Source organism: Chiloscyllium plagiosum, unplaced genomic scaffold (assembly GCF_037043375.1).
Source record: "Chiloscyllium plagiosum isolate Xiang-an unplaced genomic scaffold, Cpla_swu_hap1 HiC_scaffold_38, whole genome shotgun sequence".
Taxonomy (NCBI): Eukaryota; Metazoa; Chordata; class Chondrichthyes; order Orectolobiformes; family Hemiscylliidae; genus Chiloscyllium; species Chiloscyllium plagiosum.
This window is the reverse complement of record NW_028270176.1, coordinates 84,183,521-84,327,699: the sequence shown is the minus strand read 5'-3', so window position 1 is coordinate 84,327,699 and position 144,179 is coordinate 84,183,521. Positions and strand designations below refer to the sequence as shown.

The 144,179-nt window shown below is 47.5% G+C and overlaps 1 protein-coding gene across 1 annotated transcript; it reads right to left on the bottom strand.

Annotated features, from left to right (window-relative positions):
* Positions 1 to 27,698: 27,698 nt before the first annotated feature.
* Positions 27,699 to 128,649, bottom strand: LOC148139715 (putative G protein-coupled receptor 139). Its single transcript, XM_087980961.1, has 3 exons — positions 128,601 to 128,649; positions 74,009 to 74,326; positions 27,699 to 28,609 (listed from the first exon to the last, which is right to left on the bottom strand). The coding sequence occupies exons 1-3, from the start codon at positions 128,647 to 128,649 to the stop codon at positions 27,699 to 27,701; spliced, it is 1,278 nt and encodes a 425-aa protein (XP_087837087.1).
* Positions 128,650 to 144,179: the final 15,530 nt, after the last annotated feature.

Genomic DNA, 144,179 nt, shown 5'->3' with positions numbered 1-144,179 from the left:
ATCCAACACGGCACCCTCCCCAATCCGGTGCCACGCCGACCCCCCCACAACCCTGTCCAACACCACCCCCTCCCCAATCACGTCCAACACAGCCCTCCGCGCAAACCTGTTCAACACCGCCCCCTCCCCAATCCCGTCCAACACCACTCCCCCACAAACCTGTCCATCCCGGACGCATTCCCAATCCCGTCCAACACTGCCCCCTCCCCAAACCCATCCAACAGCGCCCCCTTCCCGCACCACGTCCAACACCGCCCCCTCCCCAATCCCTTCCAACCGCGCCCATTGCCACAACCCTGTCCAACACTGCCCCGTCCCCAACCCCGTACAACACCGCAACCCGCACAACCCTGTCCAACACTGCCCCCTCCCCAATTCCGTCCAACACCGGCCCCCACAATCCTGTCCATGCCCGCCCCGTCCCCAATCCCGTCCAACACCGCACCATTCCGCAACCCTGTCCAACACTTCCCCCTCCCACAACCCCGTCCAACACCGCCCCCTACCACAATCCCGTCCAACACTTCCCCCTCCCACAACCCCGTCCAACACCGCCTCCTCCCACAATCCCGTCCAACACCGCCCCCTACCACAATCCCGTCCAACACCGCCCCCTCCCACAACCCCGTCCAACACTTCCCCCTCCCACAACCCCGTCCAACACCGCCCCCTCCCACAACCCCGTGCAACACAGCACCCCCTACTATCCCGTCCAACACCGACCCCTCCCAAAATGCCGTCCAACACCGCCCCCGGCCACAACCCCGTCCAACACTAACCCCTCCTACAATCCCGTCCAACACTAACCCCTCCTACAATCCCGTCCAACACTAACCCCTCCTACAATCCCGTCGAACACCTCCCCCTACCCCCAACCCCGTCCAACACCGCCCCCTTCCCCAACCCCGTCCAACAACACACCCTCCCCCAACCCAATCCAACACTGCCCCCACCCCAATCCCGTCCAACACCGCCTCCCCAACATCCCTGTCCAAGACTGCCTCCTCCCCAATCCCGTCCAACACCGCCCCCCCACAACCTTGTCTAAAACTGTCCCCTCCCCAATCCCGTCCAACACCGACTCCCCCACAATCCTTTCCAACACGGCCCCCTCCCCAATCCCGTGCAACCCGGCCCCCGCACAAACCTGTCCAACACTGCCCACTCCCCAAACCTGTCCAACACCGCACCCCCACAACGCGGTCTAAAACTGCCCCTCACCAATCCCGTCCAACACCGCCCCCTCCCCAATACCGTGGAACACCAAACCCCCCACGACTATGTCCAACACAACCCCCTCCCCAATCCCGTGCAACGCCGCCCCCCACAACCCTGTCCAACACCAGCCCCTCCCCAATCCCTTCCAACACCGCCCTCCCAAAAACCGGTCCATCCCCACCCCCTCCCCAATCCTGCTCAACACCGCCACCCCACAACCGTGTCCAACACTGCCCCTTCCCCAATCCCGTCCAACACCGCCCCACCACAACACTGTCCAACACCGCCCCTCCCCAATCCCGTCCAACACCGCGCCCCCACAACCGTGTCCAACACTGCCCATTCCCCAATCCCGTCCAACACCGCCCCCTCCAACAACCCTGTCCAATCCCGGCCAACACTTCACCCTTACACAATCTCGTCTAACACCGTCCCCTCCCACAACCCTATCCAACACCGCCCCCTCCCCAATCCCGTTCACCACTGCCCCGTCCCACAACCTCTTCCAACACAGCCACCCCTACAATCCCATCCAAAACCGACCCCTCCCAAATCCCGTCCAACTCTGCCCCCTCACCAAACCCATCCAACACCGCCCCCTTCCCCCAACCCCGTCCAACACCGAGCCCTTCCCACAAAGCCGTCCGACACCGCCCCTTCCCCCAACCCCTTCCAACACCACACCCTCCCCCAAGCCAATCCAACAGTGACCCCTACCCAATCCCATCCACCACGGCCCCCCGCTGAACCTTGTCCAACACCGCCCCCTCCCAATCCCGTCCAACACCGCCCCATTCCACAACCCTGTCCAACGCTGCCCCTCCCCAATCCCATCCAACACAGCCTGCCCCACAACCCAGTCCAACAATGCCCCCTCCCCAATCCCGTCCAACACCACGACCCGACATCCCTGTCCAACACTGCCCCCTCCCCAATTCCGTCCAACAACGCACCCCCCACAACCCTGCCCAACACCGCCTCCTCTCACAACCATGTCCAACACCGCCCCCTCCCACAACCCTCTCCAACACCGCCCCCTCCCACAACCCCGTCCAACACTGCCCCCTCCCACAACCCCGTCCAACACCGTCCCCCCACAACCCTGTCCAACACCGCCCCTCCCCAATCCCGTCCAACACCGCCCCCTCGCACAATCCCGTCCAACACCGCCCCTCCCACAACCCTGTCCAACACTTGCCCTCCCACAACCCCGTCCAACACCGCCCCCTCCCACAATCCCATCCAACACCCCCCTCCCACAACCCCGTCCAACACCGCCCCCTCACACAACCCCGTCCAAAACCATTCCCCCACAACCCTGTCCAACACCGCCCCTCCCCAATCCCGTCCAACACCGCTCCCCCACAACCCTGTTCAACACCTCCCCCTCCCCAATCGCGTCCAACACTGCCCCCTCCAACAACCCTGTCCAACACCGCCCCCTCACACAACCCCGTCAAACACCGCCCCCTTCCACAACCCTGTTCAACACCGCCCCCTCCCCAATCCCGTCCAACACCGCACCCCCCACAACCCTGGCCAACACTGCCCCCTTCCCAATCCCGTCCAACACCGCCCCCCCCACATCCCTGTTCAACACAGCCCCCTCCCCAATCCCGTCCAACACCGCTCCCTCCCGCAACCCTGTCCAACACCGCCCACCCCACAATCCCGTCCAACAACGCCCCCACCCACAATACCGTCCAACACCCCCGTCCCACAACCCCCTACAACACTGCCCCTCCCACAACCAAGTCCAACACAGCCCCCCCACAACCCTGTCCAACAGCGCCCTCCCCAATCCCGTCCAAAACCGATCCCCACAACCCTGTTCAACACCTCCCCCTCCCCAATCCCGTCCAACACCGCCCCCTACCACAACCCTGTCCAACACCGCCCCCGCCCACAACCCCGTCCAACAACGCACCCCCCACAACGCTGTTCAACACCTCCCCCTCCCCAATCCCGTCCAACACCGCCCCCTACCACAACCCTGTCCAACACTGCCCCCGCCCACAACCCCGTCCAACAACGCACCCCCCACAACGCTGTTCAACACCGCCCCCTCCCCAATCTCGTCTAACACCGCACCCCCCACAACCCTGTTCAACACCTCCCCCTCCCCAATTCCGTCCAACACCGCCCCCTCCCACAACCCTGTCCAACACCGCACCCTCCCACAACCCCGTCCAACAACGCACCCCCCACAATGCTGTTCAACACCGCCCCCTCCCCAATCCCGTCCAACACCGCACCCCCCACAACCCCGTCCAACACCGAGCCCTTCCCACAAACCCGTCCAACACCGCCCCCTCCCACAACCCTGTCCAACACCGCCCCCTCCCAAAACCCTGTCCAACACCGCCCCCTCCCACAACCCTCTCCAACACGGCCCACCCAACAATCCAGTCCAACTCCGCCCCCTCCCACAATCCCGTCCAACACCCCCCTCCCACAACCTGTCCAACACCGCCCCCTCCCACAACCCTGTCCAACACCGCCCCCTCCCACAACCCCGTCCAACAACGCACCCCCCACAACCCTGTTCAACACCGCTCCCTCCCCAATCCCGTCCAACACCGCACCCCCCATAACCCTGTCCAACACTGCCCTCTTCCCAATCACGTCCAACACCGTAACCCCACATCCCTGTCCAACACCGCCCCTCCCCAATCCCGTCCAACACCGCCCCCCACAACCCTGTCCATCCCCACCCCCTCCCCAATCCTGCTCAACACCGCCACCCCACAACCGTGTCCAACACTGCCCCTTCCCCAATCCCGTCCAACACCGCCCCACCACAACACTGTCCAACACCGCCCCTCCCCAATCCCGTCCAACACCGCGCCCCCACAACCGTGTCCAACACTGCCCATTCCCCAATCCCGTCCAACACCGCCCCCTCCAACAACCCTGTCCAATCCCGGCCAACACTTCACCCTTACACAATCTCGTCTAACACCGTCCCCTCCCACAACCCTATCCAACACCGCCCCCTCCCCAATCCCGTTCACCAATGCCCCGTCCCACAACCTCTTCCAACACAGCCACCTCTACAATCCCATCCAACACCGACCCCTCCCAAATCCCGTCCAACTCTGCCCCCTCACCAAACCCATCCAACACCGCCCCCTTCCCCCAACCCCATCCAATACCGAGCCCTTCCCACAAAACCGTCCGACACCGCCCCTTCCCCCAACCCCTTCCAACACCACACCCTGCCGCAAGCCAATCCAACAGTGACCCCTACCCAATCCCATCCAACACCGCCCCCCGCAAATCCCTGTCCAACATTGCCCCCTCCCCAATCCCATGCAACGCCGCTCCCCAAACAACCCTGTCCAACACCACACCCTCCCCGATCCCATCCACCACGGCCCCCCGCAGAACCTTGTCCAACACCGCCCCCTCCCCAATCCCGTCCAACACCGCCCCATTCCACAACCCTGTCCAACGCTGCCCCTCCCCAATCCCATCCAACACAGCCTCCCCCACAACCCAGTCTAAAACTGCCCCCTCCCCAATCACGTCCAACACCACCCACCGCACAACCCTGTCCATCCCCGCCCCCTCCCAAATCCCGTCCAACAGCGCCCCCCCGCAACCATGTCCAACAATGCCCCCTCCCCAATCCCGTCCAACACCACGCCCCGACATCCCTGTCCAACACTGCCCCCTCCCCAATCCCGTCCAACACCGTCCCCCCACAACCCTGTTCAACGCTGCCCCCTCCCCAATCCCGTCCAACACCGCCCCCCACAACCCTGGCCAACACTGCCCCCTTCCCAATCCCGTCCAACACCGCCCCCCCCCACATCCCTGTTCAACACAGCCCCCGCCCCAATCCCGTCCAACACCGCTCCCTCCCACAACCCAGTCCAACACCGCCCCCTCCCACAACCCTCTCCAACACCGACCACCCCACAATATCGTCCAACACCGCCCCCTCCCACAACCCCGTCCAACACCGTCCCCCCACAACCCTGTCCAACACCGCCCCTCCCCAATCCCGTCCAACACCCCCCTCCCACAATCCCGTCCAACACCGCCCCCTCGCACAACCCGGTCCAACACCGCCCCCTCCCACAACCCTGTCCAACACCGCCCCCTCCCACAACCCCGTCCAACACCGCCCCCTCCCACAACCCTGTCCAACACCGCCCCCTCAAAAAACCCCGTCCAACACCGCCCCCTTCCACCACCCTGTTCAACACCGCCCCCTCCCCAATCCCGTCCAACACCGCCCCCCCACATCCCTGTTCAACACGGCCCCCTCCCCAATCCAATCCAACACCGCCCACCCCACAATCCCGTCCAACACCGCCCCCTCCCACAATCCTATCCAACACCCCCTTCCCACAACCCCGTCCAACACCGCCCCCTCCCACAACACCGTCCTACACCATTTCCCCACAACCCTGTCCAACACCGCCCCTCCCCAATCCCGTCCAACACGGCTCCCCCACAACCCTGTTCAACACCTTCCCCGCCCCAACCCCGTCCAACACCGCCTCATCCCCCAACCCCGTCCAACACCACTCTCTCCCCCAACCCGTCCAACACCGCCACTCCCGCCAACCCCATCCAACACCGCCCCATCCCCAATCCTGTCCAACACCGCCCCCTCCCACAACCCTGTCCAACACTGCCCCCTCCCAAATCCCGTCCAACACCGCAAACCCCACAACCATGTTCAACACAGCCCCCTCCCAAATCCCGTGCAACGCCGCCACCCCAACAACCCTGTCCAACACCACCCCCTCCCCAAACCCGTCCAACTCGACCCCCCGCAGAACCCTGTCCAACACCACACCCTCCCCAAACCCGTCCAACACCGCCCCATTCCACAACCCTGTCCAACACTGCCCCTCGTCAATCCCGTCCAACACCGCTCCCCCACAACCCTGTTCAACACTGCCCCTCCCCAATCCCGTCCAAAACCGCCCCCCGCATAACCCTGTCCATCCACGCTCCCTCCCCAATCCCGTCCAACACTGCACCCTCCCACAAATCTGTCCAATACTTCCCCCTCCCCAATCCCGACCAACAGCGCCCCCCCACAACACTGTCCAACACTGCACCCTCCCCAATCCCGTCCAACACCGCCCACCGACATCACTATCCAACACTGCCCCCTCCCAAATCCCGTCCAACACCGCACCCCCCACAACCCTGTTCAACACCGCCCCCTCCCCAATCCCGTCCAACACCGCACCCCCCACAACGCTGTCCAACACTGCCCCTTTCCAATCGGGTCCAACACCGTCCCCCCCACAACCCTGCCCAACACCGCCCGTCCCCAATCCCGTCCAACACCGCTCCCCCACAACCCTGTTCAACACTGCCCCCTCCCCAATCCCGTCCAAAACCGCCCCCTCCCACAACCCTGTCCAACACCACCCCCTCCCACAACCCTGTCCAACACCACCCACTACCAGAACCCCGTCCAACACTGCCCCCTCCCACAACCCTGTTCAACACCGCCCACCCCACAATCCCGTCCAACACCGCCACCTCCCACAATCCCGTCCAACACCCCCTCCCACAACCCCGTCCAACACCGCCACCCCCACAACCCTGTCCAACACCGCCCCTCCCCAATCCCGTCCAACACCGCCCCCCCACAACCCTGTTCAACACTGACCCCTCCCCAATCCCGTCCAACACCGCCCCCTCACACTACCCTGTCCAACACCGCCCCCTCCCACAACCCGTCCAACACCGCACCCTCCCACAACCCTGTTCAACACCGCTCCCTCCCCAATCCCGTCCAACACTGCACCCCCCACAACCCTGTCCAACACCGCCCATCCCCAATCCCGTCCAACACCGCCCCCCCCACAACCCTGTCCAACACTGCCCCCTCCCCAATCCCGTCCAACACCGCCCCCCCACAACCCTGTCCAACACTGCCCCCTTCCCAATCCCGTCCAACACCCCCCTCCCATAACCCTGTCCAACACCGCCCCCTCCCACAACCCTGTCCAACACCGCCCACCCCACAATCCCGTCCAACACCCCCCTCCCACAAACCCGTCCAACACCGCCCCCTCCCACAACCCCGTCCAACACCGCCCCCTCCCACAATCCCATCCAACACCCCCCTCCCACAACCCCGTCCAACACCGCCCCCTCCCACAACCCCGTCCTACGCCATTTCCCCACAACCCTGTCCAACACCGCCCCTCCCCAATCCCGTCCAACACCGCTCCCCCACAACCCTGTTCAACACCTTCCCCGCCCCAACCCCGTCCAACACCGCCCCCTCCCAAATCCCGTCCAACACCGCCCCCCCACAACCCTGTTCAACACTGACCCCTCCCCACAACCCTGTTCAACACCTTCCCCGCCCCAACCCCGTCCAACACCGCCCCCTCCCAAATCCCGTCCAACACCGCCCCCCCACAACCCTGTTCAACACTGACCCCTCCCCAATCCCGTCCAACACCGCCCCCCCCACAACCCTGTTCAACGCTGCCCACTCCCCAATCCCGTCCAACACCGCCCCCTCCCACAACACTGTCCAACACCGCCCCCTCCCACAACCCTGTTCAACACCGCCCCCTCCCCAATCCCGTCCAACACCGCACACCCCACAACCCTGTCCAACACCGCCCCCTCCCACAATCCCATCCAACACCCCCCTCCCACAACCCCGTCCAACACCGCCCCCTCCCACAACCCCGTCCTAGACCATTTCCCCACAACCCTGTCCAACACCGCCCCTCCCCAATCCCGTTCAACACCGCTCCCCCACAACCCTGTTCAACACCTTCCCCGCCCCAACCCCGTCCAACACCGACCCCCCCCACAACCCTGTCCAACGCTGCCCCCTCCCCAACCCCGTCCTACACCGCCCTCTCCCACAACCCTGTCCAACACCGACCCTTCCCACAACCCCGTCCAACACCGCCCCCTCCCACAACCCCGTCCAACACCGCCCACTCCCACAACCCTGTTCAACACCGCCCCCTCCCCAATCCCGTCCAACACCACACACCCCACAACCCTGTCCAACACTGCCCCCTTCCCAATCCCGACCAACACCGCCCTCTCCCACAACCCTGTTCAACACCGCCACCTCCCACAACCCTGTCAAACACCGCCCCCTCCCACAACCCCGTCCAACACCGCCCCCTCCCACAACCCCGTCCAACACCGCCCCCTCCCACAACCCTGTTCAACACCGCCCCCTCCCCAATCCCGTCCAACACCGCACACCCCACAACCCTGTCCAACACTGCCCCCTTCCCAATCCCGTCCAACACCCCCCTCCCATAACCCTGTCCAACACCGCCCCCTCCCACAACCCTGTCCAAAACCGCCCACCCCACAATCCCGTTCAACACTGCCACCACCCACAATCCCGTCCAACAAACCCCTTCCACAACCCCGTCCAACAGGGCCCCCTCCCACAACCCCGTCCAACACAGCCCCCCACAATCCTGTCCGACACCGCACCCTCCCCCAACATTGTCCAACACCGCCCCCTCAAACAATCCCGTCCAAAAGCTCCCTCCCACAACCCCGTCCAACACCGCCCCCGCCCACAATCCCGTCCAACACCGCCTCATCCCCCAACCCCGTCCAACACCACTCTCTCCCCAAACCCATCCAATACCGCCCCCTTCCCCAACCCTTTCCAACAACGCCCCCTTCACCCAACCCCGTCCAACACCGCCCCTCATCCCCCAACCCGGTCCAACACCACTCTCTCCCCCAACCCTTCCAACACCGCCCCTCCCGCCAACCCCGTCCAACACTGCCCCCTCCCGAAACCCATCCAACATCGCCCCCTTCCCGCACCACGTCCAACACCGCCCCCTCCCCAATCCCTTCCAACACCGCCCCTTCCCACAACCCTGTCCAACACTGCCCCCTCCAACAACCCCGTCCAACACTGCAACCCGCACAACCCTGTCCAACACTGCCCCCTCCCCAATTCCGTCCAACACCGGCCCCCCACAATCCTGTCCATGCCCGCCCCCTCCCCAATCCCATCCAACACCGCACCATTACGCAATCCTGTCCAACACCGCCCCTCCCACAATCGCGTCCAACACCGCCCCCTACCACAATCCCGTCCAACACCGCCCCCTCCCACAACCCCGTCCAACTCTGCCCCCTCCCACAACCCCGTCCAACACCGCCCCGTCCCACAACCCCGTGCAACACAGCACCCCCTACAATCCCGTCCAACACAGACCCCTCCCAAAATCCCGTCCAACACCGCCCCGCCTACACGCCCGTCCAACACTAACCACTCCTATAATCCCGTCCAACACTAACCCCTCCTACAATCCCATCCAACACCGCCCCCTTCCCCCAAACCCGTCCAACACCGACCCTTCCCCAACCCCGTCCAACATCACACCCACCCCCAACCCAATCCAACACTGCCCATCCCACAATACCGTCCAAAACCACCCCCTCCCACAACCACGTCCAACCCCGCCCTGTTCCCCTAATCTCATCCAACACCGCCCCCTTCCCCCAACCCCGTCGAACCCCACACCCTCCCACAATCCAAACCAACACCGCCCCCTTCCCCAACCCCATCCAACACTACATCCTCCCCAACCCAATCCAACACTCCCCCTCCCACAATCCCGTCCAACACCACCCCCTCCCACAACCCCGTCCAACGCCGCCCCCGCCCACAACCCCGTCCAACACTAACCCCTCCTACAATCCCGTCCAACACTAACCGTCCTACAATCCCGTCCAATACCGCCCCCTTCCCCCAACCCTGTCCAACACCGCCCCCTTCCCCCAACCCCATCCAACACCGCTCCCTTCCCCAACCCCGTCCAACACCACACCCTCCCACAATCTAAACCAACACCGGCCCCTCCCACAACCCTGTCCAACACCGCCCCATCCACAATCCCGTCCAACACCTCCCCCTCCCATAATCTCGTCCAACACCGCCCCCGCCCACAACCCCGTCCAACACTAACCCCTCTGACAATCCCTTCCAACACTAACCCCTCCTACATTCCTGTCCAACACGGCCCCCTTCCCCAACCCCGTCCAACACCACACCCTCCCCCGACCCAATTCAACACTGCCCCCTCCCATAATCCCGTCCAACACCACCCCCTCCCACATACCCGTCCAACACCGCCCTCTTCCCACAACCCTGTCCAACACCGCCCCCTCCCCAATCCCATCCAACACCGCCTCCCGCACAAACCTGTCCAACACAGACCCCTCCCCAATCCCGTGCAATCCCGCCCCCCCAACAACCCTGCGCAACACCACCCCCTCCCCAATCCCGTCCAACACCGCCTCCCGCACAAACCTGTCCAACACTGCCCCCTCCCACAACCCCGTCCAACACCGCCCCCGCCCACAATCCAGTCCAACACTGACTCATCCCCCAACCCCGTCCAACACCACTCTCTCCCCAAACCCATCCAATACCGCCCCCTTCCCCAACCCTTTCCAACAACGCCCCCTTCACCCAACCCCGTCCAACACCGCCTCATCCCCCAACCCGGTCCAACACCACTCTCTCCCCCAACCCTTCCAACACCGCCCCTCCCGCCAAACCCGTCCAAAACTGCCTCCTCCCCAAACCCATCCAACACCGCCCCTTCCCGCACCACGTCCAACACCGCCTCCTCCCCAATCCCTTCCAACACCGCCCCTTCCCACAACCCCGTCCAACACTGCCCCCTCCAACAACCCCGTCCAACACTGCAACCCGCACAACCCTGTCCAACACTGCCCCCTCCCCAATTCCGACCAACACCGGCCCCCCACAATCCTGTCCATGCCCGCCCCCTCCCCAATCCCGTCCAACACCGCACCATTACGCAATCCTATCCAACACCGCCCCCTCCCACAATCGCGTCCAACACCGCCCCCTACCACAATCCTGTCCAACAACGCCCCCTCCCACAATCGCGTCCAACACCGCCCCCTACCACAACCCCGTCCAACACCGCCCCGCCCACAAACCCGTCCAACACTAACACCTCCTACAATTCCGTCCAACACTAACCCCTCGTACAATCCCATCCAACACTGTCCCCTTCCCCCAACCCCGTCCAACACCGACCCTTCCCCAACCCCGTCCAACACCGCCCGCTCCCACAACCCTGTCCAACACTGTCCCCTCCCCAATCCCATCCAACACCGCAACCCCCCCACCCTGTCCAACACTGCCCCGTCCCCAATTCCGTCCAACACCGACCCCCACATTCCTGGCCATTCCCGCCCCCTCCCCTATCCCGTCCAACACCGCACCATTACACTATCATGTCCAACACCGCCCCCTCCCACAATCCCGTCCAACACCGCCCCCTACCACAATCCCGTCCAACACCGCCCCCTCCCAAAATCCCGTCCAACACCGCCCCCGCCCACAACCCCGTCCAACACTATCCCCTCCTACAATCCCGTCCAACACTAACCCTCCTACAATCCCGTCCAATACCGCCCCTTCCCCCAACCCCGTCCAACACCGCCCCCTTCCCCAACCCCGTCCAACACTACACCCTCCCCAACCCAATCCAACACTCCTCCTCCCACAATCCCGTCCAACACCGCCCCCTCCCACAACCCCGTCCAACGCCGCCCCCGCCCACAACCCCGTCCACCATCCCGTCCTCCCACAATCCCGTCCAACACAGCCCCCCTACAATCCCATCCAACAACGACCCCTCCCAAGATCCCGTCCAACACTGCCCCCTCACCAAACCCATCCAACACCGCCCCCTTCCCCAACCCCGTCCAACACCGAGCCCTTCCCACAAACCCATCCGACACCGCCCCCTTCCCCAACCCCGTCCAACACCACACCCTCCCCCAACCCAATCCAACAGTGACCCCTACCCAATGCCGTCTAACACCGCCCCCCGCACAATCCTGTCCAACATCGCCCCCTCCCCAATCCCATGGAACGCCGCCCCCCCAACAACCCTGTCCAACAACACCCCCTCCCCCAACCCAATCCAACAGTGACACCTACCCAATCCCGTCTAACACGGCCCCCCGCAGAACCCTGTCCAACACCGCCCCCTCCCCAAACCCATCCAACACCGCCCCATTCCACAACCCTGTCCAACACTGCCCCTTCCCGAATCCCATCCAACACAGCCTCCCCCACAACCCTGTCTAAAACTGCCCCCTTCCGAATCCCGTCCAACACCGCCCCCCGCTCAACCCTGTACATCCCCACCCCCTCCCCAATCCCGTCCAACACCGCCCCCTCCCAAAAATCTGTCCAACACTTCCCCCTCCAAAATCCCGTCCAACAGCGCCCCCCCACAACCCTGTCCAACACTGCCCCCTCCTCAATCCCATCCTACACCGCACCCCCCACAACCCTGTTCAACACCGCCCCCTCCCACAACCCCGTCCAACACCGCCCCATCACGCAACCCCGTCGAACACCGCACCCCCCACAAACCCGTCCAACACCGCCCCCTCCCACAACCCCGTCCAACACCGCCCCATCACGCAACCCCGTCCAACACTGCCGCCTCCAACAACCCCGTCCAACACTGCAGCGCGCACAACCCTGTCCAACACTGCCCCCTCCCCAATTCCGTCCAACACCGGCCCCCCACAATCTTGTCCATGCCCGCCCCCTCCCCAATCCCGTCCAACACCGCACCATTACGCAATCCTGTCCAACACCGCCCCCTCCCACAACCTCGTCCAACACCGCCCCCTACCACAATCCCGTCCAACACCGCCCCCTCCCACAACCCCGTCCAACTCTGCCCCCTACCACAATCCCGTCCAACACCGCCCCCTCCCACAACCCCGTCCAACTCTGCCCCCTCCCACAATCCCGTCCAACACCGCCCCGTCCCACAACCCCGTGCAACACAGCACCCCCTACAATCCCGTCCAATACTAACCCCTCCTACAATCCCATCCAACACCGCCCCCTTCCCCAACCCCGTCCAACATCACACCCACCCCCATCCCAATCCAACACTGCCCATTCCACAATACCGTCCAAAACCACCCCCTCCCACAACCACGTCCAACCCCGCCCCGTTCCCCCAACCCCGTCCAACACCGCCCTCTTCCCCTAACCCCATCCAACACTGCCCCCTTCCCCCAACCCCGTCGAACACCACACCGTCCAACAATCCAAACAACACCGGCCCCTCCCACAACCCTGTCCAACACCGCCCCCTCCCCAGTCTCGTCCAACAACACCTCCCCCACAACCCTGTCTCACACCGCCCCCTCCACAGTCCCGTCCAACACCGCCCCCTCCCACAAGCCCGTCCAACACCGACCCATCCCCCAACCCCGTCCAACACCACTCTCTCCCCCAACCCGTCCAACACCGTCCCATCCCACAACCCCGTCCAACACCACCCCCTCCCCAAACCCATCCAATACCGCCCCCTCCCCAATCCCATCCAACACCGCAACGCCCCCACCCTGTCCAACACTGCCCCGTCCCCAATTCCGTCCAACACCGACCCCCACATTCCTGGCCATTCCCGCCCCCTCCCCAACCCCGTCCAACACCGCACCATTACACTATCATGTCCAACACCGCCCCCTCCCACAATTCCGTCCAACACCGCCCCCTACCACAATCCCGTCCAACACCGCCCCCTCCCAAAATCCCGTCCAACACCGCCCCCGCCCACAACCCCGTCCAACACTATCCCCTCCTACAATCCCGTCCAACACTAACCCTCCTACAATCCCGTCCAATACCGCCCCTTCCCCCAACCCCGTCCAACACCGCCCCCTTCCCCAACCCCGTCCAACACTACACCCTCCCCAACCCAATCCAACACTCCTCCTCCCACAATCCCGTCCAACACCGCCCCCTCCCACAACCCCGTCCAACGCCGCCCCCGCCCACAACCCCGTCCACCATCCCGTCCTCCCACAATCCCGTCCAACACAGCCCCCCTACAATCCCATCCAACAACGACCCCTCCCAAGATCCCGTACAACATTGCCCCCTCACCAAACCCATCCAACACCGCCCCCTTCCCCAACCCCGTCCAACACCGAGCCCTTCCCACAAACTCATCCGACACCGCCCCCTTCCCCAACCCCGTCCAACACCACACCCTCCCCAACCCAATCCAACAGTGACCCCTACCCAATGCCGTCTAACACCGCCCCCCGCACAATCCTGTCCAACATCGCCCCCTCCCCAATCCCATGGAACGTCGCCCCCCCAACAACCCTGTCCAACAACACCCCATCCCCCAACCCAAACCAACAGTGACACCTACCCAATCCCGTCTAACACGGCCCCCCGCAGAACCCTGTCCAACACCGCCCCCTCCCCAAACCCATCCAACACCGCCCCATTCCACAACCCTGTCCAACACTGCCCCTTCCCGAATCCCATCCAACACAGCCTCCCCCACAACCCTGTCTAAAACTGCCCCCTTCCGAATCCCGTCCAACACCGCCCCCCGCTCAACCCTGTACATCCCCACCCCCTCCCCAATCCCGTCCAACACCGCCCCCTCCCAAAAATCTGTCCAACACTTCCCCCTCCAAAATCCCGTCCAACAGCGCCCCCCCACAACCCTGTCCAACACTGCCCCCTCCTCAATCCCATCCTACACCGCACCCCCCACAACCCTGTTCAACACCGCCCCCTCCCACAACCCCGTCCAACACCGCCCCATCACGCAACCCCGTCGAACACCGCACCCCCCACAAACCCGTCCAACACCGCCCCCTCCCACAACCCCGTCCAACACCGCCCCATCACGCAACCCCGTCCAACACTGCCCCCTCCAACAACCCCGTCCAACACTGCAGCGCGCACAACCCTGTCCAACACTGCCCCCTCCCCAATTCCGTCCAACACCGGCCCCCCACAATCTTGTCCATGCCCGCCCCCTCCCCAATCCCGTCCAACACCGCACCATTACGCAATCCTGTCCAACACCGCCCCCTCCCACAACCTCGTCCAACACCGCCCCCTACCACAATCCCGTCCAACACCGCCCCCTCCCACAATCCCGTCCAACACCGCCCCCTCCCACAACCCCGTCCAACTCTGCCCCCTCCCACAATCCCGTCCAACACCGCCCCGTCCCACAACCCCGTGCAACACAGCACCCCCTACAATCCCGTCCAACACTAACCCCTCCTACAATCCCATCCAACACCGCCCCCTTCCCCAACCCCGTCCAACATCACACCCACCCCCATCCCAATCCAACACTGCCCATTCCACAATACCGTCCAAAACCACCCCCTCCCACAACCACGTCCAACCCCGCCCCGTTCCCCCAACCCCGTCCAACACCACCCTCTTCCCCTAACCCCATCCAACACTGCCCCCTTCCCCCAACCCCGTCGAACACCACACCGTCCAACAATCCAAACAACACCGGCCCCTCCCACAACCCTGTCCAACACCGCCCCCTCCCCAGTCTCGTCCAACAACACCTCCCCCACAACCCTGTCTCACACCGCCCCCTCCACAGTCCCGTCCAACACCGCCCCCTCCCACAAGCCCGTCCAACACCGACCCATCCCCCAACCCCGTCCAACACCACTCTCTCCCCCAACCCGTCCAACACCGTCCCATCCCCCAACCCCGTCCAACACCACCCCCTCCCCAAACCCATCCAATACCGCCCCCTTCCCTATCCCTGTCCAACACCGCCCCCTTCAACCAACCCCGTCCAACACCGCCTCATCCCCCAACCCCGTCCAACACCACTCTCTCCCCCAACCCGTCCAACACCGTCCCATCCCCCAACCCCGTCCAACACCACCCCTCCCCAAACCCATCCAATACCGCCCCCTTCCCTATCCCTGTCCAACACCGCCCCCTCCTGCCAACCCCGTCCAACACCGCCCCCTCCCCAAACCCATCCAACACCGCCCCCTTCCCGCACCACGTCCAACACCGCCCCCTCCCACAACCCTGTCCAACACTGCCCCCTCCGCAATCCCATCCAACACCGCAACCCGCACAACCCTGTCCAACACTGCCCCCTACCCAATTCCGTCCAACACCGGCCCCCCACATTCCTGTCCATGCCCGCCCCCTCCCACAATCCCGTCCAACACCGCCCCCTCCCAAACTCCCGTCCAACACCGCCCCCGCCCACAATCCCTTCCAACACTAACCGTCCTACAACCCCGTCCAATACCACCCCTTCCCCAACCCCGTCCAACACCGCCCCTTCCCCAACCCCGTCCAACACTACACCCTCCCCAACCCAATCCAACACTCCTCCTCCCACAATCACGTGCAACACCACCCCCTCCCACAACCCCGTCCAACACCGCCCCCGCCCACAATCCCGTCCAACACTAACCCCTCCTAGAAACCCGTCCAACACTAACCCTCCTACAATCCCGTCCAATACCGCCCCCTTCCCACAACCCCGTCCAACACCGCCCCTTCTCCCAACCCCATCCAACATCGCCCCCTTCCCCAACCCCGTCCAACTCTGCCCCCTCCCACAACCCCGTCCAACACCGCCCCGTCCCACAACCCCGTGCAACACAGCACCCCCTACAATCCCGTCCAACACAGACCCCTCCCAAAATCCCGTCCAACACCGCCCCGCCCACTAGCCCGTCCAACACTAACCCCTCCTACAATCCCATCCAACACCGCCCCCTTCCCCCAACCCCGTCCAACACCGACCCTTCCCCAACCCCGTCCAATATCACACCAACCCCCAACCCAATCCAACACTGCCCCTCCCACAATACCGTCCAAAACCACCCCCTCCCACAACCCCGTCCAACCCCGCCGACTTCCCCCAACCCCGTCGAAACACACACCCTCCCACAATCCAAACCAACACCGCCCCCTCCCCAGTCTCATCCAACATCACCCCCCCACAACCCTGTCCAACACCGCCCCCTCCACAATCCCGTACAATACCGCCCCCACCCACATCCCCGTCCAACACTGCCCCCTCCCACAAACCCGTCCAACACCGACCCATCCCCCAACCTCATCTAACACCACCCCCTCCCCAAACCCATCCAATACCGCCCCCTTCCCCATCCCTGTCCAACACCGCCCCCTTCACCCAACCCCGTCCAACACTGCCACATCCCCCAACCCCATCCAACACCACGCTCTCCCCAACCCGTCCAACACAACCCCTCCTGCCAACCCAGTCCAACACCGCCCCCTCCCCAAACCCATCCAACACCGCCCCCTCCCCAAACCCATCCAACACCGCCCCCTTCCCGCACCACGTCCAACATCGCCCCCTCCCCAATCCCGTCGAACACTGACCCCTCCCCAATCCCATCCAACACTGCAACCCGCACAACCCTGTCCAACACTGCCGCCTCCCCAATTCCGTCCAACACCGGCCCCCACATTCCTGTCCATGCCCGCCCCCTCCCCAATCCCGTCCAACACCGCACCATTACGCTATCTTTTGCAACACCGCCCCCTCCCACAATCCCGTCCAACACCGCCCCCTCCCAAAATCCCGTCCAACACCGGCCCCGCCCACAACCCCGTCCAACACTAACCCCTCCTACAATCCCGTCCAACACTAACCCTCCTGCAATCCCGTCCAATACCGCCCCTTCCCCCAACCCCGTCCAACACCGCCCCCTTCCCCAACCCCGTCCAACACTACACCGTCCCCAACTCAATCCAACACTCCCCCTCCCACAATCCCGTCCAACTCCACCCCCTCCCACAATCCAAACCAACACCGGCCCCTCCCACAACCCTGTCCAACACCGCCCCCTCCCCAATCTCGTCCAACACCACCCCCCCACAACCCTGTCCAACACCGCCCCATCCACAATCCCGTCCAACACTGCCCCCTCCCACAAACCCGTCCAACACCGCCCCCTCCCATAACCCCGTCCAACATAGCCCCCCCACAATCCCGTCCAACACCGCCCCCTCCCTTCATCCCGTCCAACACCGCCCCTGCCGACAACCCCGTTCAACACTAACCCCTCCTACAATCCCGTCCAACACTAACCCTCCTACAATCCCGTCCAATACCGCCCCTTCCCCCAACCCCGTCCAACACCGCCCCCTTCCCCAACCCCGTCCAACACTACACCGTCCCCAACTCAATCCAACACTCCCCCTCCCACAATCCCGTCCAACTCCACCCCCTCCCACAATCCAAACCAACACCGGCACCTCCCACAACCCTGTCCAACACCGCCCCCTCCCCAATCTCGTCCAACACCACACCCCCACAACCCTGTCCAACACCGCCCCATCCACAATCCCGTCCAACACCGCCCACTCCCACAACCCCGTCCAACACTGCCCCCTCCCACAAACCCGTCCAACACCGCCCCCTCCCATAACCCCGTCCAACATAGCCCCCCCACAATCCCGTCCAACACCGCCCCCTCCCATAATCCCGTCCAACACCGCCCCTGCCGACAACCCCGTTCAACACTAACCCCTCATACAATCACTTCCAACACTAACCCCTCCTACATTCCTGTACAACACGGCCCCCTTCCCCCAACCCCGTCCAACACCGCCCCTTCCCCCAACCCCGTCCAACACCACACCCTCCCCCGACCCAATCCAACACTGCTCCCTCCCATAATCCCGTCCAACACCACCCCCTCCCACAAACCCGCCCAACACCGCCCCCTTCCCCCAACCCCGCCCAACACCGCCCCTTCCCCCAAGCCCGTCCAACACCACACCCTCCCACAATCCAAACCAACACCGCCCCCTCCCCCAACACTGGCCAACACCGCCCCCTCGCCAATCCTGTCTAACACCGCCACCCCCACAACCCTGTCCAACGCTGGCCCCTCCCCAATCCCGTGCAATACCGCCCCCCCAACAAACCTGTGCAATATCACCCCCTCCCCAATCCCGTCCAACACCGCACCCCCAACAACCCTGCCCAACACTGCCCACTCCACAATCCTGTCCAACATCGCACCCACAACATCCCTCTCCAACACTGCCCCCTCCCCAAACCCATCCAACACCGCCCCCCACAACGCGGTCTAAAACTGCCCCTCCCCAATCCCGTCCAACACCGCCCCCCACAACCCTGTCCAACACCGCCCCCTCCCCAGTACCATGGAACACCGAACCCCCCACAACTCTGTCCAACACCACCCCCTCCACAATCCGGTGCAACGCAGCCCCCCCCACAACCCTGTCCAACACCACCCCCTCCCCAATCCCGTCCACCACCGCCCCCTCCCACAACCCTATCCAACACCGCCCCCTCCCCAATCCCGTCCACCACCGCCCCCTCCCAAGATCCCGTCCAACACTGCCCCCTCACCAAACCCATCCAACACCGAGCCCTTCCTACAAACCCGTCCGACACCGCCCCCTTACCCCAACTCCGTCCAACACCACCCCCTCCCCAACCCAATCCATCAGTGACCCCTACCCAATCCAGTCAAACACCGCCCCCTGCACAACCCTGTCCAACATCGCCCCCTCCCCAATCCCATGGAACGCCGCCCCCCCAACAACCCTGTCCAACACCACCCCCTCCCCCAACCCAATCCAACAGTGACACCTACCTAATCCCATCCAACACGGCCCCCCGCAGAACCCTGTCCAACACTGCCCCCTCCCCAATTCCGTCCAACACCGGCCCCCCACAATCCTGTCCATGCCCGCCCCCTCCCCAATCCCGTCCAACACCGCACCATTACGCAATTCAGTCCAACACCGCCCCCTCCCACAACCCCGTTCAACACCGCCCCCTCCCCAATCCCGTCCAACACCGCCCCCTCTCACAACCCTGTTCAACACCGCCCCCTCCCCCATCCCGTCCAACACCGCCCCCTTCCACAACCCTGTCCCACACCACCCCCTCCCCAAACACATCCAACACCGCACCCTCCTACAACCCCACCCAACATCGCCCCCTCCCACAACCCCCGTCCATCACTGCCCCCTCCCACAATCCCGTCCAACACACCCCCCACAACCCCGTCCAACACCGCCCCTTCCACATTCCCGTCTAACACTGGCCCGTCCCACAACCCTGTCCAACAGTGCCCCCTCCCATAATCCCGTCCAACACCGTTCCCCCCACAACCCTGTCCAACACTGCCCCCTGCCCAATCCCGTCCAACACCGCCCCCCTCCCACAATCCCGTCCAACACACCCCCCACAACCCCGTCCAACACCGCCCCTTCCACATTCCCGTCTAACACTGCCCCCTCCCACAACCCTGTCCAACAGTGCCCCCTCCCATAATCCCGTCCAACACCGTTCCCCCCACAACCCTGTCCAACACTGCCCCCTGCCCAATCCCGTTCAACACCGCCCCCCCACAACCCCATCCAACATCGCCCCGTCCCACACCCCTGTCCAACAACACCCCCGCCCCAACCCCATCCAACACCGCACCCTCCCACAACCCCATCCAACATCACTCCCTCCCACAACCCCCGTCCAACACCGCCCCCTCCTACAACCCCGTCCAACAGGGCCCCCTCCCCAACCCCGTCAAACACCGCACCCCCACAACCCCGTCCAACACTGCCCCCTCCGACAATCCAGTCCGACACTGCCCCCTCCCACAATCCCTTCCAACACTGACACCTCCCAAAATCCCGTCCAACACCGCCCCTCCCACAACCCTGTCCAACACTAACCCCGCCTACATTCCCGTCCAACAGCGCCCCATCACCCAAACCCGTCCAACACCGCCCCCTTCCTCCAACCCCGTCCAACACCGCCCCCCAACAACCCTGTTCAACACTGCCCGCTCCACAATCCCGTTTTACACCGCGCCCCCCCACATCCCTGTAAAACACCGCTCCCTCCCAATCCTGTCCAACACCGCCCCCCACAACACCCTGTCCACAACAGCTCTCTCCCCAAACCCGTGCAATGCCGCCCCCCCAACAATCCTGTCCAACACCAACACCTCCCCAATCCCGTCCAACACCTTCCCATTCCACAACCCTGTCCAACACTGCCTCCTCCCACAACCCTGTCCAACACCGCCTCCTACCACAACCCCGTCCAACACTGCCCCCTCCCCAATCCCGTCCAAAACCGCCCCCTCCCACAACCCCGTCCAACTCTTCCGCCTTCCACAATCCCGTCCAACACCGCCCCCTCCCACAACCCCGTCCAACTCTTCCGCCTTCCACAATCCCGTCCAACACCGCCTCCCCAACAACCCTGTCTAAAACTGCCCCCTCCCCAATCCCGTGCAACGCCGCCCCCAACAACCCTGTCCAACACCGCCCCCTCCCCAAACACGTCCAACACCGCCCCCTTCCACAACCCTGTCCAACACTGCCCCCTCCCCAATCCCGTCCAATACCGCGCCGCCACAACCCTGTCCAACACTGCCCCCTCCCCAATCCCGTCCAACACCGCGCCCCCACAACCCTGTCCATCACCGCCCCTCCACAATCCTGTCCAACACCGACCCACGCCACAAGCCTGTTAAACGCAGCCCCCTCCCCAATCCCGTGCAACGCCGCCCCCCCTCAACCCTGTCCAACACCGCCCCCTCCCCCAACCCAGTCCAACCCCGTCCCCTCCCACAACCCCGTCCAACACCAACCCCCCACAAATCTGTCCATCCCCGCCCCTTCCCCAATCCCGTCCAACACCGAACCCCACATCCGTGTCCAACACTGCCCCCTCCCAAATCGCGTCCGACGCCGCCCCACCCCACAACCCTATCCAACACTGCCCCATTCCCAATTCCGTCCAACACTGACCCCCACAACCCTGTCCAACACCGCCCGCTCCCCCAACCCGGTCCAACACCGCCCCCTCCCACAACCTCGTCCAACACCGCCCCCTCCCCTAACCCGGTCAAACACCGCTACCTCCCACAATCCCGTCCAACACTGCCTCCTCCCACAACCCTGTCCAACACTGCTCCCTCCCCAATCCCGTCCAACACCGCCCCCTCCCACAACCCCGTCGAACTCTTCCGCCTTCCACAATCCCGTCCAATACTCCCCTCCCACAACCCCGTCCAACAGCGCCCTCTCCCACAACCCTGTCCAACAGCGCCCCCTCCCAAAACTCCGTCGAACAGCGCCCCCCCTCCCTCAATCCCGTCCAAAACCGCCCCCTCCCACAACCCCATCCAACACCGCACCCTCCCACAACCCCGTCCAACACTGCCCCCTCCCACAACACCGTCCAACACCGCCCCCTCCCACAACCCCGTCCAACACCGCCCCCGCCCACAAACCCGTCCAACACTGCTCCCTCCCACAATCCCGTCCAACAGCGCCACCACCCACAATCCCGTCCAACACCACCCCCTTGCCCCAACCCCGTCCAAGACCGCCCCCTCCCCAAATCCATCAACCACTGCCCCCTCCCCCAACCTCGTCCAACACTGCCCTCTCCCACAACCCCGTCCAACACCACTCTCTCGCCCAACCCGTACAACACCTCCCCCTTGCCTCAACCCCGTCCAAGACCGCCCCCTCCCCAAAACCATCCAACACCGCCCACTTCCCCACCACTGACCCCTCACCAAACCCATCCAACACCGCCACTTCCCCCAACCCCGTCCAACACCGCCCCCTTCCCAACCCCGTCCAACACCGCCCCCTTCCCCCAACCCCGTCCAACACCACACCCTCCCCAACCCAATCCAACACTGCCCCCTCCGACAATCCCGTCCAACACTGCCCCTTTCCCCATTCCCGTCCAACACCACACCCTCCCACAATCCTGTCCAACACCGCCCCCCTCCCCCAACCCTTGCCAACACCGCCCCCTCCCACAATCCTGTACAACACTGCCCGCTCCTCAATCCCGCCCAACACCGCCTCCCACAACCCTGTCCAATACCGCCCCCTCCCTAATCCCGTCCAACACCACACCCTCCCACAATCCAAACCAACACCGCCCCCTCCCCCAACTCTGGCCAACACCGCCCCCTCCCACAATCCTGTACAACACTGCCCGCTCCTCAATCCCGTTCAACACCGCCTCCCCCACAACCCTGTCCAACACCACACACTCCCCCAACCCAATCCAACACTGCCCCCTCCGACAATCCCGTCCAACACTGCCCCTTCCCCCATTCCCGTCCAACACCACACCCTCCCACAATCCTGTCCAACACCGCCCCCCTCCCCCAACCCTTGCCAACACCGCCCCCTCCCACAATCCTGTACAACACTGCCCGCTCCTCAATCCCGCCCAACACCGCCTCCCACAACCCTGTCCAATACCGCCCCCTCCCTAATCCCGTCCAACACCACACCCTCCCACAATCCAAACCAACACCGCCCCCTCCCCCAACTCTGGCCAACACCGCCCCCTCCCACAATCCTGTACAACACTGCCCGCTCCTCAATCCCGTTCAACACCGCCTCCCCCACAACCCTGTCCAACACCGCACCCTCCCCAATCCCGTGCAACGCCGCCCCCCCAACAACGCTGTCCAACACTGCCCTCTCCCCAATCCCATCAAACACCGCACCCCCACAACCCTGTATAATACTGCCCCCTCCGCAATCCCGTCCAACACCATCCCCTCACAACCCTGTACATCACTGCCCCTCCCCAATCCCATCCAAAAACGCCCCCTCCCCAATCCCGTCCAACACCGCCCCCTCCCACAACCCCGTCCAACACTGCCACCTCCCACAACCCCGTCCAACACCGCCCCCTTCAACAATCCTGTCCAACACCGCCCCCTCCCACAACCCTGTACAACACCGCTCCCTCCCACAATCCCGTCCAACACCGCCCCCTCCCACAATCCCGTCCAACACCGCCCCCTGCCACAACCCCGTCCAAAACCGCCCCCTCCCACAATCCCGTCCAACACCGCCCCCTCCCACAATGCCGTCCAACACCGCACCCTCCCACAACCCCGTCCAACACTAACCCCTCCCACAACCCTGTCCAACACTGCCCCCTCCCCAACCCCATCCAACACCACACCCTCCGCAAACCCAATCCAACACCGCCCCCTTCCCCCAACCCCGTCCAACACCGCCCCCTCCCCAAACCCAACCAACACCGCCCACTTCCCCGACCACATCCAAAACCGCCCCCTCCCCAAACCCATCCAACACCGCCCCCTTCCCCCAACATTGTCCAACACCGCACCCTCCCACATCCCTGTCCATCACCGCCCCTCCCCAACTCCGTCCAACATCACGCCCTCCCCAACCCTGTCCAACACCGCCCCCTCCCAAACCCCGTCCAACAATGCCCCCTCCCCAACCCCATCCAACACCGCCCCCTGCCTCAACCCCTTCTCTCACACTCCCTCTCCGCTCTCTCCACACCGTCTCTCCCCCTCTCGCTCTCCCATCTCTCTCTTCCCCTCTCTCTCTCCCCCTCACTCTCTCACCCACCTCTCTCGCTCCCCTCTCTCTCTCAACTCCCTCTCCATCTCCACCCCTTCTCTCCCTCTCTCTCAAGTCTCTCTCTCTCTCGCCCTCACTCTCTCTCTCACTCGCCCCCCATTTTCGCCCCCCTTTTGCCCCCCTCTTTCATCCCCCTGTTTTGCCCCTCCTTTCGCCCCCCTCCCTTTCACCACAAACTGTTTTGCCCTTGCTTTCGGCCACTCTCTCTTTCACTCCCCCTCTCTTTCGCCCCCTCTCTCTTTCACTCCCACTCTCTTTCGCCCCACTCTTTCGCTCCCCTCTCTTTTCCCATCCCCTCTTTTGCCTCTCTCTTTCTCCCCGTCTCTTTCGCCATTCCTCGCCCCCGCTCTCTCGCCCCCGCTTTCTCGCCCCCTCTCTCTCGCCCCCGCTCTCTCGCCCCCACTCTCTCGCCCCCTCTCTCTCGCCACCTCTCTGTCACCCCCCTCTCTCTCTGCCCCCCTCTCTCTTGTGCCCCTCTCTCTCCCGCCCACCCTATCTCTCCCTGCACATTCACATTCCCTGGACGTTCTCTCCCTTTCGCCCACTCTCGCTCTGTTGCTCTCTAACCACCATCTCGTCCCTCTGTCTGTCTGTCTGTCTGTCTGTCTGTCTCTCTCTTTCTCTCTCTGTCACTCTCTCTCTCTGGACCCATCTCCCCCCTTGCTCACTCACTCTCTCTCTAGTCACTATCGCCTCATCTCTCTCTCTCTCTCTCTCCCCTTCTCTCTCTCATTATCGCCCCCGTCTCGCTTTCTCTTGCCACCATCCCTTCCCTCCCTTGCCCCCTCTCTCTCTGTATTCCTCTGCTCCTCTCTTTCTCTCGCTCAGCCTTCTCTCTCAATATCTCTCTCTCATCCTCTCTCTCACCCTGTCTCTCTCTACTGCTCGCCCTCTGTCTGTCCTTCTCTCTCTCTCTCCTCATATGTCTCTCTCTCTCACTATCTCCCTCTCACACCCCTCTCTCTCTCGCCCCCTCTTTCGCTCCCTCGCTCTCATCCTCTCTCTTCCGCTGCCCCCCTCGTCCCTTCTCGCTCACTCTCAACAACCCTTTCACAGCCTTCTCTCCTTCTCACCCATCCTCACTCTTCCCTCTCTTTCACCATCGCTCCATCGGTCTCTAACTCGCCCTGTCTCTTTATCTCTCCCCTATCTCTCTCTCTCTCTACCTTGCTCTCGCTGACTCTCTTCGGTCCCCTTATTCTCTCTCTCCAGTCTCTTTTCTCCCTCCCTCTCACTCTGTCTCTCTCTCTCTCTTTCTCTCTTTCTGTCTGGCCCTGTCTTGTCCCTGCGCTCTCGCTGTCACCCTTTCTCTCTTCCCACCCCCTCTCTGTCAAACCCCCTCTCACGGAGTCCTCTCTCCTTCTTGATCTTCCTCTCTCTCTCTCTCGTCTCTTTTGCCCTCGATCTCTCCCAACACAACACTCTCTCTCATCCTCTCTCTCTCTCGCCCTCACTCTCATTCTTGCCCTTGCGCGCTCTCTCTCAACCCCTTTCTCTCTCCCTCGCCCCCTCTCTCTCACCCCCTCTATCTCTCTTTTGCCTCCATCTCTCTCGAACCCCGTTTCTCTCTCTCTTGCACCTTCTGTCTCTCTTGCTCCCTCTCCCTCTCTCGCTCCTCAATCTCTCCTACCCATCTCTCTTTCTTGCTCTCTTAACGCCTCCCTCTCTCGCTTCTTCTTTCTCTCACCCCCCTCTCCTTGCCCCTCCTTCTCTCTGTCTTGCCCTCCCCTCTCTCACTCCCCCTCTCCCACCTCTGTCTCTCTCATCCCGTTTTTCCCTCTCTCATTCACCTCATCACTCTCTCACCCACTCTAACTCTCTCTTGCCCAGTCTCTCTCGCCCTCACAAACTCTCTCTCACTCGCCCTCTCACTCACTGTCCCGCCTGCCTCCTTGCCCCTCTCTCTCTCGATCCCCCGCTCTCTCTCTCTCTCTCTCTCTCGAACACCTCTCTCTCGACCCTCTCTCTCTTGCCGCCTCTATCTCTCTCGACCTCCCGCTTTTTTGCCCCTCTCTCTATCTCTCACCCCTGCCTCTCTCTCATTCTCTCAACCCTCATTCTCTCTCTCTCTCTTCCCTCTCTCCTCTTCTCTCTCTCTTTCTCCCCCCTCCCCATCTATCTCATCCACTTTCTCTCTCCTGTTCCCTCTCTCTCTAAGACTTGCCCCCATTCTCTCTCGCTCCCTCCCTCGTACCTCTCTGTCTCTCTTTCTCTCTCTTGCCTCTGTCTCTCATTATCTTCTCCCCTGTTTCTCTCTCTCTCCCTACTTCACCAAATCTCTCTCTTGCCCCCTGCTCTCTCTCTGTCTGCGCCTTCACTCTCTCTCCACCTTCTCTCACTCTCGATCCCCCTCCCTCGGTGTCTCTCTCTCCCCACCTCCCTCCGTTTCTCTCTGACTGAATCTCTCTTCCTCCTGTCCCTCCCTCTCTCTCTGACACTCTCTGTCTCCCTGGTCCTTCCCTCTCCCTCTAACCCAGAGACTGGGAATTGGTAGTGAGTCTGCGTGTGGGGTGTGGGGTGAGATGATAGAGAGATGTGGGAAGTGGGAGGAGGGGAAAATGGGGCGGAGATGGAATTGCGGGAGGGAGACAAAGACGGCAGGAGAGACAGAGAGAGAGTAAGTGTGAGAGGGAGAAACAGTAGTGGAGGCAGGTGGAGAAATCGGGGTTGGGGGGTGTCTGAGAGGGGACGAGAGCGTGAAAGGGAGAGGTGGTGAGAAAGAGACAGTGTGCAGAAAGAGAGGGAGAGGGGAAGAAGTGATGAGAAAGAGTAGGGGAGAGGAAATGGGGAGGCCAGGTTGTAGTGGTGGGGACAGAGGGAGTTAAACCCAGCTCCTGAGCTCAGGGCACGGTACCCTCCCCTTCCCTGAGGACCAGGACTTGGGGCTGAGTCTGTCTCTCTCCACCTCAGCTTCTCCAACACAAAGACACGCAACAACATCGGTCACTCTGCTGCTCGGCACGCTTTAATCAACATTTTTATTGTTTACAAATGGAAGTGATGGATACAGTCAGTGGGATGGTGCCTTTTCTCACTGGCCCCTGAGTTGTGAGAAACATTGAAATGTGTCCCTGTAACCCCCCTGTGGGATAAGGATGGACAAACCAGCAGTACCCTCAGTCTGTTACCATAGCGACAGGCTGCTCCATCGCTGAAACACTGAACTGAAATGAGAAAATCCCGAATGGATTGATTAATGAGGGAATTTGATTGATTGATGGATTTTGGTGAAGGGATATTTCAGCACATTCTTCAGCTGCTGCCTGAACTTAGTCTGGGTCATGGCATAAATCGCGGTGTTTGTGCAGCAACTGAGGAGCTGCAGCATGAAGCCCAATTCCTGCACAAATCGATGGAGAATCACAGACCGATACCCAATAAACCACATCCGACTCCATATAGAATACAGCATGAACGTTGACCATAACAGGATGAAATTGGCCGAGATCACAAACAGTAAAATGATGGATTTTGTTCGGTTTCTCATTTCAGTGTCAGACTGAGCGTCTCCATTGGTGTGAGCGCGGAGTCTCCTGCGGGCTCTGCTGGTCACTACAATGTGTCTGACGGTGAGAACATTGAGCAGCAGAATCAGGAGAAATGGGACACCCGGGGTTAGAATGTGGTGGAGGAACTCGATTGTGACCCAGACACTGGAGACTGCAACAGCGCCTGTTACAGTACAAAACCAGGGGAGGTTCCCCAGATAATACCAAGTCGTGAACATAAAATACCAGGAAATGTCCTTTAAACAGCTCAGCACAGTCACTGCTCCCAGAACCACAGCCGCCGTTTTCTCACTGCAATATTTACTCTTCAGCTTCTGGCAACAAATGGCCACAAACCGATCAAAGGTGAAAGTGACGGTGAACCAGACAGAGCAGTCAGTGGCTGCATAAAGCAGGACGGCGTGGATATTACACACGGGGACGGAGTCCCTCAGGAAATAAAACTGTTCCCAATAAACAATGGGAATGTGTCTCAGGATCAGGTCGAGGATAATGACCAGGAGATCCGCCGCTGCCATGGCCCCCAGGTAACGTCTGACACATGGAGACAATCCACAATCTTTATAAAGCATGACGTAGATGGTCACTACGTTAACTGTGAGGAAGGAAAACAAACCCATTATCCATCAGCCTGGAGACAAAGGGACCCGTTTGATCGGGGACCCAGTGAGATTTCCAAATGTGTCCCTGTATTCAGGGATTTATTAAAATAATTGGAGCTGGAATAACAAATGGGAAGGTCGGAATTACTGACAAAAATGTGACATAAACCACAAGAAACCCTCCCTCCCCAAACACACAGAGACACATCCATAAGGACAGATGGTTTTATAACATTCCCAAACACTCGATCACTCGAGAGCAAACACAGGTCACTCCTTCCCAGTTCCTAATACGGAAGGTGGAAATGTTGCTGTCCTGAAGGATTCTCTCCCAGTTTCCTGAAGACAAACGGAGTTTGGGAATTCCTGTATTTTGGTCTAAATTGTGGTTGATATTATGTCGTGGAGAAATGTAAATGCAGGGAAAACGTATTCACCCCTTTAACTGCCTGAGAGGCCTTCGGAACAGTGTCTCCTTCTCCCTGGAACGGGATCTCTTCCCTCGGGATCTTATCGTTTGTTCAATTCACTGACGTCCGGCCGTTCACAAACAATGTCAGGGACAGAACGTTCCGGGGATTGTCAGTTACAGAATGTCAGGGACAGAACCTTCCAAGGAACATCACTTATACGATGTTGGGGACATAAAGTTCAGGGGAACACCTTGACCTGTCCATCACCTTTTCCCCCATCCACCCCACCCTCCTCTCTGACCTATCATTTCTCCCCCACCTCCATCTTCTGATCACATTCCCAGCTTCCTTCCCCCCAGCCAAAGCCCCAGTCCCCTCCCATTTATCTCTCAGCTCCCCGGTCCACAAGTCTCATTCCTGATGAAAAGATTATGCCTGAAACGTTCATTCCCCTGCTCCACGGACGCTGCCTGACCTGCTGTGCTTTTCCAGCACCACACTCCCAGTCAGGAAACAGTCCGACATCGTCATACTCACGGGACCAGGCCTGATGTTTCATGTTTCATGAAGCCCCATCACCATCACTGGGTAATCCTGTCCCACCGGCAGGATAGACACACCAGTGATGGGGACTCCCTGGGATACAGTCAGGGAAGGAGTTACCCTGCAATTCCCCAACATTAATTCCAGAACCCAGGAAATCTCATAGTAACAGATCATGTTCAAGGAAATCGCCTGAGGATGGATATCTCCTGCCCCCCACCCCTCCTCTCGGTGATAACTCAGTTCCCCTCGATGTTAGAAACAAATCAGAGGAAGCACTGAGGGTGACAAGGAGACAGACCGTCCTCTGGGTGTGGGACTTCAATGTTCATCACCAAGAGTGTATCCACAGGCCCACCCCTGACTGAGCAGTGAATGGCCTCACATACACAGCGGTCAGACTGGGGCGAAGCGATAGGGGAACCAACAAGAGGGAAATATTCTAACCAAACCCCTTGTCCCAGAGAGATCTGTCCCTAACAGTACCTGTAGGAGCAGCCAGCACACAGTCCTGGTGGACGGAAAGTCTCAGCCTCATATTGAAGACCCTGCCCACTGTGTGATGTGGCACTCCCTCCTGTGAAGTAGGGACATACGTCTAAAGGACCAAGCACATGGAAGCTAGCCATCCATGAGACACTGTGGGCTAGCAGAAGCTGCAGCATCAATGGCCATCTCTCCACCATAAAGTCAGAAGTGGCCTATTCACTGATGGTTCCAAAATGTTCTGCACTAATCCCACTTCACCTGTACTGAAGCAGGCTATTCAGCCCATCAAGAGTTTTATTCAAGACAACATCCACCTGGTCCGGGACCTGATCCATTTCTGTCGACGGGCTGGTCTGCCGAGCGCCTTCCTGCTCTCGACCAGGAGAAGGTGTTCAACAGGGTCGATCACGAATACCTGCTCCGGACTCTGCGGGCATTTGGGTTCGGGATGCTGTTCCTCGCCCCGATTCAACTTTTGCATGCCACTGCAGAGTGTCTGGTTAAAGTTAACGGTTCCCTGACGGCGCCCCTTCACTTCGGGAGAGGAGAACATCAAGGCTGCCCCCGTCAAGCCATCTGTATTCCCTGTGCGTGGAGCCTTTCCTGCGCCTCTTGCGGGGGAGGTTGTCGGGGCTGGTTCTGCATGGTATGGGTACTGGGTTGGTCCTCTCGGCTTATGCCGCCGATGTTCTCTTCTCTTTCATCGACCCGGCTGTCCTGGGGAGGATGCGCGAGTGCCAGGTCATGTACTCGGCAGCGTCTTCCACCAAGATAAACTGGGCCAAATGTTCCAGACTACTGGTCGATCCGTGGCGGATGGACTCTGCCGGAGGAGTTGCGGGGTTCAGCTGGAGTACCACCCATCTCCATTACCTGGGGGTCTACCTAAGCCCGGCTGAGGAATCCTGGCCGGCCAACTGGCAGGAGCTGGAGGCCAAAGTCTCGGCTTGCCTAGGCCGCTGGACAGGACTGCTCTGAGTGCTATCTTACAGGAGACGAGTGCTGGTCATAAACCAGCTGGTGGTCGCCATGCTATGGTACCGGCTGGTCACTTTGGTCCCTACTCCTGGCTTTGTCGCTGACATCCAGAGAACGTTGGTCGACTTCTTCTGGAACAAAAAGATGCACTGGGTCGCTGCGCAGGTTCTGAGTCTCCCTATTGAGGAGGGCGGTCAATCGCTGGTGTGCGTCTGCACCCAGGTCACGACGTTCCACCTTCAGACCTTGCAGCAATACATTTATGTCGAGCCTCCTTCTCGGTGGGGCGTACTGGCTACATATTCTTTCCACCAGGTGTGTAACCTCAATTACGACACGCAGCTCCTGTTTGTCGACCGTGACGGTTTGGAGGTGACCCTCAGGACACTGCCTATCTCTTACCAGGACCTGATCACTATCTGGAACATGGTCGAATCGCGTCGCCGCTACCCTCCAGCAGGAGTAGTGGCTGTCATCAGGGAGCCATTGCTCAGGACTCCTCACCTCCGTACTCGCGGGTTCGAGTGGCTGTCAGAGGGGAGGGCCGTGGTGGCGAGGGTGACAAGGGTCGGGGACGTGCTGGGTGCTGGGAGCCTGGGCTGGACGCTGCAGCATGACATAGCGAGCAGGGAAGCGGTAGGTCCGGTACGTGGCCACCGCCATCCGACGCTTTAAAACGGCAATGCTCGGACCTGACGTAGTGCACCAGTTGGAGGTTGCTCAGGTGTGCACGTAGTGCACCAGTTGGAGGTTGCTCAGGTGTGCAGTGGGATTCCGTCCAGGCTCACCCCAGCCCGGACGGAATTTCACATTGGTCCCAAGGTCCTGTACTTCCCGCGGGAGCCTGTGCCCCACAACCTGAGCTGCCTCTGAAAGTTTAATTTTGTCCCTTTTAAGGACGTAAAAATGCAGGTCCTATACCGACTGCTGCTGCACATCGTCCATCTCTTCTCCCTCATCCACCGTCCGGAAGCGCCTTGGCCTGCCCATTTGCGACTGGGCGGTGGGGATCCCAATGGAGGGCTCTCTAGGCGGGAGTCCTCCCCTTTCTCCCGGGGAGATGGCGTGGAGGGTCCCCTGCAACTGCAGATTGCGGTAGTTCACGGACTCCCAGCCCAACTGCTTGTTCTGTGGCGCTATGGAGTCCGTGGATCACGTGTATATTGGGTGTGGGCGTTTGCACTCCCTTTTTGATTTCCTGAAAAACCTCCTCCTCTGCTTTTGGCTGCACTTCAGTCCCACGCTCCTGATCTTTGGGCACCCGGTATGGAGGAGGGAGGGCAGGTCTGAAGACCTCCTCATGGGTCTGCTCCTGGGCCTGGTTGAACTGGCCATAAACAGGACCAGGCAGCGGGCCGTGGAGGGGGTCCTTAGGGACTACAGCCTGCCCCTCTTCTGCTATGTTAGAGCCCGGGTGTCCTTGGAGAAGGAATACACGGTGTACACCAACATCCTGGAGTTGTTCAGGGAGAGGTGGGCGCCGCAGGGAGTGGAGTGCATTATTTCCCCCTCCAACTCTATTTTGATTTAATCCCTGCCCTCCCCTTCACTGTTTGATCACACAGCATTGCCCTTTGAAGTGAGGGGCACTGCTTGTCACTTTCCTTTCTTCCTGGTGGTGGAAATTTGAATAAAGATTCGTGCACCTTGTGTCTCTCACTGTGTCTCACACCTGTACACACACAACATTGATGCTGGGGAAAAATAAGCACTAAAAATAAACTGAAGTGTCAGACACCATGTTCACTAAAAAAAACAAGAGATTTAAACAGGAACAGAATGACGCCATTCGGCCCTTAGATGCTGTTACTCAGCTATTGGAGCAGATCTTTTAATCTTTCCAACCTGTTACACAGGAAATGCAGGGAAGATACAGCCTTTCAAAGCTGCTACATAGGAATACGGGGAGGAGGGGGGATACTGAGCCAGGAGCAAGAATGAATTAGGGAGAAATCAGTCTCTATCAGTTTAACACAAGTTATTGACTGCAGTGACCAGTGCTGGGACCTCAACTATTTGCAAATTACATCAATGGTTTCCAGAAATGGAACAAACATGTTCTAACTAAATTTGAACTGATAGTAAGATTGAGATAAACTGAAGTTATCAAGGGGAGGTAGAGACTCTGTAAATGGATAAGTAACAGACAACAACTTGGTAGATCGAATATAATGTGGGTAACTGTGAACCTGTGATCTTTTTTCAGGAAGAATAACAGGCTGTGTATTACATAGATGGAGAGGGATTACAGGACTTAGTGATACCATGTGTACTGGAGGGTTCACTCTTATCTGTCCAGACATGGGAAGGGTGGCCCCATCACTCTGATGGTCTGCTCCCTGATGTTCTCAGTGGCCCCATTACTCTCAGTACATACCGGATATTCTGATGTGGTTGGTTGGTGGTGGGACTTGGTGAGGGGGAGGATGTTTTGAGCCCTGTACAACTGGGACAGCCTTTATCTAAAAGGCTATCATTCCTTTCTGCGTGGAGACGCGAGGACAATGGGAATGGCTGCCTGCTTCTGAATGAAGAGGCTTTGCCTGCTCCCAGGACAGCGAGTATTCAACAACATGATGAACTGTACCTGGGCCCACTGAAACGTTAAGGGGGTGAGAGACGGAGGGTCCAATCACAGGAATGGAAACTAAAGGTATTACCAGATCAGCTGAAATGGTTAGATATTCCACACTCTCAATCCACCTCACAGAACCAGCCCAGACACCATAAACCCAGAGGAGATGTCTGTTCACTGTGGAACACTGTGCAGATCAGGCCAGTGTACTGCTCAGTGCAAGCCAGCAATCTGTCCAGATTCATCCATTGCACTGGTCAGTACAACCCAGCAATCTGTCCAGAGTGAAACACTGCACAGATCATGTCAGAGCATTTACCTTTAAATCATCGGTCGAGTATGGGAAGCTGGGATAGAGACAAAAAAAACCCTTCTGATGCTGAAATCCAAAGTAGACAGGCAGGAGGCTGGAAGAACACAGCAAGCCAGGCAGCATCAGGAGGTGGAGAAATCGACGTTTTGGGAGTAACACTGCTGAAGGTGTCCTGAAGAAGGTTTACACGGGAAATGTCAAATTCCACACCTTCCAATGCTGCCTGGCTTGCTGTGTTCATCCAGCCGCCTGCCTGTTAAGTGTGAGAAGCAGTGGAGACCACACCCATGAATTGATCGATAAACCCGGTTTAAACATCTGTTCATCACCAGGAGCTGCGCAGTGATCACCAATTTGTAACCTGGAGCAGTTACCCTCCAAGCATGAAGGACTGTGTACAGCGCCCCAGTGCATTGATCTGTAAACCTGGAGCAGTTACCCTCCCAGCATGTAGGACTGTGTACACCACCCCACTGCATTGATCTGTTAACCAGGAGCAGTTACCCTCCAAGCATGTAGGACTGTGTACCCCAACCCAGTGCATTGATCTGTAAACCAGGAGCAGTTACCCTCCCAGCATGTAGGACACTGTACTGCACCCCAACGCATTGATCTGTAAACCAGGTACTGTTACGCTCCTAGCATATAGGATTGTGTACACCATCCCAGTGCATTGATCTATAAAGCAGGAGCAGTTACCCTCCCAGCATCTAGGACTCTGTACTCCACCCCAGTGCATTGATCTGTAACCCAGGAGCAGTTACCCTCCCAGCATGTAGGACTGTGTACACCACCACAGTGAATTGCTCAGTAGCACTGTGTTAGATCCCTGCCCAGCGTGGGGAAACTTGCAGCCCATGCTGGAAGTGAAAGGATGTGCAGCTCCCACCCATTTCCAGCTCCATCTCTCCATTGTGTCCTGACAAGGGGATGCTGTGGGTGTGAACAAGATTGCCACAGAGATACAGAGATGGAGGGGGAATCAGTTTAAACAATAACAAATGGGAGGGCTGTGGGAAATAGACACAGAGGGGGAGACAGAGAGACAGTGTTATGGAAGGATGTGTTCCCAGGTTTCAGAATGCAGAAATGAAAACATTTCAACAGCATCGTGTAACATAAGTATTTCCAAGAATGGTAGGTGAACAGGATATTGGTGGGAGTTCAGATGATGCAGAGTTTTGGATGAGTATTTGTTCTGCAGCTTTGTATCTGGGTGTAGGGTCAGCAGAGTCTTTGGCTCATTGAGCTAAATATAACAATAATTTGTCTCAGTGCCATTTCCATTGAGTGTGACAGAGGGATCATCCACACGGGGCCGAGCTACTTTCCTGGTGCTATCCTATCGAACTCACCTCATTAACTACCCACCCTACCCCATGGTGTCCCTCTCATTCAATACCAGCCCGACACTCCCACCCATCATGGCTGGAGGTACTAACCATCGCCTGGTTGCCCCTGGATATTCCATGACCCCTGACACTGGGGCCATCTTTAAAAGGCCAAGGGGCATACGGTTGAGCTTTCTCAGTCCGGAGCTGCCCTGCAGTTTACCCCGAGCATGGCAGATAAGGTGTAATTACACCCCGGTTTGTCGACAGGGGCACGGAGAGCCTGGTGATTGGGCTAGTACAGAGGGGGACCATTCTCTTCCCAGTGGGGCCACACCATCAGACCCACCGAGCATGATCTGAGCTCACAACCCAGCTCAGTGCAGTAACTGTGGAAATGTCCAGCAATACAGGACAAGCATCAATAACCTTCCCCACTCTGTCAGGATAAGGGTCACCATATCTTCTCTGCTCCCTCACATTCACTGTATATCTGTTATAGCACCGACCCCCGAACAAGGCTCATGCTCCACCACTCTCACTGCTGCATGCAGCATCTTCTCTCTCTCTGTGTCTCTCTCTGTCTCTGTCTGTCTCTCTTTCTCTCTCTCTCTCTTCCCCTCCACTTTACCCACACCCCACCCACAACATTAATAACACTGCATGGATACAACACTGTGGACTGACTCCCTCCGGACACCTCACCATGACCACGTCTCCTACCTATACCAGCTAACAGCAGGGCCACCCACACCCACCCTCACTCCCTCCCTCCCCTTCTACCATTCCAGGAGAAACAGCCTGGAATAGGACAGAAATGGCCAAACCCGGTGGTGGAGTGCCCGATATCCGTTCCCTCACCCCCCTCCCTCCCGCCATGTGGGGAGGACCCTGGTACGAGCCGGAGAGGATCAGGACGCCTCTTGTGGAGATTCTGAAACATGCACGTCCCACCGACCGAGTAAGGAGCAATGTTCAGTGAAGGGCAATTCTCACTTTAAACCCACTGGCAGCTCCGTTTCCCCCTGACACAACTTAGAAGCCGTGGCCCTGATGCCATCTCCCTTTTGTGTCGAGCTGGTACAAATGGAATCCCCACGGTCTCGGTGGGCAGGAGGGTGGGCTCACAACACATCGTCACCCCCACCTCCCACGAGAGGAGCACTGAGATTCCCTCCTACACCTCCTCCTGTAAACAGCTCAGATACTGAAACTAATCTGTGATAGTAACTGTTCTCCCCACTTGTCCTGACATCTTCAACAATCTGTGCTCATATACACGCAGCGCTCTCTGCTCCTGCAGCCCCTTTTTAATGGCACAGCCTGCTTTAGACTGTCTTTATTTATCTTTCGTACCAATCTGCATCACCTCACATTGCTCTGCATTGATCCCCATCTGCTATATACCTGAACACGACACCAATGTGTGATTTTACTGTTAAAGTTCCACACTGCCCTCGATAGATTTTACAATTCTTCCAGGTTCGATGCCATCTACAAACATTGAGATTGTCCTAGCGTCACAGTCCCCATGAAACATCTGAAATCCTGCCACACTCACGAGTGTGAGCAAGTGAAATATTGCTCCATGGACGGTGTCGAATAATGACCTGCTGTAAACGGAGCAACAAAAATCCAGACGGTCTGAATGAAATATTAACAAACCACAGAGCAAGAGAGATCTGGATAGGTTCCACTCATCTGTATTAATCAGGTATGATGTGATGAAGTTGAAAGCGTGCACTGTACCTTTAGGAGTAGGTGAATGCTGTTCTGAACTGAGAGCTTACAAGCACCTGAGATATGAGAGAATGGCAGACCCAGAAACACATATTGCAAGAGAACTGGAGTTGGGTAATAAGCAGTTAAGAGATTGGGGGTCTCAGAGTTGTGAATAGTTGATACAAAATGTTCACTTTCAGAGGTAAAAAATAAATTGATGTTTTTTATTTAAACTGTTGAATTTGGGAGTTCTCTGCCATTCATATTTGAACAGTTTACAAGGTGAATTGAGCATTTCTTTATGTTTAATTGAAATTACCAGATGAGCTTCAATTCCTAACAATTCTTGTCAGTATATCTGTGTGTCTCTGTGTGGGGCAGGTTTGGCAGTCTCTGTGGTGTTTAAAGTGATGCAATGCCACCCTCTGCTGGCCTCCACAGGCCACTTCACCGGCATTGGCAAAGGGTGAAAACCAACAGGGATTCGTTCAGAGAGGCGGAGGGAGAGGGCAGCTGCTCCCAGCACTATCCAAATTGATGTCTTATCCATGGACTGATCTAAATGTCCTTCAAACATTGTAACTGTCACTGCTTTCACCGCTTCCTCTGGAAGTTCATTCCACACACAAGCCAGACCCTGTCTGAAATAATTACCTCTCATGACATTTGTGAATCATTTTTCCTCGCATCTTAAAATATCCCTCAGTTTTAAATTCCCAACTCTAGGGAAAAGACATCAGCCCTTCTGCTTATCTGTACCCCTCACTATTTTGTAAACTTCTGTGAAGTTACCCCTTAATCTCATACTCTCCAGTGAAAAAAGTCCCAGCCAATCCAGCCTCTCCTTTTCGCTCACTCCCTCCATTCCCAACAACATTCAGGTTAATCTCTTCTGAACCCTCTCCAGTTTAATAATATCAACGTCAGTAATATCAAAGTGAATAGTCAAGGTGTTTTCTAAGGGTACGGGAAGGACATAGGCTTAATGTGAGAGGGGAAACATTTAAAAGTGACCTAAGGGGCATCTTTTTCACCCAGATGGTGGTGCGCCTATGGAATGATCGGGCAGGATGACCAGACTGGACACACTATTCCAGAAGGGGTCTCACCAATGTCCTGTACAACCACAACATGACGTCTCAATTCCGATACTCAAAGGTCTGACCGATGAAGACAAGTGTGTTCAACACTTTCTTAACCACACTATCTGTATGAGATGCAAATTTTAAAGAATTATACCTGACGGCCTAGGTCTCTGTCCTACAACACTGCCAAAGGCTCTACTTTTAACTGTATAGGTCCTGCTTTTGTTTGATTTACCAAACCCAATACCTCGCAGTAATCCAAACTAAACTCCATCAGCCACCCCTCAGCTCAGTGTGTGATATTACTGCAATCTCACCCTCCCCCTTCAATGTTAAAGTGCCCATCCCCCTCTCCAGGATGCCTGCACACTCCGGCCTTGAGTTTCACAAAGACCCTGAGCTTGGGTAGCCTTGTGTGGTTCGTGGGAGGAGGTACAGATTGCAGATACAGTCAGTGGGGAGGAGAGGCTGGACAGTAATCACCGGCCTGGCATCATTTCATGGCTTTAGGAAGTGGGCAGTCGCACGTTAGAGGTGGGTAATACCGCTCAGTGCTTTGGGGCCAGAAAGTAAGCTCTTCTTCGTCTCTGGTGTTCAGTAATAAATATCCATTTGAGACCCTTCATTGGGCAGAGTGTGTCTGCAGGATTACTTTCCCTAATATTGCAGACAATAGATAATAGCAATTAATGCCGTTCATAGTTAATTTCGATGGCACAGAATGTACACTCAATATCCTACAGTTGAGACAAATATCTTGCATTTGTTTAACACTACAAAGTGTTTTTTATGTAATTGAGTAATGATAACCTGATTATAATAAATAGGAGAAAGTGAGGGTGGCAGATGCTAGAGATCAGAGCTGAAAAATGTGTTTCTGGAAAAGCGCAGCAGGTCAGGCAGCATCCAAGGAGCAGGATAATCGACGTTTCGAGCATAAGCCCTTCTTCAGGAATGAGGCTGGTGTGCCAAGCAGGCTCGTATAAAAGGTAGGGAGGAGGGACTTGGGGAGGGGCATTGGGAATGTGATAGGTGGAAGGAGGCGAGGGTGACGGTGATAGGCCGGACACTGGCCTACCGCAGCTACACAGGCACCACCCCCCACCTTTTCCTCCGCTACATCGATGACTGTATTGGCGCTACCTCGTGCTCCCACGAGGCGGTTGAACATTTCATCCACTTTACTAACACCTTCCACCCCGACCTCAACTTCACCTGGACCGTCTCAGAAACCTCCCTCCCCTTCCGAGACCTCTCCATTTCTATCTTGGGCGACCGACTCAACACGGACATTTTCTATAAACCGACTGACTCCCACAGCTGCCTAGATTACACCTCCTCCCACCTTGCCCCCTGTAAAAACGCCATCCATATTTCAAATTCCTTCGCCTGGGCTGCAACTGCTCCCAGGAGGGCCAATTCCAATACCGAACAACCCAGATGGTGTCCTTCTTCAAAGACCGCAACTTCTCCTCAGACGTGGTCGACGATGCCCTCCACCACATCTCCTCCACTTCCCGCTCCTCCGCCGTTGAACCCCGCCCCTCCAATCACCACAAGGACAGAACCCCATTGGTCCTCACCTACCACCCCACCAACCTCCAGATACATCGTATCATCCTTCGTCATTTCCGCCACCTCCAAACAGACCCCACCACCAAGGATATCTTTCCCTCCCCTCCACTATCAGTGTTCCGGAAAAAACACTCCTTCCACCTTTCCCTCGTCAGGTCCACAATCCCCACCAACCCAACCTCCACTCCTGGCAGCTTCCCCTGCAACCGAAAGAAATGCAAAACCTCGCTCACACCTCACCCCTCACTTCCCTCCAAGGCCCCAAGGGATCCTTCGATATCTGCCACAAATTCACCTGCACCTCCAAACACATCATTTACTGCATCCGCTGCACCCGATGTGGTCTCCTCTACATTGGAGAGACAGGCCGCCTACTTGCGGAACGTTTCAGAGAAGACCTCTGGGATACCCGTACCAACCAACCCAACCGTCCCATTGTTCAACACTTTAACTCCCCCTCTCACCCAACCAACGACATGCAGGTCCTTGGCCTCCTCCATCGCCAGACCATGGCAACAAGACGCCTGGAGGAAGAGCACCTCATCTTCTGCCGAGGAACCCTCCAACCACAAGGGTTGAATGTGGATTTCTCCAGCATCCTCATTTCCCCTTCACCCACCTTATCTCAGTCCCAACCCTCAGATTCAGCACCACCTTCTTGACCTGCAATGTTCTTCCCGACCTCTCCACCCCCACCCCCTCTCCGGCCTATCTCCGTCACCCTCACCTCCTTCCACGTATCACATTCCCAATGCCCCTCCCGCAAGACCCTCCTCCCTACCTTTTATCTTAGCCTCCTTGGCACACCAGCCTCATTCCTGAAAAGTGCTTATGCCTGAAACGTCGATTCTCCTGCTCCTTGGATGCTGTCTGACCTGCTGTGCTTTTCCAGCAACACATTTTTCAGCTCTGATTATAATAAACCCACAGTGAGCTGAAAGCGGGCACTAAAATATGTCCCAAAATCTGGGTATGGTAGTGTAGTGCGTAGTGTCCCTGCCTCTCAGTCAGTGCTCTGAATTTAATTCCAATTCCTGAACTTGTGTGGTAGTGTTCCTTGCTCTGGACTAGAAGGCCTGGATTCAAGTCCTGCCTGTTGCAGAGCTATGTCACAGCATATCAGAACAGGTTGATGAGCAAACACACAGGAGAATACTGTTACAGCTTTATGGGTATTGCTGAGTGGTGCTAGTGTCCGTCCGGGCACAAAGGTCTCGGTGTAAAGCTCACAGATGTGTCTCCTGATACATCTGAACAAACTGATTAAAATGGATTTAGAATTGTGACCTGATGGAGAAGGAGGAGGTGTCAGTATTGCATTTCAGAATTTAGGCCCAGGGTGACTGAAAGTACAGCTATTCATGTTGATTAAAGTCACATTTTGCAGCAGTAAAGGTTTATAAAATCAGAATGGTCATGGATAGGGTGAGTAGTCAAGGTTTTCCTACAGTTTAAGCGTGTCAAGAACCACAGAGGATTGGTGGAAAGTGAGAGAGGAAAAGTTTTGATGAGGCCTAAAGGGCACCTTTTCACACAGAGGGTGGTGTGTGTATGGAATGAGCTGCCAGAGGAAGTGGTGGAGGCTGGGACAAAGACAGCATCTGGGAACTGAGAGACCTGGCGAGCTTTACCAGCAATTTCTGCATTTCTTTAAAAATGCATTCATTTTAACACAGGTATTCTGAATAAATTCAACATTTTATTTTTTTAATGATGCAGGGCCATGTAAACATATTTCAAATCAAACGAGACAATTTTCTGCTAAGGGTATGGCTCTGTGTATGACAGCAGCAATGATGCACCTACATGGAACAGGGAATGTGATGGAGGACATAGTTTTGACAATGTACAAGGAGACCTCACATGCTCCAGTTTGGGAAAGGATGACATTACTGTGTGATTCAGCTCAGAGAGGGAGAAAACGTAATCTGTCCGAGAAGGAACGGCCTATTGCACTCTCTTTCCTTCATTGTTCCTCATCACAGCAATGTGTGCGAGCAAAAAAAAAAATCTACAGTCGTCATTACCATTCTTATTTTTTATGGAATCCCTGCAGTGTTGAAACAGGCCCTTCGGCCCAACAAGTCTATACCAAACTTCCCAACCCATTCCTCAATATTCACCCCTGACTAATTCACCTAACCTAGAAATCCCTGAACACTACAGCATGACCAATCCACCGAACCTACACAGTTTGTGGTCGGAAACTGGATCACCAATTAGAGCTCACACAGAAAAGTGGTGAATGCGTAAACTGCACACAGACAGTCACCCAAGGCTGGAATCGAACCCAAGTTCCTAGTGCTGTGAGGTAGCAGTGCTAACCACCGTGCTACCCTTTGAGTGATCACTGACCAGAATTCACTGGAATCTCCTCTGCCGAAAGCAAAGGGAATTAAGCCAAATCCAACTGTCCCAGGATGGAATCCCATTGCTAGCAGCTGTGTGAGTACAATATCTTCAGAAACAGAATAGCGTTTTGGACAATCTCACAATTTTCCCTTTCTCATGAGTTCCAATAATATCTGGACAGAGTTCTTTCAAGTTAAAAGCGTGTGTGTGTGTGTGTGTGTGTGTGTGTGTGTGTGTGTGTGTGTGTGTGTGTGTGTGTGTGTGTGTGTGTGTGTGTGTGTGTGTGTGTGTGTGTGTGTGTGTGTGTGTGTGTGTGTGTGTGTGTGTGTGTGTGTGTGTGTGTGTGTGTGTGTGTGTGTGTGTGTGTGTCAGTGTTTTTAGAAAGGGAAATATTGATTATATTCTTGCAATACCCAAACAGTTTGCCATTCATCTTTCCATCATAGTTTGAGTACCATTGCTCTGGATCATAAACGTGCTATTTGAGCAGATTAAATAAACTAGCCTGACTTGTTCCTAAAACTGATCCTGACCCAGTCTGAGACCGATATCATCGGCCATCTCACCAACCTGGTTACATTTAATATTTGTTGTGAGCAGTGGAGGGGTGGGACGAGAAAAGGAAACAATGACCCAAAATGCCGGGGAATTATACACCGGTGAGCCTGATGTCAGTGGTGGGTAAGTTGTTGGAGGGGATTCTGAGGGATAGCATTTACATACATTTGGGAAGGCAAGGGCTGATCGAGGTAGACAACGTAGCTTTCTGCATGGGAAATCATGGCTCGTTAATTTGGTTAAGTTTTTTGAACAGGTGACAAAGAAGATTGATGAAGACAGTTTGGTTGACATTGTCTATATGGACTTCAGCAAGGTGTTCATTTAAAGAACAAAGAGCAAAGAAAATTTACAGCTCCAAGCCTGAGCCTATCCAAATGTACTGTCTAAATCTGTTGGTCAATTCCTCAACATCTGTATCCCTCTGCTCCACACCTACTCATGCTTCTGTCCCGACGCATCTTAAATGAATCTACCGTGTCTGCCTCTACCACCTCTGCTACCAACGTGTTCCAAATGCCCACTACCCTCTGTGTGAAGTATTTACCGCGTGTATCTCCCTTACACATTCCATCTCTCACCTTGAAAGCACGACCCCTCATTACTGAATCCTTCACCCTGGGAAAAGTCCCCTCTCTATCCATCCTGTCTCAACCCATCATGATTTTGTAAACCTCAATCAAGTCCCCCCTCAATCCCCTTTTTTCCAGTGAAAATAAACCTAACCTACTCAGCCCCACTTCATAGCAAGTATTTCATTCTGATTGGTAGACAAATGAGTAAGTTTCAGTCACATGGGATACAGGGGAACACAGTCACAATTGGCTTGAAGGAAGAGGGATATTTTTCAGACTGGAGGCTTGTGAGCAGCAGTGTGCTGTAAGAATCAGTACTGAGTTCACAGCATTTCATCATTTATGTAAAGGATTTAGATGTGAATATTGGGGCCATAGTTAGTAAGGTTGCAGATGACATCAGAAAGGTGGTGTAGTCGATTATCTCAGAGTACAACGAGACCACAATTAGATGGGACAAAGGGGCAAGGAGTGAGAGATGAAGTTCAATTTAGATAAATACGAGGCTTTGCATTTTGTGAACGCAAACCAGAGCAGGAATTATACACTTAATGGTAAGGTCCTGGGGCGTGTTGTGGAACAAAGGGACCTTGGACTGCAGGTACATTGTTCCTTGAAAGTGGAGTCGAGGTAGACAGAGTGGGACAGAACACATTTGGGACATTTCAATTAATCAGTCAGAGCATTGCGTACAGGGGTTGTTGTGGCATGTTACATCTGTACAGGATGTTGGTGAGTCCATTTTAAGAACACTGCGTACAACTCGGTTTTCTGCATTAATGATTTAGACACAGATGTTCCAGGAGTGGAAGTTTGAGCTTTAGGGAGAGGTTTCCCCCTGGAGTGTCAGAGATTGAGGGGTGACATTATAGAGGTTTATAAAATCATCAGGGGCATTGATATTCTGAACAGCCATGTTCTGCTCCCCAGGATAGGGGAGTCCAGAAAAAGAGGGCATAGGTTGAAGGGGAGAGGGCGAATGATTTAGAAGGGACCTTAAGGTAAATGTTTCACACAGAGAGTGGTGTGTGTACGGAAAGTGCTGTCAGAGGAAGTGCTGAAGGCGGTTACAATCGCACATTTAAAAAGTATCTGAAAGAGGAGGGATATTGGCCAAATGCTGGCAAATGGGACTGGATCAGATTTGATATCTGATCGGAGTGAACAGATTGGACTAACGCGTCTGTTTCCGTTCTGCATGACTCTCTGATTCTATAAAAAGGATGACGAATAATTCTGAAAGGACCTTTCAAGTGGGAATTCTCTTCACTGGAAGTTTATCATGCCTCTATGCTCACATTGATTGAAAGCTGCATTAGGTAAATATTTGACAGAGAAGTGAGTCATGCATAATGGGATATCGACAGGAAAGTGGGGCTGAGACCACAACCTGATCAGTCACAATCTTAGTGCCTGGTGGAGAAGGCTCAAAGTATGTAATGACCCACTTCTGCTCCTCAGTCCCATGCTTCTGTGTTCCATTCAGCCCCTCAAACCTGCTAGACAGGAGCAGTTGGAGGCTACTTACTGCGATAAACTGGTGCACAGAAACCGAGGAGTCTATTCAGTCCTTCATAACTGTCCCACACGCTTTGAGGTGATTTATGAAATGTAATTGGAAAACCCAGGCACGGGTATAAACGAGGACCCTCATCTCTCTTTACAGATCTTCCCCTATCTGCAACTTGTGCTTCATTTGTTGGTCATGTTGTAGACCTAAATTCACTGTGAATACAGCCCCTATAGCTCACCCAGAGATGGCTCACAGAATCCTCTGGTCTCCCTGACTGCAATATTCAATAACAGAGCATTCATGAAAATAACAACCACTAACTTTTCAATAACAGAATGTGAGAACATCTGAAACAGGGGCAGGTCGTTCATTCCCCATGCCTGCCTTGCCCTTCACAAAAATCTTGGCTGATCTGCTCCCTGTCTGAAATCCTCTTTAATAAGCAATTCGTCATAGCCCTCAGCTCTCTGACAGATCAATATCCATCTACCTCCTCTTCAAATAATTTCAGTCATCTCGCTCCCAGAACACTCTTGAGAAGAGAAATCCTGACATTCAATCCCATCTGTTTGAAGAAAACACTTGCTGCTCCTATATCATGGTTTATTGATGTGAACAAAAGAGGTTGACACAAGGGTTCAGGAAAAATGACTGGCCCCAATATTAAGGCTGTGGTTGACTTCTGTTGACATCAAGGAGTTTAACAAAACTGGACATAAAGGGAATCAGAGTAAACTCTCCAGTGTTTGGAGTCAAGCATGGCACAAAGGAAGATTTCATCATCTCAGTCCTGGGTCACCTCTGTGCGAGATCCTCAGGGTAGCTTCCCCTTCACAAACATCTTCAGCTGTTTCATCAATATCTCCCCGCCCCCACCCTCCCCACCATAAGATCAGAAGTGGGGATGGTCTCTGGAGATTCCACAATGTTCAGAACATTTTGTGCCCACTCAGCTCCTGAACTGGTCTGTGTCCATGTGCAGCAAGACCCGGACACCACTCAGGCTTGTGCTGTTAAAGTGTCTGTAACATTCATGTAGCAGCACTGCCGGACACTGCACATTGCCACAGTAAAATAAGAGTTCATTCAGCACCTCACGCTGGTTTCACAGGAATATGAGGAAGCCATTCAGCCCATTGACACTATTGGAGAAGAAAAGGACAGCCCATTCAGTGCCTCCAGCCTATTACTCAGGAAGAGAAGGAGTACAGTGTGATGGACCACACCAGAGCCCTTCGAAAAAAATTGAAGGCAATAGCCTAGACGCTAATGTTTTATTATTTTACAGGGAATTTAAAGTGTCTTTTTCAGATGAAATGTGACAGCATCAAGAGAAATTTCAGAGAGGGTAGCAGTCAGGAGATATACACTCAAGCTTCCAACTCTGTGGAGACGCCAATAGTTTCTGATGTTACTGAGAAACCAAAACCCATAGACCTAATCTGTAAGAGCTGGCCACACCCATTCAGGCTGCATTAAAACAACACCAAGGCCTCCCTCGCTGTTTACTCCAGTGGTCTTAACTAACCAGCTTGGTAACGATCGTTCAATCTCTCTCTTAAAAGAAATCAGGACAAAATAACCTCTTAAAGCTACAGCATCATCACACTTGTCAGTACAATGAGCTGTCAAACAGGAACCAGGAGTAACCAGTCAGGCCCTTGGCCCTGTCCAATCGGACGAGGAAGAAGTCAATCAGCCCCTTGAGTCACTTATCCAGGAACAGTAGGAGGCCATACTCAACTCAATGCACTTACACGGGGGTGCAGAATGTGGTAATTGATGCTGATTCCTGATGAAGGTCTTATGCCCAAAACGTCAATTCTCCTGCTTCTCGGATGCTGCCTGACCTGCTGTGCTTTTCCAGCAATCGACGCTCTACTCTGATCACCAGCACCGGCAGTCTTATGTGTCTCCAGATTGATGCTCCAACATGATGAACAAGTGGAGCAGAGGCTGCACAGACAGAGTGCTCCATGTTGTTCCACCTGGCTCCGTTACTCATGATACACACTTGGGACTTTACCATGGTGAGGAGGGAAGCCATATGTCCTGTGTGAAGTCTCAAGAAGGCACCTTCCATCTCCGAAAAGCCAGCCTGGTGTTCTGTATGTAGGACGGAAGCTGGTGGCAATGGCTACCTGTTTCAGAATGAAGGTATTGTGGCTGCTGTTGGGGATTGTGAAAACATGGCGTTCAGTACAGGGGCACACACCGACTGCACAATAACATGGCGAGAGTTAGTAAAGGCAAAGGAACTGTTCGGAAAGCCGTGTTAGACTGACGAATGGACTCTCTAAGTTCAAATAATGGCGATCTTGCTCATGTTCATCTTGTCACATGCTTGTCCTGTGCAGTGTATCCTGTATGCCTTACTCTGTCCAAGTCTATTTCCACCCTATGATCTGCCTGGCCATGCTTACTATGACCTGCCCCCACTGCTCATAAATAAAGTGTTCCCCTGTACTGAGATACACGTGACAATAAATCAAACCAATCAATCCTGGGCAAAGTATGGAATTTCTCACCCTTTCATCGTGTTTCAGCGTCACCACTTCTGCGTCTCTCACAGCTCTACACGTTAAACACTTAGTTTCTTTACTCTATCCTCATATTGCCATCACCCATGTCTGTGGTAAGGAGATCATTCCTTACAAAGGAGATTAAATCGGTACAGAGTGCCCCAAATGCTCTCTCAGCAAGGCTCTACAACAGCAGAAAGATGGCTTTACTTATGTACTCGAATCATCTTACAGTGAAGGAAAGCACACAATTGACTGCACCAATTACTTGCACAGGGTTTGATTCGGAGCAGTCAGCATAGACTTGTGAGTGGGAGATCGTGCTTCCCAAATTTGTGAGAGTTCTTTGACGAAGTGACCAGGAAGGTTGTTAAGGACAGAGCGGTAGACATAGTCTCTGTAGATTTCAGTAAGTCCTTTGATAAGGTCCCACACGGCAGGCTGCTCTGCAAGTTTCCATCACGTGGAATGCTGGGGGAACTGGCCAATTGGATACACAGTTGGTTTGATGGTAGAAAGCAAATGGTTTAGTGCAAGGATGCTTGTCAGACTGGAGGCTGGGTCCATTGTTGTTTGTTATCTATGAATTGGTTGAGAATGTACAAATTATGATTAGTAAGTTTGCAGATGACACTAAAGTAAGTGGGAGCATGGTCAGTGAGGAAGTTTATCAGAAATTGCAGCAGGACCTTAATCAGGTGGGGAAGTGGCCCGAGAAATGGCAAATGGAATTTAATATAGATGCGTGATGTCTTATATTTTGGGAACTCAAAGCAAGTTAGGAGTTTCATGGCGAATGGGAGGATCTTCAAGGGTGTAGTGGGCAGAGAGACCTTGGAGTTCAGCTGCACGGTTCTCTGAGAGTGGAGTCACAGGTAGACAGGGCAGTGAAGAAAGCTTTTGGCACATTGGCCTTCATCAGGTGGGACATTGTGGATAGAAGTTGGGAATTTATGTTGCAGGTACACAGGACTTTGGTAAGGCCGCACTTGGAGTATTGTGTTCAGTTTAGACACGTTGTTATAGGGAGGATGCTACTAAATTGGAAAGAGTGCAGAAGAAATTTTCAAGGACGTTGCCAGGACCCAATGGTCTGAGTTATAGGGAGGGGTTGGACAAGCTCGGACCTTTTCTTTAGAGCGTAGGAGACTGAGGGAGTCGTTATAGAGCTGAATAAGATCACAGTGGTAGGGTTCATGCTCTCTGTCTTTTTCCAAGGTTGAGAGAATCGAGAACGAGAGACAATCAGTTTAAGGTTAAAGGGAAAGGATTAAAAGGGAATCTGAGGGACCACTTATTTACATAAATGGCTGGTGTACGGATGAGCTGCCAGCAGATGTGGTTGGGGGGTACATTAACAACATTTCAAACGGATTTGGATAAATATGTGAATAGGAATGGACTGGAAGGATATGGGCGAACTGCAGGGAATTGGGGTTAGCGTGGATGGACATTTACAAGGTGGAGTCGAACTCTTCTGTTAATTAAAAACAAACACCCAGAAAAGCTCACCTCACCTCGTAATCTGTTAAATTATGATCGACACAGATCTCCTACGTTCCACGTTTTATACAAAAATTAACAAGTTAGTTTCTTAACTTTAAAAGTGAACACTAAACAACAACTATTCACAAATACAAGCCCCTCTTTTCTTAGCTACTTATTATCTGACTCCGTCTCTGTAAAAATATTCTGTTCCAACAGCCCACATATTAAACATTACAATCTCAAGACCACACAGAATCCATCTTCCCCGCTGTGTTCACTCTTCCAGCTGCTGATCTCCCTGGGTCATTTTTTATTGCAAGTCTGTTTGACATGAACATGTATCTTTGAAAGAGAGAGTTTGAGATGGCCAGTTAGCACTCCTCCTCTACAGCAGTTACTCTGTTGTTGGATGGCAGTGGCTCTCCCTCTAGTGTTCAAATGCTGGGTTTATATACTCCCCATGATACAACAATTCTCATAATTTGATTGCTTTCCAGGTGTCTAAACAATAATATTCAAAATCCGTTGGCTTCTGGTATCCTGACCATTATTTAAACGCTTTGGTTGTATTTGAATTGTTGTCAAAACAGCAACCAAAACTCAGGTATCCATTTCACAGCTAACTGTGACATATGGAACAATCTGACATTTAGCTGGCATCTGTGCTGTACTTTCTATTCAACAAAACCTGTTCTGTCTTAAAGTGAGCTGACATGCTTTCTGCTTCATAAGACCTCCCTCCTTCAGAAAAAAAACCCATCAGAATGAAAAGATGGCTTCGTTTCTTTTCTTCTAATTCTTAATCCCATTATTATGAAATACAAAAGTATTAATCTCAGTTATATCAGTCATATTAATCTTACACACCTATATAAACTGGAATAAGTCAAATCTTATCTAAACTTTTTCCTTTAAATCCACGATAACACATCTGCTATCACATTTTAGGACCCACAGCATGTACATTTTGTAAGTTTAAAGGAGGTATGATAAGACTCCAATGAAATGCTCTCATATTCTGGTCTTTAAATATTCCAAAAAACGCGAGAGGTTTGTCGTTGTCCACAACCATCTCCGACAATTTATTTGTCACATAAACATTAAAATATTGTCAGGTCAGTGCGAAACTTAATCATCCTTTTTCAATAATGGAGAATGTTGTATTTTTCTTTCTGGTGGATATTGCGTTTTTTCGACAAGTAGCCAATTAGCAATTCAATTCCATCATCATCTTACTGTATCAATACAACTCCAACCCCTATATCCCTAGAAGCAAATAGAATTTTGAAAGGGTTTCAAAATATTTGGTGTAGCTAAAACTGGTGCGGTGATTAATCCTGCTTTAAAATTCTCAAATGCCTCCTGGCATTGTTCTGTCCACCACAATTATGTTTCCTTCTTTACTAAGTCCATCATTAGTGCTAATACGCTGCTGAAGTTTGGAACAAACTTCCGATCGAATTCACTCTTTCATCGAGGATGGTCGTGTAAATTCCTCAAAGCCCGTTGTCTTTGTGTTCCACGGGGGTCAACCTTCCATGTCCAATGTAATGTCCCACGAACGTCACCTCTGCCTTCGCGAATTCAGTTTTCTTTAAGTTTATTACAAAGTTTGCTTCTTGTAAACGTTCAACATGCTCTGGCAGCTGCAACACGTGAGCTTTCAATCACTTGCTAAAAATCACTACATCATACAGATAAACTACACAATTTGTCCATCTGACCATAACTCTGTTCCTGAGTCCCTAAACCTGGCATTGAAGGGGATTCCTATCACTGGTGACAATACTAATACGTCATCCCCACAGGAAATCGTCAAAATTTCAGAGTTTTTATCTGCCACGTGCTTCATTCTATACTGTGCCCTTCAGGTGTTGTTTAGCTAACTCACCTACTCCATCTAATCTCTCCCTCACCTCACATATATAATCCGAGTGTGAGATCTCTGACTTCGGTCCTGTCAATTTATATTCAATTAATTCCAAAGGACCTCTGACTTCAAATATTAACTCAAAGGAAGTAAACTGAGTAGATTTATTTGGGGCAAATAATTTTTGTCTAATGGCAAACAATTTAATGAGACACCTTCATTCCAATCATTCCGGTAATCCTGACAGTACGCTGTTAATATGGTCTTCAGCACCTGATGCTAACTTTCCAAGGGTGCCTGGGATTCAGGATGGGACACCCTTGATTTGAAGTGCTGTATGCCTAAGCTATCCATGACTTCCTTAAACTATCCATGACTTCCTTGAACAGCGGAGTGGTAAAATGAGACATTGGTCTGACTGAATCTCTCTGCGGAGCCCACAGTGAGTAAAGAAAGCTACCAACTCCTCCACCTCCCTGTTTACCTTAACACTCCATAATAGTTAAAAATCACACAACACCAGGTTATAGTGCAACACTTTTAATTGGAAGCACACTAGCTTTCGGAGCGACGCTCCTTCATCAGGAAATTGCACAATCACCTGATGAAGGAGCGTCGCTCCGAAAGCTAGTGTGCTTCCAATTAAACCTGTTGGACTATAACCTGGTGTTGTGTGATTTTTAACTTTGTACACCCCAGTCCAACACCGGCATCTCCGAATCATGACTCCATAATAGAATTGCCTCTGGGAATCTGGTAGACACATCCATTATGGCTAGCAAATATTGGTTTCCACTTTTATTTTAGATAGGGGAGCTACACAACTAATCATAACCCACATGAAATGTTCTTCGAATGCAGGAATTGGTAACAAAGGTGCTGGCTTTAGTACTGTCTGTGACTTCCCTACCATTTAGAATGTTGGACATGTACATCAAAAAATAACCACGTCCGTGTGCATTCCAGGCCACTAGAAATGCCTCTGTACCTTAGCCTGAGTCTTCTGTACACCTAGGTGACCCCCTGCAGTTAGTTTATGTGCTACCCATAGCACTTTACGCTATTCCGAAAACAATGTGATGCACTTCGGCCCATTTCCCTTCTGCACTAACCTATCGGGGTCTCCATTTTAATTTTAGCATTCTATCTTTAAGTTAATAACGTTCGACAATATATTTTGATTCCTTTTTTTGTGTGTGTGCATGTGTATGTGTGTGTATATATATATCTGTTGTATATATATATATGTATCTGTTGTAAGTCCATTAGCCTTTCAGGACTAAACACCCCTGCCTGATCCTCTGCCTGTTCAGGTGTTTTTCTGCACCGTGACATCAAGCAGTGTGTCAGTTCACTGAGCATCATCTCCTTTGGCTTTTTATTTTTCCTTCCTGCTCTAACTTATGACAGTGGAATTGTAGATTAGATTACAGATTACATTACAGTGTGGAAACAGGCGCTTCGGCCCAACAAGTCCACACCGACCCGCCGAAGCGCAACCCACCCATACCCCTACATTTACCCCTTACCTAACATTAGGGACAATTTAGTATGGCCAATTCATGACCTGCACATTTTCGGACTGTGGGAGTTAACCCACGCAGACACGGGGAGAATGCGCAAACTCCACACAGACAGTTGACTGAGGTGGGAATTGAACCCGGGTCTCTGGCACTGTGAGGCAGCAGTGCTAACCACTGTGCCGTCCACAATCTTGTTACTATACAGTCTGGAAAAATCCTGGGTATTTTTCTTTTAACTCCCCAATTCCCTTGTTTTCCTTTTGCCTTCTCCAACACAAGGGCTGCCACGCCCAACTTGGATCCTGTTAAATCGTTCATAAGAACAAACTGTATTCCTGGAAATGACACTCTGTTACTCACTGTCACTGTTACTTCCCCAACCTTGATTTGGCATTCCAACCTGATGTTACACAAGGGAATGTTTAATTTCTAACCCCATTCCACAAATTGTCACGATCTTGATTAGTACGTCAGAAAGAGTGAAAATACTTTCATCTCTCACTATTAGAGGCCGAGAGAAAGTGAGGGCTGCAGATGCTGGAGATGAGAGTTGAAAAGTGTGGGGTTGGAAAAGCATAGCCAACCAGGCAGCATCCGAGGGGCAGAAGAGTTGACTTTTCAGGCATAAATCCTTCTCAGGAAAGTGGGGGATGGGGAAACGGAGGGGGAAGGGGGCCGAGAAATAAATAGGAGGGTGGGGGTGGAGCTGGGTGGAAGATAGCTTGGAAGGCGATAGGTAGATGCAGGTGGGGTGTGATGGTGCTAGGTCGGACAGGAGGGTGATAGGACACCTATCAGTGGTAGGACAGCTGGAACCCTCAAACTAGAACCATCATCAACGTTGACTTCACCAAATTCCAAATCTCCCCTCCACCAACCTCTCCGAGATCCAACCGTTCAACCTAGCACTGCCCTCTTGAACCGCCCTAACTGGCCAGCTTGATTCCCACCTACCGACACCATCCTCCTAACCGACATATCATTATTACTCCCACCTACATCTTCTTATCGTCTTCCCAGTGACCCTCCCACAGGCCCAGCTACTACCCTCGTATTTATCTTTCAGCCCCATTGTCCCCCCACCACATTCCTGACGATGGGTTTCTGCCTGATATTCGATTGTCCTGCTGTTCGGATGCTGCCAGATCTGTTGTGCTTTTCCGGAGCCTCACTTCTCAACTATTAGAGACTGAGCAGATCCCATATCTCACAAAATTATAACTTCTTGTCCTTCTCCCCCTGATCTTTCTGAGTAAACTTTATCTACAGAGGTGAATTCTTTATAGCGATCAGGTACTGACTCCATACTCCGCCCCTGCCTTGGCTGTATACTCTCCTGCAGCTCCTCGGCTCTACTTGGGGTCTCCTTTACCAGTTTCACTAATGCCACTGGGCTTAGCCTCTTCTACCACATCTTTCCCCAAAATGCCTTCCTTCAACGACCACTGCAGTGAAAACACCTTTTCCCAGTGCCCTTCTTAAACCATCGGCACTGTCATTTTATGTCTTACACTGCCTTATACTGAGAACACCTGAGGCCTTTCACCTCCTTTCAACCCCTTTGGGCTTCTTTTTTCACTTGTGGTAAACCATTGTGCGCTACTGTTCGCTTTGTAATGTGTGAACTTCCCTTCTCCCAATTTCTATCCCTCATAGCATGAAAATTCTCCCAGAAGCTAAATTCCATCTCATGCACCAATACATATTTACCTGCCATTTCTGCCACGCTTCTCACTTCTTGAACTTTCTGTTCGTGCACATGAAATCTTACCATCTCTGGAAGTGAGTCTTTAAACTTCTCCAGCAGAATAATCTCCCTTCGAGCCTCACAAGTCTTATCTATTTTTAAGGCTAGCACCCATCTATGAAAATGACTGTGGTTAATTCTTTCAAACTTAACATAAGTCTGACCAAGTTCCACAATTTTTATGAACTTCTGTCTATGTGGTTCTGGTACCATTTCATAGCCAATCAAAATAGCCAATTTGACATTTGCACAATCTCTTGACCCCCCATCTGACAGTGCTGCACATGCCTCACCAGCTGTGCCCACCAGCTTAGTCTAAACTAGCATTACCCACAAGTTCACTGGACACGTCATCTGCCGAGTTATTTTTTTCAAATGAGATAAAAAAGGTTTTGACATTTTTCTCACCGAAATATGGCAAAGTACTAACATAGTTGTATACATCCCGATGTTCTCCCTTCATCTCCATCCTGTTAATTTAACTTTCTTGTCTAATTCACAACTTCTAAATCTCAAATTCTCTCTCTCTTTCTTTTTCCTCTCCTTCTCTTTTTTCTAACTCTGTTTCCGTCTCTTTCTTTATCTTCTAACTTCAGTTGCCATATTTGCAATTTAAGTTTTTTCTAACTCGATTGCACTTGTCTGTTTCTCTGATACATCAATGTGCTTGACCAACTACATTATAATTTCAGCTTTCCTTCTGTCCGTGGTTAATCCCAATTCCAACCTATTTGCTAATTCTAATAAATGTCCTGCTTCTGTCTTTCTCAACTTTCTTGGCAAATTTGGGAACCTCTTTCGTAATTTTAAGAGCCATTTCCCTCAGTTTTAATTTAAACAACCACCAGTAAACAAAATTAAACAGATTTTGCGACCGGTTTTATTTGAAGAACTAGGTCACTAATTGCAACGTGTTGGAATTTGCTGGGACATTTTGTACCCGAAATCTGTTCAAATCTACCCAAGTCCCTTATGGCAGGGCCCCGAACTGTGAAGACATCTATGTCGAGCACTTCTGTTAATTAAAACCACAAACCCAAAAAAGCTCACCTCACCTCGTAATCTGTTAATACATGAGTGACAAGAACTCTCAAATTCCACTAATAAAAGAAAAATAACAGTTTGCATGTATGCAAGTTAGCTCGCTGTGCTTGAAGGTTTGTTTTCTGATGATTCGACACTATGACTAATTAACATCATCAGTGAGAGGCTCTGCTGAAGCGCTGGTGGTATGTCGCGCCTCTCTATTTATAGGTCTTGGGTTCTTAAGATGGGTGATGTCATTTCCAGTTCTTTTGTTTTACAAGAGAAGGTAGATAGGATCAAATTGATGTGTTTATTGACGGACTTCTGGTCAGAATGCCATTCCTCTAAGAACGTCCTTGCATGTCTTAGTATGTGCGTGCGTTGTCCCAATCAAAGTGGTGCCCTTCTTTGTCTGTATGTATGGAACATAGTGATAATGGGTCATGTCTTTTGGTGGCCAGTTGGTGTTCATGTATCCTGGTAACACGACAACAGGACAGTTTCAATGGCAGAAAAATGATTTTATACTCACTGTTTAATTAATGTGTGTGTGCAGATATGTAACATTTTTCATATGTGCACAACACATTCTAAATGAACAATGGAGACACAGTTAACTGAAAGTGATGCATATGATGTATAAAATTTATAAAACATTAAAACATCATTTGATTCTCATCTAAAATGATATGTTCCCCTTCTCTCAACGTTCCCTCCTTTTCTGGAATCCTCTACGCCAATCTCTCATTCTTATCAGGATGTGTATTATAAATTCTTCCTTCTGGTGTCCCAGCTTATTTCAGTTAATCCCCTTTCTACCAGAATTCAATATATTGGCCTGTTGGGTACTTTCCAAAGCTAGTGTCTGTCACATTATTGGAGATAAAAATTCTGGCATCAGACCCAGCATTTGAACATATTGCTCTGTTGTACATGCACTGTACATAGGACCACAGCACACAGGAATTGCCAAAACATTGGGGGGATGTTCATCTCCTTTCTTTCGATGATCTAGTTTTCTCATATTTCACATTTCATCATCTATGTTGTCTCGTTCTTTCTCTCTTTGTATCTAGTTAAGAAATTTACCAATTATTCTTTGCGTCCCTTCTCTCAAAGCTCCTTCTTTAGGTTTATATCTATTGCTCTCTTCTTGATGGAATGTGATTATAATTGAGCAATGTAACTAAAAAGACATTTGGAAGGAGCTGGTCACAGTCAATTGGAAGGGGAACTGAGCAGGGCAGACCATGTAAAGCAAAAGCTGGAATCTCTGGGGATATTTCGGAGGATATCAGAAATTCTCCCAAAGGAGATGAAACATACTCATGGCAGGACAAGGCAGCCATGAGCGATAAGGCATCAAACCAAAAGAGGAAACATACAATGTGGTGAAGATGATTGGGAATCCAGAGAATGCATTGGCTCTGAAACTACATAAGGCTGACATCACTGACACTGCAGAGCTCTTAATCATGGTCAGGGAGAGAAACAGAGGGAAATGCATTCACTTTAAACACAGAAGATGGTATTACTAAGGAAAAAGATTCAGATGAATTAAACAATTGAATTAAAATCAGTTAATTGGTTTTGCAGAATGTGTCAGATTGAAGGCATGACCCGGGGAGAGACCCTCAGCAGAATGAGAGTATGAAAATGGAAGTATTTCCACATCAGAAACCAGAGTAGGTCACTGAGTACATGACTGATGGGTGAATGGGTATCGATGTGAACTAAGGGACAGACAGCAGAATTGCATTGCAGGTATTGCAGCTCAAAACTGCGTATTTATGTAGTGCTGTAGACTACAGCAGCAGGAGAAGCAGAACAGCATTCAAACACAGCCTGTAACATTTAGCCTCGAATAATTTCCTCAGTCTGCCATTGCCATCAATACGATCTACGTTTCAGTAATGACTGTGGGTGAACATGACTGGATCAGAACCACGTGAACCTAAACCTGACGCGAACCCATTAAAGCTACCACACTTGACTAACAGATCTGGTCGAAGCTCCGCAGTCCTGTCACATTCTGTCATAAATGGTGATGAATGATTAAACAAATGACTGGAGCAAAGGGATCCACAAATGTCCCCATCCTCAGTAATCAAACAGCTCTGCACATCAGTGTAAAAGACCAGGATGTGGTAGCTGCACCAACCTCAGACAGAAGTGTTGAGTTGATGAACCACCTCACCCTCGCCATGATACCCACAGAATCACAGATGCCAGTCTTCAACCAAGTCAATTTGCTGTATGTGACATGAAGAAACAGCTGAACACAGTACGTACGAAAAAGACAATGGTCCCTGACCCCATTCCTGCAATAGGACTGAAGACTTGTGCTGCACAACAAGCCGTGTTCCTGGGGAAGCTGTTTCATTCCAGCTCTAACTCTGACATCGCCCTGGCAATTTGGAAAATTACTCAACTATGTCCAGTTCCTAAGAGGATTATAATTACAATCTGAACAGTTACCTCCCCCTCAGACCCACCACGACTGTCAAATTGGTGGGAGTTCTTTTTGACAGAGTTATCAAACAGCACAGAAATAACCTGCTCAATTTGATTTCAGACAGGTCCCCGTGTAGAGATGGTGCTGCTGTGGAAAGGTCACTGGATTACTAATCCAGACCAGGCTAATGCTCTGGCAGCTGGTGTAAGTTAAACACAATTGACAAAATATTTAAGATGCAAAATCTGGTGTCCGTAAATAATGACCTTCAAGCCAATGTCGATTGTACACACCAATTTGCTTCACAAATGTACTTTCAGAAAGTGGATCTCCCGTGCTTTCCTGGTCTGGCCTAAACGTGACTACAGACACACAGACATGTGGTAAACTTTCCAATGGTCTCTGATTCTGCCAACCAGGACATTCTATTGCATCAAACTGTTCCGAGGTCTAAAGGATAAAACCAGAAAGAACACCCGGGCCCAGCCTCAGTATCGGAAAAGGCAATGAGAAACACAGTCCTGTTGACCCTGCAGAGACCTCCTTCCTAATATCTGAGAGCTTGTGACAACATTTACAGACTGCACAGAAACATCGGGAATGGAGTAGGCCATACAACACATTGAGCCTTCCCCATTCCAGTTCATGTTCAAACATCTCCTCAATGCACTTTTCCGACACACTGTACACATCCCTTAATGTGTTTAACCGTGGGAAGCGATAAAGTAGGAAGTGCAGTAGGCCATTTGGTCTGTCGAGTTTCCTACCCAATTCAATATAATGATACCTGACCCTTTATTTCCATATCGTTCTCCTTCTCTCCCACCATTCCTTTACTGTCTCTACGTCCGTATTTATATTCAGTGTCTTGGCTTCCAGATTCGAGTGCATTCCCCAGGTTCACCAGACGCTGAGGGCAGACATTTATTGTCATCTCATTGCAGAATGGTCTGTCTGTATCTAATACTGTGGACCCTTGTTTTAGACACCAGAGCCTGGGGAATTATTATCCCTGCTTCCAATCCGTCTCACCCTGTCAGAGCTTTATATATCTCACTGAGATCTCCACCCATTTTCCTAAACCCCATGGAATACAGGCCCAGTCGCCCCAAACTCTGCTCCCACAACAAGCCTGTCATCACAGAGATCCGTCTGGTCATCCTTCACTGCTCTCCCTCAATGTTAGGTTTGTCCTTTATTAGGTACTGAGACCAAACCTGCACACAATACTGCACAGTGTTTGAGACGGTGTCTCAACAACACTCTGTACAGCTGCAGTTAGACACCCTTACTCCTGGATTCAAATCCCCCTGAAATGAAGGTCAGCACATCATTGATCTTCCTGCCTGCTTTCTGCTCCTGCAATATTGCTTTCAGTGACTGGTCCACAGGGAGATCCACATCCTTTGCAATGTTACAGCTCCCCACTTGGTGGGTCTATGTACACTGGGCAGCGTGTGAATGCCATTCCCAGTGTTGACTTCTGGCTTCAGACCTCACTGTGCTGCAGGGACCTCGGAGGTCTGCGCAGAAAGAAACAATAAAAAGGAGCATATGTCGCTTTTTAGATCAACATGTTTCAAACAATCCCTTTTCAAATGAAAAGCTGCCAATCTCTTGTTCCCACCAAAGGGCACACCGTCACCTCTACCCATATTGCTCTCCATCTGCCACATATTTGCCCATTCACTCCACTTGCCTTAGTCACCTTAAAAAATTTTTACAACCTCCTCACCCACTCGCAATGCAACATCCTTTAGTTTTCTCAGCAGGTTGTGATATATTGTATTTGATTCCCACAACCACATTTTTAATGGATATTGTGAACAGCTGGTACCCGAGCACCGATCCCTATGATACCTCAGCAACCTTCCTCTGTTAAAAAAAAATCTGTTTTTTTCAATTTATTTATTTCGTGAATCTGGGTGTGACTGGCTGGGCCAGCATTTATTGCCTGTCCCTGGTTGCCCCTTGAGAAGGTGGTGGTGAGCTGCCTTGTTGAACAGCTGCAGCCCACTGTGGATTCAGTGATAGTAACACCATTGAATGCCAAGGGACGGTGGTTAGATTGTATTTTAGTGGTGATGGTCACGGTGTGACATTTGTGTTATGTGAATATTACTTGCCACTTTTCAGCCTGGATACTGTCCAGATCTTGTTGCATTTGGACATGGACTGCTTCAGTATCTTAGGAGCCACAAATGTTGCTGAATATTGTGCAATCATTGGCAAACATCCCCACTTATGATCTTAGAATAGAGGCAATGTCATTGATGAAGCAGCCCTGAAGATGTTTGGGCCTAGGCCACTGCCCGAGGGACTCCAACAGACTTGTCCTGGAGCTGAGTTGACTGGCCTTTATCAACCATGACCATCTTCCTCCGTGTCAGGTATGATTCTAACCAGCGGGGAGTTTGCCCCTGATACCCATTGATTCCAGTTTTGTTTACGCCCCTTGATGCCACACTTGGGAGAAGACAGCCTTGTTTTAAAGGACTGTCACTCTCACCCCACCTCTGGAATTCAGCTCTTTTGTCCATGTTTGAACCAAGGTAATGAGGTCAGGAGCTGAGTGGCCCTGGGGCAGCCCAAACTGGGCGTCATTGACCAGGTTATTGCTGAGCAGGTGCAGCTTGAAAGCACTGAGACATTCCACCACTTTACTGATGATCGATTGGAGACTGATGGAGTGGTAATTGGCCGGATTGGATTTGTTCTACTTTTTATATACAGGAGATACTTGGGGTAATTTTCCATGTAATCGGGGAAATGTAATTGTAACGGTATTGGAACAGCTTGGTGAGGGCAGTGACAAGGTCTGGAGAACAACTTTTCAGTACTATTGACAGAATGTTGTCAGAGTATGTACCCTCTGGTGTATCCAGTATCTCCAACTGAATCTGGATATCGCGTGGAGTGAATCAAATTGGCTGATGGCTGGTAACTGGATTGCTGAGGACCACTGGAGGAGGCTGAGGTGCATCATCCACTCAGTACTTCTGATTGAAGATTGTTGTGAATGCACCAGCCTAATCTTATACACTGAAGTGCTGGGCTTTTCCATCATTAAGGATTGGGATACTCGTGGAATCTCCTCCTCCAATGACATGTTTAATTGTTCATAACTATTCTCATCTAGAACTAGAAGGACTGCAGAGCTTAGATCTGAACCGTTGCTTGTGGGATCACTTAGTTTTGTCTATCACTTAGTGCTTATGCTGTCTGGCGCACAAGTTGTCCTGTTTGGTGACTTCATCAGGCTGACACCTCATTGTCAGGAATGCCTGGTGCTGCCCTCCTGCACACTCCATTGAACCAAGTTTGATCCTCTGGTTTGATGGTAATTGTTGTGAGGGGGATATGCCAGGCCATGAGGTTGTGCTGCAGTACAATTCTGCTGCTATTGATGACTTGCAACACGTTATGGAAACCCAGATAGATCTGTTCGAAGTCTGTCCCAGTTAGCACGGTGACAGTGCCACCTATGCTGGTGGAGCTTATTCTCAATGTGCAGGTGTGACTTTATCTCCACAATAACTATGCAGTGGTCATTCTTAACGATAATGTCATGGACAGATACTTCTGCAACTGGCAGATTAGTAAGGCTGTGGTCAAATATGGCTTTTCCCTCTTGTGGGTTCCTTCACCACCTGCCGTAGACCCAGTCTATCTGGTATATCCTTTAGGACTCGGCCAGCTCAAGCAGTAATTCTGCTGCTGAACCACTCTTTTTGTGGACATTGACATCCCCTACCCAGAGTACATTTTGTACCTTTGCCACCCTCAGTGCTTCCTCCAAGTGTTGGTCAGCTTGGAGGAGTACTGACTCATCAGTTGGGAGAGGCTGGTACATCGTAATTAGCAGGAGGTTTCCTTTCTCATGTGTAAACTAATGCCATGAGTCTTCCTGGGATACAGTTCACTGTTGTGGACTCCCAGAGCAATTCCCTTCCAACTGTATCCCACTGTGCCATCACGTCTGCTTTGTCAGTCCTGATGGTGAAACAGTAGATATCCGGGGAAGGTGATGGGGTGTCTGGGACATAGTCATCCTCACAGAATCAGACCTTTAATACCAGGTCAGGCTGTTGCTTCACGTGTCTGTTTTTTTCTATTCTCTGTTTCCTGCCAGCTGTCCCATTCTAGAAACATGGCCATATATTCGCCCCAATCCACTAAGATTTGATTTTGCAAACTAGGCTGGGAGATTTATCAACATTTTTTCTGAAAATCCACGTGTTCAACATCCATTGTTTCTCTTTCATTTGTCTCCCCGTCAGTTTCTCAAACATAATTCCCATTTCATAAATCTATGTTAGTGTTGTCTATGACCATTACTTTCAGCAACAATAATTTCTCCCAAACAATTTACTTACTATGTTCTATGTTCCATGTACTATTTCGTTTTCCCACACCAGACTTGGTTTTCCTGGTATTGTCAGAAAGTTCTGTGAAGACAGAACTGAAGTTGTGGATTCATAGTTTTGCCATTTCCCTGTTTCCCATTCCCCATTCTCTGGTTTCAAACTGGAAAAAAACCTGCACTGTTTTTTCATACTTCTCACATTGATATAATTTGACAAGCTACAACAGTTCACTCTTATAAACTTTGTAAACATTATCTTCAGAAACCCACCAATTCATGTCTTAAGCTGCTCAGCTCCACATCATATACTCACAGGAGCATAGTTTCTGTACCAACAGAAATACAGTTGTCCCACTTTCCAACACCAGGCCCATAGCCTGGAATGTTATGAAGCTTCCAGGTACTTTTAACGGCTGAGAGGTTAGCCGTGATAACTCCCCTCTCAGGAAGTACCCTCTCTGAACCTCGAAACCTTCACTTTTAGATTAGATTTCTTACATTGTGGAGACAGGCCCTTCGGCCCAATAAGTCCACACAGCCCCGCCGAAGCGCAACCCACCCATACCCCTACATTTACCCCTTACCGAACACTACGGGCAATTTAGCATGGCCAATTCACCTGACCTGCACATCTTTGGACTGTGGGAGGAAACCGGAGCACCTGGAGGAAACCCATGCAGACACGGGGAGAATGTGCAAACGCCACACAGTCAGTCGCCTGAGTCGGGAATTGAACCCGGGTTCTGGCGCTGTGAGGCAGCAGTGCTAACCACTGTGCCACCGTGCCGTCCACTTTAAAATTGTGCTCCCTGGTTCTTGACCCTCTGTCTAAAAGGAACAGCTGCTGTCTATCCACCCTGTCCATGCCCCTTGTTAATTTATCCTTCTGAATCACATCCTCCGCAGCCTCCTCTGCTCCAATGTAAACAACCTGAGCTTATCCAGCCTCTCTCCATAGCTGATATGCTCCATCCCAGGGATCATCCTGGTGAATCTCCTCTGCAACCACTCCAGTACAATCACATCCTTCCTGTAATGTGGCTCCCAGAACGACATGCAGTACTCCATCATGGACTAAACCAAGCCCCGTATAGCACTTATAATCTACTCCCTGATTAATAAACGCTACACCCAAGGTTCAATTCTTAACTAGTCCATTACCCTGTTCAGTCACATTCAGGGATGTGTGGAGAAACACCCTGTGAGCTTCCTAGTGTGCTGCCAATCATTGTGTACACCCCATGTCTGGTTCCTCCTTCCAAAGTACATCACCTCATATTTATCAGGATCACATTCCATCTGCCATTGATCTGCCCATCTGATCATTCCACTTGTATTTTCCTGTAAAATCAGAACTTCCTCCTCACTGCCAACCACCCGGCCAATCTTTGTGTCAAACACAAACTTACTTATCACAACTCCCAACCCTCCACCCACCAACACACCCCCCCTCCAGGTTCACATCTATACCATTTATGAATGCTACAAATAATAAGGGACACAGCACTGATCTCTGTGGTACACCAGGGGACACTGATCTCCAGTCACACAAATAGACTTCTCCCACCACCCTCTGCCTCCTGACACTAAGACAATTTTCGTTGTAGCTTGTCAAGTTATCCTTGATATTGTGAGATTTTACATTATTTTTTCAATTTTCCATGTGGGACTTTGTCAAAGGCCTTGCTGCAAAACTAAATAAGCGACCTTCTCAGACTAATTCAATCAAATTCATTAGGTGTGACTTCACTCTGATAAAGTCCTGATGATTATCCCTGATCAAACCTTGCGATTCTGATTGGAGTTGGATTTTCTCCTTCTCTATTTTCTCCAGTAGTTTCCCGAACAGTGATCTAATACTTGCTCATCCGTAGTTACCTTGGAAAATATCTACCACGCTTACTGTGAAGTGGAATCATAATAGCTGCTCTCCAGTCCTCTGGCACCTCCCCTGGGGTCAGATTCCAATTAAAATTTCTTCCCTTGACTCCAACAGTGTCCAGACCTGCGGATTTGTCCAATTTTATACCAGACAAAGCCTCAAACACCTGCTCGTATTTTACATCAATCTCTTCAAGAGCTTTCCGGTCCATCTTCTTGAATTATGTACCTGCATCCTCCTTCTCCCAAGTAAAACAGCTGTGGTGTTTACATGTACCAATCTATCAATGTTCTCCGGGTTGACGCACTGATTGTCCCTTTGGTTTCTAATGGACACTAACTGTTTGCTGATTATTCTGTTCTACTTGTCCGTGTAGAATACCGTGGGATTCTCCCTAATATCGCCTGCTTGCACTTCTCCATGTCCCTCTGTTATTCAGTCCCCTCTATGTTCCTAAGCTTCTAAGTTTCACTACAATCACCTCTCATCTTTTGAAACTGGAGATCACAGGCTGTGTTTCCCCATCAGACAATCTTGCCATTTTATGGATTAGTCTGGAAAATACCTTTTGCAGTTCCTCTGTAGTCAATATATTCTATCTTAGATTGGGACTCCAAATGGTACGCAATACTTTAATTTCAGTCTCAGCAACTCTCTATGCAGCTGGTGCATGACATCTTCTATATTGCAATTACATACACATGAATGTTAACCTAATTTTGCGTTTCCTATTTGCACGCGTTCTTCCCAATTCCTTTCACTTTAACTTTTCTTATGAAGTTAGTGGGAGAGTTCTTAAAAAAGATCCTCCTGAATATCCAACCATACGTTATCCATTAGCTCCTTGTTGCATACGTCCACAAGAATCATCTTCAAACCGTTCCAAAAAATGTTTGCCACGTATGGTTTTCGTTTCATCGATGCATGATCATCCTCCCCAGTTTTCCCATTATCTTCTATATATCCAGTAACAACGTTCTTTGTAATTCAGCCCAAGAGACACCCGACCGCGGATTACAAGTTAACTGATCTGTAGTTCACCACTCTCCATCTTCATCCGTTCTTAAACTGTTGGATAATATTTATAACTTTTGCCATATCCAGAGTGGCTAAATGTCGTTCAGGAATATATTGGAAAAAAACATGAAAATTCGCAATGGAATCAATACGTCTATTGCTGCTTCCTCTGATATTCTTGTATGAAGTACATCTGATCTGTCAGATTTATAAATACTCAATCCAGTTTTCTTTTCAAAGATGACCTCAACACTGATAAGAATGATCTTAAACTTTACTTGCACAAGTCCCGTGGTCACTTGGTATTTCTGGGAGAATTTCTGGATATTCTATCTTGAAGATAGACACAAAGAAACTGTTTCTTTCTCCTGTGATTTCTCTGTTCTCTACAATAAAGTACCCTGCTCGCACGCATACTGTTCCATATTTGACCTTGTTTTTACATTAGTTTCATACACTGATGTACTTTTTTTTTAGCAGTCTTTATGTTTTATTAGCAGTCTTTATGTTTTTCTTTCGCAGTTTGTATGTTTTTCTTTTGTTTCCATGCTGTTTCGCTTTTTTATTTCCTTCTCGGTTTCTTGGTCATCCGTTGCTGGGTCCTACATTTCTCCGAATCCACTGGCTTACTACAACACTTGGCATTTTTCTAAGCTGCTTCTATTGACCTAATAGGTAGTTAAAGGTGAGGCTGAAAGGGTTAGGTCGGAGAGGAGGGTGGACCAGATTGATGGGAAGGAAGATGAACACATAGGAACGTTCAAAAGGGGGGAGTGTGCTGAGTTGGAAGATTGGACTGGGATAAGGTGGAGTTAGGGGAAATGGTGAAACTGGTGAAATCTACATTAATCCCCTGTGGTTGGAGGGTCCCAAGGCAGAAGAACAACCTTTCTCCATCCATGCTTCGGGTGGTTAGGTTTTGGCGATGGAGGAGGCCCAGGACTCTCATGTCCTTGGCAGAGTGGAAAGGAGAGGTAAAGTGTTCAGTCACAAGGTTGTGGTGTTGGTCAATGTGGCTGTTCCAGCGATGTTCTCTGAAATGATCCACGTGTGTCTCGCCAATGTGGAGAAGACCACACTGAGTTTAAAGGATGCAGTAGATAAGGCGTTCTGTCTCCCTTAATCACCTATCACTTTCAACACCACCTTCATCTACCTATCGCATTCCTAGCTACCTGCCTCCTGCCACACCCCCTTCTCATTTAACTCTCAGCTCCCTTGACCCAGAAGCCTCATTCCTGGTGAAGGGTTGTGCCCGAAACGACAATGCTCCTGCTCCTCGTACGCTGCCTGACTGTGCTTTTCCAGCGCCACTGATCTCCAGCAGCTGCAGTGCCCACTTTCTCCTCACACCTTCAGGGCTTGCATGATTCAGATTTATAACAGTTACTTCAAATAAAACAAAAACTACCGTGTACTCAAACAGCATAAAAGAAAACCAATGTATTGTGGTCACTATTCCCAAAAGGTCCTTTTAAAGTAAAGTTTTCAATTAGCTTTTATGATCATCCAACATCAATTTCTAAATAACCTGATCTCTAGCTCTGTGCTCAACAAAATGTTAATGCCAGCTATCTAACACATGCTCATGAAATCCATTTTTCCCAGCATGAGCATTCAGTTTGGTTAACACAGTTTAGATATAATGTAAACAGTGCATTATTACTGCAGTAGCCACAATTGTGTATATCTCATTTTCCTGTTTTATAACCTGCCCAACATTTGTATTGCAGCTATCACTTTGATATATAACCCCCATCAATGTTTCCAGCTCCTTGCTGTTTTTACGCTCCACATTACAAGATTCTGTAGAATCTGAGTGACGTGGACTTTGGGGAGATTAATGGTAGAGATCATCTTGCCACATCATTTATGATCTTCTTAAGCATCATCGTGACATTTTCTCCAGACCTCCCGTTATGCTAGTGGAGTAGAGAAGGACAATGATCGTTCAATAATGCTCTGTATTTCCCCCAGAGAGCTGAGACTGCTCTAACCTGGGTGGGAACCTTACGGCAGGCTGGTAAAGCATTGCTGCTGCTGTACAGGATCTTAGTGAGATCACATCTGGAGTAGTGTGTACAGATTTGGTCTCTTGGATGAAGAAAGGATGTTATTATCTTGGAAGCAGCTCAGAGATGGTCCCCTCAACTGATTCCTGCAATGAGGGTGCTAACTTATAACGAAAGGAAGATCAGGTTGATCCAATAGCCATTGGAGTTTACAAAAATGAAAGAAGATCTTATTTCAACATAGATGACAGGAAGGAGTCAACAACTGAAGCGAATTACACAGATAGTGGAGGAATCCATTCCGTTCTTCAGCCTGTTACACACGAACAACAGAAGGATATTCAGGCCTTTGACCCTGTTACACCTGTTCAGCCCCTGGAGCCTGATGTATATTTACAGGAGGAGGCCAATCAGCCCCTCTAATCTACAACACTGGCCCCAGAGTAGGCCATGCTGCACCAGTATCCTATTACACAGCAACAGGATAAGTCCATTCAGCCTCCTCAAGTCTGTAACATAGGAACTGAAAGCGGTCACACAGTGACTGGAGATTTGTTACACTGGGATAGCAGGAAGCCATTCATACCCACCGAGTCTGTTGCAAGAGAATTGGATAAGGATAAAAACTATTTGAGACTTATTTCATGAGAAAAGAGGAGGTAATTCAGACACGTGTCTGTTGTATGGGAACAAGAGAAGACCAATCGCCATCTTAGTCCCATCTCTGGGATACAAGAGGAGACCGTTCAGTACCTCCACCTATTATGGAGAAATATGAGAAGACCCATCAGCCCCTCAAAATGTTGCACAGCAACGGGAAGTTTCCATAATCCCCCACTCCTCTAACGCATCAACAGGGGGTGGTCATTCTGGCCTTGGAGATGATAACATGGGAACGCCAGAAAGACTTCATCCCATCGATTTTGTGCACCAGCAGGAGGATGGGTCCTGTCAGCCACACATACCGCTTATGCAGCAAGTGGAGCACATCTCTTAAAACCCTTTTGCCAATCAAATAGGAATTCAAAGAAAACGTAAAGGTTTTAGAAAGGGAAGAACTTATAATAACTGAATACATTGGGGAGTAAAATGTAACAATAAAGTATTGTAATTTAAGGCAAATTATTAGAATCCATTGTTGTGGACATTTGCAAACGTAAACCACAATTCATCGGAGTCAACGTGGTTTTACAAAGGATAAATCATGATTGAAGTGTTTTCTTGAGTTATTTAAAGATGTGACAAACAAGGTGGATAGTGGGAATCCTGGAAATGGAATATATCTGGTCTTCGTGAAGGATTCAAATACGTTGCTTCTCCAAAGAGTGCGTGGTAAGATCAGACAGCATCGGTTTAGGAGTAATGTATTGGCTTGGATGGAGGATTGGTTAACCAACAAAGTGCAGTCAGATGAATTAATTGTGTCATTTTCTATTGGAAAATGCAATTTGTTGGGTGCCATAGATTTCAGTTCTCATGCTTCAACCATTTGTGATCGACATTATTACTCGGTTGACGGGATAGAAAATGCTATAGCTACATTTTCAGATGACACTAATATTGGTGGGAAATTACTTCGGAATGATGATGCAAGAGATTTAAAAACAATATGTATAGATTGGGTGAATGGGCAAACATTTGCCAATGAAAATTAAAGTGGATAAATATGGGGTTATTCAAGTTGGCCAGCCTAATAAAAAGGCAAATTATTATCTAAACGGAGAGAAACTTCAAAGTGCTTAAGTGCAGAGGGATTTGGGTGTCTGCTTGCATATCACAGAAAACTTACTTGCGGGTACTTGAAGTAATGAGGAATGCAAGCATAACTTGAGTGTTTATTTGTAAAAGGATAGAGTAGAAAGGTTGCTGTAGCTATGCAAGTTGTTAGTGAGGCTGCAACTGGAGGACAGTTTGGGTGTCCTGCAGAATGAGGTATTTCCATTGGAGGCAATTCAGAAGAGCTTCATCAGATTGATTCCATATTTGAAGTGTTTGTTTTATGAAGAGAAATTGACCAGTTCAGGCCTATACTGTCGAGCTCATAAGAATGAAATGAGATCTCATTGAGGTCTGTAAAATGCTAAACGTAATTGAAAGTGTAGATGTGGAGTGGATATTTTTTCATGTGGCGCAATCTACAATAAGAGACGAGAGTTTGAGAGCGAGAGATGGCAGGAAAGTGGAACAGAGGACGCGATGACATCAGCCATGATTGTATTCCATGGCAGAGCAAGTTCGAAGGGTTGGATTCCTGACTGATGCTCCTTGTTCATATTCAGCTTTACGGCTGTGTTACACAGTAATGGGGTAGAATTATGTATCAAACAGGAACCAGGCACTCCGGATAAATCAGTCTAAATCAGTTTGACAGAACGTCACCAGAGGAGTCACACAGTGACCAGTGCTGGGTCCTCAACTATTTACAATCTATATCAATGATCAGGAGGATGGAACAGATATACAGATACTGAGTTTGGTCATGTTGCTGTGATAAGCAAGAGATTAAATTATCAAGAGAGGGTGGAGGGTCTACAGATAAATGCAGAGAGGTAAAGGCAATGGATAATAATTTGGCAGCTGCAATATAACATGATATAATCTGTCATTTCATTTACAGGAATAACGGAAGGCAGTATGTTACTGAAATGGAGAGGGATCACAGGGATTAATAATACTGTGTATTGGGGGGTTCACTCTGACCCGTTCAGACAGGGGAGGTTTTACTCCATCCCTGATTGTCTGCTCCTTGACGCTCCAAGTGACCCCATTGCTCTCCGTGCACATGGAATACTTTGAAGTGTTTGATTGGTGATGGGGGATGCTGTTATCAAACGTGTATCAAGGGGATGGTCTTTATCCAAGATACATTCATTCCTTTCTACATGGAGATCTGAAGACGATGGGAATGGCTGCCTGCTTGTGAATGAAGAGGCTGTGGTTGCTGTCTGGACAGGGGTATTCACCAACATGATGTACTGTGATGGGCACGCTGCAAGATTAATACAGAGAGTGCGCCTTCAGTTCCTCTACCTCTCCCCATTGACACGGCTACTCCGCAGATGCCATGTAGACCATCGAGAATCCCACTATACTGGATACACCCGGCAGCTCCCTGCTGAGGGAGAAACAATGTATTTACCTCACCATATATATCCTCCGTCACTGAATGGTTACATTGATGGCAACATACTGGGAGATGATGAATATGTCACCTAGTCCTGTTTGAAAAGTTCCAGAAGATAGAAGCTGAATGAAACTGTGACCCGAACAGCCACTGGCAGCACCGTCCTTCCCCCTGGTGTGAAGCTGCAGGACGTGTTAAAGGAGTTGACACCGCTCTGTGACCAGCTCCATATTCAATCAGAGTCCCCTCACACTCTGCTACTGGGTTAAGTGGAGCTTGGGAAGCTGTTCCGGAAAATTCCGGGGTGGAAGCAGCAGTTCTCTTTCCCCACACACACTCACTGCGTGGTTTCAGAGCCTCCCCTCTCTGCAACCTCTGCTCCATTTGTTGTTCATGTTGCAGACCCAGATGTTGTAACTCCAGTCCCCAGGCTCCATCCAAGAGTCCACAGGGTCACCAAATCCTCAGGTCTCCCTGAATCTCTGAGGCAGCTCACAGCATAACTTCCAGCAAACCATCCCCAGCTGCTGCACTAACTTTTCAATAACAGGAGTCAGTTAGAACAGACCGGATTCCCGCAAAATATTTTAAGAAGGCCGCTTAGACACAAACCTTTCCTTATTGTGAATATAGATGGGAAGTGTGCTTGCCAGATATGTTGTGATTGGTCAAACCACTCGACATTAGGCAAAATATAATCTATTTAAATGCTTTAGTTAAAATACAATCACAGAAAAGAACATTTCGGGATGACTTATATGTTGGAACAATTACACATACAATAGATACCATACCTTAATGGTATACACTGCTTGGCACAAAGATATATTCAAATACAGATTCTTACATTGTAGTTTTCTGATCCAGGAGAAATCAACATAAATAGATATCTCAGAGAGAAAGGCAGCTGGGGATCAAGTATTGACACTTCCAACCATTCTGGGAACCGAACAGCTTCTGAATGCTGCAGCTAAAAACAAAACAAAGAAAACTGGTCTGGGAGAGCTGACCACTGCCCTTCCATCGTTACCACCGTTTTAATGAAACCTAAAGGCTTTCTCAGTTATTTACTTAAACTGTTTTCAGACAGCAGTTCTGCACCTCTGCCTTTAAAAGCTCTCATCAAAAAAAAAACCGAAGAGAAAATAACCTTTTTACAGTGATAGTATTCTCACAACTCCACCTTTAATAAAATGATCCATCAATATATACAAATGGATTCATTTTAGACCGCCTAATCTTCCACTATTAGTAGACTGGAATGAACATATATTACATTGACTCTGAGCATACAAATGTTCACAACTCGATTCGATTTCAGTCATTTCACTCCTGCCACAGAATGCCTTTTGTCTTTCTTCATCCAAGTCTCTACAACATGTCAAAACTTAGGTTTTCTCGCCCTGTCAACTTTATAATTTCAATAAGCTCAATAAAAACGGACTGGTATTTTTCTCCCTAAACTTCTCCAAAATCTTTAAGGGTCACGATCAGTGATAAAGATTTGTCTCATGTATGTTATTGGCAATTTAAATGCTGAAATGTTGTAATGCCAACGCCAAGCTCAAGGCCTCCTTCCCCATTGTGGAATAAATCTGTTGATGTTTCTACTGGACACTCCAACCACACGTTACATAATGGAGCACTTCTCATCTCTCCAATACTCCTTCTGAATGACATAGCTCCTCATGTCTCAGCATAAAAATATTACATCCTTCTGTACCACTTCGTGATGTAACCGCTTCACCTGCTAATGCTGGCCTACACCAGTAAACCTTACTCTCACAGGGATATGTTTTAAGAAGATCTCGCACATTCTTCTCAATCCCTCACAGAAACCAAACTTTGATTTCTGAACCCAATCATCATTATCAGCCATTCAGCTTCTAATCTTGCCATAGTAACTCTCTGCTCTTCCACACGAGTTCTCACGACTGCAGGAAGTGAATTGTTAACTTCTCCAAAATTAGAGTCTCTCTCAGAGTGCCATAACTTTGCTCTGTTTTAATACCCTTCCCCACCTTTCAAAATTACTTTGTTTGATTCTTTCAAACACAACGTGCGTTTAACCAGGGATGCTATTTTAGATTCCTGAAACACTTTCGGCTTTTGGCACAAGCTCATATGCACTTCAGATGGCTTTCTTCACCTCCTCCGATAAGGATGCAAATACCTATCAGCTTTGTTTGGATAAACTAAATCCACATGTTCTCTGGCCACTGCACTTGTTTAGCCACTTTCTGAAATGAAATTAAAAAGGCTCCCCCATCATTCTCATCAAATTTAGATAATGCCTGGATGTATTTAAACAGATCCTGATCAGGCCTTTGGCTACTATAGGGTTGCTCAACCTCACTATCCTCTAATGAAAATCCATACCAAATGAAGAGGAATTTAGAATAGCTTAACTATTGTAAACCTTAAGCGAATAATGGATACAGTGCGTTCTGCAAATGAACTGTTCAATCTATTAAAATCATCTAAACACACCCCTTGGCAAAAAAGAACATTCAGACATGCATTCTTGCATACAGTTCTCCAATCCAGGAGGAAACACCATCAAGTGAGGCTTTAGAGAGAGTAACAGCTAGGGATAATTTACTAAAACTTCCAACCCCTCTGGGACCCCAAGCACCCCGTGATTGTTACAGCTGCAAGAAAAAACAAACTAGAAAGCCTGGTCTGTGTGAGCTGTCCATTGTTACTACTATTTATTAAAAACCCTAAAAGCCCCGTGAGTTATTTGCTTGAGCCGTTTTCAGTAGGCACTTTGGCTTTTAAGACCTCTTACTAAAAAAAATGAGAAGCTAACGTTTTAATTAAAAAGTAACAGCATTGTCAGGCAATTTAGATGCCTGGTCCTTCACTCAATGGGCTTGCTCGTGTTACTGATCGGAAGGTCACCTGAGAGGGACAACCACAGGTACAGACCAAGTTACAAGGATGTGTCTCATAACTTCTGAAACACACCTGCCCATGGACCATAACATGGAACATACCAGGAAGTGAACAACAGTTTGACACACACCATTTCAGTATTTCTGAGCTACACAATGCCAGCACTCGATACACCAGGGAGCCAAAACCCAAGGCCAGGGAAAGATACAGAGGGACAGAGAGATTCACATTAAAGACAGAAACAGACAATTAATTAACTGAAAAGATGTTGTGGAAATATGGGGAAAAAGAAAGGGCAGTGGGACTAACTGGAGAAGTGAGATCTTCGTGAGTAAATTTACAAGAATGACAACATTGAATAAAGGCATTGTCAGATCAGCTGGATTGGTTTGTCACATCAAATTCTCTATCTGCTTCACAGAACATCACAAACAACATAAACTGGGACAAGATGACAGCGCAGCATGGAGAGCTGTGCAGACCATGCTAGTGTGTTGTTCAGTGAACTGCACTATTTGCCCAGCATAGAGAGTATTGCAAACGTTACTATCATATGCTAACTTTCCTCGCATCAGATTACTGCTTGCAATGGGAAGGTTTGCTCTCTGTGTGTGTCCGCGCGATTGGCGTGGTTGAATGCGAAACTCACTGTTTGAGAAGGAACGCACATGGAGGAAACTTTTAAATACGAACAAGTGGCAGGCTTTTTGTTAATCAACAGAGAGAACGAGGGAAGTTTCATGGACAGATGAGATAAAGTGTTTGAGAATATTAAAATAAAGTCATTGCCAGACACAACAGCAATATACATCGGTGTGCACATGAATGACAGATGGATGGGGGTTTGGTGTGAATTCGAATCAGATTTGCTTCGGCAGGTTTGAAGCCGGGAGCGTCAGCAGCAGATTATTGGCTTCATTAAGCCTGCATTTCATAGCTCAAGATTCAAACAGCAGATGGAATAAGCAGTGAGATATATTCTGGAGTGGTGAGTATTTCAAGTTAGAAATGGTCAGGACATGGTGTCAGGAATCAGCTCGTGGTCAAAGGGATCTCCCACAGTTGTGACTTGTCTGCTTCAGCTGGAGATATTGGCCAGGGATGGGATGGAAACAGTGGAAGGAAGTGGAATTTGTAACCAGAGCATTAGACGGTGACCTCTATACTCTTAACAGCAAAGGCAATGCTACAATGCATTGTGGTTCTCCCCTGAAACTGAATAGATCAACATAGAGACCCGGAGTAACACTGCCAGAGCAGAGAGCGAGACAGTAATTGAACGCATTCATTCATGTAGTTAGTAGTGGTCTGTAGAGTGAATATCTGGATTGAGAGATTCAACAGGAACAATAATAGTGGCAGGAAGTGTAGACTACATGGAGTAACAGTAATACAGTCATAACTGGTTTATAGAAACAAAATCTGGACAGTGACACTCACCAGGAACACCAATGATAGCCAGGAAGGGATAATAAAAATATTGAATAATGAGAAGAGCGTAATAGATCCGCAATGATAATGACAACCAATCAAATGCAGAAAGATACCAAACATAATTGGATAAGCGACTGTCTATTGTTGGAACATGCCAGTCTAATGTTCTCAGATTCTGATCCATTGTTTGAATATTCCAGTCTAATGTTCTCATATCCTGATCCATTGTTGGCACATTCCAGTCTAATGTTCTCAGATTCTGATCTCTCCTCTCCCTCTCTCTGGATCTGCTGATCCCGATCAGTGCTGTCGGTGATGCTCCCGCTCATGTTATGGAATAACACATTGAACGGACCCCATTTATCATTAAAAGATGGAAACCCTCTACTGGCATAATTAGAATCCATGGAGATTGGCATTAATCGCAGTCACTGAACAAATAGGCTCAGTTAACCTGTTCAAAACATCACTTTTCATTTATTGGGTTTGGATGGAATGGATGAGGGTTGCTGAGGGATGGATCATAAACCTTTCAATCTTTTAACTCTTTTTATTAATTTGTACGTGAGAGTATTAACAGGACACTGCAGGGGTCAATATATGTTCCACTCTGTTTATGAATGGAGGCAGTTATAAAATAACAGATCGGCCGCATCAAAAAAAGTCGGGTGGGCAAGTTTCTCGATACCTGAACAAAAATTACGGTACTTGTTGACCAGTGTGAGGCTACTCCTGGTGTTAATGCCCTGTTGTCAAATCCTTTCATAACCCTGAGACAGAGCATTGAGACTGCTGCTCAGGAACAGACCGAAGCAATTCTGTCCCTATGGGCCTCTTACAGAGGGATAAGAGAAGGCCATTAAGCCCATATTAGCCTAGTGCTACTTGAAAAGGTGGAAAGCTGGAATATTGGCACATTTTGCCGAAAGATTCATTCAAAACAAAGAGATGTGTCGCTGCATCTGTATAAAGTGTTACTGAGAGGGCACCTGGAGTACATTGTGTTGTTTATGTTTCTGTAACTCCATCAGATACAGTTTAACGGCTGCTCGTAATCCACGGGTTGCTATCTCATTTAATGTCTCGGATCTGTTACACAGGGACAGGAGGAGGCCATGAAGCCTCTTGAGTCTATTTCAGAGGGACAAGAGGAGGTCATTTAGCCTTTCCAGTCTATTACAGAGGGACACAAGGAGTCCACTCAGCCTCTCGAGCATGTTGCAGAGGGGCAGGAAATGTTTATTTAACATTCAAGTCTGTTTCGCATAAATGTTAGTTTCAAACTAGTTGTGGAATAGGAAAGACCTGATGTAAACATTAAAGTTCTAACTTTGAATAAGGCCAATTTTGAAAGTGTTAGGCGAGCCCTGTGAAAGGCAGATTGGAATACCCTATTCACAGGTAAAGGGATGGTTGGAAAATGCAAGGCCATCAAAACGTGGTTTCAGAGAGTCCAGAGCCAACATGTTCCTATTCGTGAGAGGGGCAAGGCTGGTGGGTGCAGGGAGTGCTGGATGGCTAGAGATATTGATGTTATGGTCAAGGTAAGGAAGGAGGCATATGTCAGGAAAACAGAGCTGAGATTAAGTGAATCCCGAGGGGAGTGTAAGGGCAAAAAGTGTATTGTCAAGGGGGAAATTGGGCCAGAAAATTGTGGACATGAGATGGCTTCAGAAATAGTGTTAATCAGGCATTGAAGAAATTCTACAAATCCTTTACTGGCAGAATATTAACTAGGGAGACAATAGGGCACCTTAAAGGTCAGTAAGGCTGCCTATGTGTGGAACCATAGGAGATGGAAGGGATACTAAACAAGTATTTTGCCTCGTATTTAATATAGAAGAGGTTACAAGAGCGAGAGAATGAAGAAATGCATAGTGATATCTTGAAAAGTATCTATATTACAAGGAGATGTTGGACATTTAAAAACATATAAAGGTGAACAAAGCCCAGGGACCTGATCAGTTGTATCCCAGAATATTGTGGGAAGCTAGGAAAGAAATTGCTCAGCCTTTTGCTGATATATCTGTAACATTGATTTCCACAGATGAGGTGGCAAGAGACTGGAGAGTTGCTAACATAGTATCATTATTTCAGAAATTAAGGAAAACCCAGGTAACTATAGATCGGTGAGCCTGACGTCAATGGTGACTACATTGTTGGAGGGGATTTTGAGGGAAACGATATATATGCATTTGGAAAGACAAGGAGTGAAGAGGGCTTTGTACATTGGAGATCACGTCTCACTGACTCGGTGGAATATTTTGAGGAAGTAATGAAGATGGTTGATGACGGCAGGACAGTGAATGCTGTCTTTATGGAATTCAGTAAGAAAACCAAAATGTTCTACATGGTAGACTGGTTAGCAAAGTTAGACTGCCTGGGATCCAGGGACAGCGTGCAATTTAGATCCAAACTTTTCTTGAATATCGGAGACAGGGTGTGACAGTTGGCATTTGTTCATTAACTTGGAGACCTGTGACCAGTGGCGCTGCTCGCAAAGATCAATAGTGGGTCCACTGCCTTTTGTTACTTATACAAATCATTTGCACTTGAGTATATGACGTATTGTCAGTAAGTTTGTAGATAAATCCAAATTTGGTGGTGTAGTCGACATGAAGAATGATCTCTCAGAATATAATGGGAACTTAGTTAGGTGAGCTGAGGAGTGGCAGATGGAGTTTATTTTAGATAAATGTGAGGTATTGCATTTTGGCAAGAAACGTCAGGGCCAGACATATAGGTAGGGATCTGTCGAAAGTTGCCAATCAAGGAGAACTCCATAGAAATTATAGAATCCCTACAGTTAGGAGACAGATTTTCGGCCCATCGAGGCCACACCGTCCCTATAAACAGTATCCCACTGGACAAACCACCACCCTATCCCTCTCAGCCTGCATTTCCCATGGCTAATGCCCGTCTCCCTCACATCCAAAGGTACTATGCACAATTTAGGATGGCCAATCTACCCTTACCTGTATATTGTTATACTGTCGGAGGGAAACATAGCACCCGAGGAAGCTCACACAGACATGGGGAGAATGTACAAACTCCACACAGCCACTCATTCAAGGATGGAATTAAACCAAGATCGCTGCGCTCTGAAGCAGCAATGCTAGCCACTGAGCTACTGTGTTCTCAGTTCCTTGAAAGTGCCATCACAGGTAGACAGTGCAGTGAAGAAGGCACTTGGTGATCTTTCCTTTATTGGTGCGTGCTTTGAGTCTAAGCAATTGCATGAAACGTTGCATCTGTACAGGACATTGGTTTGGCCACTTGTGTAATATTGCCTTTAATTCTGGTCAACCTGCTGTCGGAAAGATGTTGTCAAACTTGAAAGGGTGCAGAAGAGATTTAAAAGAATGTTGCAGGTGTTGGAGGGTTGGAGTTACAGGGAGAGTTTGAATAGGCTGTGGCTATTTTCAAGTGTTGAGGCTGAGGGTGGACCTTAAAGAGGTTTATAAAATCATGAGGGGCATAGAAAAAGTAAACAGTCAATGTATTTTCCCAGGATAGACGATTCCAAATATAGAATATAAAGGCTTAAGGTGAGAGGAGAAAGATTTAAAAAGGGACGTGAGGGACAACATTTTCACACAGAACTGCTGCGTGTATGGATTGAACAGCCCAAAGAGGTGGTGGAGGCAGGTACAGTTACACCATTTGGATGGGTATGTGCACGGGAAGTGTTTGGAGGGAGATGGGCCAACTGCTGGCTAGGGGGTCGAGATAAATTTAGGATATTTGGTTGGTATAGATGAACAGACCCGAAGGATCTTCTTCCATGTTATACATCTCTGAGAGTCGATTGACTCTTGAGGGTGAAGGTTATGTGAGACTGGAAGAGAGAACCCTGGATGTCAAGAGATATTGAGGCTTTGACCAGAAAAAAAGGAGGCGTGGCTCATGTTCAGGCAGCTCGTATCAAGGGAATCCCTGGAGTATTACAGGGGATAGAGGAGATTACTGAAGACGGAAATCAGCAGGACCATAAGGGGGTATGAGGTAGTCATGGCTGAGAAGATTAGAGTGAGTCCAAATTCAGTATAGGAAAGATAAAGAGCAACTAGAGAGAGAATAGGATGCTTTAAAATCTAAAACCGGCATGCATGCGTAAAACCTCAAGAGATGGGTGAAGTCCTCAATTTCCCCTCGGTGTTTATCACAAAGAAAGACATGAAGATCTGTGACCTTTAGGAGGTTAGTTGTCATATCTTGGTACAGTCCATATCACAGTAGAGGTGCTGTTGGACATATTAGAACGCAGAAAGTCAGACAGATCTCTTGGTCCTGACCAGATATATCTAAGAGCACTGTAAGAGGCGAGAGAAAAAGCTTAGGGACCAAGATCCCGGAAGACTGGGCGGTGGCAAATGTTGTGCCCTTATTCAAGAAAGGCTGCGAAGAAAAGCCTGGGAAATATGGACCCGTAAGCTTCACACCTGTTTTCGGTGAACCACTTGAGAAGGTTCTGAGAAATAAGATGTGCATGCATTTGGAAAGACAGAGTTTGACTTGGAGCAGTCAGCATGGCTTTGTGCATGGCGGATCATGCCTTACAAATTTTGTTAGAGATTTTTGAGGAAGTGACCAGGAAGGTTGATGAGAGCAGGGTTGTAGATATATTATATATGGATTTCAGTAAGGCCTTTGATAAGGTTTCACATAGTAGGCCGCTCTAGAAGGCTAGATCGCATGGAATCCAAGGTGAACTGTCAAATTAGACTGAGCTGCCAGTGGAAGTGGTTGAAGTCGGTACAATAACAACATTGAAAAGGCATTTGGACAAATACAATGATAGTAAAGGATTAGATGGATACAGAGCAAAGACAGGGAAATGGCAAATTGGTAGATAAGGTGCAATTACACCATGGTTTGTTGACAGAGCACGGTGGGCGTATTGGATGGGCGAGTACAGAGGGGGAACATTCCCATCCCAGAAGGTGCCACACCACCAGACCCACCGAGCATGGTCTGTGCTCACTACCGAGTTCAGTGCAGTATTTGAGGTCTGATGAAATGTCCAGCAATACAGGATAAGCATCAATAACCTTCCCCGCTCTGTCAGGATAAGGGTCACCGTATTCTGTCTGCTCCCTCACAATCACTGTATATCTGTGATTGCAACTACCCCCGAACAAGGCTCGTGGTCCCCCACTCTCACTACCGCATGCAACACCTTCTCTCTCTCTCTCCTTTGCAATACCTCCCACACAGTCATAGAATATTCTGGAGAATGCCGATTATAGAATGTTCCAGATAATGTTCCAAATATTTCCCAGTTTCAGGAAAATGGTAGTGTGCCAGTGTGTAACACATAAGAGTTACTTGACTCACCTTAATGATATTAAACCAAAAACAAATTCTAAACACGTCTCGTTATAAATACAATTTCGACCAAAAATACATTTTTACCCTCAGGCGTTATCTTGACCGTTATCTGAACTGTACCACTTTCCTTATTATGCATGTTTCTCTTAAAATTTGTCTGTGACTGTTTCTGTCTGTAACAGTTACACAGTCTCCCATTCAGTTGGCAGGACGGCAGGTTTGTGATGTAGAGGCAGAGCAACAGCGCAGGTTCAGTTCCTCACACTGACAAAGATTACCATGAAGGGGACAGTCTCTCAGCCTCACCCCATCACCCGAGATGTGGTGATCCTCAGGATAAACCACCATGAGTGGTCTTTCTAATGAGAGTTTTTTGGGACTGTATTCTATCAATGTTAGCATTTTAATTGAAAAAATATTTAAGAAGAGATTTTTAGTATTATAATAAACCAATAACAACACAACTCAACTAACTGAAAACAAAATAACATCCAATTTCATGTACATACAAAACAAATTAAAACACTACACAGACAGAAGAAAAAACAAAACTAAACAAACAATAATGAATAAATAATACAGCTCAACATAACAAAAGGACAGCTCTTGTTCATCAAGAGCATTAACTGATACACATTTTTATGTTCATAGTTCTTCCTCTCTGGGGGTGGGGGAGTTCAGACATCCATCGCAACAGAATATTTTTCCTAGCACGGAAAGTACAGAATGATAGGATATAACTTTGTTCCCATATTCATCTGTGGAAAGTACCCTGGGCAGGCCCAGGAAAACAGAAACCAAGTCCATCTCCAATTCAGTCCCCAATACACATCCTATCACATCTGACACAGTGCTCCAATATAGATGAAGTCTGCAGCAGGACCACAAGCAATGAGTAAGAGTGCCTGTAGACATTCTGCATTTAGGACATGCTGAAGATAATCCCACTTTGCATTTTGAGAGACAATTTGGGGTCAGATAGACACTATGAAGAATTTTCAACTGCATGGAATGGGTCCTATTACAGATCAAAATCCTTCGATCATTTTCACAAATATCGTCCCATGTCTCCGAGGTGTTCTGAACCCCAACTCTCTCTCGCAGACATCACAACGCTGCACAGTCTCATCTGAGGGGACACTCTCCAACTAATGATAAAGGGTACTGACAGAGAGTGTATTCTAAGCAGTAAGCGCCCTCTTCCCTTTATCGGATCTGTAAGAGTGTGGTAAAAGTGTGTTTTTCTTTAATCAAATCTCTGATCTGGAAAAGAAAACAGAAGAGATCTCTACTAGGTAGTCCATACGCACGAGTTATTTGATCAAATGATATAATTGTTTCTCCATCAAATAACACGTGGTGGCTCATTTGTGAGCATTGTTGCCTCACAGCACCAGGGTCTCGGCTTTGGTTCTGGCCTTGGGTGACTGGCTGTGTGGAGTTAACATTCTCGCCGTGTCTGTGTGGGTTTCCTCCCACAGTACAAAGATGCGCATGTTAGATAAATTGGTGATTGATGAATCACTATTAGTGTTCAGGGATGTGTCGGTTTGGGCATTAATCATGGTAAATATGGGATGGTAGGGGAATGCGTCTGGGTGGGTTACTCTTCAGAAGGTCGAAGTGGACTTGTTGGGCCCAAGGGTTTGTATCCACACTGTAGGGATTCTACTAATTCTAAATCACTCAAGCAAGGTACACCCCTTGCTGTCGACAGTTTAAACCTGGATTCCATTATTCCCGGATGACAGCCCGGTGTGCCAATGACAGGGGTAAGAAACATTATTTTGGCTGTATTGCCCCAATCTGACGCATTGTCATTCATGCTTTAACAATATTGATAATTATTGGGTTATGACAATGCTTCATAAATGTTGTCAATTTAGTTAAGAAAAACAGACTAATAAGGGTTCACTTTATCTGATAGGGTTCAATATCTCATAGTATTGAAGCCGAGTCCTCAGCAGCCCAGGCACTAACATAGGATAAAAAAGAGCTTAATTGATAGCTTTTATCTGGGCGATCTACTCCCCACAATCTGTGGGGTAGTTGCAATTTGGTTAGCTTGATAAAGAGTCGCTCATGCTGCCAAATAGAATAGCTAAACCAGCCATTATGTCTCCTAAATACCTATGTGGGAAACATCAAAGGAAGCATTCACACGGGGTATAGTAAATGAGGAAGGACATTCTTTAATAAGAGCTATCCGACCTCGCCAGGATATTGGAAGTGCCTCCCATCTTTGAAGGTTTTGTTTAATTTTGTCAAACAAATGGACATAGTTCACGTTAAATAAATGATCAAAGACGGATGTAATGAATATACTGAAATAGAGAACCTCGCCCCCCAAACCCCCGTGACCATTGAAAAGGAAACCAGGATTTGCCCTCATCAGGAATTTCCCCAAGACCTTCCACAGGCATGGCCTCCAACGTTGTAAAATTAATCATAGAGCCCGAAAAGGCGGCAAGCGAATTATTGCTTTGCATCACGTGAGCTGCCGAAATTGCGGGATTTGACAAAAACATAAGACCATCTGCATACAAGATAATTTTATGTGACTTTTATCCCACTTCTGGGGCAGGCATGTTGGGGTAATATTCCCAATTGTGCAGGATGCCACCGAATCTAAGATTGTTGCAGGGATGGGGAAGAGATCAACCCTCGTGTGCCATTTCTGCGGGTTAAAGAAGAAAATAAAATCCCTACTTGTGAGGTAGATCTGCCTCCAGACATCCACCAGCTCTCGTTCTAGACACATATCCATTAATTGCTTACATTATAACGAGGGCATTGGGGGAGCTTTGGACATTCTGTCCATCGTGGGGCCATAAGACAGTCGAAATTTCCTTTTGCAATCATGTGCCATGATGCAAGATAAGTGAATTTAAAAATGCATCTACCAGGATTTTAAAAGGGTGCACCGGGTGGCAATAAACATTTAAAATACTGTATTAATTCCCGTAGTTCAAGACTTTGCGATTATGATCTTTCCATGGGTGTTTAATACAATCTAATAATTTAAATGGAAGATTCTTCCTATCCATTATGACTTTACCCCCACTCTTAGTATTAAAAGACGAGAAATAAACCGGATCGAACCCGCCCTGCTGTAACGTCAAATGTTTGTGTCATCAAGGTACATCTCCTGCAATAGGACAACTCTCTCTTTTTTAAGATGAGAAAGTATATTTTTCCTCTTGACTGGCAGATGGCTCCCCTTAATGTTCCAGGTACACCATTTAAGCACATCATTATCCATAACACACTGCAGCAACATTTGAACTCCAGAGAATTTCATATCGAATGAGCATTAATGACAAAAGACTCATCGAGCCTTAAATCTGTACAAACTAAAACTACTGCAACTCACAAGCTCTCAAAACTTTCCAAAGCTAAAACCATAAAAAAAAGAACGAAACAAAATCCAAAGTACCAATGACACTTGATAGGGTTTTTACCCCCCACCGCCCAATGGGGACGCTGACGGCCTAGATCTCTGTTCCACAACACTGACAAAGGCCCTGCTTTTAATTGTATAGGTCCTGCTCTTGTTTGATTTACCAAATCCAATACCTCGCATTAATCCAAACTAAACTCCATCTGCCACTCCTCACCCAGTGAGTGATATTACTGCCACCTCACCTTCCCCTCTCCAGGAGGCCTGCACACTCCGGCCTTGATTTTCACAAAGACCCTGAGCTTGGTTTGCCTTGTGTGGTTAGGGGGAGGAGGGACAGATTGCAGACACAGTCAGTGGGGAGGAGAGGCTGAACAGTAATCAGCGGCCTGGTATCACTTCATGGTTTTAGGAAGAAGGCAGTCACACGTGAGACTTGGGTTATACTGATCGGTTTTTTGGGGCCAGATATTATGGTCTTTTTCCGTCTCTGGTGTTCAGTAATGAAAATCTATTCGAGACCCTTCATTGTCCAGAGTGTGTCGGCAGGATTTCTTTCCCTAATATTGCAGACTACAGATAATAGCGATTAAAGCTGTTCATAGTTAAATTCGATGGCACAGCACGTACACCCAACAAGGTAAAAGCAATGACTTCAGATGCTGGAAACCAGATTCTGGATTAGTGGTGCTGGAGGAGCACAGCAGTTCAGGCAGCATGCGAGGAGCAGTAAAATCATCAGGAAGTGCTTTTGCCCGAAACGTCGATTTTACTGCACCTCGGATGCTGCCTGAACTGCTGTGCTCTTCCAGCACCACTCATCCCGTACACTCAACATCCTACAGTTAAGACAAATATTTTGCACTTGTTTAATACAAAGTGTTTTGTGTAATTCTGTATTGGTAATCTGATTATAATAAATCCACACCGAGCTGAAAGCTGACGCTTAAAATATGACCCAAAATCTGGATATGGTAGTGTCGTGGGTAATGTCCCTACCTCTGAGCCAGAGGTCTGGATTTGATTCCTGAACGTGCGTGATGGTGTTCCAAGCTCTGGACTAGAAGTTCTGGATTCAAGTCCTGCCTGTTGCAGAGGTATGTCACAGCATGTCAGAAGAGGCTGATGAGCAAACACACAGGAGAATAATGGTACGGCTTTATGGATATTGCCGAGTGATGCTAGTGTCCCTACCTCCGGGCACAAAGGTCCAGATGCAAATACCACAGAAGTGTTTCATAACGCACCTGAACAAACTGATTAAAACGGATTTAGAATTGTGGCTTGATGGAGACGGAAGAGGTGTCAGTATTGCATTTCAGAATTTAGGCCCAGGATGACTGAAAGTACAGCCATTCGTGTTGATTGGAGTCACATTTTGCAGCAGTAAAGGTTTATAAAATCAAAATGGTCACGGATAGGGTGAGTAGTCAGGGTTTTTTCCCCAGATTGGGGCATACAAAACTAGAGGGCATTGGTTGAAATTGAGAGGGGAACGTTTTTGACGAACCCACGAGCACCATTTCACAGAGAGGGTGTGCATGTGGATTGAGCTGCCAGAGGAAGTGGTGGAGGCTGGTACAAATACAGCATGTAAAAGACATCTGGATGCTGACAGACCTGCCGAGCTTTTCCAGCAATGACTGCATTTGTTGCAAAATGCATTCATTTTAACACAATATTCGGAATATATTAAATATTTTATTTTTTTAATGACGCAGCGACATATAAACATACCTTCAAATAGACCGAGACCATTTTCTGCTAAGGGTATGGCTCTGTGTATGACAGTAGCAATGATGCATCAACATGGAACAGGGAATGTGATGGAGACTTGGTTTGGACAAAGTACAAGGAGACCTCACATGGTCCAGTTTGGGAGAGGATGACATTATTGTGTGATTCAGCTCAGATAGAGAGAAAATGTAATCTGCCCGAGAAGGAATGGCCGATTACACTCTCTCTCCTTCATTGTTCCTCATGACAGCAATGTGTGCGAGCTAAAACAAAAAATCTACAGTCATCGTTACCATTCTTATTTTTATAGAATCCCTACAGTGTGCAAACATGCTCTTCGGCACAAAACGTCCATACCAACCTTCCCAGGCCAGCTCCCTTACATTTACTCTAACCGATGCACCTAACCTAGAAACCCCTGAACACTTCGGACAAATTATCATGACCAATCCATCTAACCACCACAGCTTTGGACTGTGGAAGGAAACTGGAACAACCATTAGAAGGGGAGAATGTGCAACCTCTACACAAATAGTCACCCGAGTCTTGAATTGAACGCAAGTTCCTCGTGCTGTGAGGCAGCAGTGCTAACCACTGAGCCACTGTGATACCCTTGGGCGATCCCTGGCCAGAATTCATTGGAATCTCTCCACTGCCTAATGTAAAGGGATTTCAGCCAAATCCAACTGTTCCAGGATGAAATCCCATTGCTAGCAGCTTGCGTGAGTAGAATGTCTTCAGAAGCAGAATAACATTTTGAACAATCTCTCAATTGTTCCTTTTGTCATGAGTTACAATAATATATGGACAAAGCGCGTTCAACTTGAAATTGCAGAGATGTTTGTTTGTGTGTGTGTGTCAGTGTTTTTAGAAAGGGAAATATCGATTCTTTATTTGCAATTTCCAAACAGTTTGCCATTCATCTTTCCAAGATAGTTTGAGTAACATTGCTCTGGATCATAAACGTGCTTATTTTAGCAGATTAAAGAAACTAGCCTGACTTGTTGCTAAAACTGACTCTGACCCAGTCTGAGATCGATATCATCGGCCTTATCACAAACCTGGTTACATTTGACATTTGTTGTGAGCAGTGCAGCATTGGGAATTGAAAAGGAAACATGACCCGAAAAGTCGGGGAACTATAGACCGGTGAGCCTGATGTCAGTGGTGGGTCAGTTCTTGAAGGGTATTCTGAGGGAAAGGATTTACATACATATTTATGCCTGCTCCTTGAATGCTGCCTGACCTGCTGCGCTTTTCCAGCAACACATTTTTCAGCTCATACATTTGGGAAGGCAAGGGCTGATCGGGGTAGTCAACGTGGCTTTCTCCATGGGAAATCATGTCTCATGAACTTGATTGAGTTTTATGAAGAGGTGACAAAGAAGATTGATGAGGGCAGTTTGGTAGACATTGTCTACATGGACCTCAGTAAGGTGCTCACAACATTCCAATTGGTAGGCAGATGAGTAAGGTTCGGTCACACGAGATACGGAGGAAGCTAGTCACAATTGGCTTGAAGGAAGAGGGATATTTTTCAGACTGGAGGCTTGTGAGCAGCAGTGTGCTGTAAGAATCGGTACTGACTTCACTGCATTTCATCATTTAGGTAAAAGATTTAGATGTGAATACTGGGGCCAAAGTTAGTAACGTTACAGATTACATCAGCAAGGTGGTGTGGTAGATTATCTCAGAGTACAACGAGACCATAATTAGATGGGACAAAGGGACAAGGAGTGACAGATATAGTTAAATTTAGATAAATACGAGCTTTTGCATTTTGGGAAGGCAAATCAGGGCAGAAATTATACACTGAATTGTCAGGTCCTGTTGTGGATCAAAGGGACATAGGGCTGCCGGTACATAGTTCCTTGGAAGTGGAGTCGCAGGGAGACAGAGTAGTGCAGAACACATTTGGCACATTTGCCTTAATCAGTCTGAGTATTGAGTATAGGAGTTGTGGTGGCATGTTGCCTCTGTACAGGATGTTGGTGAGGCCAGTTTAAGAATACTGCGTACAACTCGGTTGTAGAACTGGAGGTTTAAGCTTCAGGGATAGGTTGATTAGGTTGAGGTGTTTCCCTCTGGAGTGTCAGAGGCTGAAGGGTGACATTATAGAGGTTTGTGGAATCATCAGAGGCATGGATATTCTGAACAGCCATGTTCTGCTCCCCAAGATAGGGGAGTCCCGAACAAGAGGGCATAGTTTGAAAATGAGAGGGCGAATAATTTAGAATGGACCTGAAGGTAAATGTTTCACACAGAGAGTGGCGTGTGTGCAGAACGTGCTGCCAGAGGAAGTGGTGAAGGCGGCTACAATTGCACATTTAAAATGTATCTGAAAGAGGAGGGATATTGGCCAAATGCTGGCAAATAGGACTAGGTCAGATTTGATATCTGATCGGTGTGAACAGATTGGACTAACGGGTCTGTTTCCGTTCTGCATGACTGTCAGATTCTATAAGAGGGATGGCGAAAGATTCTGAAAGGACCTTTCAAGGGTGAATTCTCTTCACTGGAAGTTTATTGTGCCTCTATGTTCACATGGATTGAAAGCTGTTTAGTTAAATATTTGACAGGGAACTGAGTCACGGGTAATAGTGTACAAACAGGAAAGTGGGGCTGAGTCCACAATCTTAGACCCTGGTGGAGAAGGCTCAAAATATCTAATGTCCCTCTCCTGCTCCTCAGTCCCATGTTTCTGCATTCCATCCAGCCCCGCATACTTGCTGGACAGGAACATTTGGAGGCCACTTACTCCTATAACCTGTTGCATAGAAACAGAGGAGACTATTCAGCCTCTCAAGACTGTCACACACGCTTTGAAGTGATTTGGGAAATGCAATTGGAAAATCCAGGCACGGGTATGAAAGACGCCCCTCATCTCTCTTTACAGAGCTTCCCCTCTCTGCAACTTATGCTTCATTTGTTGATCATGTTTAGACTCAGATTCACTGAGAATACAGCCGCCATGCCTCACTCAGCGATGGCTCACAAATTCCTCTGGTCTCCCTGCGTGCAACATTCCAATACAGACATTCATGAAAATAACACCCACTAACTTTCCAATAACAGAATGTGCGAACATCAGAAACAGGAACAGGTCGTTCACTCCCCAAGCCTGCCTTGCCTTTCACTAAGATCATGACTGATCTGCTCTCTGTCTCAAATCCTCTTTCATACCCAATTTATCATTGCCCTCAACTCTCTGACAGGTCAATATCTATCTACCTCCTCTTCAAATACTTTCAGTCATTTTTTCTCCCCAACATTCTTGAGACGAGAAATCCTGACATTCAATCCCACCTGTTTGAAGAAAACACTTGCTGCTCCTATATCATGGTTTATTGATATGAACAAAAGAGGTTGAGACAAGGGTTCAGGTACAAATGACTGGCCCTGATATCAAGGCAGTGGTTGACGTCTGCTGACATCAAGGAGCTAAACAAAACTGGACTTAATGGGAATCAGAGTAAACTCTCCAGTGTTTGGAGTCAAACATGGCACAAAGGAAGATGTTCATCATCTCAGTCCTGGGTCACCTTTGTGCGAGATCCTCAGGGTAGTTTCCTCTTCACAAACAGCTTCAGCTGCTTCATCAATGTCTCCCGTCCCCACCCTCACCAACATAAGATCAGAATGTGGGGATGGTCACTGAAGATTCCACAATGTTCAGAACATTTTGTACCCCCTTCAGCTCCTGAACTGGTCTGTGTCAATGTGCAGCAAGACGCAGACTCCATTGAGACATGTGCTGTTAAATGGTCCGTAACATTCATCTACCAGCACTGCCTGACACTGCACATTGCCACAGTAAAATAAGAGTTCATTCAGCACCTCACGCTGGTTTCACAGGAATATGGGGAAGCCATTCAGCCCATTGACACTATTGGAGAAGAACAGGGACAGCCCATTCAGTGCCTCCAGCATATTACTCAGGAAGAGAAGGAGTCTAGTGTGATGGACCACACCAGAGCCCCTCGAAAATATTGGAAGGCTGTAACCTAGACTCTTTTTTTTATATTTTAAACGGAATATAAAGTGATTGTTCCAGATGCAATGTGACAGGTCAAACTACTCGGTGTGAAGCTAAACACCATTTATTGAAATACGAAAGATAAAATGAAAGCAAAGAAAGAGGAATTTAGAAAAATGTAGTTCTATTGGACAAGTTAACAGAATAACAAATCTAGGAACTATTACTAATTAACTGAACCAATATAGGAAAATCCCATAAACACAGCCCCTGGCAAAAAGGAAAATTCAGACACAGATTGTCACAAACATTTCTCTAATCCAGGAATTAAAAACAGCACCAAGAGAAAATTCAGAGAGAGTAGCAGCCAGGAGATAGTCACTGAAGCTTCCAACTCTGTGGAGATCCCAATAGTTTCTGATGCTACTTAGAAACCAAAACCCAGAGATCGTAATTTGTGAGAGCTGGCCACACCCATTCAGTCTGCATTAAAATTAACCCAAAATCTCCCTAGCTGTTTACTCAGTGGCCTTAACTAACCAGTTTGGTAACGATCATTCAATCTCTCTCTGAAAAGAAACCAGGACAAAAGAACCTCTCAAAGCCTGCAGCATCATCACACTTGTCAGCACATCGAGCTGTCAAACAGGAACTAGGGGTAACCCAATCAGGTCCTTGGTCCTGTCCAATCAGAAGAGGAAGAAGCCATTCAGTCCGTTGCGTCACTTACACAGGAATAGGAGGAGGCCATTCAGCCCCTGGAGTCTCTTACACGGGAACAGGGGAAGGCCATTCGGCCCCTAAAGCCACTTCCACAGCAACACGATGAGGCCATTCAGCTCCTTCAGTCTATTACACAGGAACAGAAGGAGGCCATTCAGCCCTTAAGTCACTTACACAGGAACAGTACGAGGCCATTTCCCCTCAACGCACTTGCAAAGGGACAGAATGAGGTAATTGATGCTGATTCCTGATGAATGGCTTATGCCCAAAACGTGGATTCCCTTGCTCCTCGGAGCTGCCTGACCTGCTGTGCTATTCCAGCAATCTACTCTCTACTACAATCTCCAGCATCAGCAGTCCTCACTGTCTCCAGATTGATGCTCCAACATGATGAACAAGTGGAGCAGAGGCTGCACAGACAGACTGCTCCACGTTGTTCCTTCTGGCTGCGTTGCTCATGATACACACGTGGGACTTTAACGTGGTTTTCTAGTGGTGAGGAGGGAAGCCATATGTCTTGTGTGAAGTCTCAAGAAGGCACCTTCCATTTCCAAGAAGCCAGCCTGGTGTTCTCTATGTAGGGCGGAAGTTGGTGTCCTGTTTCAGATCGAAGGTACTGTGGCTGCTGTTGGGGATTATATGCAACCTGACGTTCAGTACGGGCTCACATGCCGACTGCACAATAACATGGGGATAGTTAATTTAGGCATATAAACTATTAGGAAAGTCACGTTAGACTGATGAATCGACTCTCTATGTTCAAATAATGTTGATCTTGCTCATGTTGATCTTGTCGAGTGCTTGTCTTGTGCAGTGTAACCTGTATGCCTTACTCTGTCGAAATCTATTTCCACACTATGTCTGGCCATGCTTACTATGATCTGCCTCCACTGCTCAGAAAGAAAGTGTTTCCTTGTACTGAGGTACACGTGACAATAAATCACACCAATCTGTCCTGGGTAAAGTATGGAATTTCTCACCCTATCAATGTGTCTTTTGGAAATACACCTGCTACACCTCGTTTCAGCATCACCATTGCTTCGTATTTCACAGCTCTGCAGATTAAACTCTCAGGTTCTTCACTCGACCCTCATGATACCGCCATCTGTATCTGTGGGAAGGAGATCATTCCTTACAAAGGAGATCAAATCTGTAGAGAGTGTCCCAAAAGCTCTCTCCGCAAGGCTCTACAACAGCAGGAAGATGGCTTTGCTTATGTACTCGAATCATCTTACAATGAAGGACAGCATACCATTGACTGCACCCGTTACTTACACAGGGTTTGATTCAGAGCATTCACAGTAGACTTGTGAGTGGGCGATCATGCTTCCCAAATTTGTTAGCGTTCTTTGATAAAGTGACCAGGAAGGTTTGCGAGGACAAAGCTGTAAATTTAGTCTCTATGGATTTCAGTAAGGCCTTTGATAAGTTTCCACATGACAGGCTGCTCTGGAAAGTTCCATCACGTGGAATGCTGGGGGAACTGGCCAGTCGGATACACAGTTGGGTTGATGATCGGAAGTAGAGGGTTTAGTGGAAGGATGATAGTCAGACTGGAGGCTGTGTCCATTGCTGTTTGTTATCTATGATTTGGTTGAGAATGTGCAAGGCATGATTAGTACGTTTGCAGATGACACTAAAATAAGTGGTAGCGTGATCAGTGAGGAACTTTATCAGAAATTGCAGCAGGACTTTAATCAGGTGGGGAAGTGGGCCGAGATATGGCAAATGAAATTTAATATAGATGTGTGACGTCTTGCATTTTGGAAACTCAAATCAAGGTAGGAGTTTCACGGTGAATGGGAGGGTCTTAAGGGGTGCATTGGGCAGAGAGACCTTGGTTTTCACGGGCACGGTTCTCTAAGAGTAGAGTCACAGGTAGACAGGGCAGTGAAGAAGGCTTTTAGCACATTGGCCTTCATCAGGCAGGATATTGAGTATAGAATTTGGGAACTTAAGCTACAGTTACACAGGACTTTGGTACGGCCGCACTTGGAGTATTGTGTTCAGTTTTTGTAACCTTGTTATAGGGAAGATGTTATTAAATTAGAAAGAGTGCAGAAGAAATTTACAAAGACGTTGCTAGGACCCAATAGTCTGAGTTACAGGGAGAGGTTGGACAAGCTAGGACCTTTTCGTTAAAGTGTAGGAGACTGAGGGAGTCCTTATAGTGCTGTATAAAATCACGAGGGATATGGATAGGGTTAATGATCTCAGTCTTTTTCCCAGGTGTACAGAATTGAGGATTAGAGGGGATCAGTGTAAGGTTCGAGGGGAAGGAATAAAAGGGAACCTGAGGGGCCACTTCTTTACACAGAGGCTGGCACATGGATGAGCTGCCAGAAGATGTGGTTGGGGGGTGAACATTAACAACATTTCAATGCATTTGGATAAATATTCGATAGGAAAGGATTGGAAGGATATGGGCCAACTGCAGGGAAATGGGGCTAACGTGGATGGACATTTACAAGGTGGAGATGAACCCCTCTGTTAATTAAAACCAAACACCCAGAAAAGCTCGCCTCACCTCGTAATCTGTTAAAATATGAGTGACACAGATCTCCTATATTCGACTATTTAAACAAAAATTAACAAGTTTGTTTCTTAACTTTAATAGTGAACACTAAACATCAACTATTCACAGATACAAGCTACTTACTATCTGACTCCAACTCTGTAAAAATATGCTGTTCCAACAGCCCACATATTAAACATTACAATCTCAAGACCACACAGTCTCTATCTTCCCCACTGTGTTCACTCTTTCAGCTGCTGATCTCCCTGGTCATTTTTTTTATTGCAAGTACGTTTGTATGAACATGTATCTTTGATAGAGAGTGTTTGAGATGGCCAGTTAGCACTCCTGCTCTACAGCAGTGGCTCTGCTGTTGGATGGCAGTAGCTCTCCCACCAGTGTTCAAAATGCTGGGTTTGTATACTCCTCATGATATAGTAATTCTCATAATTTGGTTGCTGTCCAGCTATCCAAACAATAATATTCAATTCTGTTGGCTTCTGGTTTCCTGAGCGTTATTTAAACTCTTTGGTTTCATTTGAATGGCTGTCAAAACAGCAACCAAAACTCAGGTATCTATTTCTCAGCTAATGGTGACGTGTGGAACAGTGTGACATTTAGCTGGCATCTGCGGCTTTAATTTCTATTCGGCAAAACCCGTTCTGTTTTAAAGTACCCTACATGTTTTTGGCTTCGTAACATCTCCCCACTTCAGGAAATAAAATGAAACAGCAGAATGAAAAGATGGCTACATTTCTTTTCCTCTAATTCTTAATCCCAATTTTATGAAATACAAAAGTATTGATCTCAGTTATATCATTCATATTAATTCTGCACACTGGAATAAGTCAAATCTTACCTATACTTTTTCCTTTAAATCCGTGAAAACACATCTGCTATCACATTGTAGGAGCCACAGCATGTACATTTTGTGAGTTTAAAGTCGGTAAGGTAAGACTCCAATTAAATAGTCTCATATTCTGCACTTTACCTATTCCAAAAAATGCGAGAGATTTGTCATTGTCCACAACCATCTCCGACAATTTGTTTGTCATATACACATTAAAGTATTGTCAGGCCAGTGTGAAACTTAATCATTCTTGTTCAATAATGGAGATTTTGTATTTTTTTCTGGTGGATATTGAGTTTTTCGACAAGTAGCCAATTAGCCATTCAGTTCCATCATCATCTTTCTGTATCAATACATCTCCGAGCCCTATATCCCGAAAATCAAACAGAATTTTCAAAGGGTTACAGAATATTTGGTGCAGCTAAAACTGGTGCGGTGATTAATCCTGCTTTAAAATTCTCAAATGCCTCCTGGCATTGTTCTGTCCACCACAATTCTGTGTTCTTCTTTAATAAATCCATCAGTGGTGCCCATACGCTGCTGAAGTTTGGAACAAACTTCTGATAGAATCCACTCAGTTCCAAACATCGAAGCACCTCTTTCTTCGAGGATGGTCGTGGAAATTCCTCAAAGCCCTTCGTCTTTGTGTTCCATGGAGGCAACCTTCCATGGCCAATGTAATGTCCCAGGAACGTCCCCTCTGCTTTCAAGAATTCTGTTTTCTTTAAGTTTATTCCCAAGTTTGCTTTTTGTAATCGTTCAACATGCTCTGTCAACTGTAACATGGGAGCTTTCAATCACTTGCTAAAGATCACTACATCATACAGATAACCTGCACAATTTGTTCATCTGGCCACAGCTCTGTTCCTGAGTCTTAAATGTGGTGGTGCATTATTAATTCATATGAAATGCTCGGTAAAGTTTTTTTGTCATCTCTGGTATCTTTACTAGATAGTTTAACTGACTCCACATTTTTTTTTTAGTTTGAAAGGGGCCACTAAACCTGGCTTTGAAGAGATTTCTTACCACTGGTGGCAATACTAATACGTCATCCCCACAGGAAATCTTCAAAGTTTCAGTGTTTTTATCTGCCACCTGCTTCACTCTATGCTGTGCTCTTCAGATACTGTTTAGCAAACTCACCTACTCCATCTACTCCCTCCTTCACCTCATACACATAATCCAAGTGTGAGATTTCCGACTTCGGTCCTGTCAATTTTTATTTAATTAATTTCAAAGGAGCTCTCACTTCTTGCACGAATATTAACTCAAAGGAAGTAAAGTGAATAGATTTATTTGGGGCATCTCTAATTGCAAACAATTTAATGGGGCACCTTTATCCCAATCATTTGGCCAACCCTGACAGTACGCTGTTAACATAGTCTTCAGCGTCTGATGCTAACTTTCCAAGGCTCCCTGGGATTCAGGATGGGACGCCCATGATTTGAAGTGTTGTATTCCTAAGCCATCCATGACTTCCTTAAACAGTTGAGTGGTAAAATGAGACCCTTGGTCTGACTGAATCTCTCTGGGCAGTCCACAGTGAGTAAAGAAAGGTACCAACTCTTCCACCTCCCTTTTTGCCTTGACACTCCAATAATGTAATTGCCTCTGGAAATCTGGTAGACGCATCCACTATGGTCAGCAAATATTGGTTTCCACTTTTACTTTAGAAAGGGGAGCTACACAAGTAATCATAACCCACGGGCAAGGTTCTTCCAATGCAGGAATTGGCAAGAAAGGTGCTGGTTTTATTACTGCCTGTTACTTACCTACCATTTGGTATGTATGTCACGTACAACAAAAATTAACAGCGTCCTTGCGCATTCCAGGCCACTAGAAATGCTTCTTTACCTTAGCCTGAGTCTTCTGTACACCTAAGTGACGGCCTGCTGTTAGTTTATGAGCTACGCGTAACACTGTACGTTACTGCGAACACAATCTGGTGCACATCGGCCCATTTCCCTTCTGCAGTAACCTATCGGGGTCTCCATTTTAATTTTATGATTCTATCTTTAAGTTAATAACGTTCAACAATATATTCTGATTCCTTTTCTGTGCCTGTTCAGGTTTTTCCTGCACCGTTACATCAAACAGGGGGGTCAGTTCATTGAGCATCAACCCATTTGTCTTTTTCGTTCTTTTTTCCTTCCTGCTGTAGTTTATGACAGTGGGACCTTGTTACTACACAGTCTGAATAAATTCCTAGTTAATTTTCTTTTAACTCACCAATTCCCTAGTCTTCCTTTGGCTGCTCCACCACAAGGGGTGCCTATCGCTCCTTGCCTCCTGCTAAATCGTTCCCAAGAATAAACTGTATTCCTGGAACTGACACTATGTTACTCACTGTTACTGTTACTTCCCTTATTTTGATTTGGCATCCCATTCTGATGTTACACAAGGGAATGCTTAATTTCTGTCCCCATTCCACAAATTAACATGCTCTTGATTAACATGCCAGAAAGAGTGAAAAAAACTTTCATTTCTTACTATTAGAGGGTGAGAGAAAGTGAGGGCTGCAGATGCTGGAGACGAGAGTTGAAAAGTGTAGGGCTGGAAAAGCACAGCACGTCGGCAGCATCCGAGGTGCAGGGGCGTTGACGTTTCAGGCATAAATGCTTTTCATCAGGAAAGTGGGAGGTAAGGGAGGGGGAAGGAGTTTGAGAAATAAATGGGAGGGTGGGGGTGGAGATAGGTGGAAGGGAGCTTGGAAGGCGTTAGGTAGATGCAAGCGGGGTATGATGGTGGTAGGTCGGACAGGAGGATGATAGGACTCCTATCGGTGGTAGAACAGCTGGAATATTCAAACTGTATAGCATCAACGTTGACTTCACCAAATTCCAAATCTCCCCTCCACCAACCTTTCCCAGATCCAACTGTTCAAGCTAGCACTGCCCTCTCGGACTACCCTAACTAGCCATCTTCCTTTCCATCTACCGACTCCACCCTACCCTCCGACATATCACTATCACTCCCACCTACATCTTCTTATCGCCTTCCCAGTGACCCTCGCACCAGCTCAGCTACTACCCTCGTATTTATCTTTCAGCCCCCTTGTCCCCGCCTCATGTTCCTGACGATGGGTTTTTACCTGATATTCGATTGTCCTGCTGTTTGGATGCTGCCTGATCTGTTGTGCTTTTCCGGCGCCTCACTTCTCAACTATTAGAGACTGAGCAGATCCCGTATCTCACAAAATTCTAACTTCTTGTCCAACTCCCCCGTTCTTTCTGTGTAAACTTTATCGACAGAGGTGAATTCTTTAGAGAGATCAGGCACTGCCTCCATACCCAGCCCTTGCCTAGGCTGTGCAATTTCCTGCAGCTCCTCGGCTCCACTTGGCGTCTCCTTTACCAGTTTCACTAATGCCACTGGGCTTAGCCTCTTCTACCGCATCTTTCCCCAAAGTGTTTTCCTTTAACGCCCAGCACGGTGTGTCCCAGCTTACTGCAGTGAAAACAACTTTTTCCCTGTGCCCTTTTTAAACTACCAGCACTGTAAGTTTATGTGTTCCACTCCGTTGTAGTGAGAGCACCGGAGGCCTTTCACCATCTTTCAACCCTCTTGGGCTTCTTTCTTCACCTGTGGTAAACTATTGTGAGCTACTGTTCGCTTTGTAATGTGTGATCGTCCATTCTCCAAATGTCTATCCCTCACAGGATGAAATTCCTGCCAGAAGCTAAATTTCATCACATGCCACAATACATATTTACCTGCCATTTCTGCCGCACTTCTCACTTCTTGAACTTTCTATTCATTCACATGAATTCTTACTATCCCTAGAAGTGAGTCTTTTAACTTCTCCAGCAGAATAATCTCCCCACAAGCCTCACAGGTCTTATCCATTTTTAAGGCCAGTACCCACCTGTCAAAATGACTGGTTAATTCTTTCAAACTCAATATAAGTCTGACCTGGTTCCTTCTCTATTTTTCTGAACTTCTGTCTATATGCTTCTAGTACCAATTCATAACCAATCAAAATAGCCAGTTTGACATCTTGATAATCTCTTGACCCCCCATCTGACAGCGCTGCACATACCTCACCAGCTGTGCCCACCAGCTTAGTCTGAGCTAGCATTACCCACAAGTTCACTGTACACGTCATCTGCCTAGCCATTTTTTCAAATGAAATAAAAAAGATTATGACATTTTTCTCACCGAAATATGGCAAGTTACTAACCTAGTTGTATTCATCCCAACGTTCTCCCTTCACTTCCATCCTGTTAATTTAACTTTCTTGTCTAATTCCCAACTTCTGAATTTCAAATCCCCTCTCTCTTTCTTTTTCTTCTCTTTCACTTTCGTCTCTCTCTCTGTTTCCGTCCCTTTATTTATCTTCTAACTCCAGTTGCCACATTTGCAATTTAAGTTTTTATAACTCTACTGCAGTTGCCTGTTTCTCTGATACATCAAAGTGCTTGACCATCTCCATTACAATTTCAACTTCTCTTTTATCCCTTGTTAAACACAATTCCAACCTATTTGCTAATTCTAAAAAATGTCCTCCTTCTGTCTTTCTAAACCTCCTTGGAAAATTTGGGAACCTCTTTAGTAATGTTTAAAGCCATTTCCCTCACTTTTCATTTAACCAACCACAAGTAACAAAATAAAACGAATTTTCCCACTGGTTTTATTTGAAGATCAAAGTCACTAATTGCAATGAGTTGGAATTTTCTGGGGCCTGTTGTATCTCAAATCTGTTCACGTTGGTCCAAGTGCCAAATGGCAAGGCCCCAAACTGTTATGACATCAATGTCGAATCCCTCTGTAAATTAAAACCACACGCCTAGAAAAGCTCACCTCACATCATAATCTGTCAAAACGTGAGAGACAGAGAACTCATAAATTCCACTAGGTGACATCATCAGTGAGAGTATCTGTTGAAGCTCTGGTGGTATGTCCCGCCTCTCTATTTATAGGTCTTGGTTTCTTAAAGTGGGTGATGACATTTCCGGTTATTTTAACAAGAGAATGCAGACAGTATCTAAATTGATGCGTTTATTGATGGATTTCTGGTTAGAATACCATTCCTTTAAGAAGGTCCTTGCGTGTCTTAGTATGTGTGTGTGCTTTGTCTCAGTCAAAGTGGTGACCTTCTTTGTCTGTATTTATGGAACATAGTGATAGTGCGTCATGACTTTTGGTGGCTAGTTGGTGTTCATGTATCCTCGTAACACGACAACAGGACAGTTTCAATGGTGGAAAAATGATTTTATATACACTGTTTAATCAATGTGTGTGTGCAGATAAGTAGCATTTTTCATATGTGCACAACACATTGTCAATGAACAACAGAGACACAGTTAACGAAAAATGATGCATATGATGTATAAAATTGATAAAACATTAAAACATGATTTGATCCTCTCAGCGTTTCCTCCTTTTCTGGGATTCCCAATTCTAGTCTCACATTCTTACCCAGGAAGTGTGCTCCAAATTCTTGATTCTGGTGTCCCAACTTATTTTAGTTAATCCCCTTTCTTCCGGGCTTTCAATATGTTGGCCTGCTGTGTTCTTTCCAAAGCTAGTGTCTGTCATATTATTGGAGATAAATATTCTGGCATCAGACTCAGCATTTGAACATATTACTCTGTTGTGCATGCACTGTACAAAGGACCACAACACACAGGCATTGCCAAAACATTGAGGGATGTTCATCTACTTCTTTCGATAATGTCGTTTTCTCATTTTCCACATCTCCATATCGATATCCTCTCTCTCATTGTCCCTTTGTATCTAGTTAAGAAATCCACGAATTATTCTTCGTGCCCCATCTCCCAAAACTCCTTCTTTCAGTTTATATCTAATGCTCTCGTCAAGAGGTAATGTGGTTATAATTAAGCAATGTAACTACAAGGACATGCGGGTGGAGCTGGCCAGAGTTAATTGGAAGGGGAGCTGAGCAGGTAAGACCATGGAGCAGCAATGAGAGGAGGTTCGGGGGATAATTCAGAAGATAATACCAGAAATGCAACCCCAAGAAATTGAAACATACTCATGGGAGAACAAGGCAGCCATGAGTGATAAGGCATCAAACCAAAATAGAAAATTTACAATGTGGTGAAGATGATTGGGAATCCAAAGAAGTTATTGGCTCTGAAACTACATAATGCTGGCATCACTGACACTACAAAGCTCTTAACCATGGTCAGGGAAAGAAACAGAGGAAACACATTGACTTTAAACACAGAAGATGGTATTTCTCAAGGAAAAAGATTCAGGTGAATTAAACATTTGAATTAAGATCAGTTAAATGCTTTTGCGGATTGTGTCAGTTTGGAAGCATGACCCGGGGAGACAGACCCTCAGCAGAATGAGAGTATGAAAATGGAAGTATTTCCACATCAGTAACCAGGTTAGGTCACTGACTGCAGGGCTGATGGGTGAATGGGTGTCAGTGAGAATTGGGGAACAGACAACAGAATTGCATTGCAGGTATTGCAGCTCGAACTGCGTATTCATGTAGTGCTGTAGACCACAGCAGCAGGAGAGGCAGACCTGCATTCAACCACAATCTGTAACGTTTTGCCAGGATAGCACCTCAGTCTGTCATTACCATCAACACCATCTATGGCTCAGTGACGAGTGTGGGTGAACATGGCAGAGTCAGAATCACATGAACCTTAATCTGATGCTAACTCAAAGTTTGGGTGAAGATTTGTACAAAATCCCATGCAAGGACTGCACAAAACACTACATAGGACAAACAGGAAGACAGCTAACGATCCGCATCCATGAACACCAACTAGCCACGAAACGACACGACCAGCTATCCTTAGTAGCCACACACGCAGACGACAAGCAACATGAATTCAACTGGGACAACACTACCATTATAGGGCAAGCCAAACAAAGAACAGCCAGGGAATTCCTAGAAGCATGGCACTCATCCACAAACTCCATCAACAAACACATCGACCTGGACCCAATATACCGGCCACTACAGCAGACAGCTGAAACTGACAACCAGAAGCGGCAGGGACAGGCCACTATAGATGCCGGAGGAAACACCACAGAATCGCTTCACAGGAGGCTCCCAAGCACTGAGGATGTCACCTAGACAGGGGACGAAACGTTTGCAACAAAAATTTCGAGCTCGGCGAACAGAACCACACCAACTGATGCTAACTCATTAAAGCTACCAGACATGACCAACAAATCTGAACGAAGTCCTGCAGTCCTGTCACATTCAGTCATAAATGGTGATGGACGATTAAACAAATGACTGGAGGAGAGGGTTCCACAAACATTCCCCATCCTAAATAATGGAACAGACCTGCACATCAGTGTAAAAGAGAAGGATGTTTTTTCTGCACCATCCTCTGCCAGAAGTGTTGAGTCGATGATACACCTCACCCTCATCATGATGCCCACAAAATCACAGATACCAGTCTTCAACCAATTTGATTCGCTGCACGTGACATGAAGAAACTGGTGAACACAGTAGATACGACACAGAGAATGGGTCCTGACTCCATTCCTGCAATAGGACTGCAGACTTGTGCTGCACAACAAGCTGTGTCCCAAGGGAAGCTTTTCCATTCCAGCTCCAAATCTGACATCTCCCTGGAAATGTGGAAAATTACTCAGCTATGTCCCGTTCCTTAAGACGGGAATAATTACAATCTGACCAATTACCACCTCCTCAGTCCCACCATGACAGTCAAATAGGTGGGAGTTCTTTTTGACAGAGCTGTCAAGCAGCACAGAAATGACCTGCTCAGTGTGGTTTTTGACAGACCAGGCTAATGCTCTGGCAGCGGATGGAAGTTAAAGACAATTAATAAAATATCGAGATCTAAAATCTGGGGTCAGTAACAGTGACCTTGAAGCCAATATGAATTATAAACAGAAATTCCTTCTCCAATGTACTTTTAGGAAGTGAATCTCCCGTGATTTCCTGGGCTGACCTAAAAGTGACTCCAAAGACCCTGACATGTTGTAAACATTTCAATGGTCTCTGAAATTGCCAAGCAAGGGCACTCATTTGTATCAAACTACTCCGAGGTCTGAAAGGATGAAACCGGACAGAACATCCGGACTCAGCATCAATGTCGGAAAAGGGAATGGGAACATAGTCATGTCGACCCTGCAGAAACCTCCTTCATAACATCTGAGAGCTTGTGACAGCATTTACAGAGCTTTCCCATAGACTGCACAGAAACATCGGGAATGGAAAACACATTTAGCCTCCCCATTCTAGTTCATGGAAAAAATCTCCTCCATGCACTTACCCCACACGATATACATATCCATTAATGTGAGTAACCTTGGGAAGCTCTTAAATAGGCGGTGCAGTAGTACGTTTGGTCCATCGAGTTTGCTAACCAATTCAATATAATGATGGTTGGCTCTTCATTTCCATACCGTACCCCTGCTCTCCCACCATTCCTTTACTGTTTCTAAATCCTTATTTATAATCAGTGTCTCGGTTTCCAGGTGCGAGTGAATTCCCCAGGTTCCCCAGTCAGTGAGTGCAGACATTTATTCTCATCTCAGTGCAGAATGACTGCCTGTACCTAATACTGTGGCCCCTTGCTTTAGAAGTCCCAGCCAGGGGAATTATCGTCCCTGCTTCCAATCTGTCTAACCCTGTCAGAGTTTTGTATATTTCACTGAGATCTCCACTAATCTTCCTAAACCCCATGGAACACTGGCCCACTTACCCCAAACTCTGCTCCCACAACAAGCCCGTCATCCCAGAGATCAGTCTGCTCATCCTTCACTGCTCTCCATCAATGTCAGGTTTGTCCTTTATTAGGTAAGGAGACCAAAACTGCACACAATACTGCACAATGTTCAAGATGATATCTCACCAAGGCCCTGTACAGCTGCAGTAAGACACCTTTTCTCCTGGGCTCACATCCCCAAGAAATGAAGGTCAACACACCATTTACCTTCCTCACTACTTTCTGTTTCTGCAATATTACTTTCAGCGACTGGTGTACAAGGAAATGAAGATCTTTTTCTGTGTTGCAGCTCCCCACTTGGTGGGTCTGTGTACACTGGACAGCGTGCCAATGCCATGCCCAGTATTGACTTCTGGTTGCAGAACCCACTGCGGTGCAGAACCCACATGGGCCTCAGATGTTTGTGCAGAAGGAAACAACAAGAAGGAACATACATCCCTTTGTGGATCAACATGTTTCAACCCATCCTTTTCAAATGGTAGGCTGCCAATTTATCATTTCCATCAAAGGGCACACTGTCACCTCTATCCACATTGTTCTCCCTCTGTCACGTATTTACCCTTTCACTCCACTTGTCTTAGTCTTCTCGGTGCTTTTATACATCCTCCTCACCCACTGACAATCCCACATCCGTTAGTGCTGTCAGCAGGCTGGGATATATTGTATCTGATTCCAGCAAACCCAATGTTTAATGGGTATTGTGAACAGCTGGGCCCCAAGCACCGATCCCTGCGACACCTCAGCAACCTTCCTCTGTTAATTTCTATTTATTTATTTCGTGAATCTGGGTAGCACTGGCGGGGCCAGCAGTTATTGCCTGTCCCTAGTTGCCCTTGAGAAGGTGGTGGTGAGCTGCCTTGTTGAACGCTGCAGTCCACCTGCTGCTGTTAACCTCCAATGCCATTAGGGAGGGAATCTCAGGATTCTGACCCAGTGACTGTGAAGGAGCAGTGATATATTTCCAAGTCAGGATGGTGACTGGCTTGGAGGGATGATGGTATTCCCATACATCTGTAGCCCTTCTCCTTCTAGATAGACATAGTCGTGAGTTGGGAAGATACTATCTGAGGATCTTTAGTGAATCATTTCATTGCAGCATGTAGATAGTAAAACACTGCTGCTGCTGCTGAGCGTTGATGGTGGAACATTGTGGATGAAGGGACAGTCAAACTGGCTGCTTTGTCCTGGATGGTATAAAGCTTCTTGAGTGTTGTTGGGGCTGCACTCATCAAGGCAAATTGGGAGTCTCCTATCACACTTCTGACTTATGTCGACGATGGACAGACGTTTGGAAGTCAGGATGTGAGTTATTCGCCGCAGTATTCCTAGCTTCGGACCTGCTCTTATAGTTACAGTGTTCATGTGGCGAGACCAGTGAGTTTCTGAGTAATGATTACCCACCAGGAATCTGATACTGGGGGGTTTCAGTGATAGTAACACCATTGAATGCCAAGGGGCAGGTTAGATTGTATTTTATTGGTGATGGTCATGGTCTGGCATTCCTGTGGGCTGAATATTACTTGCCACTTGTCAGCCTGGATACTCTTCAGATCTTGTCGCGTTTGAACATGGATTGCTTCAGTATCTGAGGAGCCACAAATGTTGCAGAACATTGTATAATCATTGGCGAACATCCCCACTTCTGACCTTAAAATGGAGGGAAGGTCATTGATGAAGCAGCCCTGAAGAAGTTTTCGGTCACTGCTCGAGGGACTCCTACAGATTTGGAGCTGAGTTGACTGATCTTCATCAACATTGACCACCTTCCTACGTGTCAGGTTTGAATCTAACCAGCAGGGATTTTGCCTCTGATACCCATTGATTCCAGTGTTGCGAAGGGCCCTTGATACCACACAGGGTCGTATGCAGCCTTGAACTAAAGGGCTGTCACTCTCATCCTACCTCTGGAATTCAGCTCTTTTGTCCATGTTTGAACCACAGTAATGAGGTCAGGAGCTGAGTGGCCCTGGTGGAGCCCAAACTGGGCGCCATTGACCACGGTATTGCTGAGCAGGTGCTGCTTAAAAGCACTGAGACATTCCCCCACTTTACTGATGATCGAGAGTAGACTGATGGGGTGGTAATTGGCCGGATTGGATTTGTTCTACTTTTTATATACAGGAGATACTTGGGGTAATTTTCCACGTAATCGGGGAAAGCCATTGTTGTAACTGTATTGAAAAGTTTGGCTAGGGGAGTGGCAAGTTATGGAGCGGCAAGTTATGGAGCACGAGTTTTCAGTACTATTGCCAGAATGTTGTCAGATTATGGACCCTATGGTGTATCCAGTATCTCCAAACGTTTCTGGATATCGCGTGGACTGAATCAAATTGGTTGATGACTGGTAACTGAATTGCTGAGGATCACTGGAGGAGGCTGAAATGGATCATCCACACAGCACTTCTGACTGAAGATTGTTGCGAATGGACCAGCCTTATCTTATACATTGAAGTGCTGGGCTCTTCCATCATGGAGGAAGGGGTTATTTGTGGAATCTCTTCCTCCAGTGAGTTGTTTAATTGTCCTCAACGTTTGTCGACTAGATGTGGAAGGACGGCAGAGCTTACATCTGAACCGTTGCTTGTGGGATCACTTAGCTCTGTCTATCAATCACTGCTTATGCTGTTTGGCGGACAAGTAGTCCTTTTTGGTGGCTTCACCAAGCTGACACCTCATTGTCAGGTATGCCTGGTGCTGCTCCTGCCCTCCTGCACACTCCATTGAACCAATGTTCATCCTCTGGATTGATGGTAATTGTTGCGAGGGGGATATGCCAGGCCATGAGGTTATGCGGGAGTACAATTCCACTGCTTTGATGACCCACAACACCTTATGGACATCCAGATTTGAGCTGCTAGATCTGATCGAAGTCTGTCCTATTTAGCACCGTGATAGTACCACCCAAAATGGTCGAGATTATTCTCAATATGCAGGTGTGACTTTGTCTCCACAATGACTATGCGTGGTCACTCTTACCGATACTGTCATGGACAGATACTTCTGCAACTGGCAGATTAGTAAGGCTGTGGTCAAGTATGTATTTTCCTCTTGTTGGTTCCTTCACCACCTGCCGCCAGTTATATCCTTTAGGACCCGGCCAGCTCGATCAGTAATGCTGTAGCTGAGATACTGTTGGTGGTGAACATTGAAATCCCCCACCCAGAGTACATCTTGCGTCCGTGCTCCCCTTAGTGCTTCCTCCAAGTGTTGGTCAGCATGGAGGAGTACTCATTCTTCAGTTGAAAGAGGTTGGTACATGGTAATCAGCAGGAGGTTTCCTTTCCCATGTGCAAACTAATGCCATGAGACTTCATGGGATACGGAGTCACTGTTGAGGACTCCAAGAGCAATGTCCTTCCAACTGTATCCCACTGCACAGCCACTTCTGCTGTGTCCGTCCTGCTGATGAGACAGGAGATATCTGGGGAAGGTAATGGGGAGTCTGGGACATAGTCATACTCACAGAATCATACCTTTCAGAAAATGTCAGACTGTTGCTTGACGAGTCTGTTTATTTCTATTCACTGTTTCCTGCCAGCTGTCCCATTCTAGAAACATATTCATATATTAGCCCCACTCAGATTTGATTTTGCAAATTGGGCTTGGAGCTTTACCAACATTTTCTAAAAATCAAAACGTTTTACATCCATTGCTTCTCTTTCATTTGTCTTCCAGTCTGTTTCTCAAACATAATTCCCATTTCATAAATCTATCTTAGTGTTGTCTATGACCATTACTTTCAGCAACAATAATGTCTGCTAAACCATTTACTTACTAAGTTTATTGTTCCATGTATTCTATCATTTTCCCACTCCAGACTCGGTTTTCCTTGTATTGTTAGAAAGTTTTGTGAAGACAGAACTGAAGTAGTGGCTTCATAGTTCTGCCATTTCCCTGTTCCCCATTCTCCATTCTCTGGTTTCAAACTGTAAGGAAACTGCACTTGTTTTCTCATATTTCTCACATTGACATAATTTAACAAGCTAATACAGTTCACTCTTATAACCCTTATGAATATAACTCTTCAGAAATCCATCAATTCCTGCCTTAAACTGCTCAATAATTGACCTTCCACACCATACACTCACAAGAACATAGACTCTGTTCCAATAGAAATACAGCACGATCTATATTAGTCCCACTTTCCTACACCAGGCCCATAGCCTGGAATGTTATGACACTTCCAATTGCTCGTCCAAGTACTTTTTAATGATCGTGAGGTGATCATTCCCCTCTCAGGAAGTAATCCCAGAATCCCACACGTCGAGGTGAATAAATGTTTAAATCCTCTCTGAACCCCAAACCCTTCACTTTAAAAGTGTGCTCCTTTGTTCTTGACCCTCTGACTAAAAGGAACAGCTGCGGTCTATCCACCCTGTCCGTGTCGCTTATCATCGTATCCTTCTGATCACTGACCCCTCAGTTTCTCTGCTCCAAAGTAAAAAACCCGAGCTTATCCAGCCTCTCTCCATAGCTGATATGCTCCATCCCAGGGAACATCCTGGTGAATCACCTCTGCACCCTCTCCAGTACAATCACATTCTTCCTGGAATGTGCTCCCGGTACAACATACAGTATTCCATTTTGGCTGAACCAAGGCCCTGTATTGCTCTTATAATCTACACCCTGATTAGGAAACGCTACACCTCAGGTCCAATTCTTAACTAGTCCATTAAACTGTCCAGGAGAAAGTGAGGAATGCAGATGCTAGAGATCAGAGCTTAAAAAATGTGTTGCTGGAAAAGCGCAGCAGGTCAGGCAGCATCAAAGGAGCAGCAGAATCAATGTTTCGGGAATAAGCCTTCTTCAGGAATCTGCCATAAACATCGATTCTCCTGCTCCTTTGATGCTGCCTGACCAGCTGCGCTTTTCCAGCAACGCATTTTTAAACAATAACCTGTCCAGTCACATTCAGGGATGTGTGGAGAAGCACAATCTGAGCTTCCTAGTGTGCTGCCATTCATTGAGTCTTCCACTGCCTGGTTCCATCTCCCAAAGTGCATCACCTCATATTTATCAGGGTTACATGTCATTGATGTGCCCATCTGACCATTCCATCTGCATCTTCCTGTAACTTAAGGCGTTCCCTCCTCACTGCGAACCACCCAGACAATCTTTATGTCAAACATACACTTACTTATCACACCTTCCCCACTCTCCACTTAGCCCCCGCCACATTCAGATCTATATTTTGTTATGAATAACACAAACAATAAGGAACACAACACTGATCCCTGTGGTACACCAGGGTACACTGGTCTCCAGTCACACAAACAGCCTTCTCTCACCGCCTTCTATTTCCTGCTACTAAGACAATTTTCGTTGTAACTTGTCAAGTATCCTTCATATTGCGAGATTTTACTTTATTTTCCAGTTTCCAGGTGGAAATTTGTCAAAGGCCTTCCTACAAAACTAAATAATCGACCTCCTCAAACTAATTCAATCAAATCCATTGGATGTGACTTCCTCCTGATAACGTCATGTTGATTATCCCTGATCAAACCTTGTGACTCTAATTGGAGTTCGATTTTCTCCTTCCCTGTTTTCTCCAGTAGTTTCCTTAACAGTGATCTAATACTCACTCGTCTATAGTTCCCTGGTCTATCTCTCCCACCCTTATTGTGAAGTGGAATCGTATTAGCAGTTCTCCAGTTCTCTGGCACCTCCCCTATGGTCAGATTCTAATTAAAATATTCAGTCAGGGTCTTTCCTCCCTCGACCCCAACAGCCGCCTGTGATACAAATCATTCAGACCTGGAGATTGGTCCAAATTTGTACAGAACAAAACCTCAAATCCCTACTCGCATTTTACATCATACTGTTCAAGAGCTTCCTAGTCCATCGTCTTGAATTCTGTACCTGCCTCCTCCTTCTCCCAAGTAAAATAGATGCGAAGGTCTCATGGAACAATCCATCAATGTACTCCAGCTTGACACACGTATTGCCCCTTTGCTTTCTAATGGACACTGACTGTTTGTTGATTATTCTGTTCTACTTGTCCGTGTAGAATATCGTGGGATTCTCCCTTATCTCGCCTAGTGTACTTGACCCTCTGTTATTCAATCCCCGTTATGTTTCTAGGTTTCACTGCAATCACCTCTCATGTTTTGACACTCGAGATCACAGGCTGAGTTTCCCTGTCAGACAATCTTGCCATTTTAGGGGTTATCTTGGATAATACATTTTGCAGTTCCTCTGTAGTCAGTACATTCTTTCTTAGATTGGGACTCCGAACGGTACACAATACTCTAAGTATAGTCGCATGAACACTCGATACAACTGGTGCACGGCATCCTCTATCTTCCATTCACATGAATGTAAACTTGGTTTTTACTTTCCTATTTGCATATGTTCTTCCTAATACCTCTCGCTTTCACTTTTCTTATGAGCTTACTGTGTGAGTTCTTTAAAAAAGCTCATGAATCTCCAACTATACGTTATACATTGTTTCATCATTGCCTTTGTTCACAAGAATCATCTTCAAACCATTCCAAAAATATGTTTGCCACTTCCGGTTTTCCTTTCATCGGTCCATTCTCACACTCCCCAGTTATGTTATTATCTTCTATATACCTAGTAGCATGTTCTTTGTAATCGAGTCCAACAGACACCCGACTGCGGATGACAAGTTAGTTGATCTGTAGTTCACCAGTCTCCATCTTCATCTCTTCTTAATCTGTTGGATAATATTTATAACCTTTGCCTTATCCAGATTGGCTAAATGCCTTTCGGGCATGTGTTGGAAAATAAAATGACAATCCGCTTTCAATCAGCATGTCTATTGCTGCTTCCTCTGAAATTCTTGTATGAAGTACATCCAGTCTGTCAGATTAATAAATACTTAATCCAGCTTTCTTTTCAAAGATGACCACAACACTGATAAGAATGGTCTTAGACTTTAATTACACAAGTCCCAGGGTCACTTGGTATTTCTGGAAGAATTTCTGGACATTCTTCCATGAAGATAGACACAAAGAAACTGTTTCTTTGCCCTGCAATTTCTCTGTTCTCTGCAATAAATTATCCTGAACGCACACCAACAGTTCCACATTTGACCTTGTTTTTAGTTTTGTTTCATACATTGATAGACGCTTTTTAGCAGTCTGCATGTTTTTCTTTCGTTTGCACGCTTTGTCTCTTTCTGATTTTCTTCCCAGTTTCTTGGTCATCCTTTGCTGGGTCTTACATTTATCTGAATCCACTGGCTTACTGCAACACTTGGCATTTTTCTAAGCTGTCTCCTTTCATCTAATAGGTAGATGAAGGTGGGGTTGAAAGTAATAGTCGGAGAGGAGGGTGGCCCAGATTGATAGGAAGGAAGGTGGACACATAGGAACATTCAAAAGGGCTGTGCTGACTTTGAAGGTTGGAGCGAGATAAGGTGGGATTAGGGAAAATGGGGAAATGGGGAAATCCACTGTGATCCCCTGTGGTTGGAGGGTCCCAAGGCAGATGAGGAGGTTTTCTTCCTCCAGTCTTCTGGTGGCTCGGGTTTGGTGATGGAGCAGGCCAAGGGCCCTCATGTCCTTGGCAGAGTGGGAAGGGGAGTTAAAGTGCTCAGCCACAATGCGATGGAGTTGTTCAATGTATGCTGTCCCAGAGATGTTCTCTGAAATGATCCACAAGTTGACCTCCTGCCTCGCCAATGTAAAGAAGACTACATTGGGTTTAATGGATGCAGTAGATGGGGCGTTCTGTCTCCCTTCATCACGTAACTCTTTCAACCCCACCTTCATCTACCTACGGCAATCCCAGTTACCTCCCCCCTGCCGCACCCCCTTCTCATTTATCTCTCAGCCTCCTTGGCCCATAAGCATCATTCCTGATGAAGGGCTTCTGCCTGAAACATCGATTTATCTACTCTTAGTATGCTGCCTGACTGTGCTTTTCCAGCACCACACTCTTCGACTCTGATCTCCAGCATCTATAGTCCCCACTTTCTCCTCACACCTTGATGGCTTGCCTGACTCATTTTTATAACGGTTACTTCAAATACAACAAAAACTATCGTGTACTTAAACAGCATTAAAAAAAACAATTCATTGTGTTCACTGTTCCCAAAAGGTCCTTGACAGCAAAATTTTCAATGTGCTCTTCTGATCATTCAACACGAATTCCGAAATAACCTGATCTCGAGCTCAGTGCTCAACATTATGTTCATGTAAACCATCGCACACGTGGTCATGAAACTCATTTTTCTCAGCATTAGCATTCAACTGGGTTAACACATTTCAGATATAACATAAACAGTACATTTTTACTGCAGTACCCACAAATGTGTATAGCTCATTTCCTGTTTTATAACATCTCCAGCATTTGTATTGCAGCTTTCACTTTGATATATAACTCCCATCAATGTTTGCTCCTCCTTGCTGTTTTTGCGCTACACCTTACTAGATTCTGTAGAATCTGAGCAATGTGGGCTCTGGGGAGATTAATGGTAGAGATCATCTTGCCACATCATTTATGATCTTCTCAAACGTTAATTTCTCCAGATCTCCAGTTATGCTGATGGAGTAGAGAAGGACAATGATCTTCCAACAATGCTCTATATTCCCCCAGAGAGCTGAGACAGCTCTAACCTGGGTGGGAACTTTAAAGCAGGCTGGTAATGTGTTGCTGCTGCTATACAGGGTCTTAGTGAGATCACATCTGGAGTCGTGTGTACAGATTTAATCTCTTCAATGAAGAAAATGTTTTGTTATTTTGGAAGCAGCTCAGAGATGGTTCCCTCAACTGATTCCTGCAATGAAGGTGCTAGCTTGTAACGAAAGGATGATCAGGTTGACCCAGTAGCCATTGGAGTTTACAAAAAATAAAGATGATCTTACTTGGACATAGATGACAGGAGGAGTCAACAAGTGAAGCGAATTACACAGATAGTGGAGGAACCATTCCGTTCTCCAACCTGTTACACAGGAACAACAGGAGGATATTCAGGCCTTCGACCCTGTTACACCAAAACAGGATGAGGCTATTCAGCCCCTGGAGCCTGATATACATTTACAGAAGGAGGCCAATCAACCACTCGAGCCTATAACAGTAGACCATACTGCATCAGTATACTGTTAAACAGCAACAGGATCAGTCCATTCAGCCTCCTCAAGTCTGTAACATAGGAACTGGAAGAGGTCACACAGTGATTGGAGATTTGTTACGCTGGGATAACAGGAGGCCATTCAGACCCACCGAGCCTATTGCAAGGGAATTGGATAAGAATAAAAACTATCTGAGATTCCTTTCATGAGAAAGGAAAATATAATTTCGACACATGTCTGTTGTATGGGAACAAGAGAAGACCAATCATTCCCTCGGTCCCATCTCCGGGATACATGAGGAGACCGTTCAGTGTTTCCATCTGTTATGGAGAAGTATGAGAAGCCCCATCAGCTCCTCAAAATGTTACACAGCAACAGGAAGATTCCATAATCTCCAAATCCTCTGAAGCATCAACAGGAGCAGGTCATTCTGGCCCTGGAGATGACAACATGGGAGCACCAGAAAGACGCCAGCCCATCCAATTTGTACACCAGCAGGATGATGAATCCATTCAGTCACACATGGCTCTTACACAGCAATTGATCTCTTAAATTCTTGTGCCCATTAAATAGGAATTCAAAGAAAACGTAAAGGCTTTCGAAAGGGAAGAACTTATAATAATGATATACATTAGGGACTAAAGTGTAACAATAAACTATTGTAATTTAAGGCTAATTGTTAGAGTCCATTGCTCAGGACATTTGCAAAGTTAAACCACAATCCATCAGAGTCAACATGGTTTTACGAGGGCTAAATCGTGTTTGAATTGTTTGCTTGAGTTATTTGAAGATGTCATAAACAAAGTGGAGCGCGTGAATCCTGGAGATAGAACATATCTAGTCTTCCTGAAGGCATCGGATATGTCGCTTCTCCAAAGAATAAGTGGTAAGATCAGACAACATGGGTTTAGGAGTAATTTATTAGCTTGGATGGAGGATTGGTTAACAAACAAAATGGAGTCAGATGAATTAAATGTGTCATTTTCTTTTAGCAAATGCAATTTGTGGGGTGCCATTGATTTCAGTACTCATGCCTCACCCATTTGCGATCGATGGTAGTACTGTACTCAGTTGATGGGATAGAAAATACGATGCCACATTTTCAGATGACACTAACATTGGTAGGAAATTACTTCGGAATTTGATGTAAGAGATTTTAAAACTATATGGATAGGTTGGGTGAATGGGCCAACATTTGGCATGGAAAATTAAAGTGAATAAATATGGGGCTATTCAAGTTGGCCAGTATAATAGAAAGACAAATTATTATCTAATTGGAGATAAACTTCAAAGTGTTTAGGTGCAGAGGGATCTGGGTGTCTGCTTGCATATCACAGAGAACCTGCCTGCGGATACTGCAAATAATGAGAAATGCAAGCATAATTTCAGTGGTGATTTATAAAAGGATAGAGTAGGAAGGTAGGGGGTGTTGGTGCAGCTATGCAAGGCATTAGTGAGGCTGCAACTGGAGTACAGTTTGGGTGTTCTGCAGAATGAGGTATTTCCATTGGAGGCAATTCAGAAGAACTTCATTAGATTGATTCCATATTTGAAGTGTTTGTCTTATGAAGAGAAATTGAGCAGTTTAGGCCTATACTCTCCAGTTTATAAGAATGAAAGGAGATCTCATTGAGGCCTGTAAAATGCTAAAATTCATTGAATGTGTAGATATGGAGTGGATTTTTTTTTTCATGTGGCGCAATCTACAACAAGAGACTAGAGTTTTAGGATGGAGAGATAGCAGGAAAGTGGAAAAGAGGCCGCGTTGACATCAGCCTCATCGAGGGGTTGGATTCCTCACAGATGCTCCTTGTTCTTTTTCAATCCTTCCACTGTGTTGCTCAGGAATGGGAAGGAGAGTGTATCATACAGGAGCAGGCACTCAGGATAAACCAGTCTCAATCAGTTAGACAGAACGTAACCAGTGAGGTCACAGAGTGACCAGTACTTGGTTCTCAACTATTTACAATCTATATTAATGATCAGGAGGATGGAACAGACATACAGATGCTGCGTTTGGTGATGTCGCTGTGGTAAGCAAGAGATTAAATTATCAAGAGAGGGTGGAGGGTCTGCAAATAGATTCAGAGAGGTAAAAGCAATAGATAATAGTTTGGCAGGTGGAATTTAACATGATATAATCTGTAATTTCATTTACAGGAATAATGGAAAGCAGTATGTTACTGAAATGGAGAGGGATTTTAGGACTTATTGATACTGTGTACTAAGGGGTTCACTCAAACCCGTTCAGACATGGCAGGTTTTGCACCATCCCTGATCCTCTGCTCCCAGACACTCCAAGTGACCTAATTGCTCTCCGTACACATGGAATACTTTAATGTGGTTGATTGGTGGTGGGGATGGTGTTTTGAAATGTGCATTCTGCAACTATCCAAGATATATTCATTTCTTTCTACGTGGAGACCCGATGACGATGGGAATGGCTGACTGCTTCTGAATGAAGAGGCCGTGACTGCTGCCAGGACAGTGGGTATTCACCAACATGATGTACTGTGCATGGGCACACTGTAACATTAATAGAGAGAGAGCTCCTTCAGTTCCTCTACCTCTCCCCATTGACATGGGTATTCTGCAGATGCCATGTACACCATCGTGAATACCACTATACTGGATACACCCGGCAGCTTCCTGTTCTGGGAGAAACAATCTATTTACCTCATCCACCAAATATATCCTCCATCACCGAATGGTGACTTTGATGTTGAGATACTGGGAAATGATGGATATGTTACCTAGTCCTGCCTGGAAAGTTATGGATCATGGAAGCTGAATGAAACAGTGACCCTCACAGCCACTGGCAGCACCATCCTCCCCCTGGTGTGAAGCTGCAGGTCGTGTTGAAGGAGGTGACACCACTCTGTGACCAGCTCCTTTTTCAGTCAGGGTCCCCTCACTCTCTGCTCCTGGGTTACGTGTAGCTTGGGAAGCTATTCCTGGAATACTTGGGGTGGATACAGCAGATCCTTTCCCCACACACACTCACTCCGTGGTTTCGGAGTTTGCCTTCTCTGCAGCCTCTGCTTCATTTGTTGTTCATGTTGCAGGCTCAGATGCTGTAAATACAGTCCCCATGCTCCATCCAGATTTGAGTCACCAAATCCTCAGGTCTCCCTGAATGTCTGAGGCAGCTCACAGCACAACCTCCAGCAAACCATCCCCAGCCCCTGCACTAAATTTTCAATAACAGGAGTCAGTCAGAAACCCCTCTGTGCAAGTGTTGTGGACCAGACCAGATCCCCGCAAAGTATTTTAAGAAGGCCGCTTAGACCCAAACCTCCTTATTTAAAACATAGATGTGAAGTGTGCGTTCCAGATATGTTGTGACTGGTCAAACCACTCGACATTAAGCAAAATATAATCTATTCAAATGCTTTAGTTAAAATACAATCAAAGAAAAGAACATTTTGGGATAGCTTATATGTTGGAACACTTACACAAACAATAGATACCGTACCTACTTGGTTTACACCGCTTGGCACAAAGATATACTCAAATACAGATCCTTACATTGCAGTATTCTGATCCAGGGGGAAACAACATCAACATAGATCCCAGAGAGAAAAGCAGCTGGGGATCATGTATTGATACTTCCAACCCTTCGAGGATCTCCAACAGCTTCTGAATACTGCACATAAAAAGAAAACGAGAAAATCTGGTCTGGGAGAGCTGGCCACTGCCCTTCGATTGTTACCACCATTTAATGAAACCTAAAGGCCTCCTCAGTTATTTACTTAAACTGTGTGCAGACTGCAGTTCTGCATCTCTGCCTTAATAACATCCCTTCAAAAACAACCTAAGAGAACATAACCTCTTTACAGTGATAGTAAACTCACAACTCAGCTTTAATAAAATGATCCATCAAGATACAAAAATGGATTAATTTTAGACCTGCTCACCTTCCTCTATTAGTAGACTGAAATGCATATATATTTCATTGACTGTGAGCATACAAATGTTCACAACTAGATTCGATTTCAGTCATTTTACTCCTGCTACAGAATGCCTTTGTCTTTCTTCATCCAAGTCTCCACAACGTGTCAAAACTTAGGTTTTCTTGCCCTGTCAACTGTAAAAGTTCAAATTGAATGGCAGATTTGATTCTCTCCCTAAAATTCTCCAAAAAACTTTAAGGGGTCACGATCAGTGATAAAGATTTGTCTCAGGTATGTTATTGGCAATTGAAATGCTGAAATGTTGTAACGCTAACACCAAGCTCAAGGCCTCCTTCCCCATTGTGGAATAAATCTGTTGATGTTTCCACTGGACGCTCCAACCACACATTACGTAATGGAGCACTTCTCATCTCTCTAATAGTCCTTCTTTGCCTCTTAATGCTGTAACCCCTTTAACTGCTACTCCTGGCCTATGCCAATAAACTTTACTCTCACAGGGATATGTTTTAAGAAGATCTCGCACATTCTTCTCCATCTCTCACAGAAACCAGCCTTTGATTTCGGAACTCAATCATCATCATCAGCCATTTCAGCTTATAATCTTGCCATTGTAACTCTCTGCCCTTCCACACGAGTTCTCACGACTGCAGGAAGTGAATTGTTGAACTTCTCCAAAATAAGAATCTCTCTAACAGTGTCATAGGTTTGCTCTGTTTTTAATACCCTTCCCCACCTTTCAAAATTACTTTGTTTGATTCTTTGAAACTCAATGTGCATTTAATCATGGACGCTATTTTAGAATCCTGAAACACTGTCTGTCGGCTTCTGGCACAAGCTCATATCCACTTCAGAAGACATTCTTCACCTCCTCCTCCTCAGACACTGCCTGCGATAGGGATGCAAATACCTATCAGCTTTGTTTGGATCAACTAAATCCACATGTTCACTGGGCACTGCATTTGTTTAGCCACTTTCTCAACTGAAATTAAAAAGGCTCCCCCAATCTTCTCATCAAATTTAGATAATGCCTGACTGTATTTAAACAGATCCCCATCAAGCCTTTGGCTACTATGGGGTTGCTCATCCTCACTATCCTCCTCATCCAGCCTATCGTCTACCTTCATCTCGACCCTATATGTCAACTTTCCTCTCTAATCACTAACTTTTGAAGTTGAATCTCTCTGCTTTTCTTCTCTCTTTTCTTTCTTTCTTCTTCATTTCCTTTTATTTTATTTCTACTTTTCATCATAATTCAAACTGTTTCAATTCCTTCTCATGTTCAAGGCGCCTCATTTGAAATTGAATTCTAGCCATTTCCAAAGACTCTGATGGCGCTTCCACCAAATGTAATTGCTGAGCTTTAGCTGTAATCATCTCTCATTTTCTCACAGACAAACGCATCCCCAACTCCAGCTTGTCTGTCAATTCCTACAGCTTTGTCTTCATTACCTTTTGTAAAACCCCCAACTTCACTTCTTCCACACCCAGAGAACTCTCAGTGACTGAAAGAATCTTTATACACAAAACAGTCTTTAAACCAACAGGATTCAACATCCGGAACCAAAGACACTAACAACTACCATACGTGACCTTTGAACCCAATAGTTTCTTGGTGCATACTTTTCAGTGTCTGCATGAGCTTATTCTGGATGCTCTGGTTTTCTCCCACAGTCCAAAGATGTGCATGTCAGGTAAATTGGTCATTGTTAGTTGTTCAAAGTTTTCAGGGTTGTGTGGGTTAGGTGCCTTAGTTGGGGTAAATGTGTAATAATACGGTAATGGAATGGGTCTGGGTAGGTTACTTCTCGGAGGGTTGGTGTGGACTTGTTGGGTCGCATGGCTTGTTTGCAGACTGTAGGGATTGTAATTCTAAACCAGTTTGGTAATATTGATTTAGAACCAGACAAGAGACCCCAGTTTGCAATAGACCAACCAGACTGCCTCAAACTATTTTAAGAAGCTGGATGCCAAACTTTCCTTATTTTAAAGGTAGATGTGAAGTGGGAGTTCCAGATGTGATGCTACTAGTTAAACCACTCACCATTAAGCAAAACACAACATACTTAAAGAATCTAATGAAAATCAATACAAAATGAAGAGGAATTTAGAATAAGTTAACTATTGGAAACCATAACCGAATAATGGATACGGTACCTTCTACAAATGAACTCTTCCAACATACCAACATCCCATCAACACATCTCTTGGAAAAATAGAACATTCAGATATACATTCAGACTTGCATACAGTTCTCCAATTCAGGAGGAAACAGCATCAAGTCAGGTTTCAGAGAGAGTCGGAGTTGGGGATAAGTTACTCGGCCGTCGTTACTGCTATTTATTATAAACTCTAAAAGTGTCGTAAGTCATTTACTTGAGCCGTTTTCAGTAGGCAGTTTGGCCTTTAAGATCTCTTATTTAAAGAAAGGAGAAAATAATCTTTTTTTTCAAGTGACAGCGTTGTCACACACTTTAGATCCCTGGCCCTTTACTTCAGGGGTTTCAGCGATCGGAAGATCACATGAGAGGGACAAATACAGTTACAAGGATGTGTCTCATAACTTCTGAAACACCCCTGTCCATGGACCATCACATGGGACATACCGGGAAGTGAACAACAGCCTGACACACACCATTTCACTGTTTCTGAGCTGCACAATGCCAGCACTCGATACACTAGAGAACCATAAACAAAGGCCAGGGAAAGAAACAGAGGGACAGAAAGATTCACATTAAAGACAGAAAGAGACAGTTAATTAACTGAAAAGATGTTGTGGAAATATGGGGAAAAAGACAGGGCAGTGGGACTAACTGGAAAAGTGAGAATCTTCGAGAGTAAACTGAAAAGAATGAGAACATTGAATAAAGGCATTGTCAGATCAGCTGGAATGGTTTGTTACATCAAATTCAGAATCTGCTTGACAGAACACCAGAAACAACATAAACTGGGACAAGATGACAGCCCAGCATGGAGAGCTGTGCAGACCATGCTAGTGTGTTGCTCAGTAAACTGCACTGTCTGTCCAGCATAAAGAGTATTGCAAACTTTACTATCATATGCTAACTATACTCGCATCAAATTGCTACAATGTCGACAATGAGAAGGTCTGCTGTGTGTGTATTCATCAGAGACTGAGGGAGTGTGTGTTTGCGCGCGATTGGCGTGGTTGAATGCAAAACTCATTGTTTGAGAAGGAACGCACATGGAGGAAACTATTTTAAATAAGAACAACTGGCAGGCTTTTTGTTAATCAACAGAGAGAACGAGAGACGTTTCATGGACAGATACGGTAAAGTTTGAGAATGTCAAAATAAAGGTATTGCCAGAAAAAAAACCAGCAATATACATCTGCGTGCACATGAGTGACAGACGGATAGGAGTTTGGTGTGAGTTCGAATCAGATTTGCTTCGGCAGGTTTGAAGCCGGGAGCGTCAGCAGCAGATTATTGGCTTCATTAAGACTGTGGCTTCATAGCTCAAGGTTCAAACAGCAGATGGAATAAACCAGTGAGATATAGTCTGGGGTGGTGAGAATTTCAAGTCAGAAATGGTCAGGATATGGTGTCATGAATCAGCTCATGGTCAAAGGGATCTCCCACAGCTGTGACTTGTCTGCTTCAGTCGCAGATATTGGCCAGGGATGAGATGGAAACAGTGGAAGGAAGTGGAGTTTGTAACCAGAACAGTAGAGAGTGACCTCCATGCTCTTAATATTTAAATAACAAAGGCAATGATACAGTAAATTGCAGTTCTCCGCTGGAACAGAATAGGTCAACATAGAGAGTAACAATGCCAGCTCAGAGAGGGAGACAGTCATTGAACACATTCCTTTATGTATTTAGTAGTGGTCTGTAGAGTAAATATCTGGAATGAGAATTTCAACAGGAAAATAATAGTGACAAGAAGTGTAGACTATATAAAAGAACAGTAATACAGTCACAACCTGTTTTTAGAACAAAAAAATCTGGACGTTGACACTTACCAGGAACACCAACGATAGCCAGGAAAGGATAATAAAAGTTTTGAATAATGAGAAGAGCGTAATAGATCCGCCTAGATAATGACAACCAGTAATATGCAGAAAGACGCCAAACATAAATGTATAAACTCCTGTCTATTGTTGGAACTTGCCAGCCTAATGTTCCCATATTCTGATATATTTTTGGAACATTCTAGTCTAATGTTCTCAGATTCTGATCCATGTTTGGAACATTCCAGTCTAATGTTCTCAGATACTGATCTCTCCTCCCCCTCTCTCTGGGTCTGTTGTTCTCTATCAGTGCTGTCTGTGATGTTCCCGCTCATGTTATGGGATACCACATTTAACGGCGCCCATTTATCATTAAAAGATGGAAACACTCCACTGGGATAATTAGAATCCATGGAGATTGGCATTAAGCACAGTCACTGAACAAACACTGGGAAAATTAGCAAGGCTACGACAACAGATGAATGGGCACCGCAAAACAATCAACTGACAGGAGTGTTCCCTCCCAGTTGGGAAACACTTCAGTGGTCCCAGACATTCAACCTCGGACCTTCTGGTGACCATCCTTCAAGGCGCATTTCAGGACAGGCAGCATAGAAAAGTGGCCGAGCAGAAGCTGATTACAACTTTCGGTACCCATAGGGAGGGCCTGAACTGGGGCCTTGGGTTCATGTCACATTGCAGGTGACCACCATTGCATTATACACACACACACACACACACACGTACTCCTATACACACACATACGTACAGACATATATATACGCAGACACGCACACAGACACACACGCAACCTTACAGACACACACACTCTCACAGGCATCCGCTCAGAGACTTAGACCACTCTACACTCATGCACACACATATACACTCTCTCACTGATACTCAAGTCCCCCCACCCCAGACACACACACTCACACTCCCACACTCACACATGCACTCCTCACAGACTTCAGACACTCTACATCACTACACACACATATACACTCCCTCTCACACTCACAACCCCCAACCAAGACAAACACACACATACAAACAAAGACCCACATGCAAACATATATTTTGTGGGGTGAATTTGTACTTGCAGAGTTACATTGTACTTTGCTCAAAAACTGCATGCATTCCTGTAGAAATCTGAACTCAAAAGCTGCATGAATTCATGTAAAACTCTGTTATCTTACTTTTTAGATTAGAGTCAATCTAAAGATTATGGTATAGACAGAGAACACAGAGGCTAACAGCTTCAAAATATTGTCTAACTAACACTCGTTGTTACTGCTAACCTGAGAATGAAACTTTAAAAGAAAATGGTTTTGTGGTAGACACATGAAAGAAATGAAACTATCATGATATTCGAACAGATGAAAGACTCAACAAACAATCAAGGTATTTTTCAATGTATAATTTCAGTTACATTACACTGTAAATTTTTGCGATAAATTCTGTGCCTTACAAGTGTGTCCTCCACTATCACCCGATGAAGGGCAACGCTCTGAAAGCTAATGTACTTCCAATTAAAACTGTCGGATGAAAACCTGGTGTTGTGTGATTTTTGACTTTGTACACCACAGGCCAACACCGGATTCTCCAAATCATGACTAAACAAACAGGCTCAGTTAACCAGTTCCACACATCATTTTTCATATCACTATAAAAGGGAACATTTACCGGGTTTGGAAGGAATGGATGAGGGTTGCTGAGGGATAGACCAAAGATTTTTAAATGTTTTGCATCTTTTTTTAAAACTTGTATATGAGAGTATTAAAAGGCACTGCAGTGGTCTATATATGTTCCACTCTGTTTATGAAAGGACGCAGTTATAAAATAACAGATCGGTTGCATAAAAAGAAGTCAGGTAGGCAAGTTTCTAGATACCTTACCCCAAAGTATAATATTTATTGACCAGTATGAGGCTGCTCCTGGTTTTAAGTGCCCTGTTATCAAATCCTTTTATTACCTTGAGACAGAGCATTGAGATTGCTGCTCAGCAACAGGCCGAAGCATTTCTGTCTCTATGGGCCTCTTACAAATGGATACGAGAAGGCCATTCAGCCCATATTAGCCTGTTGCTACTTGAAAAGATGGAAATCTAAAATATTGGCACATTTTGCCGACAGAATCATTCAAAACGAAGAGATGTGTCGCTGCAGCTGTATGAGGTGTTACTGAGAGGGCACCTGGAGTACATTGTGTTGTTTGTGTTTCTGTAACTGAGAAGGGATGGACCTCCATCAGATACAGTTTAATGGCTGCTCATAATCCACGGGTTGCTGCGTCATTTAATGTCTCGGGTCTGTTATACAAAGACAGGAGGAGGCCATTCATGCTTTCCAGTCTATTACAGAGGGCCACGAGGAGCCCATTCAGCCTCTCGACCCTGTTATAGAGGGGCAGGAAGTGTAAATGTAACTTTCAAGTCTGTTACGCATAAATATTAGTTTTAAATTAGTTTTGGAATAGGAAAGACCTGATGTAAACATTAAGGTTCTAACTTTGAATACGGCCAACTTTGAAAGAGTTAGGCGAGCCCTGTGAAAGGCTGATTGGAATACCCTATTCACAGGTAAAGGGATGGTTGGAAAACGCAAGGCCATCAAAACTTGGTTTCAGTGAGTCCAGAGCCAACGTGTTCCCATTAGTGAGAGGATCAAGGCTGGTGGGTGCGGGGAGTGCTGGATGTCTAGATATATTGATGGTCTGATCAAGGTAAGGAAGGAGGCATATGTCAGATAAACAGAGCTGAGATCAAGTGAATCCGGAGAGGTGTGTAAGGGCAGCAAGTGTACAGTCAATGGGGATATCAGGCCAGAAAAATGTGGACAAGGGATGGCTTTAGAAATACGGTTAACGAGGCATTGAAGAAATTATACAAATCCTTTAATGTGAAAAGATTAACTAGGGAGAGAATAGGGCCCCTTTAAGATCAGTAAGGCTACCTATGTATGGAACCACAGGAGATTGGAGGGATACAAAACAAGTATTTGTCCTCAGTATTTAATGTGGAGGAGGTTACAAGAGCGAGAGAATGAAGAAATATATAGTGTTACCTTGAAAGTGTTATATTACAAGGACGTGGTGGACATTTTAAAACACATAAAGGTGAACAAATCTCTGGGACCTGATCAGTTGCTTCCCACATATTTGTGAGAAGATAGAAGATAGATTGCTCAGCATTTTGCTGATATATTTGTAACATTGATTTCCACAGGTGAGGCATCAAAAGACTAGAGGGCTGCTAACATAGTGTTATTATTTAAGAAAGTAAGGGAAAAACAGGTAACCATAGATCGATCAGCCTGACGTCAATGGTCACGAAATCGTTGGAGGGGATTTCGAGGAAAAAGATCGATATGCATTTGGAAAGACATGGACTGAAGAGGGCTTTGTAGATCACATCCCACTGACTTGGTGGAATTTTTTGAGGAAGTGATGAAGATGATTGATGAAGGCAGGACAGTGGATGTTGTCTTTATGGAATTCAGTAAGAAAAGCAAAATGTTCTGCATGGTAGACTGGTTAGCAAGGTCAGACTGCCTGGAATCCAGGGAGAGCTCGCCTGTTAGATCCAAAATTTTCTTGAATATTGGAAACAGGGAGTGACAGTGGACATTTGTTCTTTAAACTTGGAGGCCTGTGACCAGTGGCGTGCCGCAAAGATCAATAATGGGTCCACTGCCCTTTGTCACTTATACAATCATTTGCATTTGAGTATATGAAGTATGGTCAGTAAGTTTGTAGATAATACCAAATTTGGTGGTGTAGTCGACAGTGAAGAATGATCTCTCAGACTATAACGGAACTTTGCTTTGGTGAGCCGAGGAGTGGTAGATGGAGTTTATTTTAGTTAAATGTGAACTATTACATTTTGGCAAGACAAATCAAGGCAAGACATATAGGTAGGGTTATGACGAAAGCTGCCAATCAAGAAGAACTCCATCGAAATTATCGAATTCCTACAGTTAGGAAATAGGCTTTTCGGCCCATCGAGGCCACACCGAACCTCTAAACAGTATCCCACTGGACACCCCCGACCCTATCCCTCTGAGCTTGCATTTCCCATGGTTGATCCACCTCGTCTACACATCCCTGGGTACTTCACGCAATCTAGCATGGCCAACCTACCCTTACCTGTTTATCTTTATACTGTCAGAGGAAAACATAACATCCGGAGGAAACTCATGCAGACATGGGGTGGATGTGCAAACTCCACACAGCCAATCAAGGATGGAATTAAACCCAGATTGCTGCGCTCTGAAGCAGCAATGCTAGTCAGTGAGCTGCTGTGTCATCTTGTGGTGCAGGTTCTTCGTTCCTTGACACTGCCGTTACAGGTAGATAGCGCCGTGAAAAAAGGCACTTGGTGATCTTCCCTTTTTGGTCCGTGCTTTGAGTCTAAACATTTTCACTACATGTTACATCTGTACAGGACATTGGTTTGGCCACTTTTGTAATACTGCCTTTAATGCTGGTCTCCCTGCTGTCGGAAAGATGTTGTGAAATCTGAAAGGGTGCAGAAGTGACTTAAAATAATGTTGCAGGTGTTGGATGGTTAGAGTTACAGGGAGAGTTTGAATAGGCTGTGACGATTTTCAAGCGTTGAGGCTGAGGGGTGACCTTAAAGACGTTTATAAAAGCATGAGGGGCATAGATAAGGTAAACAGTCAACGTCTTTTACCCAGGATAGGCAAGTCCAAAATTAGAAGACAAAGGTTTAAGGTGAGAGGAGAAAGATTTAAAAAGGAACATGAGGGACAACATTTTCACACAGAGACTACTGTGTGTATGGATTGAACAGCTAAAAAGAGGTGGTGGAGGCAGGTAGAAGTACACCATTTAAAAGGAATTTGGATGGATACATGCATGGGAAGTGTTTAGAGGGAGATGGGCCAAGTGCTGGCAAGCGGGACGAGATTTATCTAGTATATTTGGTTGGTACGGACGACCAGACCGAAATGTATTTGTCCGTGCTGTACATCTCTGAGACTCTATTGCCTCTTGAGTGTATAACACAGGAACAGGAGGAGGCTATTCAGCTTCTGAATTCTGTCAGTCAGCTTGTTTGTTCAATTGCTGAGAGTAAAATACAAAAATACATCATTCAAATTTTGACGGTGTTTTACAAAAACAGGAGAAAGGCTTTTAGTCAAGAGAAGCTGTAAGGAATGTGAAGAGGCCATTCAGGCCCTCAACTCCATTCCACAGGAGCAGCAGGTGAGTGGAACCTGTTAGTCAGTAGCAGGAAGATGACGTCTATTTTCGCAAACCATGGATCAGGAGGCAGTCACACAGCTACTCAAGATTGGGACACAGGAACAGGATGCAGTCATTCAACTGCTTGAGACTGTGACACAGGGACAGGAGGGAGTCACTCAGAGCTCGAAACTGGGGTACAGGGAAATCTGAGGTTAGTGAGGCCCCAGCATCCTGTTGTGCAAGGACAGCAGGATGTGACTCACTCCCCTCCAGTATGGGACACTGGGAGAGAAGGGGAGTTTGCTTGGAACAAATAGAAATATATGAATAGGTTGCATTAGTGGTCCATTCAATCCTGGCCCAACATTCACTAAGACCACGGCTGATCTGATTGTGATTCCCTCATTCCATTTTACGGAGACGCCCCTCTCTGCAGCCTCTGCTCCGTTTCTTGGTCATGTTGCAGACTCAGATGCTGCAACAACACTCACCATGACTCATCCAGAAGGATGGGTCTAACCGGATGAGTCAGGATTTGAGGGGTCCAATGACAAGAATGAAAACACAACGTAAAGGTATTGTCAGATGTTTCGTACTCTCACATTCACAATCCAACTCGCATAACCAGCCCATCCATGACATATTCAGGATGGAGCACTGTGTCGATCCGGCTCGTGTACAGCTGTATGCAACCCAGCAATGTCCAGAGTGAAACACTATGCAGCCCACACCAATGCTTGATCTAGAACATAGAACATAGAAGAATACAGCGCAGTACAGGCCCTTTGGCCCTCAATGTTGCGCCGATCCAAGCCCACCTAACCTATACTAACCCACTATCCTCCATATACCTATCCAATGCCCGCTTAAATGCCCATAAAGAGGGAGAGTCCACCACTGCTACTGGCAGGGCATTCCATGAACTTACGACTCGCTGAGTGAAGAACCTACCCCTAACTTCAGTCCTATATCTACCCCCCCTTAATTTAAAGCTATGCCCCCTTGTAATACCCGACTCCATACGCGGGAAAAGGTTCACACTGTCAAACCTATCTAACCCCCTAATCATCTTGTACACCTCAATCAAGTCACCCCTAAACCTTCTTTTCTCTAATGAAAACAGCCCCAAGTGTCTCAGTCTTTCCTCATACGATCTTCCTTCCATACCAGGCAACATCCTGGTAAACCTCCTCTGCACCCGTTCCAGTGCCTCCACATCCTTCCTATAGTATGGCGACCAAAACTGCACACAATATTCCAGATGCGGCCGCACCAGAGTCTTATACAACTGCATCATGACCTCAGGACTCCGGAACTCAATTCCTCTACCAATAAAAACCAGTACGCCATATGCCTTCCTCACCGCACTATTTACCTGGGTGGCAACTTTCAGAGATCTGTGTACATGGACACCAAGATCCCTCTGCTCATCCACACTACCAAGTATCCGACCATTAGCCCAGTACCCCATCTTTTTGTTATTCTTCCCAAAGTGAAACACCTCACACTTAGCTACATTGAATTCCATTTGCCACCTTTCTGCCCAGCTCTGCAGCTTCTCTATATCCTGCTGTAACCTGCCACATCCTTCCTCACTGTCAACAACTCCTCCGACTTTCGTATCATCCGCAAACTTGCTCACCCAACCTTCTAACCCCTCTTCCAGGTCATTTATAAAAATGACAAACAACAATGGTCCCAAAACAGATCCTTGCGGAACACCGCTAGAGACGGCACTCCATGAAGAAACTTTGCCATCAACTACTACCTTCTGTCTTCTTCCATCCAGCCAATTCCTAATCCAAACCTCCAACTCACCCTCAATGCCATATCTCCGTATTTTCTGCAGTAGCCTACCATGGGGAACCTTATCAAACGAGTACTAAAATCCATATATACCACATCTACCACTTTCCCCTCATCAACCTCCTTCGTCACCTTTTCAAAGAATTCAATAAGGTTTGTGAGGCACGACCTGCCCTTCACAAAACCATGCTGACTATCCTTGATCACATTATTCCTATCCAGATGTGCATAAATCCTATCCCTTACAATTCTCTCTAAGACTTTGCCCACAACAGAAGTGAGACTCACCGGCCTATAGTTACTAGGGTTATCCCTACTCCCCTTTTTGAACAAGGGAACCACATTTGCTATCCTACAGTCTTCTGGCACTACTCCTGTAGACAAAGAGGACATAAAAATCAAGGCCAATGGCTCTGCAATCTCCTCCCTTGCTTCCCAGAGAATCCTAGGATAAATGCCATCAGGCCCAGGGGACTTATCTATTTTCACCTTTTCCAGGATTTCCAACACCTCTTCTCTACATATCTCAAAGCAATCCATTCTACTTATTTGTGACTCAGTATTCGCATCGACGACAATGCCCTGTTCCTGAGTAAATACTGAAGAAAAGTATTCATTCAGTGTCTCCCCAATCTCTTCCGCCTCCACACGCAACTTCCCACTACTATCCTTGACTGGACCTATTCCTACCCTCGTCATTCTTTTATTCCTAACATAGCTATAGAAAGCCTTAGGGTTTTCCCTAATCCTACCGACTAAGGACCTTTCATGTCCCCTCCTTGCTGCTCTTAGCTCTCTCTTCAGGTCCTTCCTGGCTACCCTATAACTCTCAATCGCCCCAATTGAACCTTCACGTCTCATCTTGAGATAGACCGCCCTCTTCCATTTAACAAGGGATTCCAATTCCTTATTAAACCACGGCTCCCTCGCACGACCCTTCCTCCCTGCCTGACAGGTACATAATTATCAAGGACACTCAATAGTTGCTCCTTGAACAAGCTCCACATATCATTTACACTCTTGCCTTGGAGTCTACTTTTCCAAGCCACACATCCTAAGTCATGCCTCACCGCATCATAATTTCCCTGACCCCAGCTATAACTCTTGCCCTGTAGTACACACTTATCCCTCTCCATCACGAGAGTAAAAATCACCGAATTATGGTCACTATCCCCAAAGTGCTCACCTACCTCTAATTCTAACACCTGGCCTGGTTCGTTACCCAGAACCAAATCCAGTCTGGCCTCACCTCTTGTTGGCCTGTCTACATATTGTGTCAGGAAACTCTCCTGCACACATTGAACAAACACTGACCCATCTAACGAACTTGAGCCAATCAATATCAGGAAAGTTAAAGTCCCCCATAACCACCACCCTATTACTGTCACTCATCTCCTGAATCACCTTCCCTATCCTTTCTTCTACGTTTCTAGGACTATTGGGAGGCCTGTAAAAGACTCCTAACAGGGTGACCTCACCTTTCCTATTCCGAACCTCAGCCCAAACTACCTCAGATGGCAAGTCCTCATCCATCGTCCTTTCCACCACTGTAATACTACTGTAATACTTATTGAAGAAGGGTTGCAAAGAAAAGCCTGGGAAAGATAGACAAGTAGGCTTCGCATCTGTTTTCAGTAAACCGCTTGGGAAGCTTCTGAGAAATAAGATATGCATGCATTTGGAAAGACAGAGTTTGACTAGCTTTGTGCGTGGTGGATCATGCCTTACAAATTTTGTTAGAGATTTTTGAAGAAGTGACCAGGAACGCTGAAAAGTGCAGGGTGGTGGACATAGTCCATATGGATTTCAGTATGGCCTTTGATAAGGTTCCACATGGTAGGTCGCTCTGGAAGGTTAGATGGCATGGACGCCAATTTAAACCTGCAAATTGGTGACACAGTTGGCTTGACGTCATGAAGCAAATGGCTATGGTGGAGGTATGCTTGTCAGACTGGAGGCCTGTGATTAGTGGAGTGCCTCAGTGGTCGGTTCTGGGCCCATTGCTGTTCGTTATCTTATACCAATGATTTGGACCAGAGTGCACAACGCAAGGTTAGTAAGTTTGCAGATGACTCTAAATTAGGAGGCATCATTTACAATGAGAAACATTATCATAAATTGCAGCAGTACCTTGGTAAGCTGAGGAAGTAGGCTCAGAAATAGCAATTTGAGTTTAATACACAGAAGTGTGGCGTCTTGCATTTTGGAAAGTTAAATCGAAGTAGGATTTCAATGATGAATTTGAGACCCTTAAGGAGTGTAGTGGAACAAAAGGACGTTGGAGATCAGGTGCACGGTTGTCTGAAATTTGAGTCACAAGTACGCAGGACAATGAAGAAGGTTGTTGGCTAAGTGGTCTTCATCAGCACATTGCGTATTGACGTTGGGACGTTATGTTGCAGTTGAACAGGATGTTGGTAAGGCTGCAGTTGGAGTATTGTGTTCAGTTTCGTTCACCTTGCTCTCGAAAGGATATCATTGAACTAGAAAGAGCGTGGAAAAAATTTCGAAAGATGTTTCCTGGGCTAAAGGCTCAAAGTTATAGGCAGAGGTTGGACACGTTAGAACTTATTTCTTTACAGCATAGGAAACTGAGGGAATTCTTATAGAAGTGTAGCTCTTATAAAATCATGAGAGGCGTGCATGTGGTGAATACTTCAAATTTTTTTCCAAGGATGGGGAATCAAGGACTAGCGGACATCCATTAATGATTGGAAAGGATAAAAAATAGAAAAAAGAAACTGAGGGGCAACCTTTTTACACAGAGTGTGGTACGCATATGGACTGAGCAGCCAGTGGAAGTGATTGAGGTGGGTACAATAACAACATTGAAAAGGCATTTGGATAAATACACAGATAGGAAAGGATTCGAGGGATACAGAGCACAGGCAGGGAAATGGGGTGAGTGTTGATTGACATTTTGGTTATCATGGACCAGCTGGACCAAATGACCAGTTACACTGGCAGTCTCGTGCAGTATGACTGTAAATGAGTGTGTTTTGGGGTGGAGACAGGGTCGGGGGGAGACTGAGAAAAAATGTCATGCAAGGATATGTTCACAGGTTTCAGAATGCTGAAATGAAGACATTTCGATCGTATCCTGCAACATGGGTCAGTATTTCGAAGAATTATGAGTGAAAGGGATATTGCTGTGAGTTCAGGCGATGCAGAGTTTTGGATGAGCATTTGGTTCTGCAGCTTTGTAACTGGGAGTGAGGACAGCAGGGTCTTTGCCTCACTGGACTGAATCTGACAAAAAAACTGTCGCAGTTACATTTTCATTAAGTGTGACAGAGGGGTTGTCTGCACAAGGCCGAGCTAGTTTCCTGGTGGTATCTTACCAAACTCACTTCATTAACTACCCACCCCACTCCATAGTGTCCCCCTCATACAATGCCATCCCGATTCTCCAATCCATCATGACTGGAGGTACTCACCATCGCCGGGAGGCCCCGGATATTCTGTGATGCCTGGCACTTGTGCCATCTTAAAAAGGCCATTGGGTACACGGTTGTGCTTTCTCAATTCAGGTCTGCCCTGCACAGTTTACCTCGAGCATGGCAGCTAAGGGGAAATTACACCACGGATTGTCAACGGGGGCACAGAGGTCCTGGTAGATGGGCTAGTACAGAGGGGGACCATTCTCTTCCCAGAGGGATCACACCACCAGACCCACCAAGCATGGTCTGAACTCCTCACCCAGCTCAGTGCAGTGTGCGGTCTGAGGAAATGTCCAGCAATACAGAACAAGCATCAATAACCTTCCCCGCTCTGTCAGGATAAGGGTCACCGTATTCTCTCTGCTTCCTCACACTCACTGTATATCTGTTATAGCACCGGCCCCCGAACAAGGCTCATGCTCCACCACTCTCACTACTGCATGCATCACCTTTCCTCTCTCTCTCTCTTGCCTTTCTAATGCCCCTCCACACAGTTCTAAAATATTCTGGAGGATGCCAATTATGGAATGTTCCAGATAATGTTCCAACTTATTCCCACTTACAGAAAAACGGCTGTGCCCCAGTGTGTATCACGTAAAATGGTGGAGTAGAGATGTACGTTTTTCAAATCACACACAATTAAAATCCATCATCCGGATTCAGTACTTCAAATATGCTCCAACATTCAATACGTTCGGGGGTGATCCGATGGTTTTCTCAGCTCTGTGTTAGAGGAACATTCAGTCATTCAACCCCCAGGTTCCTGTTACTGAGCAGACGATTCTCAGACACTTTTTACCCCGGATTTCTTCTAGCATGTGTTCAGAAGGCATTTCCCATGGGGACGGACTCTCCTTACAATACATTTCATCTACTTTATAAATTCATGCAACAGTCATCATGCTTTCCACAGACCAATCAAAAACATGCACTTATTTTATGGTTATCGGTATCAAACCACAATTAGTCATTCTGGTTATTTCACTCGCCTTATTATATTCAGCCAAAGGCAGCTTCCAAAAACTTGACTCATTATAAAATGCAATTTCTGGCAGAGAACATTTTTATCCTCAGCCGTTATCATGACGTTTATCTCAAATATACCTTTTACCTTGTCATGAAAGTTTCTCTTGCTCTTTGTGACTGATTCTGTGTGTAACAGTTATACAGTTTGTGATGCAGAGGGAGGACACCAGCGCAGGTTCAATTCCCCACACTGATAGCGGTTACCATGAAGGGGACGGTCTCTCAACCTCACCCTGTCACTAGGGTGTGGTGACCCTCAGGGTGAACCACCATGAGTAGTCTTTGTAATGAGAGTTCTTCGGGACTCTATTCTATCAATTCTGGCATTTTAACTTTTTAACAAACATTTTTTTATTGAAAAAGATTTTTTTTTATTATTATATTAAACCAATAACAAAACAACTCAAATAACTGAACAAAATTACACCCATATGCATGTACATACAAAACAAGTTGAAATCTCTAAATGGACAGAAGAAAAAAAAAAAACAATAAATAATAAATAAATAATACGGCTCAGCATGACAAAACCATAGTTCTCGTTCTTCGAGAGCATTACACATTCATATGTTCATAATTCTTCATAAAAGATTCATGAGACAATATCCTCACGGCTATATAAAAGCCCCTTTTAGAGTAGCAGAGAAGCTTGTATCGCGGTAATCCAAAAAGGATTGCCATATTTTATATAAATCTCTGCTTTTTGGTGCACCATACTAGTGAGAACGTCCAAAGGGATATTCTCCATGACAAGCTTACAACCACCCAACAGATCCGGGGGGGTTTCAGACATCCAACATAACAGAATATTTTTCCCAGCACAGGAGATATTAAACGAGTATTTTGCATCAGTATTTATTGTGGAAGACATAAAAGGTAGGGAAATAGATGATGACACTTTGCAAAATGTCCATATTACAGAGGAGGAAGTGCTGGATGTATTAAAATGGGTAAAGGTGGATAAATACCCAAGGATGTCTTGAAACGGGTCCCCAGGGCCTGATCAGGTATACCCTAGAACTCTATGGGAAGCTAGAGAGTGATTGCTGGGCCTCTTGCTTGAGATATTTGTAACATGGAAAGTCACAGGTGAGGTGCTGGAAGACTGGATGTTGGATAACGTGGTGCCACAGTTTAAGAAGGGTGGTAAGGACACGCCAGGGGACTATAGACTAGAGAGCCTGACGTTCGTGGTGGGCAAGTTCTTGGAAGGAATCCTGAGGGACAGGATGTGCATGTATTTAGAAAGGCAAGGACTGATTAGGGATAGTCAACATGGCTTTGTGCGTGAGAAATCATGTCTCACAAACTTGATTGAGTTTTTGAGGAAGTAACAATGAGGATTGATGAGGGCAAAGGGGTAGATGTGATCTATATGGACTTTAGTAAGGGTTTTCATAAGGTTCCCCATGGGAGACTGATTAGCAAGGTTATATCTCATGGAATGCGTGGAGAGCTAGCCATTTGGATACATAACTGGCTAAAAGGTAGAAGATAGAGAGTGGTGGTGGAGGGTTGTTTTTCAAACTGGAGGCCTGTGACCAGTGCAGTGCCACAAGGATCGGTGCTGGATTCACTACTTTTTGTCATTGACATAAATGGTTTGGATGTGAGCATAAGAGGTACAGTTAGTAAGTTTGCAGATGACACCAAAATTGGAGGTGTAGTGGACAGCGAAGAAGGTCACCTCAGATTACAACAGGAACTGGACCAAATTGCCAATGGGCTGAAAAGTGGCAGATGGCGTTTAATTGAGATAAATGCAATGTGCTGCATTTTGGGAAAGCAAATCTTAGCAGGACTTATGCACTTAATGGTCAGGTCGCAGGGAGTGTTGCTGAACAAAGAGACCTTGGAGTGCAGGTTCATAGCTCCTTGAAAGTGGAGTCGCAGGTAGATAGGATAGTGAAGAAGGCGTTTGATATGCTTTCCTTTATTGGTCAGAGTATTGAGTACAGGAGTTTGAAGATCATGCTGCGACCGTACACGACATTGGATAGGCCACTGTTGTAATATTGCATGCAATTCTGGTCTCCTTCCTATCAGAAATATGTTGTGAAACTTGAAAGGGTTCCGAAAAGATTTACAAGGATGTTGCCAGGGTTAGAGGATTTGAGCTACAGAGAGAGGCTGAACAGGCTGGGGCTGTATTCCCTGGAGCGTCCGAGGCTGAGGGGTGACATTATAGAGGTTTACAAAATTATGATGGGCATGGATAGGGTAAATAGGTAAAGTCTTTTCCCTGGGGTCGGGGAGTCCAGAAAGAGAAGGCATAGGTTTAGGGTGAGAGGCGAAAGATATAAAAGAGACCTACGGGGCAATTATTTCACATAGAGGGTAGTACGTGTATGGAATGAGCTGCCAGGTGAGGTGGGGGAAGCTGATACAAGTGCAAAATTTAAGAGGCATTTGGATGGGTATATGAATACGACTGCTTTGGAGGGTTATGGGCCGGGTGCTGGCAGGTGGGACTAGATTGGTTTGGGATATGTGGTCGGCATGGATGGGTTGGACCGAAGGTTTCCATGCTTTACATCTCTATGACTCTATGACTTATACTAATCTCTGTTCTTTGGTGCACCATACTGGTGAGACAGTCCAAACGGATATTTTCCATGAGGAGCTTACAAAGACCAACAGCCCCAAGGAGTTTTCAGACATCCAACACAACACAATAAGTTTCCTAGCACAAAAAGTAAGGATTTTTTTCCCCATGCATAAGGTACTCTGGGCAGGCCCAGGAAAAGGGAAACCGCGTCCATCTCCAATTCGGTCCACAAAGCCCACTCTGTCAAACCTAACACAGTGCTCCAATATATATGAAGCCTGCAGCAGGACCACATGCAATGAGCAAGAGTGTCTGTAGTCATTCTGCATTTAGGACATGCTGAAGATACTCCTACTTTGAATTTTGAGAGAATCTGACACTGGTGTCAGATTCACCCTCTGAAGAATTTACAACTGCATGGAATGTGTCCTGTTACAGATCAAAATCCTTTGAGCATTTTCACAAATATTCTCCCATGTCTCCGAAGAGATCTAAACCCCCAACTCTCTCGCACAGACGTCACGAAGCTGCATAGCTTTATCTGAGGGGACATTATCCAACTGATGACAAAGGGGACTGACAGAGAGTGTATTCTTAGCAAAAAGTATCCACTTCTCTGTATCGGATCTATCGGTCTCTGTTTTTTTTTTAAATCAAATCTCTAATCTGGTAAAAAAACAGAAGAAGTCTCTACTAGGTTGCGGACCCGTGTAATTTGATACCACTGTCTACATTTTCCTCTACGCTGCAAATTGTTGCCCATTCCTCGAAAATCCTTAATTCTGTGGGGAAAATCCATCTGTGGGGAAGAGTGTTCCAAAGACTCTCAGCACTTTGAGAAAACAAATATAAACTTTATGATCTGAGTGTGAGAGTATTTTTTTTTCTGTCTCCTTATCTGAGAAAGGATATAATTACATTGAAAGCAGTTCAGAGATATTTCATTTCACGTATTCCTGGGGTGAAGGGAGTACATTATGAAGGCTTGAACAGGGTACTCTTGGAATGAGAATGAAACATACAAGACCTTGATAAGTGTGGATTAGGTATATACCCGCTGGGTGTTTGTATAGGCCAAATTTGTTGTAATTGTCATAGAACCTCTGCAGTGTGGAGGCAGGACATTCCGTCCATTAAGTCTGCACTGATGCACCAAACAGCATCCTACCTGGACGTGGCCCCCTACCTTATCCATGTAACCCTACATTTCCCATAACTAACCCACCTAACCTACACATCCCTGGGCACTATGGGCAACCACTTTAAAATACACATCTTTGGACTGTGGCAGGAAACTGGAGCACTGGGAGGAAACCCACACAGTCACGGGGAGAATGTTCAAATTCCACATAGAGGGTCGCCCGAGGTTGGAATTCAACCCAGCTCCTTGGTGATGTGAGGAAGCAGTGCCACCCACAGATCCACCATACTCCTCTGTTAGTTCTGTTAGTAACTTGTGGCTGACTAAAGAAATCGGCCTGACTTCTTATCACTGAACCTAACCCAGTCTGAGACCTTTATTATCGGCCATATCACCAACCTAGTTACCTTTAAAATTTGTTGTGAGCAGTGGAGGAGTGGGAATAGAAAAGGAAATAGTGACACCCTTCATCCTCAGTCACAAATGGAGTGAGAAGAAATTCACAAAGTGGGAATTCAGTCGAGTGGAAATCCTCTTTCCCAGAAGTTTGGGATGGCTGAATCTTTATATTATATCGAGGCTGGCTTCATGTGATTTTCCATAGACCGGTGAATAAGGGATAATGGTACTTGGAGAGAAAAGTGCAGCTGGGACAACAATAAGATGAGCCACGATCTCATTTACTGGTGGAGTAGTGTCAAAGGGCCGAATGGCCCACTCCTATCCCTCAGCCCTGTGTTCTGATGTTCCATTCAGCCCTTCGGACCTGCAAATTGAGGCCACTCCGATGGTTAGGTGTAGTTTTGGAAATGTACTTGGAAAATCTAGCCTGGATCAGGAAGTGAACCTCACCCTCAATCCCTGTTTCCAGGCTTCCCATCTCTGTAACTTCTGCTCCAAATTTAAGCCATGTCCCAGACCCAGATTCGCTGTGACTAAACCCCCCATACCCCACCCAGGATAAACTCAAACAAATCCTCTGCTCATCCGAATGTAGCATTACAGAACACAACTTCCAGGAAAATGACCAGTTACTTTCCAAAAGCATAACATGTGAAATTAATAACAGTAGGAACAGTCGGCTATTCGGCCCCTCAAGCTTGCCCTGTCATTTAATACGGACATGGCTGATCTACTCCAGGACTCGACTCCACTTTCTTGCCGACTCCTTGAGGAGAGTGAATGAGTTATATGTACCCGCTGGGTGTTTGTGTAGTCCAAATTTGTTGTCCCTCCACACCTCTCCGTGTTAAGGAATTCCAGGCATTCTGAGAGAAGACATCACTTTGCATCTCAGACTGAAATCGATGTTCCCTATTCGGTATCTATGTCCTCAAGTTCGGGACTCCACCCAGGAATGGTAACAACTTCTCAACATCTTCAGTGTCAACCCCTCTCTGTGTCTTGTATTTTTCAGCAGTATCACTCCTCATTCGTTTAAACGACAATGAATGATCGCCTCACCATTTTAGAGATTCTCATTAACACAAACCTTTCGTCCCAGGAACCCATCTTTTGAAACAACCCAGTTACTTGCTGCACCAGCATGCTGACTTTATGTTTCATACACAGGAAGACTCCAATCCCTTTGTACTGCTCCTTTTCTGGAAGTCTTCTCCATTAAATAATAGCCTGCCTTTGGTTCTCAGTGTCATCCACAAATTCGGATGTATGTTGCACTCAACTCCCTCTTTCAGGCTATCATTATAGATTGTAAATATCTGATGCCATCGGACTCATAGCTGTGGTACTCCAGCAGATACACCTTTATCATGAAGATTCATTAATCCTGACTCTCCGATTTCTATGTGCGAACCAATCATCATCCCATGTTAATACATTATCCATCATCCTACGACCTTCTGTCATGTGTAAGAACTTTTATTTTGTAATACCTTGTGGAAAATCTCTGGAAAGCCTGATGTCTACCAGATCCCCTTTATCAAGTCTGATTGTTACATTCTCAGGCATCTCCAGAAATACTTTGCCTAATTTTACACGGCAAAGTATAATTTCTCTTTCACAAAACACTCGGACCCTGCGTGAAGCTTTTCTAAATGTCCATGCTGGCCAAGTTTTCCAAATTAAGCTCGTCCCACCTGCTTTCAATTGGCCCATATGCCTCGAAATCTTTCCCATTCATATGTTTGTCCAAATGAGTTTTAAATGTTGTACCTGTACTGGCATCTACCACTCTTCCTCTGACAGCTTATTCCATAACCACAACACCCTCTGTATAAAAAAGTTGCCCCTTCGTTCCTTTTAAATCTTTCCTCTTTCACCTTAAACCTATGCCTTCTATGGCTGAACTCTCCATGCCGTTGGAAAAATCTTGGCTATTCACCCTATCCATATCTCTCATGATTTTTGAAGCTTTTACAATGTCACCACCCAACCTCCTACACTCCATCTGATACTAATTTTAAGAACAAGCATTTAAAGATAAGCACTGCAAATTTAAACAATATTAAACATGACAGGTAAACAATACTCAGATCAACTTCATATGGTGATTTGTTTTTCTCCATATTACAAGACTAAGGCAGCATGAAATGCTTACTAGTGCCAATAAGAAGTCAAACACATGGATTCCTTTGTCTAAAGGGGGCGATGATCTCGACAGTGAAAACGTATCCATGGTCAGATCTATATAATGCCACAGAGTCAACATTCTCCCTCCTGGCCTCCCTATGACCTTGTGTGGTTGTGTCTTCTTAATCTTGCACTCAATTCAGAGAACCCCTTTCCCTCATTCACACCTTAATTTAAACACATTTTACATCATCCACTCGTTCAGCAGTGCTAAAAGCCCGTTTATCTTTGCCATACCCTATTTTCCCTGTCATCCATTCCCCCACCTCTGACAAGGGATTAAAAATCCCAGGTTCCAATCCTTTTCAGTTCTGAAGAAGTGCCACACTGGGTTTGAAACGCTAACGCTGTTTCTCTGTCTCTGCAGATGGTGATAGACCTGGTGAGTTTCTCCAGAAATGAATAGGCACAGAACAAATTTTCACTAAAACAAATAACTATGGATACTGGAAATAAAAATACAAGAATTGCTGGATAAACTGGGAGCTTTGAAAAGGGTCACTGGACATGAAAGTTTACCTCTGCATTCATTCCAGAAGATGCTGCAACATTTTCAGTAATTTCTTCACCATTTTCTGTTTTTGGACAATTTCCAAAGGAGGACGTCAATGATGCTCAAACATCCCGTCCAACCTGGAGCGCCGTACACTGGGGTCTGAATGATAATGCGTGGTGCACAAGTTACTAGATTCTGAAACTGCATGAGACTGACATCACTGAAACTTCAGAGCTTTTAATCATGTCAGGGAGAAAAACAGAGGGAACACATTCACTTCAAATGTCGAAGTTGACATTGTGGAAAAGAAACGATTTAGATTATTATCTTAAATGGATTAAGATAAAGTAACAAATTGGAGGCGTGACACCAGGGAGATGCCCTCAGCAGAATGAGAATATGAAAATGGAAGTGTTACCGCATCAGAAACCAGGTGAGGTCACTGAATACAGGGCTGATGCCAAGGTTGGAATCATGTGCACCTAAACCTGTTGACAACCCACACATGACTGGTTGCATTCCAAACAGCAGAAATAACTTCTGATGGAGAAGGGGAAATGATCCCAAGACTAACAGATCGGATCTAAGCTCTGTCATCCTGCTAAATCCTGCTAAATGTCGATGGATTATTAAACAATTTACTGGAGCAGAGGACGCCACAAATATCCTCATCCTAAATATCGGAACAACTCTAAATCAGTGAAAAAGAAGTCAAGGATATGGTGTCTGCACTACCCTCAGCCAGAGGTGTTGACTGGATGATCCAACTCACACTCATCATGATGACCACAGACTTACAGATGCCAGTATTCAAGCAATTCGATTTGCTCTACGTGACATGAAATAACAGCTGGACACAGTAGATACGATAAAGGCAATGGGCCCTGAAACCATTCCTGCAATGGGACTGAAGACATGTGCTGCACAACAAGCCACGTCCCTGGGGAAGCTGTTTCATTCCAGCTCCAACTGTGACATCTCCCTGGCAATGTGGAAAATTACTCAGCTATGTCCAGTCCCCGAAGAGGAGAATAATTACAATCTGACCAATTGCCACCTCGAACTCCCATCACGACAGTCAAATTGGTGGGAATGTTTTTGACAGAGCTGTCAAGTAGCACCGAAATAATCAGGTCAGTATGGTTTCCGATAGGTCTCCATGTGGAGATGATGTTGTTGTGGAAATATCATTGTATTCCGAATCCAGACCAGGATAATGCTCTGGCAGCTGGTGGAAGTTAAAAGTAATTAATAAAATATCGAGTCCGAAAATCTGGTGTCAGTAATAGTGATCTCGTGCCCAATGTTGATTTTAAACATTGATCTCCTTCCCTAATGTATTTTCAGGAAGTGAATCTCCTGTGCTTTCCTAGTCTGGCCTAAAAGTGACTCCAGACGCACAGACATGTGATCAACTCTTCAATGGTCTCTGAATCGGCCAAGTAAGACACTCAATTGTATCAAAGTGCTCTGAGGTCTTAAAGGATAAAACCGGACTGAACACCTGGCACCAGCCTCGTTATCAGAAAATGGAACGGGAAACACAATCCTATCGATCCTGCAGAGGCCTCCTTCCTAACATCTGAGAGCTTGTGACAACATTTACAGAGCATTCCCACAGACTGCACACAAATATTGGGAAAGCAGGAGGTCATTCAATTGAGATTTCCTCATGCTAGTTCATGACCGAATATCTCCTCAATGCAATTTTCCCCATACAATGTTCATATCCCATAATATGTTTTCACATTATGAAATATAAACCGAGAACTGATGTAGTCCTTTCGGCCCATCAAGTTTGCTTCTCCATTCAATATACACGCGGTTCTTTGATAACGCTTGTGTATTAAATACGATTTGACTGTTTTCTTTAAAGTGAACTATCATCCTCCTTCCAATCTGTCTCACACTGTCAGTATTTGATATATTTCCTCGGGCTGGTGAGGCCAGAAACAGGGCGATAATGGACTTGAACGTGTGGCTGGGGAACTGGCACAGGAAGCAGGGATTTAAATTCTTGGATCACTGGGGTATGTTTTGTGGTAAGCATAAATTATACAAGAGAGACGGTTTGCACCTTAATAGGTTGGGGACCAGCATTCTGGCAGGCAGGTTTGCTACTGCAACACAGCTGCATTTAAACTAAGTAGCGAGGGGGAGGGGACTAACTGGATGTTTAAGAAGGAAATTGAAGGGAAAGTTAGAAAAAGGGAAGTCAAGAAACACAACTGTATCAATGGTGCAGAAAACTCAAAAAGGGATCATGCTGTAAGGTTGAGTGAAATAGGAGTTTTTGGGAAGGGTAAGGATAGTAACAAATTAAAAATACAATGTATGAATGCACGAAGCATTAGAAATAAGATGGATGAGCTTGAGGCTCTTTTGGAAGTTGGCAGATACGATATTGTGGGGGTAACTGAGACGTGGCTTCAAGTGGACAGGGCCTGGGAAATGAATATTCAAGGCTACACGTGCTATCATAAGGACAGACTGACGGGCAGAGGGGGTGGGGTTGCCATGCTGGTAAGGGAGGATATTCAGTCCCTTGCGGTGCCCTAGAATCAGGGGATGGAGAGTCAGTATGGATAGAGCTGAGAAATTCTAAGGGTAAAAAGACCTTCTTGGGAATTATCTACAGGCCCCCAAACAGTAGTCTGGATATCGGATGTAAGTTGAATCAGGAGCTGAAATTGGCCTGTCGCAAAGATGTTACTACAAATGTTATGGGGGATTTCAACATGCAGGTAGACTGGGAGAATCAGGATTGTATTGGACCTCAAGAAAGAGACTTTGTGGAGTGATTCCAAGATGGATTCTTAGAACAGCAGGTGCTGGAGGCTACCAGAGAGAAGGTAATTCTGGATCTGGTATTATGCAACAAACCAGAACTGATCAGGGACCTCTTGAAGGGACCAAATGAAGGAGCCATTAGGAAGTAGTGACCATAAGCTTCAATCTGCAATTTGAAAGGGAGAGGGTACAATCGGAAGTGACAATATTTCAGTTGAATAAAGGGAACTATGGAGCTATGATGGAGCAGCTGGCCAAAGTTCAATGGTGCAATACCTTAGTCGGGATGACAGTGGAGTAGCAATGGCGGATATTTCTGTGTATAATGCAGAAGTTGCGGGATCAGTTCATTCCAAAAAAAGGAAGAAAGATCCTAGGAGGAGGCATGGGTGGCCGTGGCTGACGAGGGAAGTTAAGAAACATATAAAGTTAAAAGAGAAAAAGTATAAGGTAGCAAAGATAAGTGGGAAAACGGAGGACTGGGAAGGTTTTAAAGATCAACAGAGGATTACTAAGAAGGAAATACGCAGAGAAAAAATGAGGTACGAAGGTAAACTAGCCAAAAATATAAAGGAGGGTAGTAAAAGTTTTTTTAGGTATGTGCAAGGCAAAAAAATGGTTAAGACTAAAAGTGGGCCCTTGAAGACAGAAACAGGGGAATATATTACAGGGAATTAAGAAATGGCAGAAGAATTGAATTGGTACTTTAGATCTGTGTTCACTGGGGAAGACACAATCAATCTCCCTGAGATAACAGTGGCTGAAGGACCTGAACTTAAGCGAATTTATATTTGCCAGGAATTGGTGTTGGAGAGACTGTTCGGTCTGAAGGTTGATAAGTTCCCGGGGCCTGATGGTCTACATCCCAGGGTACTGAAGGATGTGGCTTGAGAAATCGTGGATGTGTTGGTGATTATTTTCCAGAAATTCATAGATTTGGGATCAGTTCCTGCGGATTGTAGGGTACCTAATGTTGTACCACTTTTTAAGAAAGGTGGGAGAGAGAAAACAGGAAATTATAGACCAGTTAGTCTGACCTCAGTGGTGGGAAAGGTGCTGGAGTCTATTATAAAGGACGAAATTACGACACATCTGCATAGGTCAGAGTCAGCATGGATTTATGAAGGGGAAATATAATTTTCTGGATTTTTTTGAGGATGTAACTCTGAAGATGGACGAGGGAGATCCAGTAGATGTAGTGTACCTGGACTTTCAGAAAGCTTTTGATAAAGTCCCACATAGGAGGTTAGTCAGCAAAGTTAGGGCGCATGGTATTGGGGGCAAAGTACGAACTTGGATTGAAAGTTGGTTGGCTGACAGGAAACAAAGAGTAGTGATAAACAGCTCCATTTCAGTATGGCAGGCAGTGACCAGTGGGGTACTGCAGGGATCAGTGCTGGGACTGCAGCTTTTTACAATATATATTAATGATATAGAAGATGGTATGAGTAATAACATTAGCAAATTTGCTTAGATACTAAGCTGGATGGCAGGGTGATATGTGAGGAGGATGTTAGAAGATTACAGGGTGACCTGGACAGGTTAGGTGAGTGGTCAGATGCATGGCAGATGCAGTTTAATGTGGAAAAATGTATGGTTATCCACTTTGTGGTAAGAACAGGAAGGCAGATTACTACCTAAATGGAATCAATTTGGGTAAAGGGGCAGTACAGAGAGATCTGGGTGTTCTTGTACACCAGTCAATGAAGGCAAGCATGCAGGTACAGCAGGTAGTGAAGAAAGCTAATAGCATTGTGGCCTCCATAACAAGAGGGATTCGGTATAGAAGCAAAAAGATTCTTCTGCAGCTGTACAGGGTCCTGGTGAGAGCACACCTGGAGTATTGTGTGCAGTTCTGGTCTCCAAATTTGAGCAAAGACATTCTGGCTATGGAGGGAGTGCAGCGTAGGTTCACGGGGTCAATTCCTGGAATGGCGGGACTACCTTGTGCGGAAAGACTAGAGCGACTGGGCTTGTATACCCTTGAGTTTAGAAGACTGAGAGGGGATCTGATTGAGACATATAAGATTATTTATGAAATGATTGGACACTCTGGAGGCAGGAAACATGTTTCCGCTGATGGGTGAGAGCCAAACCAGAGGACACAGCTTAAAAATACTAAGTCGACCATTTAGGACAGAGATGAGGAGAAACTTCTTCAACCAAAGAGTGGTGTCTGTGTGGAATGCTCTACCCCAGAGGGCAGTGGAGGCCCAGTCTCTGGATTCATTTAAGAAAGAGTTGGATAGAGCTCTCAAGGATAGAGGAATCAAGGGTTATGGAGATAAAGCAGGAATAGGATACTGACTGAGGATGATCGGCCATGATCATAATGAATGGTGGTGCAGGCTCGAAAGGCAGAATGGCCTACTCCTGCTCCTATTGTCTGTTGTCTATTGTCTAATGATATATCCACTCATTTTCCTAAACCCCATAAAATACAGGCCCAGTCACCCCAAATCGCTGGTCCCTCAACAAGCCTGTCATCCCAGAGATCAGTTTGCTCTCCCTCAATGTCCTTTACTAGGCAAGGAGACCAAAACTGCGAACAATATTGCACAATGTTCGAGATGGGGCCCCACTAAGGCTCCATACAGCTGCAGTAAATCACCCTTACTCCTGTATTCAAATCTCCCTGAAATGAAGGTGAATACACCATTTATCTGCCTACCTGCTTTCTGCTCCTGCAATATTACTTTCACTGATTGGTGGACAGGGACATACAGATCGTTTTCAACGTTACAGCTCCCCACTTGTTGGGTATATATACACTGGTCAACGTGCCAATGCTATTCCTAGTATTGACTTCTGGCTTCAGAACTCACTGCCTTACATGGACTCGGAGGGCTGCGCAGAAATAAAATAAAAATGCAGCTTAAGTTCATTTATAGAGCAACATTTTTCAACCACTCCCTTTGCAAATGATAGGATGCCACTCTATTGTTCCCATCAAAGTGTACAACATCTCATCTCTCCCATTGCTCTCCATCTACCACGTACTTGCCCAGTCTCTCCACATATCTCAATCACCTTGGAATCTTTTTTACATCCTCCTCATCCACTCACAAGCTGACATCGTTTAGTACTGTCAGCAGACTGGGGAATATAGCATATGAGCCCCTCAACCAAAGATATGATGTGTATTGGGAATAGGTGGATGTCAAATCTCGATGTATCCTTGTTATATCCTCAAAGTGTTCCATTCAGAAAAAAACATGGTTCTATTCTTACTCATTCTTTCCTGCCAGCTCTCCCATTCTAAAACCATGACCATATATTTGCCCCAGTCCCACAGAATTCGAATTAGCAAAATAGGCTTGGGGCTTTATCAAAAATCTTTCTGAGATTCCAATCGTATTGCATTGATACCTTCTCATAATTTTGTTAAAAGCCACTTTCTCAAATATGATTCCCATTTCATAAATCTCTGTTGACTTGGTCTATGCCCATTAATTTCACTCCAATATTTCTCTCTAAAACTGTTTAGTTGCTAATTTAGTTGCTATTCCCTTTTTCTCACCCGACTAAAGTTCTCTAGTATTTCTAGAAAGATTTTGTTTTTTTTTTTATCTTCTGTGAAGGCATAACTGAAGTATTTGCTCCACTGATCTGCTATTTCCCTGTCCTCAATTCTCTGGTATCAGACTGTAAGAAAGCTGCAACTTTTTCTGTTAATTTTGCCATTGACATATTTTGAGAAGATATTACAAGTTCCCTCTTACATACTTTGGTAAGATATTCTTCAGAAACCCATCAATTCTTATCTTAAGCTACTCAATGATTGACCTCCCACATCCATACAATAACAGAAGCACAGTCTCTGTTCCTTCAGAAATACAGTACGGTCTACATTAGGCCCACTTTCCGAACAAGACCTATACCTGTGAATCTTATGGCATTTCAACTGCACAACCATGTATTTTCTAAAGAATTTGAGGTTACCATGCCAACTCCCCTCTCAATCAGTGCATTCCAGACCCCACAAACTCTGGGTGAAAAACAGTCCTCAAATCCTCACTAAACCTCAAGCCCTTCACTTTAAAAATGTGGCCATTTGACTAAAAGGAACAGCTGCTGTCTATCCACCCTGAATCTTATCCTTCTGATTCACATCCCCTTCAGCCTTTTCTGCTCCAAAGTAAACAACCCGAGCTTATCCAGCCTCTCTCCATACTGATATACTCCATCCCAGGGAACATCCTAGCGAATCTCCTCTGCACTCCCTCCAGTACAATCGCATCCTTCCTGTAATGTGGCCCCCATAACTACACACAGTATTCCATCTTGGCCTAACCAAAGTTCCACATAGCTCTTATAATCTATGCTTCGATGTATAAAGGCTGTGTTTACGCTCCCCTATGCGTTCCCAAGTTGTGCAATAACCTGTCCAGTCACATTCAGGGATGTGTGGAGAAACACCGTCTGAGCTTCCTAGTGTGCTGTCATTCATTGAGTCCTCCCCTGTGTGGTTCCTTCTTGCAAAGTACATCACTTCATATTTATCAGAGTTATATTCCATCTGCCATTGATCCACCCATCTGACCATTTTCTCTGTCTTGATGTGACCACCTGACCATTCCATCTGTATCTTCCTGAAACATAAGGCCTTCCTCTTCACTGTCAACCACGCGGCCAATCTTCGTATCAATAACAAACTTACTTATGACACTCCCCACCCCGCGTCCATATTCACAGATGCATCCTTTAGGATAAGGTTTAAAATCGGAAAACATCAGCTTATAGTCCAACAGGTTTATTTGGAGGTACGAGCTTTCAAAGTGCTGCATCTTCATCTTTGATAAAGCGCTTCGAAAGCTAGTGCCACCAAATGAACCTTTTGGAGTATAACCTGGTGTTATGCAATTTTTAGCTTTGTCCACCCCAGTCCAACACCAACACCTTTGAATCAGAAATAATAAGAGACACAACACTGATCCCTGTGGTACACCATTGGATACTAGCCTCCAATCACACAAACAACCT

Excerpts from the sequence above, each read along its gene's own strand:
- LOC148139715 (XM_087980961.1), bottom strand. The coding sequence starts at position 128,649 with ATGGCACAAGTGCCAGGCATCACAGAATATCCGGGGCCTCCCGGCGAT. Across the intron at positions 74,327-128,600 it reads TCCGGGGCCTCCCGGCGATG|CGGGAGCATCACCGACAGCA; the intron begins GTGAGTACCTCC and ends CCATAACATGAG. Across the intron at positions 28,610-74,008 it reads GGCTATCATTGGTGTTCCTG|TTAACGTAGTGACCATCTAC; the intron begins GTGAGTGTCACT and ends CCTTCCTCACAG.